At 37.6% G+C, this 126,978-nt stretch overlaps 7 protein-coding genes and 3 pseudogenes across 7 annotated transcripts; 5 read left to right on the top strand and 5 right to left on the bottom strand.

The window, feature by feature from the left end:
- Nucleotides 1-47,694: 47,694 nt before the first annotated feature.
- On the bottom strand, nucleotides 47,695-49,113 carry LOC116112113 (UPF0481 protein At3g47200-like). Its single transcript, XM_031398302.1, has one exon. The coding sequence runs from the start codon at nucleotides 49,111-49,113 to the stop codon at nucleotides 47,695-47,697; it is 1,419 nt and encodes a 472-aa protein (XP_031254162.1).
- A 21,255-nt stretch (nucleotides 49,114-70,368) lies between these two features.
- On the bottom strand, nucleotides 70,369-72,752 carry LOC116112112 (annotated as a pseudogene).
- A 370-nt stretch (nucleotides 72,753-73,122) lies between these two features.
- On the top strand, nucleotides 73,123-73,808 carry LOC116112015 (cullin-3A-like). Its single transcript, XM_031398182.1, has one exon. It carries the CDS (start codon nucleotides 73,178-73,180, stop codon nucleotides 73,682-73,684), a length of 507 nt encoding a protein of 168 aa, XP_031254042.1. The 5' UTR covers nucleotides 73,123-73,177; the 3' UTR covers nucleotides 73,685-73,808.
- Nucleotides 73,809-75,199: 1,391 nt separating this feature from the next.
- Nucleotides 75,200-81,242, bottom strand: LOC116112111 (annotated as a pseudogene).
- A 5,200-nt stretch (nucleotides 81,243-86,442) lies between these two features.
- LOC116112194 (cullin-3A-like) lies at nucleotides 86,443-90,694 on the top strand. The gene is given in 3 exon segments (XM_031398369.1): nucleotides 86,443-86,694; nucleotides 88,305-89,410; nucleotides 89,754-90,694. Coding segments are annotated over 3 exon segments (2,211 nt in total). The 5' UTR covers nucleotides 86,443-86,530.
- Nucleotides 90,695-91,853: 1,159 nt separating this feature from the next.
- LOC116112172 (thyroid adenoma-associated protein homolog) lies at nucleotides 91,854-99,669 on the top strand. The gene is made up of 4 exons (XM_031398346.1): nucleotides 91,854-95,300; nucleotides 95,469-95,740; nucleotides 96,172-96,765; nucleotides 97,063-99,669. Exons 1-4 carry the CDS (start codon nucleotides 91,923-91,925, stop codon nucleotides 99,497-99,499), a joined length of 6,681 nt encoding a protein of 2,226 aa, XP_031254206.1. The 5' UTR covers nucleotides 91,854-91,922; the 3' UTR covers nucleotides 99,500-99,669.
- Nucleotides 99,670-100,177: 508 nt separating this feature from the next.
- Nucleotides 100,178-103,258, bottom strand: LOC116112110 (NAP1-related protein 2-like). Its single transcript, XM_031398300.1, has 13 exons — nucleotides 103,163-103,258; nucleotides 102,922-103,000; nucleotides 102,731-102,817; nucleotides 102,556-102,683; nucleotides 101,953-102,075; nucleotides 101,816-101,866; nucleotides 101,622-101,693; nucleotides 101,398-101,511; nucleotides 101,233-101,294; nucleotides 100,988-101,045; nucleotides 100,767-100,823; nucleotides 100,575-100,622; nucleotides 100,178-100,213 (listed from the first exon to the last, which is right to left on the bottom strand). The coding sequence occupies exons 1-13, from the start codon at nucleotides 103,256-103,258 to the stop codon at nucleotides 100,178-100,180; spliced, it is 1,011 nt and encodes a 336-aa protein (XP_031254160.1).
- A 3,879-nt stretch (nucleotides 103,259-107,137) lies between these two features.
- LOC116112109 lies at nucleotides 107,138-108,810 on the bottom strand. The gene is made up of 5 exons (XM_031398299.1): nucleotides 108,764-108,810; nucleotides 108,531-108,656; nucleotides 107,923-108,333; nucleotides 107,403-107,490; nucleotides 107,138-107,283 (listed from the first exon to the last, which is right to left on the bottom strand). The coding sequence occupies exons 2-5, from the start codon at nucleotides 108,612-108,614 to the stop codon at nucleotides 107,138-107,140; spliced, it is 729 nt and encodes a 242-aa protein (XP_031254159.1). The 5' UTR covers nucleotides 108,615-108,656; nucleotides 108,764-108,810.
- Nucleotides 108,811-121,755: 12,945 nt separating this feature from the next.
- LOC116112108 (peroxidase 72-like) lies at nucleotides 121,756-122,600 on the top strand. Its single transcript, XM_031398298.1, has 4 exons — nucleotides 121,756-121,857; nucleotides 121,918-121,998; nucleotides 122,158-122,349; nucleotides 122,433-122,600. The coding sequence occupies exons 1-4, from the start codon at nucleotides 121,756-121,758 to the stop codon at nucleotides 122,598-122,600; spliced, it is 543 nt and encodes a 180-aa protein (XP_031254158.1).
- Nucleotides 122,601-123,910: 1,310 nt separating this feature from the next.
- LOC116112106 lies at nucleotides 123,911-126,185 on the top strand (annotated as a pseudogene).
- The last annotated feature ends 793 nt before the right edge of the window (nucleotides 126,186-126,978 follow it).

Genomic DNA, 126,978 nt, shown 5'->3' with positions numbered 1-126,978 from the left:
TATATACCGCATCTGACATTATAGAAATTTCTCCTTGAAACAAACTCTCTCTAGTTTCAATACTGTTACTTGCTAGAATATAGTTTAATTTTGTAGTATACTTTACAACTTTACCTTATTTTTAATCTAGTAATAACGTATATGAAATTATTCAAAATTTGCTATTAACTTTAAATTTAGATTGACTACCTTTTATGTGAAAAGGTAAATGATTCTTACCATATTTTTTTTTTTTTTTTTTTTTTGAATTCTAATCGATTGATTTGGCTTTAATCTTATCCAAGTTCCATTATAATTAGAATTTACTCAACATATATTTATAAATTTTAAGAGTTACGTTTGAAAGTATTTAGTATACCGAGTACTATTTAACCAAGGATTAGTCTGATACTGTAAGTTGTTACACCGACATAATCTTAATGAATTATTCAAGTGGAAAGAGAACCCTTTATCTGTTACAAAGTTTCCATACAATTTTCAATCTCTGAGTGTTTCCATTAAATTAATTTGCATGTGGAGACCACATCCTCACATCACTTTAATTTACTAATTTATTACACACTTCAAGTTACAAAAATGGTTTTCCGTTTAGCCTTTCAAGTGTATATAAACTCATTAATTAGTATTTAGTAAATAAAGGATTAGATCATGGGATCCAACTATATAAGGAGGCTTTAGTCTCGTAAATCGAACGCCAATTTTGTTTTTCTATAAATTAAGTTTACTTCTTTTTCGGAAGAATTAATTCATTTTTTATCACAGAGTGAGAGATGGGAAATTGTTGGTCAAGTGATGTTGAAGGAGGAAAACAGGCTGTGGTGGGTGGAGCCTAACTCCGGCCCAAAACAATTTTGGTACCAACGACACCATTGACCTCTTCTTAGAGCTCGTGGTCTCACTGCTCTGTTCACGCAAAATGAGGCATATCTATGCAAGGACGAATCTTGGAATGTTTATTATTATTATTTTTAATTAATTAATTTTATTTATTTGTTCTAGATGAAATTTTAATTGATGTGACAGTTGTACAAATCTTTGCATGTGTTCTGGAGGCTGGCTATTCTATTACCATCTTTCTCACCTCCTTTAATTGACATCGAAATGGGAGTCAATGCACCTGGAGTTTATAAAGTTTTTGAGGCTGTAATTTATAGGATAATCTTATGTAAATTTATATTTTTTGAATAGGAGGCAGTTCATGTATATCTATATCAATTAATTATTCATTTTCTTTCTTTCCTTCGCATGCTTAGTATCCGCACCCATTTATTTTAATTTAATTTATTTATTTATGTAACTTAATTACTTTTTATAATTATCTTTATCTGTTTTAAAGTTACTTGATCGTGATATAACATCAAAGATATATTCATACTATTATTATTTTTATTCTTGATAAATGCATGTCCATATTGCTAATGTCTTAATATATAGGCATATCCATATTGCTAGTGTTTTAATATATAATTTTGTCTCGTAAGGATAGTTTATGTAATTACTTTGGCTTTGCTTTTTTTATTTCATCAAGGAATTTTTAAGGTTATAACATATTTATAGATATTTCTTTATCGTAGAACAATCATATAACAGTTGTTTATCTTAAAAAAAAAAAAAAAAAAAAAAAAGATGGGACACTAGAGGATATATGACATACAGAAGTCATGTGACAAAGATTTCAACTTATAAAAAACAAGTTCATCTTTTTCAACATCTCCCACATTTAGCTACCATTTTAATCATCATTTCAGAATGTCCTACACTCAGTTTCTTAAGTTTCACCAGACTTTTGAACGTTGAGGATGATACTAAGTTTATCAATCCATCTCACCGCCGTACCTCTAGAGTTATTAGATTTTCAAAGGATGCTGAAGATGACACAAGATTAATTAAATTGTGACAATATTACACATATAACATTTCAAGACTTTGAAGAATTTAGTGTTGATGAAAGTTTTGTTTCCACGTGTACTTCAAAGCAAAGAGTCCCCAAAGCTGCTACTCTTTTACCTATGTAATCATTCGAGAAAGTTTCTTGTCATCTCTACACAAGAACATCTCTTGATATGGACTTGCTCTCAGTATGAGTATTTCAAGATTTTATCAATTGGAATGTTTGTTAATTAATTCTTAATCACCTCAAAACTTTAACTTGATAAACCTCATCATTTGGAGCCGGTCTTACGATATAGGTATGATATCCTTTCCACTTAATGTCAATTTCTCTGAATTAGACTTAACATGCTAAGGCTAGATTTGAATCTCCATCATTGGTCTTTGGTGAAGTGGTATATCTTCGTTCCACAGATTGGGCGCAATGTTCCCTAAGTATAAAGTCAATCCCTTTTCATATCATAGATCCAAAGTCATTGTCTTTTCCTTCACCTGGGTTTTGTTTCTCTTGAATGAATATTAAAGAATTGGTTTACTACATGTGTTAGGGAAATTATGATTTAATTAATATTCAATATAAATTCTCATTTGTTTTAACGTAATTATGATTCAATTAATTAAATTAATTTGATTGTAAATATATTTTTCATTAAGTCAATATTGCAACAAGGATTTGATCAATTATTTATAATCTAATTAAGTATTATTTTAACGCTTTTTCAAGGGTAGAAAGGTAAAAACATTCTTGAGCGTCTGTTTTGCAGCACTGGACAGCATTGGGCTACAGGGAAGGCAACCGAGGAACTTGCTATAGTCCTCTCCACGTGGAAATATTTCTTTGTATAGCTTTTACATGAATGGAGAATGGACTATGGATGCGTGAAGATATTGAATGGAATATTTGTTGATTTATGACTATTGATCTCAACAATGGATTTGTAAGAAAAGTTTTATGGAAATTAGCACTGCAATGTCATCATGTTGTCCGTACTTATAGTAGAGATCTGGACAAGCCTTTTGAACAAAAATTAATATCTGAGTTTAATTTTACTTTATACATTAGTATAAATTAATTTTAAACCTTTTTATATTAAATCTTTTTCTTATTGCTTTTACTTTCACATATGGGTCTTACTTCTAGTCTTATTTATCCATTCTCTTAAATTAATACTAAATTTTTAGTAATCAAACTTAAAAAGAATTTTTTTGGATTAGTCATCATTATATAATTTCTATAAAGATTAGAAAAAACTTCAATCCTTTTGGACATTTCAACCTCAAAATATATTTGACTTCTTAATATTGTGGTTTTATTTGAAATTTAAATTAATATATTCTTAAATGTGTTTATTTTTTATAATATTTCTAATTAAAAAGCAAAAAAATATTCCAATGACAAACACATAAAGAACCTTTTCTTATTTATCATTCATTTGATGTTATTAAAAAAAATTTCTTTTAATTAATAATTCACATTTTAATATTTAATATTATGAAATTTAAAATTTATCCAACTCCTGTTAACTTAATAATTTTTTAATGTAGAAAATTCATTTTGAGAGGCAAATTAAAGTAAATGATTTTTCTATGATTTGCTGTCGATTGGCTTGTAATGTAAACGATGACGTTTTCGGACTATTAGTCTTATGATGAATTTGAGAAGAGAGAGTCAATCTTGAATCCTTCCCAGTGGTTGAGAAGCTGTGTCTTATTGGAGGTAAAACAGAACCTGCTTCTAACGACACAGCAGCAACCAAGGGAACAAGAGTGCCCAGTCAAAACAGAGAAGATTGCAACTGATATTTCGGAACAAGAATACCCAGTCAAAACAGAGAAGATTACAACTGATATTTCTGGCCAACAACTTTATTACGTTTGTGATAGTGTTTTTGATTTTTGAGTAGCTTATGTATAGGAGAAAGTTATGGAGAGTTTGTGTATAAATATTATACGCTGTACACACTGAAAAACATCTGAAAAATTCTTATCCATCTATCTCTCATCCAGCTAACTTTTACATGGTCTCAGAGCCCAAAAGGACTCACGTTTAAACCAATCCTCTGCAAGATGTCTACCTCCCCAAATTCCTCCACTTCTAATGTTGCCGAAACCAACCTTCCCACCTTCAACCCATCTTCCTCCATCAACCCTACCAAACTCACACGTTTTAATTACCCTACGTGGAAAGCCACCATGTTACCTTACCTCAAAGGCCAGAGAGTCTACGGCTACATCGATGGCACCATTCAGCAACCTGCAAAAACCATCACTGCCTTTGATGGCTCTACCACCCCTAACCCCTCATATGATCTTTGGGAAACCCAGGATAATCTTATTCTTAGCTGCATTAACTCTTCTCTTTCTGATGAAGTTCTTGCCCAGGTTGCTCACTGCTGCTCCTCCGCTGCAGTTTGGAAGGCCCTCAGTTCTGCTTTTGCATCCCAGTCCCGTGCTAAAGCGGTACATGTTCGCACTCAACTCTCTACCCTTCGGAAAGGTAATCAATCTGCAACTGATTACTTCATGACTATCAAACGTCTCACGGACGAATTGGCCATTGCTGGTCAAGCTCTGACGTGTGCTGAAATTATTCCATATTTGCTTGCTGGGCTCGGTCCCGAATATGACTCTCTTGTTTCCATGGTTTCTCACCGAGATAATTCTCTCACATTGGAAGAACTTTATTCAATGCTCTTGACATGTGAAGCTCGCATTGAGCATAATAATCACATGATATCCTTGCCCATGGCTTCGGCCAATGTTGCCACCCGACAGCAACACTTTACAGGAGGACGGGGTCGTGGCACCTTCTCAGCTCCTCGAGGCAGGGGGCGTAATCCATCCTATGGCAATCGTGGAGGTGGCCGCGGCAACACCAATATGTGGTGTCAACTGTGTGAGAAACCAGGCCATACGGCTTCCCGCTGTTATAAGCGCTTTGATCCAAATTTCCAAACCCCACCACCTCGCCCAACTCCTCAAGCACACCTTGCCTCCAACCAATCTCAGCAGCACTCGACTGAACAAGAGTGGCATCCCGACACTGGTGCGACGCACCATCTGACCAACAACATGAGTAATCTGAATATCCGAAGTGATGATTTTGCTGGCACTGATCAAATTCAAATTGGTGATGGTACAGGTTTGAAAATAACTCATATTGGAACCGCCTCTTTATCTAACTCATCTTCATCTTTTATTCTTGACAAAATTCTTGTTGTACCCCAAATTACCAAAAATTTACTCTCTGTTCAAAAATTTGCTCAGGATAATAATGTTTATTTTGAGTTTCACAGTTCTTTTTTTCTGCTTAAGGATTACTCGGGGAACGTCCTACATAAAGGCTCTGTGTCTGATGGTCTTTATTGCTTCTCTCCCTCTCTTCAACGCTTTTTTCCCTCTGCCTTTGTTGGTGCTTGGATCTCGGTTACAGCATGGCATCGTCGTCTTGGTCATGCCTCTTATGGTACTACTCGACATGTGCTTGGCAATAATAATTTACCTGTTGGTTCCAATAATAGACAAAATATTTGTCCTGAGTGTGCAATGGCTAAAAGCCATAATTTACCTTTTTCTACTTCCCTTTCTTCTGTTTCAAGACCCCTTGAATTAATTTATTCCGATGTCTGGGGCCCCAGCTCGGTTGTTTCTAGTTATGGATCTCGTTATTATGTTTGTTTTTTGGATGCCTTTACTAAATTCCTTTGGATTTTTCCCTTGTCCTTTGCCAACATACTAGGTTATCTTCCCTACCAGTAACACAACCACTTCTCATGCATTTGAACTGTTGCATTTGGATGTTTGGGCCCTTACAAGGTTGCTACTAAGTAATGTGAAAGATTCAGCATGCATGAAGAGTGTGAGATGGAGAATGAAAGCATGAAAGCATGGATTAAAAAAACGGTTTACATGCAAAGCTTGGATATGAGATTATACTACTCCTTTGCTTTGGATTGATGAAGATTAGCTTCAAAGGATGAAACCTCCACACTTTAACACCACCTTGAGAGGATTAGAGAGTGGCCTTGGCTAGGGAGAGAGAGCTTTTAGTTTGTGTTTGAGTGAACAAGTGAATAATGAACAAAATGCAACCTTTTGCACTTATATATACTTGGGCTATTTTGCAATTATTTATTTTTCACTTCCAAGCCCATAAAATCTTATTTTATAAAGGGACCCCACGAATTTAATATGCTCCCCTTTGAATAATCAATATTATTCAAGGGCCCATGAAACTAAACTAGTTTACATTAACAACCCATAAATTTACCCTTTTTACCCTTTAACTATTAAAAGGTTATTTTTGTTCATCTCATTAATCTTAACACTTTAAGATATAATAATTAATATAATTAATTATTGCTTGACCATTTTAACCCTTAAAATGTCACAAATTGTTTTCTATGTAACTATTACTATAGAAATCCCGTTATACCCTCGGAAGGTGCTAGCCCTCTTCGATAATCATTCTCTCTCTCATCCTTCTCTAACTTCCCAAGGCTATTGGTGTGACCATGTAGGTCCACCGTGGATTAGCCGTGAGCCGGTTCTGGATGAATCCGGAAACCTGTCCGAGGCCCAAGACTATGGTACATCTAGCAATGTGCCATAGTCCCTAAACCACGATGAAGAAATACTTCATCGAACCCATTTCAGATCATACTTACCATGCAGGTAAAGTCCCTCCATTGAGATATCCTAATCGAGTATGGATTCATGGAACGTCAAAATCCTAAACTCGATCTTCTACCGAATTGTCGATCAATATGTCCGGAACTTGTCATCACAACTTACTTTTGTATGACTAATAATACCTCTGGCCAGAGATTCTTTTCCGACATTTATCGATGTTCGTCTAGAACTCGAACCGGATGAAGTCCGGTACTCCCGATCCTATATTTTCGAGTCAATGGATCCCCTCTGACCATCGTTCGTTTCTGCATATGAACAACGCATGACCAAATAGGCTTTATTGTACGAAACATGATTAGTCTCGTACTTATACACCGTATCCATCACCATCCATATCGGATCCGACTACAATGTCTCAGTTCAAAGGACTACATCGTGCACTGATATAACCAAACGATAAATCATTGACTACATGCTTTTCCAAGTGATTTGTCGTTATTCGTCACATTCGAAAAACAGTTCACCAACCTTTAATCCATACCAGCCCTAGTGACATGACTATCATCGTCATCCGTACTTATATCAACTCATGATATCTTTCGGAAGCATCCGGTATGCCTACTGTACATATAGTTGCCCAAATTATATTGCTTCCGTAGGGACCCTTTTCGATAATTCATGTACCTATTAAATGAATCATCTGGACAATTCATATACATTTATTTTAAATGCATGACTGAATAAAGGAAGCAATTTACATATATGAATTGAAGAACTCTTTCTTCTATTATTTATGATATATATAGATACAGACAAAATGCTCTGAAACCGACAACACGAATGGTTTCTAGGGCATACACTAATATACACTAACATAATGCACGTTTCTTTCTCATTGTGGTAGATGATTTCACTAGACCACATGTATATTTTTGCTACAATTCAAGTCTGATGTATTTCAGACTTTGAAGAATTTTTTGCAAATGGTTCAGAATCAGTATAATCACACTCCTCAGTATGTTAGAACTACAATGGCACATAATTTTTCAATAATCAGTGTTGTGAATTGTTGTCTAGCTTAGGATTATACACCAAGCACTTGTGTCTACACTTCACAGCAAATGGAGTGGTAGAACGCAAGCATAGGTACATTCTTGCCATGGCCAGGGCTTTAAAATTCCAATCTCAAATCCTTGATTACTTGTGGGGATAGCTTTCAAAGTTGCTGTATATATAATCGTCGGTTACCTACCAAAGTTTTACATGGATTATCTCCTTTTGAAAGTTTTATGGCCATAAGCCAAATTTGGATCATTTGAGAGTCTTGGTTGTTTAGCCTATGCTTCCAATCTGCCTATTCAAGACAAGTTTGCTCCCAAATCAGTACCCTGTGTTTTCCTTGGGTATTCATCCACAAAAAGGTTATATACTATATGATTTGACTTCTCAGAATATTTGCATTAACAGAGATGTTTTATTTTTGAATATATTTTTCCTTTCTCATTATAGCAACTCCTAATCTTCTGCTTTTCCAGTTGACATTTCTGCTGCTACTTTTATGGAAGAAGCCTACTGCATACTCTACTCCCCATATTCCTGAATAGATTCGACTCTATCTAGATCCTCCCCTACACCTCCTGCACCTCCTTCCTCTGTTCAGAATCTATCTCATACACCACCAGTATCTACCACTCTGATTCGGAGATCCAGTAGACCTACTCGGCCTCCCATTTGGACCACTGAATTTGTGTGTCCTACCCTGCCCAACTCTAATTAGATTAGCCTCTTAAATACCCTATTCATAACTATCTCACATATGCCAATCTGTCACCACCCTATCAAACCTGTTTGTCCAGTATTTCAACCCTTTCTGAGCCTACTTCTTTTACTCAAGCTTCCAAGGATCCTCATTGGGTTGCAGCCATGCAAAAGGAACTTCAGGCCTTGGAGAGAAATGGCACTTGGTCCCTTGTTCCTCTACCTTTCGGGAAGACTCCAATAGGTGCAAATGGGTTTATAAGCTCAAATATCATGCTGATGGGACTCTAGAGAGATAAAGGCTAGATTGGTAGCCAAAGGTTTCACCCAGTAGGCTGACATTGATTATGAGGAGACATTTTCTCCAGTGGTGAAGATGTGATTGTAAGGCTGGTTTGGGCTATTGCTTCTATGAAAATTGGCCATTATTTCACTTAGATGTTGCAACGCCTTTCTCCAAGGGGACCTTTAAGAGGACATTTATATGTAGGTGCCACAAGGCTTCTCTAATCATCATGAGAGTCCTTAGTGTGCAAACTCCATAAGTCATTGTATGGCTTGAAACAGCTTCCAGGGCCTGGAACACTAAGCTGACTAATGCTTTGTTGGCTGGTGGTTTCCTTCAATCTCCAGCAGATCACTCATTCTTCTATAAGCGAACATGATCTGATTGTGCTTCTATTGGTGTATGTTGATGATCTGATCATCACTGGCAGTGACAGTAGGTTTGATTGTAGAAACTAAAGCACTAATGCATTCCAACTTTCAACTTAAAGATCTTAGTTCTCTAAATATTTTTTAGGCTTTGAAGTTGCTCGATCTTCCAGGAATTTATCTTTGCCAACGTAAGTATGCCTTGGAGTTAGTTGCTGATTATGGCTTAGCTGTTGCCAACCACTTCTGTTCCTCTTGCCACAATTCAAATTCACTACTGTGGACTTTAATAAATCTTTTCCAACACAGCTTCACATCGGCAAGATCTTCCCTTAGCTGATCCTACAATTTATTAGAAATTGGTTGGCAAATTACTCTACTTATGTCTCACTTGTCCAGATATTACATTTGCTGTCTACTTGCTTAGCCAGTTTATGCATAAGCCTAAAGACTCTCATCTCCATGCAACCTTACATATTGTCAGATATGTTAAGGTTCTCCAGGCTTGGGGTTATTATTTCCTGCTCATGGTTCTTTTCATCTCCAAGCTTTTGTGATTCTGATTGCGCATCGTGTTTGATGTCCCGTAAATCAGTCCCTGGATTTTGCATCTTCTTGGGGCATTCTTTAATCTCTTGGAAATCAAAACGTCAAGCTACAGTCTCTAAGTCCTCTTCTGAAGCTGAGTACCGCGCCATGGCATCCACTGTTTGTGAGCTGATTTGGCTTAATCAACTTCTTCAGGACCTTGGTTTTTTCCCTCAGCTGCCTATTCCTCTTGGCTGTGACAACAAGTCTGCATTACACATTGCTTCAAACCCTATCTTCCATGACGAACTAACATATCGACATCGACTACCATATAGTTCATAACAAGCTCAAGGATGGTCTGGTTCAACTTGTTCATGTCCCTACCAAGATTAGCCAGCTGATTTGTTCACCAAAGCTGTTCCCTCCACTTTTCATCAACACTTACTATCCAAGTTGGGGTGCTTGACCTCTTTCACCCACCAACTTGAGGGGGATTATATTATTAGCATAATCAGTTAATTAGTTTAGTTACTAGTTAATCTGTTAATTAGTTAGTAATCTGTTAGTTAGTTGTTAATTAGTTGTTTGTTTAATTAACTATGGTTGACTAACTATGGTACTTGTATATATAAGCTTCTCTGCTTGTACAAATCCCTTAAGCTGATAAAAAATTCTCTTCTCTCAAATGCAATTGTTCAGATTTTCTTCCATATTTAAGAAGTTCTTTATTTTTTCTTCTGTTTACATAGTATGGACGGTCCAAACATAAGGGACGGCCGTCCCCAAAGTTTTTCTTTTTAATTTTCATATTTTATTTATGGACGGGCGTCCTTTAAATGGGGACACTCGTCCCTTGTATATGGACGCCCGTCTATATAACATGGACGGGCGTCCATGTGAGTGAACGACCGTCCAAATTTGATGGACGGCCGTTCACTAGAAAAAATTTGTTAAAAAAATGAGAGGCGTGTTACACGTAGGCCGGTACAATATTTCGGTGCAAAAATCCCGGTGTCCATAGTATTATTGAATCTAGATTACATCTATGGTAGATGTCATACCATTAACAAATTTATTTGTGTTAAATTTATTTGAAATTAAATATAAAATTGCTTACAAGGCTTGCTCATTGATGGTATCTGAGGATTTTATTGGATTATTAGCATAATCAGTTAATTAGGTTCAGTTAATTAGTTTAGTTAGCTAGTTAATCTGTTAATTTGTTAATTAGTTAGTAATATGTTAGTTAGTTGTTAATTAGTTGTTATGGTTAATTAACTGTGGTTGACTAACTATGGTTACTTATATATATAAGCTTCTCTGCTTGTAAACAAATCCCTTAAGCTGAATAAAAATTCTCTTCTCTCAAATGCGATTTGTTCATGGTATCAGAGCAGTGTTCTTCAACTGCAAAATTAGTAGCTTCAATTAAATATTCAAGTTAGAATCGACTCTAGAGTCAACTTTGTTTTTTTTTTTCTTCTTCATCTCTCTGAAATCAGAGTAAGTTCATCCAGCTGTTAGCTGAAATCTGTTGATTAATTCGGCTAAATTTCTGCACAAAGCTGAAACAAATTCATCTCAGAATGTCAAGTGTTACTGACTCGAGTTCACCTCTCTACATACATCCATCAGATACGCCTGGTTTAGTCCTTGTTTCATAGCAACTTACGGGAATGGAAAATTATGGGATTTGGAGCCGTGCGATGATTGTTTCTTTAAGAGCAAAAAACAAATTAGGGTTTATTGATGGATCTTGTGAGAAGGTAAATTTCAATCAATCTTTGCATGCACAGTGGGAACGTTGTAATTCCTTGGTGTTAGCTTGGATTTTCAACACTGTTTCAAAGGAAATATTCAATAGTATTGTATACTCTAGTAGTATACGACAGGTTTGGCAAGATCTTCAAGAACAATAAAACAAGGTCAATGGCATAAGAGTCTTTGGTATCCACAGAGAGATAGTTAACATGATGCAAGGAACTCACTCGGTTGTAATATATTACAACAAGCTGAAAACTTTATGGGATGAACTCAACTCATTGGTGAGTTTGCCACCACCTGACAGTGAATCAGCTAAAGCATATTTGGCACATCTTAACCAACAAAAAAACTTCTATAGTTCCTTATAGGACTTAATGACTCATATGCATTGGCGCGAAGTCAAATCATGTTAATGGTTCCCATACCTTTTGTCAAACAAGCTTATTCAATTGTAAGTCAAGATGAAAGCCAAAAGGTCTTGACTGGATTTAATCAGAACACTGAAGTTACTACGACTCTTTACTCACAAGGGAATCAAAGAAATCAGACTCAGAGCTCAAAATAGAAAGGAAAAAAACCCTATGTTGAATGTGATTACTGCCACATAGCTGGACACAAGAAGGATAACTGTTACAAATTGCATGGATATCCGACAGATTTTCAGTTTACCAAGAATAAGTCAGGATCAAAAGCTAAAGCCAATCAAGTTCACTCAAGTCAAGAATCAGCTTCACAAACTGAATCAACAACTAACAACAACAAAGGAGTTACAATATACTCAATTGATTCAGTTACTAGGCAAGGAGAACTTGGGAACACCATCAGCTAACCTGGTAGGTAATATTGTTTCCCTATTTTCAAATTGTGGTGTTATTGATGATTGGATTCTTGACTCGGGAGCCACTGATCATATGACTCATAGTGTCCGAAATTTTACACCATCTGTTGATAATAAATGATCTACACTTGGTTATGTTAGTCTCCCAAATGGAACAAAAACATCAATTCAACATATAGGTACTGTCAGCCTAGAAGAAAATTTGTCACTAGATAATGTTCTATACATACCAGATTTTAAGTACAATCGGCTATCAATTTCTAAGTTAGCCTCTGATGGTCAGTGTTCTGTCACTTTTTATCTGGATTTTTGTGTGATCCAGGATCTTTGGAATGGCAGACTGAAGGGGATTGGTAAGCAACACCAGGGGCTATATCACTTCATGCCAATTTTGAAAATCATCTCTTTTTTTCCTGGTTTTGTTTCAGCCTTAAATACACATTTGGGAATCAAAGTTTCTGATTGTAATAAAGAAACAGATTGCAAATCTCTCAATGTAGCTACTGATTCTTCAATAAACACATTGTCTCAAAATAAGGATGTTGTTCTTTGGCATAGGAGATTAGGACATGCTCCCTTATCAATCTTGCAGGATTTACATCATACTTTTAATAATCATTACAAGTTCCATTGTGAAACTTGTCCTTTAGCCAAACATACTAGGTTATCTTTCCCTACCAGTAACACAACCACTTCTCATGCATTTGAACTGTTGCATTTGGATGTTTGGGGCCCTTACAAGGTTGCTACTAAAGGTAATGTGAAAGATTCAGCATGCATGAAGAGTGGTGGAGATGGAGAATGAAAGCATGAAAGCATGGATTAAAAAAACGGTTTACATGCAAAGCTTGGATATGAGATTATACCTACTCCTTTGCTTTGGATTGATGAAGATTAGCTTCAAAAGGATGAAACCTCCACACTTTAACACCACCTTGAGAGGATTAGAGAGTGGCCTTGGCTAGGGAGAGAGAGCTTTTAGTTTGTGTTTGAGTGAACAAGTGAATAATGAACAAAAATGCAACCTTTTGCACTTATATATACTTGGGCTATTTTGCAATTATTTATTTTTCACTTCCAAGCCCAATAAAATCTTATTTTATAAAGGGACCCCACGAATTTAATATGCTACCCTTTGAATAATCAATATTATTCAAGGGCCCATGTAAACTAAACTAGTTTACATTAACAACCCATAAATTTACCCTTTTTACCCTTTAACTATTAAAAGGTTATTTTTGTTCATCTCATTAATCTTAACACTTTAAGATATAATAATTAAATATAATTAATTATTGCTTGACCATTTTAACCCTTAAAATGTCACAAATTGTTTTCTATGTAACTATTACTATAGAAATCCCGTTATTACCCTCGGAAGGTGCTAGCCCTCTTCGGATAATCATTTCTCTCTCTCATCATTCTCTAACTTCTCAAGGCTATTGGTGTGACCATGTAGGTCCACCGTGGATTAGCCGTGAGCCGGTTCTGGATGAATCCGGAAACCCGTCCGGAGGCCCAACGACTATGGTAAACATCTAGCAATGTGCCATAGTCCCTAAACCACGATGAAGAAATACTTCATCGAACCCATTTCAGATCATACGTACCATGCAGGTAAAGTCCCTCCATTGAGATATCCTAATCGAGTATGGATTCATGGAACGTCAAAATCCTAAACTCGATCTTCTACCGAATTGTCGATCAATATGTCCGGAACTTGTCATCACAAACTTACTTTTGTATGACTAATAATAGACTCTGGCCAGAGATTCAGTTTTCCGACATTTATCGATGTTCGTCTAGGAACTCGAATCCGGATGAAGTCAGCGGTACTCCCGATCCTATATTTTCGAGTCAATGGATCCCCTCTTGACCATCGTTCGTTTCCGCATATGAACAACGCATGACCAAATAGGCTTTATTGTACGAAACATGATTAGTCTCGTACTTATACACCGTATGAACCATACGCATCCATATCGGATCCGACTACAATGTCTCAGGTCAAAGGACTACATCGTGCACTGATATAACCAAACGATAAATCATTGACTACATGCTTTTCCAAGTGATTTGTCGTTATTCGGTCACGTTCGAAAAACAGTTCACCAACCGTTAATCCATACCAATGCCCTAGTGACATGACTATCATCGTCATCCGTACTTATATCAACTCATGATATCTTTCGGAAGCATCCGGTATGCCTACTGTACAATATAGTTGCCCAAATTTATATTGCTTCCGTAGGGAACCCTTTTCGATAATTCATTTACCTATTAAATGAATCATCTGGACAATTCATATACATACTTTATTTTAAATGCATGACTGAATAAAGGAAGCAATTTACATATATGAATTGAAGAACTCTTTCTTCTATTATTTATGATATATATAGATACAAGACAAAATGCTCTGAAACCGACAACACGAATGGTTTCTAGGGCATACACTAATATACACTAACATAATGCACGTTTCTTTCTCATTGTGGTAGATGATTTCACTAGGACCACATGTATATTTTTGCTACAATTCAAGTCTGATGTATTTCAGACTTTGAAGAATTTTTTGCAAATGGTTCAGAATCAGTATAATCACACTCCTCAGTATGTTAGAACTAACAATGGCACATAATTTTTCAATAATCAGTGTTGTGAATTGTTGTCTAGCTTAGGGATTATACACCAAAGCACTTGTGTCTACACTTCACAGCAAAATGGAGTGGTAGAACGCAAGCATAGGTACATTCTTGCCATGGCCAGGGCTTTAAAATTCCAATCTCAAATCCTTGATTACTTGTGGGGATATGCTTTCAAAGTTGCTGTATATATAATCAGTCGGTTACCTACCAAAGTTTTACATGGATTATCTCCTTTTGAGAAGTTTTATGGCCATAAGCCAAATTTGGATCATTTGAGAGTCTTTGGTTGTTTAGCCTATGCTTCCAATCTGCCTATTCAAGACAAGTTTGCTCCCAAATCAGTACCCTGTGTTTTCCTTGGGTATTCATCCACAAAAAAGGGTTATATACTATATGATTTGACTTCTCAGAATATTTGCATTAACAGAGATGTTTTATTTTATGAATATATTTTTCCTTTCTCATTATAGCAAACTCCTAAATCTGCTTTTCCAGTTGACATTTCTGCTGCTACTTTTATGGAAGAAGAGCCTACTGCATACTCTACTCCCCATATTCCTGAAATAGATTCGACTCTATCTAGATCCTCCCCTACACCTCCTGCACCTTCCTCTGTTCAGAATCTATCTCATACACCACCAGTATCTACCACTCTGATTCGGAGATCCAGTAGACCTACTCGGCCTCCCATTTGGACCACTGAATTTGTGTGTCCTACCCTGCCCAACTCTAATTAGATTAGCCTCTTAAAGTACCCTATTCATAACTATCTCACATATGCCAATCTGTCACCACCCTATCAAACCTGTTTGTCCAGTATTTCAACCCTTTCTGAGCCTACTTCTTTTACTCAAGCTTCCAAGGATCCTCATTGGGTTGCAGCCATGCAAAAGGAACTTCAGGCCTTGGAGAGAAATGGCACTTGGTCCCTTGTTCCTCTACCTTTCGGGAAGACTCCAATAGGTGCAAATGGGTTTATAAGCTCAAATATCATGCTGATGGGACTCTAGAGAGATAAAGGCTAGATTGGTAGCCAAAGGTTTCACCCAGTAGGCTGACATTGATTATGAGGAGACATTTTCTCCAGTGGTGAAGATGGTGATTGTAAGGCTGGTTTGGGCTATTGCTTCTATGAAAAATTGGCCATTATTTCACTTAGATGTTGACAACGCCTTTCTCCAAGGGGACCTTTAAGAGGACATTTATATGTAGGTGCCACAAGGCTTCTCTAATCATCATGAGAAGTCCTTAGTGTGCAAACTCCATAAGTCATTGTATGGCTTGAAACAAGCTTCCAGGGCCTGGAACACTAAGCTGACTAATGCTTTGTTGGCTGGTGGTTTCCTTCAATCTCCAGCAGATCACTCATTCTTCTATAAGCGAAATCATGATCTGATTGTGCTTCTATTGGTGTATGTTGATGATCTGATCATCACTGGCAGTGACAGTAGGTTGATTGTAGAAACTAAAGCACTAATGCATTCCAACTTTCAACTTAAAGATCTTAGTTCTCTAAAATATTTTTTAGGCTTTGAAGTTGCTCGATCTTCCAAGGGAATTTATCTTTGCCAACGTAAGTATGCCTTGGAGTTAGTTGCTGATTATGGCTTAGCTGTTGCCAAACCAGCTTCTGTTCCTCTTGATCCACAATTCAAATTCACTACTGTGGACTTTAATAAATCTTTTCCAACAGCATCAGCTTCACATCGGCAAGATCTTCCCTTAGCTGATCCTACAATTTATTAGAAATTGGTTGGCAAATTACTCTACTTATGTCTCACTTGTCCAGATATTACATTTGCTGTCTACTTGCTTAGCCAGTTTATGCATAAGCCTAAAGACTCTCATCTCCATGCAACCTTACATATTGTCAGATATGTTAAAGGTTCTCCAGGCTTGGGGTTATTATTTCCTGCTCATGGTTCTTTTCATCTCCAAGCATTTTGTGATTCTGATTGCGCATCGTGTTTGATGTCCCGTAAATCAGTCACTGGATTTTGCATCTTCTTGGGGCATTCTTTAATCTCTTGGAAATCAAAACGTCAAGCTACAGTCTCTAAGTCCTCTTCTGAAGCTGAGTACCGCGCCATGGCATCCACTGTTTGTGAGCTGATTTGGCTTAATCAACTTCTTCAGGACCTTGGTTTTTTCCCTCAGCTGCCTATTCCTCTTGGCTGTGACAACAAGTCTGCATTACACATTGCTTCAAACCCTATCTTCCATGAACGAACTAAACATATCGACATCGACTACCATATAGTTCATAACAAGCTCAAGGATGGTCTGGTTCAACTTGTTCATGTCCCTACCAAGGATTAGCCAGCTGATTTGTTCACCAAAGCTGTTCCCTCCACTTTTCATCAACACTTACTATCCAAGTTGGGGGTGCTTGACCTCTTTCACCCACCAACTTGAGGGGGGATATTAGATTATTAGCATAATCAGTTAATTAGTTTAGTTAGCTAGTTAATCTGTTAATTAGTTAGTAATCTGTTAGTTAGTTGTTAATTAGTTGTTATGGTTAATTAACTATGGTTGACTAACTATGGTACTTGTATATATAAGCTTCTCTGCTTGTAAACAAATCCCTTAAGCTGAATAAAAATTCTCTTCTCTCAAATGCAATTTGTTCAGATTTTCTTCCAAGTATTTAAGAAGTTCTTTATGTTTTCTTCTGTTTACATAGTATTGGAGGTAAAACAGAACCTGCTTCTAACGACACAGCAGCAGCCAAGGGAACAAGAGTGCCCAGTCAAAACAGAGAAGATTGCAACTGATATTTCGGAACAAGAATACCCAGTCAAAACAGAGAAGATTACAACTGATATTTCTGGCCAACAACTTTGTTACGTTTGTGATAGTGTTTTTGATTTTTGAATAGCTTATGTATAGGAGAAAGTTATGGAGAGTTTGTGTATAAATATTATACGCTGTAGACACTGAAAAATATCTGAAAAATTCTTATCCATCTATCTCTCATCCAGTTAACTTTTACATGGTATCAGAGCCCAAAAGGACTCACGTCTAAACCAATCCTCTTCAAGATGTCTGCCTCCCCAAATTCCTCCACTTCTAATGTTGCCGAAACCAACCTTCCCACCTTTAACCCATCTTCCTCCATCAACCCCACCAAACTCACACGTCTTAATTACCCTACTTGGAAAGCCACCATGTTACCTTACCTCAAAGGCCAGAGAGTCTACGGCTACATCGATGGCACCATTCAGCAACCTGTAAAAACAATCACTGCCTCTGATGGCTCTACCACCCTTAACCCCTCATATGATATTTGGGAAACCCAGGATAATCTTATTCTTAGCTGTATAAATTCTTCTCTTTCTGATGAAGTTCTTGCCCAGGTTGCTCACTGCTGCTCTTCTGCTGCAGTTTGGAAGGCCCTTAATTCTGCTTTTGCATCCTAGCCCCGTGCTAAAGCGGTACATGTTCGCACTCAACTCTCTACCCTTCGGAAAGCTAATCAATCTGCAACTGATTACTTCATGACTATCAAACGTCTCACGGACGAATTGGCCATTGCTGGTCAAGCTCTGACGTGTGCTGAAATTATTCCATATTTGCTTGCTGGGCTCGGTCCCGAATATGACTCTCTTGTTTCCATGGTTTCTCACCGAGATAATTCTCTCACATTGGAAGAACTTTATTCAATGCTCCTGACATGTGAAGCTCGCATCGAGCATAATAATCAAATGCTATCCTTGCCCATGGCTTCGGCCAATGTTGCCACCCGACAGCAACACTTTACAGGAGGACGGGGTCGTGCCACCTTCTCAGCTCCTCGAGGTAGGGGGCGTAATCCATCCTATGGCAATCGCGGAGGTGGCTGCGGCAACACCAATATGTGGTGTCAACTGTGTGAGAAACCAGGCCATACGACTTCCTGCTGTTATAAGTGCTTTGATCCAAATTTCCAAACCCCACCACCTCGCCCAACTCCTCAAGCACACCTCGCCTCCAACCAATTTCAATAGCACTCGACTGAACAAGAGTGGCATCCCGACACTGGTGCGACGCACCATCTGACTAACAACATGAGTAATATGAATATCCAAAGTGATGATTTTGCTGGCACTGATCAAATTCGAATTGGTGATGGTACAGGTTTGAAAATAACTCATATTGGAACCGCCTCTTTATCTAACTCATCTTCATCTTTTATTCTTGACAAAATTCTTGTTGTACACCAAATTACCAAAAATCTACTCTCTGTTCAAAAATTTGCTCAAGATAATAATGTTTATTTTGAGTTTCACAGTTCTTTTTTTCTGCTTAAGGATTACTCGGGGAACGTCCTACATAAAGGCTTTATGTCTGATGGTCTTTATTGCTTCTCTCCATCTCTTCAACGCTTTTTTCCATCTGCCTTTGTTGGTGCTCGGATCTCGGTTACAACATGGCATCGTTGTCTTGGTCATGCCTTTTATGGTACTATTCAACATGTGCTTGGCAATAATAATTTACCTGTTGGTTCCAATAATAGACAAAATATATGTCTGCAATGGCTAAAAGCCATAATTTACCTTTCTCTACTTCCCTTTCTTCTGTTTCAAGACCCCTTGAATTAATTTATTCCGATGTCTGGGGCCACAGCTCGGTTGTTTCTAGTTATGGATCTCGTTATTATGTTTGTTTTTTGGATGCCTTTACTAAATTCCTTTGGATTTTTCCTTTGAAACTAAAATTTGACGTTGAAACTATTTTCATTAAATTTCAAAAATATGTTGAAAGGCATTTTGATTTCCAAATTAAGGCCATTCAAACTATTTTCACCATCGTTTAGCTTGCCCTTACACGCATGAACAAATGGGTTCTGTTGAACGTCGGCATCGTCAAATTGTTGAAATGGGCTTAGCTTTGCTAGCTCACTCAAATTTGCCCAAACCTTATTGGGAAGACGCATTTTTAACTGCCACTTATATTATTAATCGTCTTCCTTCCAAAGCACTAAACAACAAATCCCCTTTTGAATTGGCTTATAATAAAAAACCCAACTATTTGTTTTTGCGTGTTTTTGGATGTGCTTGTTGGCCTAACTTGCGTGCTTATAACAAACATAAAATTGATTTTCGATCTAAAACTTGTATTTTTCTTGGTTATAGTCTATCACACCAGAGCTACAAATGTCTTGATTTGGCCACAGGAAAAATATATGTCTCACGCCATGTCATTTTTTATGAGTCTTTGTTTCCATACCAAAAAGAGTCCTCTACATCTAATCCTTCTGCACCAATTTTTTTTTCTTTACCACCCTCCTTGTGTCACCCGAGTCCTCCGACTAACCATGCAGGTCCAAACATATGTCCCAATGGCCAGCTGCCTCTTGATAATGTCAATCTCCAAAATCAAGTGCCTTCGGATATTCAGTCTACTTTGTTCTCCTTGGGTGTTGCTCACGTACCAGTAAGGGATCTCACTCACACTTCAGAAGATGCTGTTGGACCATCTCACCAACCAAATCCTTCTCATTCACGTGATATTCCAATGCCACGCCGCATGCTTACCCGATCACAAACACAATCTCTCAAGCCAAAAGCTCCTTATGTTGGTATAGCTCGATACCCACTCCCTCAATGTTTACTTACTAATCATGTCTCCTCTTTTGCAGAACCTACTTGTTTTTCTGAGGCCTCAAAACATCAATACTAGCGTGACACCATGGACACCGAGTTTAATGCTCTTGTCAAAAATGGTACTTGGGATCTTGTCCCCTCTACGCAATGTAATAATCTTGTTGGAAATAAGTGGGTGTTCCAAATTAAACGACATGCAAATGGCAGTGTTGAGCGTTTTCAAGCACGACTGGTTGCGCAAGGTTATCATCAGCAACCCGTTGTGGACTTCACGAAAACCTTTAGCCCTGTGGTTAAGCCAGGGACTATAAGGCTGTTATTATCTTTGGCTATTACACGGCAATGGAGTATTCGATAGATTGATATCCAGAATGCATTTCTCCATGGCCAGTTGCAAGAAGAAGTTTATATGCAACAACCTCAAGGGTATGTTCACCCTAATTTTCCTAATCATATATGCTGCTTAAAAAAGAGTTTATAAGGTCTTAAACAGGCTCCCCGAGCTTGGTTTTCCAGACTGATCGAAACACTGCAGCAAATGGGATTTGTTGGTTCAAAGGCAGATACCTCTCTATTCACACTTCATACCAATGATTTCTCTATTTTTATCCTCATATACGTTGATGATATAATCATCACTGGGCCCTCTTCAGATACGATTGCCAAATTTATTCAGCAACTTGGAGATATTTTTCCCGTCAAAGATTTAGGCACTCTATCTTATTTTCTTGGTGTAGAGGCTTTGTTTGATGGTCCTGATCTTTTCTTGACTCAACAAAAATATGTGGTTGACCTGCTACAACGGGTTAACATGCATGAAGCAAAGCCATGTTCCACTCCTATGAGTACCACTTGCAGTTTATCTAAGTTTGAACGTCATGATTTTTCTGACCCTCAACTTTATCGAAACACGGTTGGGGCCTTACATTACTTGGGTTTCACTCATCCAGATATTGCTTTCGCGGTCCGCCGTGTTAGCAAATTCATGCATCAACCCAAAGACACTCATTGGCAAGCCGTCAAGAGAATCCTTTGGTATCTAAAATCTACGGTGGGCTATGGACTTCATTTACAGAGTACTTCAGATCATTCTCTTCAAGGGTATAGTGATGCCGACTGGGCTGGCGACAAAGATGACCGACGTAGTATTGGGGCCTACTGCATTTTTCATGGATCCAATCTTATCAGTTAGAGCTGCAAACAACAACAAATTGTTGCTCGTAGTAGCATTGAATCAGAATATAAATCCCTCTCCAACACAGCGGCAGAGCTACATTGGCTTCAATCCATTCTTCATGATCTGCGACTTCCCTTAGTGACCAGTCCCATATTATGGTGCGATAATATTGGAGCTACTTATTTGTCCTCTAATCCAGTCTTCCATGCCAGAACCAAACATATTGAAATTGACTTTCACTATGTTCGAGATCAAGTCTTAGCTAAAAAACTTCAGGTCTCATTTCTATCCACAAAAAATCAGCTTGCAGATTTATTAACTAAACCACTGTCATCCATTCATTTTCATCTCCTGTGAACCAACCTTCATGTTCAAGATCTGCCCATTCGGTTGAGGGGGCGTATTAGAGGTAAAACAGAACCCGCTTCTAACGACACAGCAGCAGCCAAGGGAACAAGAGTGCCCAGTCAAAACAGAGAAGATTGCAACTAATATTTCGGAACAAGAATACCCAATCAAAACAGAGAAGATTACAACTGATATTTCTGGCCAACAACTTTGTTACGTTTGTGATAGTGTTTTTGATTTTTGAATAGCTTATGTATAGGAGAAAGTTATGGAGAGTTTGTGTATAAATATTATACGCTGTACACACTGAAAAATATCTGAAAAATTCTTATCCATCTATCTCTCATCCAGTTAACTTTCACACATAGCAACCATATTGTTTATCTGCCAGGCCACATAACCAAGTTCAGCACTGGCTTTCGTCTTGAGTTTCGAAAATACTTCCCCTTGTAAAGTGAAGAACTCTTTGTTGCAAAGGTGGTGGCTTGTATGTATTGGAAAGTCAAAGATTCAGCATGCATGAAGAGTGGTGGAGATGGAGAATGAAAGCATGAAAGCATGGATTAAAAAAACGGTTTACATGCAAAGCTTGGATATGAGATTATACCTACTCCTTTGCTTTGGATTGATGAAGATTAGCTTCAAAAGGATGAAACCTCCACACTTTAACACCACCTTGAGAGGATTAGAGAGTGGCCTTGGCTAGGGAGAGAGAGCTTTTAGTTTGTGTTTGAGTGAACAAGTGAATAATGAACAAAAATGCAACCTTTTGCACTTATATATACTTGGGCTATTTTGCAATTATTTATTTTTCACTTCCAAGCCCAATAAAATCTTATTTTATAAAGGGACCCCACGAATTTAATATGCTACCCTTTGAATAATCAATATTATTCAAGGGCCCATGTAAACTAAACTAGTTTACATTAACAACCCATAAATTTACCCTTTTTACCCTTTAACTATTAAAAGGTTATTTTTGTTCATCTCATTAATCTTAACACTTTAAGATATAATAATTAAATATAATTAATTATTGCTTGACCATTTTAACCCTTAAAATGTCACAAATTGTTTTCTATGTAACTATTACTATAGAAATCCCGTTATTACCCTCGGAAGGTGCTAGCCCTCTTCGGATAATCATTTCTCTCTCTCATCCTTCTCTAACTTCCCAAGGCTATTGGTGTGACCATGTAGGTCCACCGTGGATTAGCCATGAGCCGGTTCTGGATGAATCCGGAAACCTGTCCGGAGGCCCAACGACTATGGTAAACATCTAGCAATGTGCCATAGTCCCTAAACCACGATGAAGAAATACTTCATCGAACCCATTTCAGATCATACGTACCATGCAGGTAAAGTCCCTCCATTGAGATATCCTAATCGAGTATGGATTCATGGAACGTCAAAATCCTAAACTCGATCTTCTACCGAATTGTCGATCAATATGTCCGGAACTTGTCATCACAAACTTACTTTTGTATGACTAATAATAGACTCTGGCCAGAGATTCAGTTTTCCGACATTTATCGATGTTCGTCTAGGAACTCGAATCCGGATGGAGTCAGCGGTACTCCCGATCCTATATTTTCGAGTCAATGGATCCCCTCTTGACCATCGTTCGTTTCCGCATATGAACAACGCATGACCAAATAGGCTTTATTGTACGAAACATGATTAGTCTCGTACTTATACACCGTATGAACCATACGCATCCATATCGGATCCGACTACAATGTCTCAGGTCAAAGGACTACATCGTGCACTGATATAACCAAACGATAAATCATTGACTACATGCTTTTCCAAGTGATTTGTCGTTATTCGGTCACGTTCGAAAAACAGTTCACCAACCGTTAATCCATACCAATGCCCTAGTGACATGACTATCATCGTCATCCGTACTTATATCAACTCATGATATCTTTCGGAAGCATCCGGTATGCCTACTGTACAATATAGTTGCCCAAATTTATATTGCTTCCGTAGGGAACCCTTTTCGATAATTCATTTACCTATTAAATGAATCATCTGGACAATTCATATACATACTTTATTTTAAATGCATGACTGAATAAAGGAAGCAATTTACATATATGAATTGAAGAACTCTTTCTTCTATTATTTATGATATATATAGATACAAGACAAAATGCTCTGAAACCGACAACACGAATGGTTTCTAGGGCATACACTAATATACACTAACAGAAAGCTGTCTGCTGATCGAGAGAGGCATGTGAATAGGACAGTCGGTATCACGAAAAAACCAACGTTGAAGAACTGGAGGCTTAGATACACAATCAAAACCTCGAGACATTTTCGACCAAGAATTGAAGAAATGCCAAAAGGATGTGCCATCAGCCACGCAATGGTTTACAGTGAAACCAATAAATATGCCATCGACAAGCTCAGTTGTTTGCACTACGAGTAATAGCTTGGAGATACCCTCATATTTGCTAACCCCGTTAAGTGGGAAGAAAGAGTAAACAATCTGATCCGGAACATAGACAGGTTCACTGACTTCGGCCACAGGAACTCCATCTACAACAGCATGAACAAACTCAGCTCCTGCATTGTTGCAGTTTATGAAAAAGGAGGTTGTGGAATTTTTCATGTTCAATAGTGGCAAGGCGGCCAGTGAGTGGAGGAAAAAAGTCTAGAGTAAGTGAAAGGGTAGTCTTAAGGTGGTGGATGAAGGTCTTTCAGGGTTTGTTCTCTGGTAAAGTTGTAGTTTAGTAGAAGAGAATTCCCTTTTGAATATGATCCAATAGGAGGTGACGAAGATCTCACGCAGTTAAATCAATCTTAAGGTTTGATTCTTCATGACTTGCCGCACAAACTGTACTAGTTGAGATAATCCGAATGCCTCCACCTGCCATGTTTCCTCTCAATTAAAACAGTTTTCCTTCAAATCAAAGTGGAGCTTCATAGATGTATTGACTATTGATTGAATATGGTTATAAAACAACTAAAATAATTATATATCCTGTATGTATCATCGATGGTGAGAAATGCAGCAAAGAGATATTATTTTTATTTCCGTGATTGTTGGTGCCCGGACTAACCAAGTATAAGCTCCATCTTTGTTTCTTGGTAATTTGAGTGAATAAGTTATTGCCATTGCTATTGGAGATAAGGTTTGATTGCTTAGCGCTAATTTCTATCCTCAAAACATATCCTTTTCTTTTCGGCTGTACCTTTTTTGTGAAATACACGTACAGTATTATCGTTTTGTATTGAAATACACATGAGAGACAAAAATTGAGTTATGGAAAAAGCAAGATCACTCTATCAAGCATAAAAGGGAATGTGAGGTTTCCATAAAACATCGCTATGGGTACATTAATGACGTTGATGCACCACCTTGATTAGCTAAAATATTTTCCTAATTAAGTAGATTTTATGTATCGATTAACCTTTCTTTCATTGGTAATTTTTATAAAGAATACACTTAAAAGGGGAGAACCCCTGTTCAACACATCCCTTTACAAGCCAAAGGGAGAGTGTAGACGTAAAAATCTACCTGTACAGAAAGGGGGGTCTGATCCCGCGAGGTTGAGGCCACTAGCGATCTACTGTACTTGCACACGTAGAGAAACACGCGTGAAGCGAACGGGAAACACCAGGGTGGTGTTTGCCGTAGGCACTCTGACGCTCAAGTCAGCAAGGCTGAAAGGCTAATATAGTGAGGGCTAGGGAGTGAGAGATTACCGGAAGTCTAGTCGGGGACTGTGACTACGGCGATTAAGTGAACTCTCAAGTAAAGAGTCTCGGGTGTGAAGGGGTAATGTCGATGTCCCTTGTGAGAAGGCTGGCCTCTGCTTATATAGTGGTAGTCTGGTCTTCCAATCCTGGTGGGAGCAGGAGTCCTAGTGTGACCCTGATGCCAACCCTAGAAGAATCAGGGTCGTAATCAATTGTCTTTATTAGTGTCTAGATAGGAAGTTAATTCCATTTAGGAGAATGACCCCCAAGTGGGAAAGTCGTCAGGAAAGAGGAAGACGACCTTGAATAGGGGATTGATCAAGAATGGGAAAATGTTGAAGGGGCTATGGGCTCTGGACTCACCCATAGGCCTAGAAATTGGACAGGGCTTAAGAGGCTCGCGCCCATGTAGTCCGGGCCGGCTATACTTCGTATCAAATAGGGCTAATCCGAATTGGGCCTCTGCAAGATTGGGCCTGGTCATTCTTTATCAGTGATCCTGTTTCCCTATTTGGGCCGAGGACGATTTTTGGCCCTAACAGTTTGTCCCCCACTCTCTGAGTTGAGAGTAACTCAAGTCAGAGAGTAGGTTACGCAGAAGGCGAGCTCGGTCTTCCCTCATGGATGAACGACCACTGAAGTGATCGCTCTGACCATTGCAGGTGATCCTTGATTGAACCTCGCTCGGTATCTCCTCCCGACCCAAAGTATTCTATCCTTGTGAGGTGCCTGATCGGTTCAGCGAGCTGAAGAGTAGGAAGTCGGATGCGATCGGTCGGTACATCCGCACGACTAGCAGGGGACTGTTAAGAGGCACTCATTTGTCATATCGGGTCGGACAGGTTCAGGAAGTACTAAAAAGCTTCATTCGGTCGGGGTGATGGGACGACTAAGCGGGTGAGGCATCTCGGGTACATGTTGTCCATTCGTTCTTCACGGACGGATGATTGGGCGAGATTCTCAAATTTTGTTCCGAAGATGGTTCGACCCGGACCATTCTCAACTCGTGCCTCGGTCGACCAAGCATTCCGGGCTGGCTGAGCATGGGATGCTTGGGAGGGCCCCCGAACCGATGATTCGGTTGGGTGGATCGAGTGGCCAAGTGAATTTGTTGATGCATGGAGATTGGACGCGTGTTGGACTCATTCCAGGTGGTACAAATGGAGTCGGTCGGAAGGAACGGGCGATTGAAATGCAGCTTCCGTATGGAACAACGATTTCCCAGGTGATTCGGATCGCTGCCACGTGTATGGTGGTGATCTGTTCGTCGTTTCGAGAGCGGGAAAACGAAGAGACTCCTGACACCTGACCAATCACAGCCTGCCACGTGTTTACACTTTCTTTACAAAATTGGAGAGCAGACTGTTCATCTTCCATTCGCGTTGGTTTTGGGTTTTTATCTGAAAAATTTCTCTCCCTTTTTTCTTCGTTTTTGTCCCAGTTTCTTGAGCGAAGGTGGTCTTCTCTACAATCATCCAAGGTAATTTTTCCTTTTTAGGTCGTTTTGCTGTTCTGTAGGTAGATTTCTTTTTGTTGAAATTTCTGGGAAGCAGGATAAAGGTGTTTTGAGCTTTTGAGCGGGTTAAACTGGGTTTCCAAGTGTTTTGGTGTTAGGATTTTGGAGAGTAGGCGTAGGTTTGAATTTTCCGGTGGATATCGGGGAAGAATCCGGCAGTTTTGAATATTTTCTGGGTTTTTTTTTTTTTTTTTTTTTGGATTGGGTTTGGAAGACGAAGTCAACTTAGGCGTTGTTTGGGTCGGTCGGTACGTCTGACCGAGTGGTGAGGGGTCGTGTGGTGTGGACTAGGCGATCGGTCATTCAGGGCGAGTGGGAGCTTTTAGGTTCGTGGGAGACTGAACGAGGTTAGTAGGTGACTCGGTTTGAGCTTGGAGGTGGGTCGGTCGCCTGGGGCGAGCGAACTACTGTACTGAACCTGGTTCCAGGGTCGGTCGGTTGACGGGGTCGGCCAAGGGTAGGTTGACGTCTAGTTATTAGTCAGGTCGAGTAGCAGTGTCTCTTCATTCGGCCAATTAGGCGGGGCGACTGAGATTGAAGGGTGACTTTCGCGGGTATCGGTCGGTGTTGAAGGACGACTGGTAGCTAGGCTGACATTTGAGTGTTGGAGCTTTCCAAGGAACTAGTTGGTCGGTTTGGCTGGGCGAGTCATCCGCTATGTCCGACGATATGTCATCAGAGTCGAGTCAAGATGGGGTTGATGTTGGGGACGAGTATGAGCGTGCCCCGACTATGGTGATGATGCCTGAGGGGAGCGTTCCGGTCGGCATGCCGACCGCAGTTAGTGTTGCTGCTCCGGGGTCGAGTGGAGCTGGGCCGAGTGGCTCGGGTCGATATGGTAGGAGTGGGGAAGACTCCGGAGGGGCTGGCAGTCCCTCTTCATCCGGTAGTAGCTCTGAGGAAGAGCCGAGCCAGCAGGGCAGTGGGATTCTGACTAGGGATTATCCGCCTGTGTTGAAGGACAGTGACGTGTGGCGTATCCGTACGCTGTATCATATCCCTGGTTCTGTCAAAGTTCGGACCCTGCGGTCGTACGAGCGGGTTGATTGGGAAGCCGAAGGTTGGGTCTGTGTGTACGAGAAGTGGTTTCACGATGGGTTGAGGTTGCCTGTGCCTCGCCTCGTCTGGGAGGTGCTGAATCACTTCATTATTGCCCCTTCCCAACTTATGCCGAACGCCTGGAGACTGTTGATGGCCTTGGAGGATCTGTGTGTTCGGCATCAAATCGTGTTCAGGTTGCACGAGCTGCTGTACTCGTACTTCCTGAAGGAGAACGATAAGGAGAAGGGCCGATATCTGCTAAATTTGAGGCACGACTGGTCTCATCTAGTGACCGACCTGCGGTCTAGTGATAAAAACTAGAAAGACCGCTACTTTTTCTTGAAGGGTCAGGCCGTTTTTGGAGACAGGGGCATGGGCGAGATCCTGATCGGCTGGCGGGCTACTGGTGAGAACTTAGTCGTTTCTTTCGTACTTTTGATTACTAAATCTTGATTGTGTTTTTTGTTTGCAGAGCTCGATTTCAATTGTGCTAGACAGAGCGGGGACGGCTTAGACGTAGCTACCCAGAGGGTGTTGGCCATCCTGTTGGAGCAGAGGGATTGGCGAGTGGTGCTGGCAGAGTCGAATCTGAGGAGCAGTATTCTTTGGGCTGGAGTAGAGGCTATTCAGAGAGGTACTCCCATCCCCTCGCTGAAGCAGACTTGGGAGTGCTCCTGAGTCGATACTGCAACCATATCATTTTTGGTGAGTCCGGGCTGAACCCACTAACCGTTGGAGAGTTTGCACTTGCAGAGTCGCTGATGAAGAAGTTGACTGTCCTGAGCGCGAGCGAATCCATCGCCAGGCGTCGAGAGAAGAGGAAGAGGAAGTCGTTGGTAAGGGCGGATGCGAGGGTTGAGGATGTATTGGCGACATCGCCCAGTCGGCAGCCACTGAGTCAGCAGCCTTCGGCGGGAGTCGGGTCGTCCCAGGCTGCCGTTGTGGATGAGGAGGCCGGGACTATTAACATCACGATTTCGGCTACTGCATCGACTTACTCAGATGCGACATCTATGAGTAAGCTGGCCGACTCCTTCTTGTTCCCAGCGGACGAGGCGCTCCTGAACCAGATGGGTGCGGTTGCTACCGCTGATTGGGGTGTATCCCGCGCCGTTCAGGAATGGCAGTACTTGTTCATTTTTCTTGTTTGACTTTGTTCTAATTGCTCAGTTTTGTTGTGCAGGTACTCACTAGCAGTCTCCATCTAAGGAAGTCTGTTGTGGCGCAGGAGAAGCAGATACAGGATGTATCCAAGGCCAACGCTGGTTTGCGGCAGAAGGAGGCAGCATCCCGGAAGGCTGAACAGGAGAGTCAGCAGCGCCTCCGGGATAGTGAGGCTGAGGTTGAGAGGCTACGGCGCGAGTTAGCCGAGAGGACCGTGGAGGTCGAGTCCCTCAAGGAGTAGTGCATCTCCATTGCTGATGACGCCATCATTAAGGCCCGAGGCGACCTCATGCTGGAGTTTAAAGAAGGGCGGACTTCTCATTGGGATCCGGATGAAGACATTCTGCTCATGCAAGAGTTGTTGGAAGAGGAAACTGGTCATCCAAGGCGAGCTCGGTCTTCCCTCATGGACGAACGACCACTGAAGTGATCGCTCTGACCATTGCAGGTGATCCTTGATTGAACCTCGCTCGGTATCTCCTCCCGACCCAAAGTATTCCATCCTTGTGAGGTGCATGATCGGTTCGGCGAGCTGAAGAGCAGGGAGTCGGATGCGATCGGTCAGTACATCCGCACGACTAGCAGGGGACTGTTAAGAGGCACTCATTTGTCATGTCGGGTCGGACAGGTTCAGGAAGTACTAAAAAGCTTCATTCGGTCGGGGTGATGGGACTTAGCGGGTGAGGCAACTCGGGTACATGTGGTCTATTCGTTCTCCACGGACGAATGATTGGGTGAGATTCTCAAATTTTGTTCCGAAGATGGTTCGACCCGGACCATTCTCAACTCGTGCATCGGTCGACCAGGCCTTCCAGGCCGGCTGAGCATGGGATGCTTGGGAGGGCCCCCGAACCGATGAGTCGGTCAGGTGGATCGAGTGGCCAAGTGAATTTGTTGACGCGTGTAGATTGGACGCATGTTGGATTCATTCCAGGTGGTACAAATGGAATCGGTCGGAAGGAACGGGCGATCGAGATGCAGCTTCCATACGGAACAACGATTTCCCAGGTGATTCGGATCGCTGCCACGTGTATGGTGGTGATCTGTCCGTCGTTTCGAGAGCGGGAAAACGAAGAGACTCCTGACACCTGACCAATCACAGCCTGCCACGTGTTTACACTTTCTTTACAAAATTGGAGAGCAGACTGTTCATCTTCCATTCGCGTTGGTTTTGGGTTTTTATCTGAAAAATTTCTCTCCCCTTTTTCTTCGTTTTTGTCCCAGTTTCTTGAGCGAAGGTGGTCTTCTCTACAATCATCCAAGGTAATTTTTCCTTTTTAGGCCGTTTTGCTGTTCTGTAGGTAGATTTCTTTTTGTTGAAATTTCTGGGAAGCAGGATAAAGGTGTTTTGGGCTTTTGAGCGGGTTTAAACTGGGTTTCCAAGTGTTTTTGTGTTAGGATTTTGGAGAATAGGCGTAGGTTTGAATTTTCCGGTGGATATCAGGGAAGAATCCAGCAGTTTTGAATATTTTCTGGGTTTTTTTGGATTGGGTCTGGAAGACGAAGTCAACTTAGGCGTTGTTTGGGTTGGTCGGTACGTCTGACCGAGCGGTGAGGGGTCGTGTAGTGTGGACTAGGCGATCGGTCGTTCAGGGCGCGCGGGAGTTTTTAGGTTCGTGGGAGACTGAGCGAGGTTAGTAGGTGACTCGGTTTGAGCTTGGAGGTGGGTCGGTCGCCTGGGGCGAGCGAACTACTATACTGAACCTAGTTCCAGGGTCAGTCGGTCGGCGGGGTCGACCAAGGGTAGGTTGACGTCTAGTTATCTAGTAGCGTCTCTTCATTCGGCCAATTAGGCGGGGTGACTGAGATTGAAGGGTGACTTTCGCGGGTGTCGGTCGGTGTTGAAAGACGACTGGTAGCTGGGCTGACATTTGAGTGTTGGAGCTTTCCAAGGAACTAGTCGGTCGGTTTGGACGGGCGAGTCATCCGCTATGTCCGACGATATGTCATCAGAGTCGAGTCAAGATGGGGTTGATGTTGGGGACGAGTATGAGCGTTCCCCGACTATGGTGATGATGCCTGAGGGGAGCGTTCCGGTCGACGTGCCGACCACAGTTAGTGTTGCTGCTCCGGGGTCGAGTGGAGCTGGGCCGAGTGGCTCGGGTCGGTATGGTAGGAGTGGGGAAGACTCCAGAGGGGCTGACAGTCCCTCTTCATCCGGTAGTAGCTCTGAGGAAGAGCCGAGCCAACAGGGCAGTGGGATTCTGACTAGGGATTATCCGCCCGTGTTGAAGGACAGTGACGTGTGGCGTATCCGTACGCTGTATCATATCCCTGGTTCTGTCAAAGTCTGGACCCCGCGGTCGTACGAGCGGGTTGATTGGGAAGCCGAAGGTTGGGTCTGTGTGTACGAGAAATGGTTTCACGATGGGTTGAGGTTGCCTGTGCCTCGCCTCGTCTGGGAGGTGCTGAATCACTTCATTATTGCACCTTCCCAACTTATGCCGAACGCCTGGAGACTGTTGATGGCCTTGGAGGATCTGTGTGTTCGGCATCAAATTATGTTCGGGTTGCACGAGCTGCTGTACTCGTATTTCCTGAAGGAGAATGATAAGGAGAAGGGCCGATATCTGCTAAATTTGAGGCACGACCGGTCTCATTTAGTGACCGACCTGCGGTCTAGTGATAAAAACTGGAAAGACCGCTACTTTTTCTTGAAGGGTCAGGCCGTTTTCGGAGACAGGGGCACGGGCGAGATCCCGATCGGCTGGCGGGCTACTGGTGAGAACTTAGTCATTTCTTTCGTACTTTTGATTACTAAATCTTGATTGTGTTTTTTGTTTGCAGAGCTCGATTTCAATCGTACTGGGCAGAGCGGGGACGGCTTGGACGTAGCTACCTAGAGGGTGTTAGCCATCCCGTTGGAGCAGAGGGATTGGCGAGTGGTGCTGGCAGAGTCTAATCTGAAGAGCAGTATTCTTTGGGCCGGAGTAGAGGCTATTCAGAGAGGTACTCCCTTCCCCTCGCTGAAGCAGACTTGGGATGTGCTCCTGAGTCGATACTGCAACCATATCATTTTTGGTGAGTCCGGGCTGAACCCACTAACTGTTGGAGAGTTTGCACTTGCAGAGTCGCTGATGAAGAACTTGACTGTCCCGAGTGCGAGCGAATCCATCGCCAGGCGTCGAGAGAAGAGGAAGAGGGAGTCGTTGGTAAGGACGGATGCGAGGGTTGAGGATGTATTGGCGACGCCGTCCAGTCAGCAGCCACCGAGTCAGCAGCCTTCGGCGGGAGTCGGGTCATCCCAGGCTGTCGTTGTGGATGAGGAGGCCGGGACTATTACCATCACGATTCCGGCTACTGCGTCGACTTACTCGGATGCGACATCTATGAGTAAGCTGGCCGACTCCTTCTTGTTCCCAGCGGACGAGGCGCACCTAAACTAGATGGGTGCGGTTGTTGCCGCTGATTGGGGTGTATCCCGCGCCGTTCAGGTATGGCAGTACTTGTTCATTTTTCTTGTTTGACTTTATTCTCATTGCTCAGTTTTGTTGTGCAGGTACTCACTAGCAGTCTCCATCTAAGGAAGTTGATAAGCGTATTTTACACTATGATTTTGCATTGAATTTTGATAGGATTTAGGATACTTTTCATACAATTTGGGCCATAATTGCTACCTAATTCTATTAATTTGTCTTTATAGGCCTAAACGATGATTTTTAGCATAAATGACAGTTTTGAGCGTAAATTGTGTAACTTGAGCTTGAAAACTCGGAATAACCTGAATTTAGAAGCTTTGGAAAGCTAAGAAGAAGAGCTACAACGTTCATGTTTTGGGTTTTTCCTAATTCTGACTGGACAAAGGTAAAAACTTGGCTTGAAGTCGTGAAAAGGACGCTGGGAACTGAAGAAAAACGTCTTTGGACGTGCTTCAGTATTTCTGCCATAACTTGATCTGTAGACCTCGGATTGTGCTGATTCTTGAACGACCAGAAAGATAATTGAAAGGGCTACAATTCATATGTTTTACACTTTTCCAGATTCTAACTATATCATGCTCAAATTGGGTCTGTAAGTCTTCGCCGCGGCGAGGAAAAAGCTTCGCCGCGGCGAAACCTGCGTCAGATGCAAAAATAAAACGACGCGTTTTGGCTTGCTAGGGCTTCGTCCTTAAGTGAGAGAGGTATAAATTAGAGCGAAAAGGAAAGAAAAAGGGGCTTGGTTCGTGATTTGGGAGGCAGCTCATGGAAGGAGAAGATTATTGAAGATTTGGGCTTCAAATTAGAGAAGATTTCTCCATCTTTTGCTTGCTTTTCAATGATGAATCTTGATTCAGTTTGTTTTTGTTGTTTTATTTCGTTTTTGAGTATGAACTGAGTTGTTTAGCTAGGGTTTGATGTAATCTTGATACAATGATTCAAATTTATATGGATTGAATTACTTTGAGTTTTAATTTCATGATTGAGTGTTTATCTCTTTGCTTAATGTCTTTTGGATGCTTGATCACCATTCAAATGTGTGTTGTTCACAATGAGACTGAGAAGTGATTTGTGATTGTGCCTCTTGGGATAAATACCATAGATTAGCAAACGCTAGAGATAGGTTTAGCGATCTATGAAATCTAGATAGAATTCCACAAAGCTTAAAATCCTTTGAACTATTAATCTTCATTTTGTTGGGTGCGGAAGCTTAATAGGGATAAGTAGGGAAATGTAGCATGAGAATGTATGTTTTACAACTTAGGGAATTCGATTTTCAATCAAGGAATTAGAACTTGGGTAATAGATTCTATGATTTGGGTTAGCGTATTTAGGTGAATTCAACACCCTAGCATTTGTTTTAGAATTGTTTAATTAGTTAAGTTGTTGGGTTTTGCATTTATATTTAGTTTGTTAATCTTCCATCAATCCAATTTATTGTTGCTTCAATTAGGATTTAAATTAGAATATTTTTTAATTAGTAACACTATCCTCGTGGGAACGATACTCACTCATCACTTTATTACTTTTTGCGACTAGTATACTTGCTATTTTTGCATGTTGTAGTAAACACGCATCAGAAGTCTGTCGTGGCGCAGGAGAAGCGGATACAAGATGTATCCAAGGCCAACGCTGGTTTGCGGCAGAAGGAGACAGCATCCCGGAAGGCTGAATAGGAGATTCAGCAGCACCTCTGGGATAGTGAGGTCGAGGTCGAGAGGCTACGACCTCGAGTTAGCCGAGAGGACCGCGGAGGTCGAGTCCCTCAGGGAGCAGTGCATCTCCATTGCTGATGACGCCATCATTAAGGCCCGAGGCGAGCTCATGCTGGAGTTTAAAGAAGGGCAGACTTCTCATTAGGATCCGGATGAAGACATTCTACTCATGTAAGAGTTGTTGGAAGAGGAAACTGGTCATCCGGTGGGACAGGACGAGGAGCAGGTGCCTGAGCTTAGTCAACCGGGTGTTGGGGACGTGAGCGACCTGGCTGCGGGGCCGAGCACTAGTGGTGCTTGCGTGGCGACTGATTTGATGGAGGATGAGACTCGTGCCGAGGATGCTTAGTGCTCTCCACCCTTTTTTGTATTTTGGGGCCTGCGATGCTCTTTTGTCTGGCGTCTGTGCCGTTTTTTGTATTCTGAACTTGGGCGTTTGACGCCATATATATTACTTTTGATTGTTCTGGTTTCTCGTGTTGTCTCCTTGGATGAATGAACTGTTCTTTTGTTTCTCTTCCTTATTTTTGTGCGTGTTACCTCAGCGTGGCCTGATGGCTAAGGCATGTAGGCCTTATGTTGGGCTGCGTTGGTGCTTTGCTTAACAGTATAGGACTCATTCATTCGGTCGGGTTGGCCGAGTGTGTAGTCCCCTGGATGAGTGGCGGTGCATCTTGAGTTCAGTTTTTGGCTTGGATGGGGTCGGTCCCAAGGTGCCAAGTCTTGGATCGGGCATGGCCGATTTGAAGGTGTCCGTACGTATATCGGGCAGGGCCGACTTGAAGGTGTCCGTACGTATATCGGGCAGGGTCGACTTGAAGGTGTCCGTACGTATATCGGGCAGGGTCGACTTGAAGGTGTTCGTACGTTCATCGGGCATGGCCGATTTGATGGTGTTCGTACGTATATTGGGTAGGGCCGATTTGAAGGTGTCTGTACGTTCATCGGGCATGGCCGATTTGAAGGTGTTCGTATGTATATCGGACAAGGTCGATTTGAAGGTGTCCGTACGTTTCTAGGACATGGCCGATTTGAAGGTGTTCGTACGTATATCGGGCAGGGCCGATTTGAAGGTGTTTGTACGTATATCGGGCAGGGTCGATTTGAAGGTGTAAGTAACTTGTTGACCGGGGTCGATTCGAAGATGAGAACTATTGAATAATACTTCATTAAATATCTGGCCATGAGGCCGACTATTTAAGAGGAGGTGGATAGGCCCACTCATCCTTTTTATTAACAATGAAAAGAAATGAAAAAACAAAATTCCCAACAAGGACAGGGTTAACCTACGAGTAGTAACGTTTGAGGTGAACGGCGTTCCAACTGTTGTTGATGTCTTTGCCCTCAGGGGTCTGGAGTTTGTAGGCGCCCTTCCCTGCTTCTTTGATTATCTTGTAGGGGCCTTCCCAGGTGGGTATAAACTTGGTGTTTTATCAGAATTTGTATTCCTTTTCAGGTTTTATTTTACCGAGGGCAATACTACATTACTCAAAATTAGCAGATCCCTCACAATGATGTAAATCTAATCAAGTAAACTTGTCTGTCCCTAAATTGATGCGAACAGATCTCTTAAGGAAAATATAGATGCAAGATTTATAAAACCCTCAAAACATCGCCTCCATGTAATTAATAGCATAGAACAATAATCCTAATTTTAATCTAATCATAGTTACAAAACATAAGATGGGATATAACAACCATTTTATGTTTTCACGTAATTCTAATCATAGATCACCGTTTTTCTGTCAAAAGTTTTACTGCACGTAATATACATGCTTCATGACCATGTGTGATCCATGTAAAGTAGATTTGTCCATTTTTCAAACTTGGAAACATGAAGGAGATAAAAAAATAGCCGAATAGGCAATTAATTTGCCAGGTTGCATGTACGAAGATTGGGAATGAGTTTCTCCGGTCATTGATTGTTGAGCCCACAGCTATAGGAAAATCATATTCATGTATAGTACAATTTGAATTTAAACACTGTTAATGTGCAGGGTTATGTTTTCTTCTACACGGAATTGACTTTGGAGCCCTATGGAATTTTGCCTCCTACACATGATGGTGTCAAGTAAAGAGGCTGGAAAAGGACATATAAATCAAAGCAAATCAACAAGTAGAAACTTTAACCCTTTGTACCGACATTTTGTTAGGAGTAGTTAAATGGTAATCTTATTTTATTTTTTTTTATTTTTTTTATGATCAGGGTGTCCGGGCCAGTTTATGCATAGGTCAACTAATCTTTGAGACCCTAGAACTACCTACTGGCTGAGGGCTCCAATGATTACGTGTTAGTTTTACAAGCTGGAGAATACGAAGGAAAGAAAATGAAAGTTTTTTTCAAAGACAAGTTTTGTTGGAATTGTTTATCTCTATTTCATTAGCTTAAACAAAGTTTATATACAGACGTTTGACATCATCATTTACATCATTAATAATAACTCTTGCAGATAATTAATTACATACCTAATTTGCATAGATTTTTCTAAAACATTATAACAAAGCCACATAATCTCAACTAATACAAAATATGCTAGACATTACATCCTTAAAAAATCAGCTAAACTACTCGACGTAGTTAACCAAACTCTAACACAGCAACTTCTAGATCAACTCTGAACATCGACCTCTTTTAGGTCGTATACTGCATCAGATCGCATGCACTTTAGATCGCCTGCTTTCCAGCTTGCATCACTTCCAAGTCACATTACTTCCTAGTCGCATCTGAACACAATTATCTATAGCTCGCATCCATCTTAGCTTGCACATTTCAAGTAGCAAGCATTTAGATTGCCCAAGCATTCAGATCATATTAACATGCTGTAGACGTAAAAATCTACCTGTAAGGAAAGAGGGGTCTGATCCCGTGAGGTTGAGGCCACTAGCGATCTGCTGTACCTGCACACGTAGAGAAACACACGCGTGAAGCGAACGGGAAACACCAGGGTGGTGTTTGCCGTAGGCACTCCGACGCTCAAGTCAGCAAGGCTGAGAGGCTAATATAGTGAGGGCTAGGGAATGGGAGATTACCGGAAGTCTAGTCGGGGACTGTGACTACGGCGAATCAGCGAGACTCTCAAGTAAAGAGCCTTGGGTGTGAAGGTGTGATGTCCATGTCCCTTGTGAGAGGGCTGGCCTCTGCTTATATAGTGGTCGTCTGGTCTTCCAATCCTGGTGGGAGCAGGAGTCCTAGTGTGACTGTGATGCCAACCCTAGAAGAATCAGGGCCGTAATCAACTGTCCTTATCAGTGTCTAAGTAGGAAGTTAATTCCATTTAGGAGAATGACCCTCAAGTGGGAAAGTCGCCAGGAAAGAGGAAGACGACCTTGAATAGGGGATTGATCAAGAATGGGAAAATGTTGAAGGGGCTCTGGGCTCTGGGCTCACCCATAGGCCTAGATATTGGACAGAGCTTTAGAGGCTCGCGCCCATGTAGTTTGGGCCGGTTATACTTCGTATCAGATGGGGCTAATCCTAATTGGGCCTCTGCAAGATTGGGCCTGGTCATTCTTCACCAGAGATCTTGTTTCCCTATTTGGGCCGAGGACGATTTTTGGCCCTAACAGTTTGTCCCCCACTCTTTGAGTTGAGAGTAACTCAAGTCAGAGAGTAGGTTACGTAGAAGGCGAGCTCGGTCTTCCCTCATGGACGAACGACCATTGAAGTGATTGCTTTGATCATTGCAGGTGATTCTTGGTTGAACCCCGCTCGGTATCTCCTCCCGACCCAAAATTTTCTATCCTTGTGCGGTGCCTGATCGGTTCGGCGAGCAGAAGAGTAGAGAGCCAGATGCGATCGGTCGGTACATCCGCACGACTGGCAGGGGACTGTCAAACGGGCACTCATTCGTCATGTCGGGTCGAACAGGTTCAGGAAGTGCTAAGAGTTTCGATCGGTCGAGATGATGGGACGACTAAGCGGGTGAGGCTTCTCGGGTGCATGTCGTCCACTCGTTCTTTACGGACGAGTGATTGGGCGAGATTCAAATCTTGTTTCGAAGATGGTTCGACTCGGACCATTCTCAACTCGTGCATCGGTCGACCAGGCCTTCCGGGCCGGCTGAGCATGGGATGCTTGGGAAGGCCCCCGAACCGAAAAGTCGGTCGGGTGGATCGAGTGGCCAAGTGAATTTGCTGGCGCGTGTAGACTGGACGCGTGTCTGATTCATTCCAGGCGGTACAAATGGAGTCGGTCGGAAGGAACGGGCGATCGAGATGCAGATCCCGTACGGAACACACGATTTCCCAGGTGATTCGAATCGCTGCCACGTGTATGGTGGTGATCTGTCCGTCGTTTCGAGAGCGGGAAAACGAAGAGACTCCTGACACCTGACCAATCATAGCCTGCCACGTGTTCACGCTTTCTTTACAAAATTGGAGAATCGGCTGTTCGTCTTCCATTCGCGTTGGTTTTGGGTTTTTATCTGAAAAATTTCTTTTCCTTTTTTCTTCGTTTTTGTCCCAGTTTCTTGAGCGAAGGTGGTCTTCTCTACAATCATCCAAGGTAATTTTTCCTTTTGAGGTCGTTTTGCTGTTCTGTAGGTAGATTTCTTTTTGATGAAATTTCTGGGAAGCAGGATAAGGATGTTTTGAGTTTTTGAGTGGGTATGAGGTGATCACAACTATAGGATGGCACTGGAAATACGGTCTGAGCTTCATGGATGCATGGATGAGGGCAAGGGCAAGCTTTTCCAGTTGGCTGTATCGAGTTTCTGCGTCGAGGAGCGACTTGCTAATGTAGTAGACCGGTGACTGCTTTGTTTCTTCTTCTCGAACTAGCACCGCTGATATGGCCGTCTTTGAGACCGCTAGGTAAGTGTAGAGCTTTTCCCCGTCCATGGGTTTGGACAGCAGCAGGGGGGTAGTCAAATACCTCTTCAGCTGTTGTAGGGCTTCTTCGCATGAGGGGGTCCAATCGAACTTGTTGGATTTTTTGAGGGTGTGGAAGAAGAGGTGGCACTTGTCAGCGGACCTGGAGATGAAGCGGCTCAGGGCGGCCACTCGTCCTGCAAGACGCTGGACATCTCTAACGCAAGTCAGGGGTGGTATGCTGAGGACCGCTCTGATCTGGTCGGGGTTTGCTTCTATTCCTCCCTGAGTAACCATATAGCCTAAGAATTTACCTGATGAGACGCCGAATGAGCACTTTTCTGGGTTCAGTTTCATGTTGTACTTCCGGAGAATGGCGAATGCTTGGTTAAGGTGGTCGAGGTGTTGTTCGGTAATCAGGGATTTGACGAGCATGTCGTCGATGTAAACTTCCATGGTCTTCCCTAAGTGGTCAGAGAACATTTTGTTGACCAGACGTTGGTAGGTGGCTCCGGCGTTTTTCAGTCCAAACGGCATTACTTTGTAACAATAGGTTCCCCTCTCTGTGATGAAAGCTATCTTCTCCTGGTCGTCCGCATGCATCAGAATCTGATTNAGGGACTGTGACTACGGCGAATAAGTAAAACTCTCGAGTAAAGAGTCGGGTGTGAAGGTGTAATGTCGATGTCCTTTGTGAGAGGGCTGGCCTCTGCTTATATAGTGGTAGTCTGGTCTTCCAATCCTGGTGAGAGTAGGAGTCCTAGTGTGACTGTGATGCCAACCCTAGAAGAATCAGGGCCGTAATCAGCTGTCCTTATCAGTGTCTAAATAGGAAGTTAGCTCCATTTAGGAGAATGATCCTCAAGTGGGAAAGTCGCCAGGAAAGAGGAAGACGACCTTGAATAGGGGGTTGATCAAGAATGGGAAAATGTTGAAAGGGCTATGGCCTCTGGGCTCACCCATAGGCCTAGTTATTGGACAGAGCTTAAGAGGCTCGCGCACATGTAGTTCGGGCCGATTATATTTCGTGAGAGATAGGGCTAATCCTAATTGGGTCTGGTCATTCTTCACCAATGATCTTGTTTTCCCTATTTGGGCTGAGGACGATTTTTGGCCCTAACAATTATAAGTATTTAATTGTTTGTTTTCACCGATAATAAATATTTAGAAGCTATTATTTAACGTAAATATCTTAATGTATATTAATTTCTTAATCAAGTAATAAGTGAAACTTAAATATTAATAAAATTATTTTTAAAAACTAATCTTTTAATGAAAATTAATAAGACTTTTGATACTAAGGTAAAAAAACCAAAATTTTCTTATATACTTATATGATATATAAAATATCAAAAAACCCCCTATATGCAAAATAAAACCCCCTATTCTTTAATATTATATCAATTTAGTCTTAGTTCCCCGTTTCTTTGATTTGGAACCAGAACTGCATAGTATCGATTTCAGTTTTTTGGATACCCTATTACTACCGGTTTCGAGTAGGAATCGGAACCAACACTTGGATACCCGTCGGTTCCGGTTCTACCTTAAAATTTTGCCCACCCCTACTACTCACTATTACAGGGATAAGTTATACAATTTAATATAATCAGAGGAAAAATTGAGTGGAGTGGAGTTATAACTAATTTAATTTACATAGAGAAAAAGTGAGTGAGATCAAGTCAAAATATTTAACCCAAATACCGTCCTACTATAGTTGCTCTTCAGCAAAATATTTTGGCGCACTCTTGTCATTGTCTTTGTCTCTCGCGTTGAAACTTCTCTGTTTTGGTTGATTCTTGTATGCTTGATATATAATAATAAGAAGAATGCTATATGTATAAAAACTCCTATAAAGAATTTTTGTATAAAATGATATGACAGCTGCCATACCATTAGTTTGTAAAAAAAAGAAAAGATTGATGTGAAATTAATGGTGTGACAGTTGTCACATCACTTTGCACAAAAACTCTTTGTAAAAGTTTTGGTACATCTGCCATTTCCCTAATAATAATTACAAACATTATAAATGCTATAATGTTTTCCAATTAAAAGTGAAACATTCTTGAATTTAGAAAGATTATTTGATAATAATAAAGTCTTATCAATAAAATCACACCTGACATTTTATTCAAGTAAGTAAAAATACATAGGTAATTGCCTCACAAAAACAAATACAGACGAACATTATATTGTAGATAAATGTAATGGTGTACATTAGCTCTTACTTGGCTTAAACAATTCTAAAGTCTGAATAACAGTCAAGACAAGTGCTAAAACTGCACCAATAAAAGCAAGAACCGTCCAAGGGCTACTGAAATGAGTATGCAACCACTCTGCCAACCAAATCTTCAATCTGTTTTTGTAATGCTTTTCTATATCACCTTTAACAGCCGTATATGCATATGGGTGTGACATCAAATTATCAGCTATCTCATTAAAAAGATCAGCAACTTGTTGATCACTCCCCAGAAAATTCAGAAGTATTCATCGAGGCCTAAGTAACGTCGTCTGGATTGTCAGCCATGGAATATTCCCCACGTAGCAAGGTTTGTCACGCCGAATGATTGCAGAGGCCCACGGTGGGCGCCAAAAGTAGAGTAAAAATCTACCTGTACGGAAGAGGGGTCTGATCCCGTGAGGTTGAGGCCACTAGCGATCTGCTGTACCTCACAAGTAGAGAAACCACGCGTGGAGCGAACGGAAAACACAGGGTGGTGTTTGCCGTAGCACTCCGACGCTCAGTCAGCAAGGCTGAAAGGCTAATATAGTGAGGGCTAGGGAATAGAGGTTACCGGAAGTCTAGTCCAGCCGGGCCGGACAAACTAGAACCGAAACTTTTGCACATGCAGGCTTCTCTAAGCGGTCAGGGTATGGAAATAGTGACCATCCGCTGCTTGTACGAGGCTATGTGGTCGTCCGGGTCAATGGTACCGTCATATGGTTTCATGTTGGAGATAGTGAATTTCTGGGGCATGTCAGCCAGGGCGATCTCGTCCGCAAAAGGTGAATCAGCGTAACAATTCGGTCTGCTCTTCTTGGTTGGGATCGACATTCCTGGGATACGCCTCATTACTGCCTCAACGTCGGCCAGTCTCTTGGCCAGTAACTGTTCCACAGGGGAAGGGGATACTATCGGGTCATCCCATCTTACCGGGTCTGGTACGTCTCGTGGGGTCATCCCTCGGGGGGTAGACTGATAGATAAGTCCATCGAAAAATACTTGGTAGCAAGTGTCATCATTCATCAATTCTGGTTGGATGACTCCCATTGTCACTGTTCTGTTGTTCTTCCCTACATGAACGGTCAGGGGAGTTGTCTGATAGTCGTTCGGTCTTTTGGGATGGATGGCCTCAAGAGCTGGAGTTGGTTTGGTTTGGCCGTTCACCCCGCGAGGGTGAGCCAGACAGGAGGGGGTTTGTGTTTGGGTTGACTAGAGGGGAAGTGGTATGGTGGAGATGGGTTGATCCTTTGGGTTCTCTATTGTTGGATCATTTTGATCATGAGGCTGGGATGGGTCCACTAGACCGTGCCCTGTTGTATCTTTATCTCCGTTAGTCAAAACGGAGTAGTCAGGCGCCAATGCGTTAAGCGGACGCGGCCCTTTACCAGAATCTGAGGGTTGATGCTCTAGTGTGGAGACGAGTTGCATGGATGGGATAATGGTGCGGAACCGATTGGGGGGTGCTTGGTCAGGCAGAAACTCGAGTTCATAGAATCGACTTACTTTCTCTTTTAGCGACTGGTTCTCGACCCTGATGGATGTGTTTTCGGCTTCCAGTGCGGCCATCTTGTCTGAGTTTTGTTGCATAAGGGTGGTCAAAGCCTCCAGTCTTACNAACTCTTCAAGCAACTTTGGGTCGACCCCTTTTACATACTGGCGCGCCATTGTAAGTTTGTGCTTCTGCATTAACTTAAGCCCAGACTTCCCATGGTGATAAGTGCCAATTGAAACCACCATAGGAACATAGCAGCCACTATTTTCTTTAACATCACGAAGCATCCCTGGAACTTTCTCCATCTTCGAACAGATTGCCTCGTGCTGATTCTCGGTGCTCTCGCCATTCAAGATAGAACCAAGCCACTTCTTCACTTCGTCAGAAACAGGAATTAGTGCATTGTCATCAAGGAGTACTACAATCTCTAATTGACTCTCACCAGCACCTGCAAGGCTGCTGCTGGAACCGGCTTCTCTTTCTCCCATTATTACTCTCTGTATTTCAATAGTATGGTTTGGTTATGTTATGATCAGTTTATGCAAATGAATTTAGCAAGTCCTGAGCTGCTTAAAAATTTGATGAAACAAAACAATAGCAAGTAACAGTCTACTTATGATTTAAAGCAAGTATCTCAACTTTTCTCTGTTATCAAGCTTGGAATTGTTGCTGCTAGCTTTTTAAAGGAGTAACCAGTTAGAAAGTGAGAATAATTATGTGCCATATTATTCATAAGTACGACTTTGGAATGTATTATAATCTTTAGTTCGTCAAAGAGTTTCCTTTAATTTATTCTATTATAAGGTGATGGCCCCCATCACAAGAACATTACGTACTACATCTTTTTTATGAACAAATTAACTAAGCAAGTAATCTAAAGTTGGTAGTAGCATTTTCAATATTTAAAACAAAAAGTAGTATAATCATGCAAAAACAAAAGAAAATATTAAATATGTACCTTTAATTCTTGTTTAAACAAATTTAGCTACAAAGTTCTTATCTTCAAATCTAATAAAAAACTTGTAATAGACAAAACGATGTTGCCTTTAACATATTGCTAAGTGTATGTTACTGTTAGCTAAAAGTCTTCACCCTTAATCTGATGTTTATTCAGTCACAAGCCTCACCTTCAATATTATAAATTTTATATTTCATGGTATAAATCACAAATCTGACAGCCTGAACCATATTCCAACTGATGATCAACCCATAGAAACAGACAAAAAAACAAATAGACACTCAAAACGAGTACATGCTCAAGCATCATTGACCAACTCTAATTACCAATTGCCATTCATTTCAGTATGAATTATAATTTAAGTGATTCGATTGCTTTCTAAAAACTCCATTATGGAATTCTCAAGGGTTTTGCCTTACTGTACCCACAAACACTTTATTTGATCATCATATCTAACTGGGCTCCATTTTCAAAGGCATGTAACATGTGTTTGTTTCATTTTTTCCAATTCAATTCTACACAAAATACATATTTGTTTCAATATTATCAAAAATCCGATCATATTCTATTCAACTCAAAATATTTAGATTTTCTAACAACATAGATTTGTTAATTTAACTAAACACCTCCAACAATAAAAGTTTATAAATTGACAAAAACACCCCCACCCATCCATATATTTCCAACAGCTGGCTACCACAACAAAATGTGGTCAGAATATACCAAAATGGCGCACGATTGGCTAGATGTGACGGTCGTGCACCGATCTGACATTTTCTGGCTAGATCTATGGTGGATCTAGCCGAAAAAAGTCAGATTTATGGTTAAAGATCTTGCCGTTGATGGCCACATCTGGCAATATCTAGTTGTTAACGACAGCCAAGATATGGCCGTCGTTGACGACTAGATTTGGCTATTAATGACTATATCTTTAGTCGTAAATCTGACATTTTCTAACCAGATCTTGCCGGTCGTGTGCCATTTCAGCGACTTTCGGTTACCCTCCAGTAATGGTGGCCAGCTACCAGCATTTAATGGTGGGTGAGGGTATTTTTGTTAATTTTTATTGTTTTATTGTAAAGGGTGTTTAGCTAAGTTAACAAATATAGGGGATTAAAAAATAATCTAAATATTTTCAAAAAATATTTTCCAAACATTTACCAAACACATTTTCTAGTTTAAATCCTATTATTGTAATAATAACCCAACTCAACTTTTTCAAAAATACTACTTAAGATACTCTACCAAACACATCCTTATCAGAACTTCCTTTACTTAGTCATAAATGAGAGACGGTACAAAAATAAATCTTCTACAAGGCAATCTATCATCTAAAAAAACAGTAAATAGATAAGTGAAACATATACTAACGCTATTTCCTCTAACAATTCATTATTATTAGTATGGGTGTTTAAAAAGTGGTCAAATTTTCCAACTAATAATAAAGAGATGAAAATCACCATGAATTAGCTCTAGGACAGCAGCAACAACAACAGCATTCATTAAAATCGATCCCCCGAAGTCCACCCTTCTTTAATTCCTGAACATCACCGATAGGAGTCCCACTGGGTGAAGCAAGCAACATCTTCTTTAAGAATTAGTGATCATTGATGCTGCTTCTAATACCTGAAGAAGAAATACTTTAGTTGGCTGTGCAGTATTAATTAGAAATAAAATAATACTAATGCTGAAGCTTAAGAAAACAATTGCATGAAAGAGGCAAGAAATTAGAAAATACATAATCCCAGAAATATAAAACTGAAGAGAAAGAAATGAAAAACTCACTTCATAAATTTTACTCATATTCAAGTCTGAAGAGATGTGAGATGGTTCTAAGATAATGGAAAAACTATCGAACACAATTGTTTCAAGTTGCAGTGTAACTTCATCATTTTTGTAGGATATTTTTGTCAAACTTATGTTGTATGTGTGCACAACAATTGTGTGTGTGCACAAGTCTGTCAAACTTACGTTTCTGGCTTGTTTATCTCGAGCGTGTGCACAACAGTTCTGTGCTCGCACACTTGCATAAGATATTTTCAACTTGATACAAGTTGCATTTTTGCCTAAAGCAGCAAAGATATTTATTCTTATCTTTTGAGATGTCTTAAGGACCATATACAGGTGTCACAATATCCTTTCGTGGTCCAAGAGAAAAACCATGTTTTTTTCTGATTTGGTCGTGGTCTAAAATTAAAGTTGGAATCTTTTCCTTATTTGGACAAACATGAGTCAGCTCTTGTTTGCTGACTTGGCACAAATTGTTGAGCAAGAAAACTCCTTTGTATTATCTTTAATCTTGCGCATTTGTGACTAACCTTTTGATATTTTATTTGCTTGTGCTCTGAAATTTTTAGAAAGTGTCTTTCCTTAGAAGGTTCATGCTATGTTATTGTGCCAAATTTGCATCATCTCATATACTTGTTGAATGGTGGTTGGAACTTGGTTCTTGTTGATGCTAGAGCGTGGCTTTGGCGTGTAAAGCTTGGGTGGAGCTCAATTGTTCTTTGGGCGTGTTCCTAACATGAAGAGGTATTTGGAACAACAAGACATTAGAGATTCAGAGAGAGAGATGTTTAGTGTAACTAGAACAGGGAATTCTCTTTTGCTGTAGCTAAAATCAACTTTGAACTATATCTTTTAATGTTTGTTGTTTAGTGAATTTGCTTCGATCTATATGAGATCCCATGGATGTAGGCTAAGAGTGGTTTTAGCCGAACCATATATATGCTAGTGTGCTTTACATTTATTGTTTATAGATGTTGATTTATGCTTAACTTGATAACCATTAATCAGTTTGGTAAAAACTGCCACTACACTTTAAAAATGGGTATCTAAACATTAACTAGAGTTCATCAACTTTAACAATTTTCTCATCGGTTTAGGGACGGGGAGGCTTTCTCCATTCCCCATCCCACTCATTATAGAGTTAAAGTATTTTTGTAGGATATGACTTGAAATTAGTAGAAATTACTACAAAGATTAGTTAATAATACAAGTAAATCTTACATCTTTCTTTTCATTTATCTATTTCATACATTTATATCTTTAAGATTGAAAAAAAGATTTAAAAAAATCAAATCATAATATAAGAAATTAATAACTCTAATATTGGTATTGATACTATATACTATATTAAATATCATAGTGTACAACAAAAGTAGTTTAATGAATCAAGAATTAATATAAGATGAGATTAATAAATTAAACTGATCTGTTATATATAAAATGAAGAAAAATATTATGCGTTAGTTAATATTTGTATTTTGATTTATTGTTGGTGTGGTCTCTCACTATTAGGGGGACAAGTTATACAACTTAATATAATTAGATGAAAAACTGAGTAGAATGGAATTATAACTAATTTAATTTACATAGAGAAAAAGTGAGCGAGATCAAATCTATAAACTTTAACCCAAATACCCTCAAATTAATTAAAAATTTTCAGTGGGGTCACGAACCCCCACTGGTCCCTCAGTAGGTCTATCAATGCCTACTATGGTTGCTCTTTAATTAGTAAAACATTTTGCCACACTCTTGACACAGTCTTTGTCTCTGACGTTGAAACTTCTCCGTTTTGGTTGATTCTCATATACTTTATATATATATAGTAACAATTGCAAGCATTAGAAATCCTATAATGTTTTCCGATTAAAAGTGAAACATTCCTGAATTCAAAAAGATTACTTGATAATAATAAAGTCATATCAATAAAATCACACCTCATATTTTATTCAAGTAAGTAAAAATACATATGTAATTGCCACACAAAAATAAATACAGACGAACATTATATTGTACATAAATGTAATGGTGTACATTAGCTCTTACTTGGCTTAAACAATTCTAAAGTTTGAATAACAGTCAAGACAAGTGCTAAAACTGCACCAATAAAAGCAAGAACCGTCCAAGGGCTACTGAAATGAGTATGCAACCACTCTGCCAACCAAATCTTCAACCTGTTTTTGTAATGCTTTTCTATTCCATCTTTAACAGCCGCATATGCATGTGGGTGTGACACCAAATTATCAGCTATCTCATTAAAAAGATCAGCAACCTGTTGATCACTCCCTAGAAAATTCAGAAATATACCTTTTGATCGAAGCTCCTTAACATCTTCCTCATGATCAATAAGCGAATCCATCAGGCATATGTATGAAGAAACTCCAAAATCGTCAGGACCATTGGGGCTACACTCGTATGCTACCACGTTTAGCAGCATAGACTTTGTTGAATCATCAATGTATATTGGTGGAAGTTCCAGTTTTGCGAGATACCCGGGTTGAAAAGCAACGTCTGTGAATTTGTTAGTCTTGCTAGACCTGAAATGGATTCCCACCTCCTTGAGCTCCTTCACTGACCGGCAAGAAAACCAATTAGTAGGCTTTTGAGACCAAACGGATTTTACAAAGAGATCGGAGCGCACAAGGTCAAGAAGATGAGCAGGTTCATCATCTGATGTTCCTTCTTTTTCCTTTGCATGTTGCTCCTCTTCTTTTTTCCAAAAATATAAATTAAAAGGAAAATTTTTCTTGTCACTTTTAGGAGGAAGACTACGGATGTTTGTAACAAATTTATTTAACATTTCCTTCTTTTCGGTTTCATCTCCGAACTTGAAGCTCAATTTATTGACGACTTGAAAAGGAATTTGATTTTCCAGTAAGAACAAGTCTCTTTTAACAAGAGCTATCATGTTGTTTTTTATCTGCAAAGCCTTTGGTTCATCTTTTGCAATGCAGTAGATGAACCGGAGGATGAAGCAGGCATCAAGAAACATTATCTGAGAGAAGTCCTCGTTGTTGAACTTGCCGACGGAGCTCTGGTCAGTGTAGCATTGTTTTGCAGCTTCTGCCACGCGCCTGACATCCTGATACAACTTTTCCAGCAGCTTCAAGTCCCCATCTACATACTGGAGCGCCATTGTTTGTTTGTGCCGCTGCATTAGCTCAAGCCTGGTATTTCCATAGTGGTAAGGACCGATTGAAACCACCAGAGGATCATAGCAACCACTGTTATCTTTAACCTCACGAAGCATTGCTGGAACTCTCTCTATCTTTGTCCTGATCACCTCGTGATGATTCTTAGAAAGATTCACGAAAGATTCAAGCCACTTTTTTTCATTCTTAGAAAGAGGAACTGCTGTATTGGCATCATTTTCTTTTTGGACTACAATACTATGTAATGGAGTCTCACCACCACCTGCTAGGCTGCTGCTGGAACCGGCTTCTCTTTCTCCCATTATTACTCTCTGTATTTCAAGTATGGTTTGGTTATGTTATCAGTTTAGCAAGTCCTGAGCTTGCTTATAAATTTGATTGAACATCCAATCGTAAATAACAGTCTACTTGTGATTTGAAGCAAGTATCTCAACTTTTCTCTGTTATCAAGCTTGGAATTGCTGCAGCTACCAGTTTTAAAGAATAACCACATTAAACAGTGAGAATAATTATGTACCATATTATTTATAAGTATGACTGTGGAATGTTTTATAATCTTTAGTTAGAAAAAGAGTTTCCTCTAATTTATTCTATTATAAGGTGATGGCCCCCATCACAAGAACAATATGCACTACATCTTTTTATGAACGATGTTGCCTTTAACATATTGCTAATTGCCTGATTGTACGTACGGTTAGCTAAAAGTCTTCACCCTTATTATGATGTTTCTTCAGTCACTAGCCTCACCTTCAAGATTATAAATTTATATTTCATGGTATAAATTACAAGTCTAATAGCCTGAACCATATTCCGATTGAAGAAACAGACAAAAAAACAAATAGACACTCGAGATGCGTAAATGCTCAATCATCATTGACCAACTTCATACCAATTGTGATTCATTTCAATATGAAATATAATTTCAAGTGATTCGATTGCTTTCTAAAAACTCTATTATGGAACCCTCAAGGATTCTGGCCTTACTGTACCCACAGACACTTTACTTGGACATCATATCTAACTAGGTTCCCTTTTCAGAGGCATGTAACATGTGGGTTGCAGAATCAAGCCGGGGGCATTCCAATGGCAATAGCTACCTCAAGCAAGGCATAAAGCAAAGAACATAGAACAGTACAAAAATAAATCTTCTACAAGGAAATCTGTCATCTCAAAAAACAATGAATAGATAAGTGAAGCACACACCAATGATATTTCCTTTAACCATTCATTATTATTATGGGTGTTTAAAATGTGGTCAAATTTTGGAACTAATAATAATGAGATGAAAATCACCATGAATTAGCTCTAGGACAGCAGCAACAACAGCAGCATTCATTAAAATCGATCCCACGAAGTCCATCCTTCTCCAATTGATGAACATCATTCATCAACATCAGCGATAGTAGTCCCACCAGGTGAAGCAACATCATCTTTAAGAATTAGTGACCATTGACGCTGCTCCCAATACCTGCAAAATATTATCCCAATTTCATGAATAAATTTTATGGTAGTGTTCTCCCTCCATAAATCCTCGTTGATCAAATCTTAATCTAGCTCACCAAACACTAAAATTTTATTTGGTTCAAATATACTTTATATATAGTAACAATTGCAAGCATTAGAATTTTTCGCGTTTAAAAGTGAAAGATTCCTGAATTCAGAAGATTACCTACTAATAATTTCATATCATAAAATTCACATATGTTTACCTCGCAAAAACATATGAGAGGTTAACGATGAAAGTAAATAATGTATTGGTATATTAGCAATTACTAGACTTCAGCGAATCGTAAGTCTGAATAGCACTTAGGAGAAGGGCTACAATAACACCAATTTTGAGAACGGTCCAAGGGCTAGAGAAATAAGAATGCAGCCAATTTGCCAACCAAATCTTGAGCCTATTTTGGAAATGCCTTTCTATTTTATCTATAGCAGCAGCATAAGCAGTCGGATGTGACACCGAATTGTAAGCCATCTCTGTTAAAATCTGTGATATCTTGCTGGAAAAAGGTTTGCTGCTCAAAGTTTGTATTTTGGCGCCAAGTTTGATTATGTTAGGATGTTTTTCAAATGCTGTATTTGGTTGTTTTCTGAAATTGTTATGTGATGTTTAGGTGATGACAGCTGGTGATTAAGGCCACTTTTGACATTGCAAATCAGTATTAGTTAGAGTTGTTTGGTTTGCCTTGGTTTGCAAAAATTTCTCACTGCAAGAGTTGTTGAAACAGTGAGAACTTTGTGTATTTATCTCCTTTGTCTATGAACGAAAACAGAGTAGATACACGTTAAAATTTTTCTCTCTATATAATTCTCTCTGACATGCACGTTAGCCTTCTTTCTCTAAGTATAATCCAGTTCTAAAACCTACAATTGGTATCAGAGCCATCCTTGATCTCTTAGGACCAAAAACACCATACGTGAGCTTCCTCATGGCATCAAACCCAACTCCACTTTCTCCACCTATCTTCAACAGTGATCAATTCCATGCTTGGGGTGTGACCTATTTGAGAGGCCATGGTTTGTGGCAATATGTGGAGGAGGAGAGGCAAGTTCCTTAACTTGGATCAAACCTGACGCTAAACCAGATGAGAATTCATGAAAAAGAGTTAGCCAAAACTCTAAGAGCTTTTTCATGCATACACTCAGCTATCACTGACCAAGTTTTCTCCAGGATCATGGCGTGTGAAACTCCCAAAGAAGCTTGGGACATCCTCAAGGAGGAGTTTGGAGGAAGTAGTCAGACCCGCAACATGCAAGTCCTAAATTTGAGGAGAGAATTTGAGATGCTTAACATACAAGAGGCTGAGTTTGTCAAGGAGTATGTGGATAGGCTTATGAACGTGGTGAATAAAATTAAGTTGCTTGGTAAGGAGCTGACTAATAAGAGGATAGTGGAGAAGGTCCTGGTCAGTTTGCCTAAAAGATTTGAAGCAAAAATTTCATCCCTAGAAGACTTTAAAGATCTGTCCCAGATCAGTTTGGTTGAACTTGTCCATTCACTTCAAGCTTAGGAGCAAACAAGGCTGCTGAGGGAAGAAGATTCAAATGAGGCAACCATGGTTGCAAGTCAGAAAGGAAGAGTATACCAAAGGGAAGACAAGAAGTATGTTGGTGAGAAGATGGGAAAAAAGAAGAGTAACTTTCAGGGAGGAAAACGTGGTGGAATGAGGTCATTTCCTCCATGCCTACAATGCAAAAAGAAGAACCATTCAGAAAGTAGATGCTGGTTTAGACCTGACATACAATGTAGGTCATGCAAGCAATTCGGTCACACAGAAAAAGTGTGTAAAAACAAGGGAAATCAATAGGAGCAACAAGCTCAGGTGGTGGAGATTTAACAGCCAAGTCAAGAAGGTAAGCAGCTCTTCATGGCCTCATGTTCGAATCAGAAAATTTGTGGTGATGTCTGGTTGATTGACAGTGGCTATACAAACCACATGACTCCAAACTTGGCAAGCTTTGTGAGTCTTGATAATTCCTATCAATCTAGAGTCAAGATTGGAAATGTAGGATTTCTGGAGGTCAAGGGAAGAGGTGAGGTTGCTGTTCCAACTCCATCAGGTACAAAATACATTTCAAATGTTCTTTATGTGCCTGAAATTAATCAAAGTCTGCTGAGTGTGGGTCAAATGTCAGAAAAGAATTACTTCTTGCATTTTCAAAATATGCCATGCATTGTAGTTGATAGTTGTGACAATGAATTGATGAGAGTGGGAATGCTAGGAAAAAGTTTTCCAATTGAGTGGAGGAAATCAATTTCTCAAGCTTTGTCTGCCAAGCTTGATGAGATAGAAATATGACACAAAAGGGTTGGCCATTTTCATTATATTGGCCTCAAGGAGATGAAGAGGAAAGGCCTTGTCCAAAATATGCTTGAAATTGAGGAGAAAGGAGGAGTGTGCCAAATCTGTCAAATAGGAAAACTCAATAGACAACCATTCCCAGTAAATCAAGCCTAGAGAGTTGCTGAAAAACTTCAGCTCATGCACACGGATGTGTGTGGACCTATGTAAGTCTCTTACTTGAATGGTAGTAAGTGCTTCCTCCTGTTTACAGATGATTTTTCCAGGATGTGTTGGGTGTATTTTTTAAAGCAAAAGAGTGAGGTGGCAGTAATGTTTAAGAAATTTAAGCAAATAGTGGAGAATCAAACTGGTTTAAGTCTGAAGACAATTAGAAGTGATAATGGTGCAAAATACACCTTAAATCAGTTTGAAGAATTGGGTGTGGGAGTTGGAATAAAGAACCAACTGAGCAGTCTATGCACACCACAACAAAATGGTGTGAGTGAAAGAAAAAATAGGACTGTAATGGAGATGGCTAGGTGCATGCTGTATAAGAAAAGACTTCCCAAATTCTGGGTAGAAGCTGTAAATACAGCAGTGTATTTGCTGAACAGGCTGCCAACTAAAGCCCTTGGCAACAAGACTCCATTTAAGGCCTGGTATGGAGTAAAGCCAAGCATTGACAACCTCAAGGTGTTTGGGAGTATCTACTATGCGTATATTCCAGCCAGTAAAAGAGGCAAATTGGATGAGAAGGCTGAAATTGGAATTCTAGTTGGGTACAACAGCATGTCGAAAGCATATAGGATTTATAATCCTAAGACAAAAAAGTTTTTAGTAAACCAAGGTGTGAAGGTAGATGAAGCCTCTCTGTGGAATTGGGGAAGAAATGAAGTTGAGAAGAAAGGAATGTTGGAGCAAGGAGGAGATCTATCAGACAACTAAGAAGCTTCAGATTGTAGCTCAGATTCTGAAGTAGAAGCTCTTGTCAAGGGCACAAGAGCTTTGGCAGAGATTTATGAGAGATGTAACATGGCTTTGATGTAGCCAACATGCTACCCTGAAGTCGCAAGGTTAAAAGAATGGAAGGTAACAATGAAAGAGGAGTTAGGGATGATAAAGAAAAATGCCACTTGGGAATTAGTGGACAGCCCAGTTGGGAGGAAAGTCATCCAGGTGAAATGGGTTTATAAGAAGAAACTGAATTCATATGGCTTAGTCAATAGGTATAAAGCAAGGCTTGTGGTAAAGGGTTATGCGTAGCAATTTGGAGTGGATTTTTCTAACACTTTCGCACATGTAGCAAGGCATGACACAATAAGACTTCTCCTAGCACTTGCAGCCCAATTCAAGTGGAAAATTTTCCAACTTGATGTGAAGTCTGCTTTCTTAAATGAGTGGCTTGATTAAGAAATTTTTGTAGAACAACCTGAAGGGTATGAAGTTGAAGGGCAAGAAGATAAGATGTATCTCCTTAGGAAGGCCTTGTATGGCCTGGAGTCAACATCTAGGGCCTGGTACAACCGGATCAATGAATACCTGATTAGTTTGGGGTTTGCAAGGAGTCCAAATGAGCATACTTTATATGTTAGAGAGATTGGTGATGAGATGACATTTGTGTCTTTGTATGTTGATGATCTCCCAGTGACAAGAAGTAATCCTACTTGGCTAAATGAATTTAAGATTGAGTTGCACAATGAGTTTGAGATGACTGACCTAGGTGAAATGAGTTTCTTCTTAGGAATGGAAGTGTATCAATCTCTTAATGGTATCTTCATTTCCCAAAAGAAATATGCTAATGAACTCCTTAAGAAATTTGAAATGGAAAATTGCAAGTCAGTTAGCACACCTCTGGTGCAAAATCAGAAGCTGTGTAGAGATGATAGAGCTGCTAAAAGAGATGATAGAGCTGCTAAAGTGGATGAAACCAGATATAGAAGCATGGTTGGGTGCTTGTTGTACTTGGCAGCAACAAGACTTGACATTATGTATGCAGCTAGCTTACTCTCTAGATTTATGAATGGACCGAGTGAACTGCATTTGTAAGCAGCAAAAAGAGTTCTCAGGTATGTTAGAGGTTATGCAGACCTGGGAATTTGGTTCAGGAAAGCTGAAGAACTCAACTTATGTGGCTACTCTAACAATGACTGGGGTGGTTCTTTGGATGACATGAAGATTACCTTAGGTTATGTTTTTTTCTTAAACTTAGGTACCACAAGTTGGATTTCAAAAAAAATAAGAGGTTATAGCACAATCAACTGCAGAAGCAGAATATATTTCTACTACTACTGCAGTCAACCAATTGATTTGGTTGAGGAAAATTCTAAAGGATTTAAGGCTGGAACAGAGTGAGGCAAATGTGTTGTATTGTGACAACCAATCACCAATTGCTATGGCCAAAAAACCAGTCCTTCATGGCCACACTAAACATATCAAAATCAAATACCATGCAGCGAGGGAAGCTAAGCAAAATAGTGAAGTGAAGCTGATTCATTGCAAGGAAGAAGATCAAGTGGTTGATATAATGACTAAACCCTTGAGCAAATCCAAGTTTGAAGAATTAAGATTCAAACTTGGAGTTTCTAGCAAGAATATCAAGAAGGAGTGTTAAAATCTATGATATCTTGCTGGAAAAAGGTTTGCTGCTCAAAGTTTATATTTTGGCGCCAAGTTTGATTATGTTAGGCTATTTTTCAAATGTTGTATTTGGTTGTTTTTTGAAACTATTATGTGATGTTTTAGGTAATGACAGCTGATGATTAAGGCCACTTTTGACATTGTAAATCAGTACTAGTTAAAGTTGTTTGGTTTACCTTGTATTTGCAAAAATTTCTCACTGCAAGATTTGTTGAAACAGTGAGAACTTTGTGTATTTATCTCCCCTGTTCTATGAACGAAAACAGAGCAGATACATGTTGAAATTTCTCTCTCTTACATGCACGTTAGCCTTCTTTCTTTTAGTATAATTGTAAGTGTGAAGACTAAAACGATGCCATGTTACTTGACTAAGTAATATGCTGTCGTTTCAGGATAATAGAAGAATCAATCTGGACCATCAGTCATCTTAAGATCCAACGACTGCAATTAGTCCAATTATGGTCAATGGTATTTAAGCAAATGAGTCTTTAGTCTTCAGAGAGGTTTTTTCGATCAATATACTGTGTAAAAGAATTTGCTCTCTTAGGGTTTTCATCCAGTTCTAAAATCGTAATCGTTGTAACTAGTTTGAGTGATTGTGTTAGTCATTTTGGGAAAGGTTATTATCTCTCTAAGGGCTAGGGAATCTTAGTGTTATTTCTCTAGTTGGTTGTTACAAGATTGGTTGATTTTGGGGTTTCATTCTTGGATCATTTGATTTGTAGTCTGTAATCTATAAACTAGTTCTTAATAGTGCAGTGAGCTTTTCCTATTTCTGGAGCTCAAAGTGGACATAACCTTCCCATTCTTGGAAAGGTAAACCACGGTAAAATTGTGGTGTTGAGTCTTTTCTGTGATTGCTTGATCTGTTAGTTTTGTTAGGTTTGTGTGTGTGTTTTTACAACAGTGGTATCAGAGCCGGTTACATTAGAGCCTAGTGTGACTTCAAGATCCCTAATCTAGGAAAATTCGAATTCTAGGGTTTCGACAAATTTGGGGGTTTTCTGAATTGTCAGGTTCTGGGGTTCTTAAGAGTCTGTAGGTTATCAACAAATCGAAAATTGTCAAGAATTGAAACCAATTGCTAATTCTAGCATCATGAGTTCAACCTGCATGGAAATCTCCCAGTACGATGGGAAGATAGACTTCAATTCTTGGAAGAAGAAGATGAAGGCCCTACTGTCACATAATAAAGTAGGGATTGCACTCGAAAAGAACACAGAAAAATGGTTGGCGGACAAGTTAAAGAGAAAGGTAGAAATAGATGAGGACGCGTACAACTTGATCATGATGAATCTGCCAGACAACGTGTTGAGGAAAGTGGACGGATTGGAGGCTTCAATCACACTCTAGGTTAAACTCGAAACTCTATATGCTTTACAAACTGCACCCAATCTTGCTTTTTTAAAGGGTGCACTATTTTCATATAGAATGGACAGTAGTAAGTTAATAGAAGATAATCTAGATGAATTCTTGAAAATGACTATAATCCTAAAAGGCACTGACCAGGAATTAGGAGACACAAGCCTGGCCATGATCCTTTTAAACTCATTAATAGAAGACTACCAAGTAGTCAAGAATGCTTTATAGTACTCCGGTACTGTCCCTAGTGCAGATCTCATCATAGCAGGACTAAAAGGTAGGGAGTTAGAGTTGAAGGTTCAGAAAAGAAATGCAAATAATTTGTTTGTAAAGGGTAAAACAAAACTAGGAAGTTCCTTTAATGGCATGCAAAGAAACACATGGTTTAAGACTAAGAAGAAAGGAAAAGGTACTAATAAGAAAGGGGAGACTAGGAGATGTTTTCATTGTAATAAAACTGGTCACTTAAAAAAGAATTGATACGATTGGATTAGAAAACAAAAGTTAGTAAACATTGAGAGTAATGTAGCTTGTGCAGAGAATAATGCTGCTGACCCAGAAGTACTCACTATGTCTAGGACAGAACAAACTCAAGATTGGGTGTTAGACTCAGGATGCTCATTTCACATGAGCCCTAACAGAGATTGGTTCCAGGACTTTAGGGGTGGTGAATATGAAATTGTTTTCATGTGTAATAACAACACTTGCAAAGTGTTAGAAATAGGAAATATAAACCTAAGATTGGTTGATGGAAAGCTCATAATATTGTCTAATGTTAGATACATCCTTGAATTAAAAAGGAACCTAATATCCTTAGGTACTTTAGATGAATCAGGATGCAGTTATAAAGCTGAAAGGGGATGTATTAATGTGTTTAAGAATAACCACATTGTGTTGAGGAGACTGAAGAAAAATGGGTTGTATTTATTGTGTGGCTGTTATCACCGTAAGAAAAGAAATAATGCATTGGTCTCCTCTAACCTAAGTGTAATTGATAAATGGCACCTAAGGCTAGGGCACATGAGTCAAAAGGGTATGAACATCCTTAGCCAACAAGGTCTGCTTGGTAAAGATAGGATAACCTCTTTAAACTTTTGTGAAACATGTGTATTAGGAAAGCAACATAGAAGGAGCTTTACTAAAGGCACACACCTATCCAAAAATTGCTTAGACTACCTTCATGCAGATCTCTGGGGACCCGATAGAGTTAGGTCTCATGAAGGAAATACCTATTTTCTCTCTATAGTTGATGACTTCAGTAGGAAGGTATGGGTCTACCTATTGAAGTCCAAAGATAAGGCTCTGACTAAGTTTAAATTTTGGAAAACACTTGTGGAGAATCAGGTTGACAGAAGAGTGAAAGCCTTAAGAACATCTAATAGATTGGAGTTTTGCAATGTGGAATTTGATAACTACTGCAGAGATCAGGGTGTTTTGAGGCCCATAACAGTTAGGAAAACCCCTTAGCAAAATGGGGTTGCTGAAAGGATGAACAGAACCCTGTTAGAAAAAGTTAGGTGTCTCCTGTTTACTTTAGGCCTTCCAAAAACCTTTTGGGGAGAAGCTTTGACTACTGCTGCTTATCTAATAAATAGAAGCCCAAATAGTTTCATAGAATTCAAATGCCTAGAATCTAAGTGGTCAGGAGGGATTTGAATCTAAGCCACCTAAGGGTGTTTGGGTGTGCTGCATATGCACACACGAGTGATGGAAAACTAGAGCCTAGCTCTATAAAGTGTGTACTCCTAGGATACCAAAAGGGCACTAAAGGCTATAGGCTGTGGGACAGAACTACCCCATGGGTAAAGATCATAGTAAGCAGAGATGTAATATGTAATGAAGGGGTTTTCCCTCGTAAGTCTACTAACAATGATGCAAGTTCTCCAAGCAACAATGAAACTCAACTAGGTCATCTAGACACCACACCAATCGAGGTGGAGGCAACTACCATGCAACCAGAGGTTATCCAGTTAGAAAATGAACCTACACCAGAAGAAGAAACATTACCTGATGCACCAGACCAAGAAGAAGGTGAAACAAGGGAGGCCAATACCCATTGCTTGATGAACTGTAGGAATTCCAACTAGTAAGGGATAGGACCAAAAGAGAGATTAGGCCTCCAACAAGGTATTCATATGCAGAGCTGATCTATACAACCTTATTGGTAGGAACTGAAGTATTGAGAACAGAACCTGAGTCATATTTAGAAGCAATGACTTCAAAGGATAGGGACAAATGGTGGCAAGCAATGACAGAGGAAATGAATTCCCTAAAGGTAAATGGGACTTGGTCCCTTGTTCCTAAACCTTAAAAAAAAAAAGTTATTCAGTGTAAATGGTTGTATAAGATTAAGGAGGGTATAGCAACAAATGAACCCCTTAGATACAAAGCTAGACTGGTGGCTAAGTGTACACCCAAAGGGAATGCATAGACTTCAATGAAGTCTTCTATCCCATAGTCAAATACAAGACCGTTAGGATGATGTTTTCTATTGTAGCTCATCAAGACCTAGAGTTAGAGCAACTTGATGTAGAAATAGCTTTCCTACATGGTGATTTAGAAGAGCAAATCTTCATGGTTCAGCCAGTAGGCTTTGTAGATAATCAAAGGCCAGACCATGTTTGCATGTTGCATAAGTCCTTATATGGCCTTAAACAATCACCTAGACAATGGTATAAAAGATTTGATACCTTTATAATCAACTTAGGATTCACTAGGTGCAAATACGATAACTGTTTTTACTTTGCACTAAAAGATGACATGCCCATTTACCTGCTACTTTATGTCGATGATATGCTCTTGATTAGTAAATCAAAGTCCAAGATAACTGAATTAAAAGTCAGACTCAACTCTGAATTTGATATGAAAGACCTAGGAGTGGCTACGAAAATTCTTGGAATGTTCATAGCTAGGAACAGAAGCAAGAGTACTTTAAAAATCCATCAAAAATCATATTTGCATAAATTAGTCTCTAAATTTGGAATGTCTAACTGTAAGCATGTGTCAATGCCCTTTGCAAATCATTTTGTACTATCTAAGTCATAGTGTCCTAACAGTCTTGCTGAAACCATTCAAATAGAGGCTGTTCCTTACTCTAATGTGATAGGATTAGTAATGTATGGAATGATTAGCATTAGACCGGATTTAGCCTTTGCAATATCTCTGTTGAGTAGATATATGTCAAACCCAGGGAGTGATCACTGGATTGCTCTAAAATGGGTGCTCAGATACATTAACAGTACTGCATATATAAGCTTAGAATATTGTAAAAGAACATCTACACTTGATCTTATTGGGTTTGTGGATTCAGACTTTGCAGGTGACATGGATAGCAGGAAGTCAACTACAACCTATTGTTTTACATTTGGAGGAAATTGCATCAGTTGGAAATCACAACTCCAGGCCCTAGTTGCTCTCTCATCGACTGAAGCAGAATATGTGGCCTTAGCTAATGGTTTCAAGGAAGCCATGTGGATGCAAGGACTACTGACAGAAGCTAAGTTGACTAATAGCAGAGTGACTATCTTCTCAGCTAGTGAAAATGCTATACTGTTAAGCAAAAATCCTATCTATCATGAAAGAACAAAACATGTGGACGTAAGATTTCATTTCGTCAGAGACCTAATCACCAAAGGATTGATTGAGCTAAGAAAGGTTCCCATTGAAGAAAATCAGCAGACATGGGAACAAAAATTGTCACTCCAGCAAAGTTCAAACATTGCATGAACTTGCTATTTCTGAAATAAGCAGAAGACAACAGAGCTATGAGGGAATCAATTGAGGTAAACTACACTAAAGAGAGTCAAGCGGGGAATTTGGTTTCAAGTCTTCAAGGTGGAGATTGTAAGTGTGAAGATTGAAATGATGCCGTGTTACTTGACCAAGTAATATACCGTTGTTTCAGGATAATAGAAGAATCAATCTAGACCATCAGTCATCTTGGGATCCAACGGCTGCAATTAGTCTAATTTTGGTCAACGGTATTTAAGCAAATGAGTCTTCAGTCTTTAGAGAGGTTTTTTCGATCAATATACTATAAAGGAAATTGCTCTCTTAGGGTTTTCGTCTAGTTCTGAAATCATAATCATTGCAACTAGTTTGAGTGATTGTGTTAGTCATTCTGGGAGAGGGTTATTGTGTTAGTCATTCTGGGAGAGGGTTATTGTTTCTCTAAGGGCTAGGGAATTTTAGTGTTATTTCTCTAGGTTGGTTGTTCCAAGATTAGTTGATTTTGGGGTTTCTTTCTTGGATCATTTGATTTGGAGTCTATAATCTGTAAACTAGTTTTTAATAGTACAGTGAGTTTCTCCTGTTTCTGGAGCTCAACGTGGACGTAGCCTTCCCATTCTTGGAAAGGTGAACCATGGTAAAATTTTGGTGTTGAATCTTTTATGTGAATGATTGATATGTTAGTTTTGTTAGGTTTGTGTGTGTGTTTTTACAACAGTAATCCAGCACTAAAACCTACAATCTCAATGAAAGGATTAGCTACCTATTGATCACTTCCAAGAAAATTCAGCAGTACACCTCCTGATTGAAACTCCTTAACATTTTTAGCATCATCAATCAGTGAATCCATGAAGCATATGTATGAAGAAACTCCGAATTCATCAGACCCATCTATGTTGGATTCATAGTGCTACCATGTTTAGAAGAAAATACTTGGTATTTATGCAACAAACTGATCTAAAAAATTCCTTTTTGTTTTCATCTCTGAACTTGAAGTTCAATTCGTTGAGGACACGAAAAGGAATTTGATTTTCTAATAAGAACAAGTCTCGTTGAACAAGAGCTATCATGTTGCTTTTCATCTTCAAAGCATTTAGTTTGAATTCTACCAAGCAGTAAATGAACTAGAGAATGAAGCAGGCATCAAGAACTATCATCTGAGTGAACTCCTCGTCGTTGCACTTGGCTACTGAGCTCCGATTAGTGTAACACTCTCTTGCATCCTTGGCCAAGTGCCTGACCTTCTGAACAACTCTTCAAGCAACTTTGAGTTCCCATTCACATACTGGTAAGTCATTATATGTTTATGCTGCTGCATTAACTCAAGCTCAGGATTACCATGGTGATAAGGACCAACTGAAATCACTATAAGATCATAGCAACCACTGTTTTCCTTAAACCCGCGAAGCATCTCGGAACTTTCTCTATCTTTGGCTACCTTCTTTTTATTTATCACCTTCTGCTGATTCTTGCTGCTTCCACCTCTCATGACACATTCAATCCACTTTTTTTTCACTCTCAGAAACAAGAACTACACTCACAGTAGCAGGAGCTGGTGTATTAGCTTAGAATTGTTGTTGTTGCTACCTATTTAAAGGTGCAATCACTCATGTGTCTCAGGTTGTCATGTGACATCCTCATTGGAAAGTGAGAAAAAGAAGAAGACAACAGAGTATGCGAAGTTCCTTTCTATGTTCTTATTGTTACTTTTGAATATTTCAAGAAACTATGTTAATCATTCTTTTATTATCTTTAGTTTAAAAAAACAGTTTTATTTTTATTTATTCTTGTTAGAGTTAGTCAACTCTATTCAAAGTTTAGGTACCTATTTTTAAGGTGTAGTAGAAGAGATTTACCAAGTTGATTAAGCAAAGTCAAGTTAAAACAAATCAAAAATCATAAGCGGTAAATAAAGCACACAGTCATATACATGGTTGGGCTAAAAACTATTCTTAGCCTACATCCATGAGACCCTGTCCAGATCGAAACAAATCCACTAAACAACAAACATTACAAGATATTACTCAGAGTTGATTTTAGTTACAACAAAGAGAACTCTTTGTTTTAGTTACTCTAAACACCACCCTCTGAATCTCTAACGTCTTGTTGCTCCAAGGATCTTCTTCACTTCGGGAATACACCCGAAGAACACTTGAGCTCCACCCAAGCTTCACACGCCGAAGCCACGCTCCAACATCAACAATGGAACCAAGTTCCAGCCGCCATTCAATAAGGATATAAGATGATGAAGGTTTGGCACAATAACATAAGGTGAACCTTTGAGGAACAAAAATTCTCTGAAAATTTCATATCACAAGCAAAACAAATATAAAAAGGTTAGTTCACCAATACTCGAGAAAGAAGAATATAAAGATGTGTTTTCTTACTCAACAATTTGTGCCAAGTTAGTAAACAAGTGCTAACTCATGTTTGTCCAAATAAGGAAAATGATTCCTACTTTAATTTTGGACCAAAACCACATTGGGAAAAAACATGGTTACTCCCTTGGACCACAAATGGATACTTTGATACTTGTATGTGGTCATAAAGACAACTCAAAAGATAAATAAATATCTTTGCCGCTTTAAACAAAAAGCGTAGCATGTGTCAAGTTGAGAATATCTGATGCTAGTGTGCAAGCATAGAACTATTGTGCACACACTCGATATGAAACAAGCTAAAAACTAAAGTTTGACAATCTGTGCACATACATGACTGTTGTACACACGGATAACATAAGTTTGACAAAAATATTCTACATTCTCCCCCTTTGTCAAACTTATGAATGAAGAACCAAATTGATCATGTGATCAATATAAACTTGTCTCAATCAACCAAACAGTCCTGTAAACAATAGTAGAAGACAAGCACAAAAATAATCAAACAAAGACAACATTAAAAACAATGTTAGCCAACCAAATAACCAAAGCAAAAGAAACATTAAAACCGAAATAAAAAAAGGATTGGCAAGAACATCAATATCCAATCATGAATAATCCAAATAACTATAACACTCTTTTATCTTTGATTCCCTATCTCCTCTGAGGAGAGAGAAATAAAAAATGCATCAATCAAGAAAACATATTTTTCTAAATGTGGCTTAAAATCTAGACATTAATCATATAATATTTTCACAAACTCTAATTCCATTTCCAGAATCGGTTTCTACAACAACATAGACATCAACTCAATCAAAACAAATACAAACAACTGTTATTGATCAGAACTTTTAACATCACACAACAAAACAAGATCAGTCAATGAACATCTCAACATCACACAATTAAATATGAAAAGAAACAAAAACTACAAGAAGATCACACATATTTCAGACAAAACAAAGAAAATAAAATACCTAAAATGAGTTACGCTTTGAAAGAAAGATGACCAAAAAATAGAAGAGGATGTGATAGAATTTGAGGTGGGCTTGACTCCTCACCCAATAAGGCCTTGTGAATAGGAGGATTACCACCTCTTATAAACTAGTCTAGTCGATGTGGGACTCCAACACTCCCTCTCACAGTCAAGATCATATGTTGGGTCATGCCTGTTATTGGAGATAGTTGTCAACTCTAACTCTTCACCCGCTAGTCAAGCACTCAGCTTAACTGAACCTGGGCTCTGATACCATGATAGAATTTGAGGTGGGCTTGACACCTCGCCTAATAAAGCCTTGTTAAATGGGAGGATTACCCCCTCTTATAAACCAGTAGGCTTGAGCGTGCTTAGTCGGTGTAGGACTCCAACATGAAAGAGAGAGATGTGGGTTGTGGAGCATTTATAGAAGTAGAGTGAGCTTTGGTAGTGTTGCCTAGAAGGATCCTAATAGTTGGTTATGCACAAACAATTTAATGACTTTGGAGAGTTTAGTTGGACATGCACTCAGGGTGATCTCACCGCTTTCTTCTCAGTTGATAAGGTCTCCATGTGCACACTGGGCAATAATAGGCCCAAAGGCATTCACATGAAGCCATATACAATTGGACCCAAATGTGAAATATGAAGATATGGGCTTCAGCCCATAGTTGAAGGGTGGTACAGTAATTGGATCATTTACTGTAATTTGGCAGAGGCACTAATTACATGTAGATGGACCGGGTCATGATTGCATGTAGATGGGTCAAGTCATGATTTAATCAAACAAAAATGTGAGTAATACTATACTGACAAACACTTCTCATTAACTTTCTCTCACAAACACGACGTGTTAGCTTGCAATTGGTCAGTTCGCATGGACCCGCCTGACCAAATGCGAGTTGTTACGTTGCGTTTATGAGAGAGTGTTAGTGAGAAGTGTTTGTAGGACTATCTTTATTAAAAAATGTCACAAGTACAAAAGTTATCCCAAATTGTTATTTCAAGTGATGCATAATTCTATGTATTATTAAGATGTGAATGAAGTGATGATTTGGTAAATAATACAACAATGCCGAATAAAATGATAATTTCACTGAAGATGTGAATTTCTGAATATACTGTAAAATGTGTAGTGTCACTGTTATAACGCCAATATTAGCATTTATACTATATATTATTAAATATCATAGTATATAACAAAAGTTGTTTAATGAATCAAGTATTAATATAAGATGAGATTAATAACTTAAACTGATTTGTTATATATAAAATGAAGAAAGATATTATGCATTAATTAATATTAATATTAATATTTTGATTTATTATTATTATATATAATTGTCTCCACTCAGAAAATTGGCGGGGTCCCTCCCTAGTCACTATTAGGGGGATAAGTTATACAATTTAATATAATCAGAGGAAAAATTGAGTGGAGTGGAGTTATAGCTAATTTAATTTACATAGAGAAAAAGTGAGTGAGATCGAATCAAAAACTTTATCCCAAATACTAGAGGTCCAAATACTAGAGGTGCGTAAGGGACCGGTCCCTTGCGGGCCCAGGCCTGGGCCTGGGACCGGTCCTAGGCCCATAAGAAAAACCAAGACCCGGACCAGGCCCTAGGCCTGGTCGGGACTGGTCTCGTGGGCCCTGGACCGGTCCTATGGGCTTGGATAATTTCATTTCCCCCCTCAATTTTTTTTATATTTTGGGGGCAAAATAAAATTTTATAGGGGGTTTTTAGTATTTTTTTAGGGGTAAAATTTATAAATTTTATAAATTTTTTGGACCTGGAAGATTTTTTTTTTTATAAATTTTATAAAATTTTATTTTAACCCTCGTAATTTATATTTATTTTTAAATTAATAGGGGGTTTTATGTAATTTGGTAGGGGATTATATTGAAAAAATACAAAAAAATTTGGGCCCAGGCCCGGGCCTTGGAGGAGGGCCCAGTGGAGGGCCCGGGCTCTCCTCCTTAGGCCTGGTCCCGTTTTGGAACCAGGCCTCAAGAACCGGTCCTAGGACCGAGTTTTGGAGCTGGGCTTTTGGGCCCGGTCTCAAATGCCCAGCTCTACCAAATACCGTCAAATTAATAAACTTTTTTCGGTGGGGGTCATGAGTCCCCACTGGTCCCTTAACAGGTCTATCAATGCCTACTATAGTTGCTCTTCAGCAAAATATTTTGGGGCACTCTTGACATTGTCGTTGTCTCTCGCGTTGAAACTTCTCTATTTTGGTTGATTCTTGTATACTTTATATATAATAATAATTGCAAGCATTATAAATCCTAGAATGTTTCCCAGTTAAAGTGAAACATTCTGAATTCAAAAAGATTACTTGATAATAATAAATTCATATCAGTAAAATCACACTTCATATTTTATTCAAGTAAGTAGAAATATATATATAATTGTCTCACAAAAACAAATATAGACGAACATTGTAGATAAATGTAATGGTGTATTAGCTGTTACTTGGCTTCACCGATTCATAAGTTTGAATAACAGTTAAGACAAGTGCTAAAACTGCACCAATAAAAGCAAGAACCGTCCAAGGGCTAGTGAAATGAGTATGCAACCACTCTGCCAACCAAATCTTCAACCTATTTTGGTAATGCTTCTCTATATCATCTCTAACAACTGCATATGCATGCGGGTGTGACACCAAATTATCGGCTATCTCATTGAAAAGATCAGCAACTTGTTGATCACTCCCCAGAAAATTCAGAAGTATACCTTTTGATCGAAGCTCCTTAACATCTTCCGCATGATCAATAAGCGAATCCATCAGCCATATGTATGAAGAAACTCCAAAATCGTCAGGACCATTGGGGCTGGATTCGTAGGCTGCCATGTTTAGCAGCATAGACTTTGTTGAATCATCAATGTATATTGGTGGAAGTTCCAGTTTTGCGAGATACCCGGGTTGAAAAGCAACGTCTGTGAATTTGTTAGTCTTGCTAGGCCTGAAATGGATTCCCACCGCCTTGAGCTCCTTCGCTGACCGGTATGAAAACCATTCACTGCGATCGCGAGGAGGCAGTTGAGTCAAATCGATTTTGTCGAAGAGATTGGTGCGAATGAGGTCTAGAAGATGAGCAGGTTCACCGTCAAATGTTCCTGTTATTCCCTTTGCATCTTGCACCTCTCTTCTTGCCCCAAAGGTAAATTACGAAGAATATCTTTGTTGCTTTTCTTTTGTCTTTGAGGAGTCTTTGAGGAGCAAGACTACGAATTTGTGTAACAAACTTATTTAACATTGTCTTCTTTTCGGTTTCATTTCCGAACTTATTGAAGCTCAATTCATTGAGGAGTTGAAAAGGAATTTGATTTTCCAGTAAGAACAAGTCTCTTTGAACGAGAGCTATCATGTTGCTTTTAATCTTCAAAGCCACTGGTTCATTTTTTACAATACAGTAGATGAACTGGAGAATGTAGCAGGCATCAAGAACCATCATCTGAGTAAACTCCTCGTCGTTGAACTTGGCTACTGAGCTCCGATCAGTGTAGCACTCTCTTGCATCCTTGGCCAAGCGCCTGACCTTCCGATATAAGTCTTCAAGCAACTTTGAGTTCCCATTCACATACTGGCAAGCCATTATGTTTGTGCTGTTGCATTAACTCAAGCTCAGAATTACCATAGTGATAAGGACCAATTGAAATCACTAAAGGATCATAGCAGCCACTGTTTTCCTTAACCCCGCGAAGCATCCCGGGAACTTTCTCTAGCTTTGACCACCTTCCTCTTTGTCCATTCACCTCCTGCTGATTCTTGCAGCTACCACCTTTCACGACAGATTCAATCCACTTTTTTTCACCGTCAGAAACAAGAACTACACTCTCAGTTGCGAGAGTTGGCGTATTAGCATTATTTTTATGGATGACAATACCCTCTAATTGAGTCTCACCATCTGCTAGGCTGCTGCTGGAACCGGCTTCTCTTTCTACCATTATTACTCTCTGTATTTCAAGTATGGTTTGGTTATGTTATAAGTTTATGCAAACGAATTTAGCAAGTTCTGAGCTGCTTATAAATTTGATGAAACAAACCAATCGTAAGTAACAGTCTACTTGTGATTTGAAGCATCTCAACCTTTCTCTGTTATCAAGCTTGGAATTGTTGCTGCTACATTTTTTAAGGAGTAACCAGTTAGAAAGTGAGAATAATTATGTGCCATATTTTTCATAAGAACGACTTTGGAATGTTTTATAATCTTTAGTTCGAACAAGAGTTTCCTGTAATTTATTCCATAAGGTGATGGCCCCCATCACAAGAACAATATGTATTTATGTACTACATCTTTTTATGAACAAATTCATTTTATTTTCATGGCATAAATTACAAGTCTGACAGCCCGAACCATATTCCAGCTGATGATCAACCCATAGGAACAGATAAAAAATAAACAAGCACTCAAAACGAGTACACATGCTCAAACATCATTGACCAACTCCATACCAACTGCAATTCATTTCCATATGAAATATAATTTCAGTTGATTCGATTGCTTTTTAAAAACTCCATTATGGAACCCTCAATGATTCTGGCCTTACTGTTCCCACAGACACTTTACTTCATCATCATATCTAACTAGGTTCCCTTTTTAGAGGCATGTAACAAGTGGGTTGCAGTATCGAGCCAGGGGTATTCCAATGGCAGTAGCTACCTCAAGCAAGGGATAAAGCAAAGAACATAGTCATATCAGAACTATGTTTTTCTTTTTTGGTGACGAGGGGCTTAACTAATCTTTCGGGATCCTAAAATAAATGACCGAATAAATTTCCTTAGTAATCACACATATGAGTGCCTAATGGGATTCAAACTCAAGATTTTATGTTTGACCTTTTTGTTTTTTTTTTTATCATTAAGCCACCTAATGGTGATTGTCACATCAGAACTTTCTTTAATCATTAATTAAAGAATGGTATAGAAATAAATCTATCATCTCAAAAAACATATACCAATGCTATTTCCTTTAACCATTCATTGTTATTATGGGTGTTTAAAATGTGGTCAAATTTTCGAACTAATAATAATGATAAAAAAAAAAAAAAAAAAAAAACTAAATTGTAAAATAATTTCTAGTATGTCATATCATTTATTTACAAATGTCTTCTTGATTTCCTTCCTCAATAATCACTAAGATTTCATTCCTTTAAAATGTGAAATAAAAAAAAAAAAAAAAACAATAATTTCAATTTATTATAATAATTACATTTGAATATAAAAATATTTTATGTCAATAGAGTGAGTTCCAGGTGGGGAGTATAAATCCATCCCCTATCCATTTCAATATTGGAAATTAATTTGCTCCCCAAACCCACTCCATTCCCTAAATTAATTCCCCCATCCCCGCCCCAATAGAGGCGCTTCTCCACCGGTGCCCTATCCCGTGGGGCATTTTGCCGTCCCTAGAAATGCAGTAGTTCATATTCACAAAAGTTAATACACCTATTTCATTATCCTATAATTAAGGATATAATTTGAAATCAATTATCCCATGAGTTATTAGAATATAAATTTATTCTTTGAATTGGGACATATAACATCCTTGATTAACTATCGTAAGAAATTCAATTTCATGATACCAACTTCCTCATTAGTGAGACAGACACTCACAGACCCACGTTGGGCCCAATGTGGCCTTTTTATAGTTTTGTATGAGGCTTTAATTTTCAAAGCCTTTTATTAAAATTATACTTATTTTGACCCCATAAGCATTATAATGTTAAAGTATTTTGCATAATATGACTTTTAGTAAAAATTACTACAAAGATTAGTTAAGAAATCAAGGACTGCGATTTGCCATATCTCTAAATTTCCTACCGTTAGAAGTAGAGTCTGACTCTCTGCTTCTGATTTCGATGGCGAATGGTGGAGGAAATTGGAGCCTTCAAGGAGCTACATTCAATTGCTTTCAGTCGCGTCTACAAAGAAGCTAATGGTGTTGCCGTGCTGCAGACTTCTTGGCTAAAAGAGCGGTAGATCTTTCCCTTTTTTCCTGCTTTTTGAGTGTTCCTATGGACCAAATTTCAGATCATTTAGAAGCATTTTATGTACTGATTGTTGTGAGATGTATTCTGATTCATAGATAACTTGCATTGTAATTCTTGGCTTCACCGATTCATAAGTCTGAATAGCAGTCAAGACAGGTGCTAAAAATGCACCAATAAAAGCAAGAACCGTCCAAGGGCTAGTGAAATGAGTATGCAACTACTCTGCCAACCAAATCTTCAATCTGTTTTTGTAATGCTTTTCTATTCTATCTTTAACAACCGCATATGCATGCGGGTGTGACACCAAATTATCAGCTATCTCATTAAAAAGATCAGCAACTTGTTGATCACTCCCCAAAAAATTCAGAAGTATACCTTTTGATCGAAGCTCCTTGACATCTTCCTCATGATCAATAAGCGAATCCGTCAGGCATATGTACGAAGAAACTGCAAAATCGTCAGGACCATTGGGGTTGGACTCATATGCTACCACGTTTAGCGGCATAGACTTTGTTGAATCATCAATGTAATCAGTGGCGGATCCAGGAATTTCACTCGATGGGGGCAAAAAATAAAAAAAATAAAAATTGAACTAATTATAACTATACTTTTTTTTTTTTTTTTTCATTAGGATGAACTTCAACAAAAAGTTACAAAATACAAATACATATATTCAAAAAACACAACTTTTTTACAATTGTCCTCGACGAGTTTTCATATTCTGAAAACGTTGGATAATCATCTCATCTTCAATTGTATCAAATACATCTTTCTCAATATAGGTGACCAAACAATCATTCATCCATTGATCTCCCATTCGATTGCGTAACCGACTTTTCACAATATTCATTGCAGAAAAAGCCCTTTCAACGGTCGCAGTCGCAACTGGTAAAACCAATGCAAGTTTCACAAGCTTATACACCAATGGATACAAAATGTCTTTTTTAAAGCAAACTAAATTCTTAGCCAAATCACCAATTCCTTGTAACTTAGAGAATTCCTCACAAGAACGCATGTCAATAACATAAGTCTCAGCCTGGTTCTCAAGTATCATCAACTCAAATGCAGAAAAATCAGATGGATAAAACTGGGCAAAACGAATCAACTTATGTTTGTCAAAAGCAGAGAATGAATTACTTGGATCTAAACATGCCATACAAAGAAGCAGCTCAGTACTAACCTCAGTGAAACGAGTGTTAAGTTCTTGAAGTTGCATATCTATCACAGTATAAAACAATTCAACTCGATAGTGATGCAAATTTGTCATGTGCTCAACTCTCCGTCGTGGCCGCCCTCGAATTGCAAACATATCATCCATATTCAAAATGGCAATATCATGCTTTTGGCAAAATGAAGAAACTTCACTCAACAAAGATTCCCATCCTTCATCTCTCAACAATTGTAACCGTTGTTTGGAAACTTTGACTAGAGCCATAGCATTTACAATATCTTGATCTTTTCTCTGCAATGCTTGTGACAACTCATTAGTAATCGCCAATATACTTTTCATCATATGTAAGTTAAATGCAAAATCAAAGGAATAGATTAAATCTAATAGATTACATGCTTCACCCCTTTGTTCAGGATTTAAACCATCTTCTTCAATAACCTCAAGCACATCGCCCACAGAAGATAACAAAAGGATTAAGTTGATCAATGTGTAATAATACGAGCCCCAACGTGTATCACTAGGTCGTTTTAGACTTGTCTCTTGATTCAAACCTCGTCCCTTGCTAACTTCACCAATTTCTAGTGCTTGAACAAGTTTATTAATTTGGCTCTCCCGAAGCATGTCTCGACGCTTGCATGAACCTCCAACAACATTTATCAGATTAGTAACCAAGCTAAAAAATGAAGCAATAGAAATGTGATTTTTTGCAACAGCTACAAGTGTCAACTGAAGTTGGTGAGCAAAACAGTGAACATAATAAGCATATTCATTCTCCCTCAAAATCAAACTTTTCAGACCATTAAATTCTCCTTGCATATTACTTGACCCATCATAACCTTGTCCACGTAATCTTGACAAACTCAATCCATGTTGACAGAATAATGACTCAAGAGCCATCTTAAGTGATACTGCAGTTGTGTCACTAAAATGTACAATGCCAAGAAATCGCTCAAGTACATGACCCTTTTTATCTACATAACGTATGGCAATAGCCATTTGTTCTTTAATTGACACATCACGAGACTCATCAATCAAAACTGAAAATGTGTCATCTCCAAGTCACTAATGATAGCTTTTGTGGTTTCATTTGCTGCAACATTCACAATATCTTTCTGAATCACTGGTGCTATCAATTTAAGATTCCTAGGTGCATTCTTCAAAATAACACTCTTAAAATGTTCATTATGCTGAGCTAGAAAATGAAGAAGTCCGAGAAAGTTACCTTGGTTTTTCGAGTCTTTAGTTTCATCATGACCACAAAATGCCAACCCTTGACGCAAAAGAAATCTAATGCAAACAATGGATGCAGTCAAGCGAGTTCAATATTCAGTCCTAACTTGATCTAATTGCTTAGATAGAGCCACTTCAATATGTTGCTTTTGATTCATTAAATTCACACAACTCTATCGTGCTTGGTTATGAGCACTATTTGGCTGGCCAACATGAATTTGAAAGCGTTCTGGTTGCTTCCAATTACAAAATCTCTCACTAACGAAAGTGTGACTACTAGCTTGGCTTATAATGGAAGGTCTAAAAAGATAACAATACAAACAGAATGCAGCATCTTTGGTCACACTATACTCAAGCCAATAGCCATACACATCAAACCAAGCAGGATTAAATCAACGATATCCTTTTCCAAATTTTGTTAGTGGAAATGCATAATTTCGAGGCTGGCAACAACTCTTTCGCAAGTAAAATCTTCGAATTGCATCCCTATAATTAGGATGATAATGATTGATTTTAGGCTGTAGAGTTGGATCAGATGGAAGATCTTTCAAGCTGGCTTCTAGTTCTACATGACTTTCTTTTAATGGATCATTTTCTTTATCATTGGCTTTACTTTCTTGGACTGATGAGGATGATTGGTCTATTGCTGATTTTCTTTTGAGAAATTTATCCATATTGCATACCTAATTAGAAGTTTTAAACAAATAAAACGATAAGGAATTGTACAAGATTAATAACCTATAGTGATTTACATACATAGTAATGGAAAGACAATAAGAATGTGATATTTTGTGGGTTTGAATTCCTTTTAGACTCATTTAACATGAATCATGCATATTTATAAAAAAAAAAAGAAGTAAACTCTTTTTATAAAATTTGATTTAGTCAAGTAATTTAATGAGGATGAAAGAAAAGATACATAAACAATGATTTCTCAAGCTAATCTTTACAAACAATAAATAATTAGTTGTTTATGTTTATAAAGTTTAAAAAGTTTTTGATATTGTCAACAAAGAACTGTTATATAGTGTAACTTTGTGATTTGAAAGCAACCTTCGGGAAAGGACAGAAGCATGAGTTGAATGTTTCCACTTACCAGATGTGTGTGCTGATGCTGTTCAATAATGCTGATCAGTTGAGTTACAAAGAAATTGAGCAGGCCACAGAAATACCTGCCTCAGACTTGAAGAGGTGTCTACAGTCTCTGGCCTGTGTTAAGGGGAAAAACGTTCTACGGAAGGAACCCATGAGCAAGGACATAGCCGAGGATGATGCCTTCTTCTTCAATGACAAGTTCACAAGCAAGTTTGTAAAGGTTAAGATAGGCACTGTGGTTACACAAAGGGAGACTGAACCAGAAAATCAGGAAACAAGGCAAAGAGTGGAAGAAGATAGGAAACCCCAGATTGAGGCAGCAGTTGTTAGGATCATGAAGGCAAGACGGGTGTTGGATCACAATAACATTGTCACTGAGGTTACAAAGCAGCTGCAGTCCCGGTTTCTGCCAAATCCTGTTGTAATTAAAAAGCGAATAGAGTCCCTTATCGAGAGGGAGTTCCTAGAGAGGGATAAAGCGGATAGGAAATTATATCGGTACCTTGCTTGAAAAAAAAAACTGTGTTGTTTTTTCACCTTGTCAGGGCCTTTCACCTGGGTTTGTAATTTCTCCTCCATTTGTAAGTTTGACTGTTGTTCTTGAATTATTACAAGTTCAGGCTGATTTTACTCCAGACAATTCTTTGCTGCATGCTCTACCTCTTCTTTCTTACATTTGGGTTTTATCATTTTCCTTTATGTTAGGGTTGGATTTTAGCCGAGCCAATGTTTATTTTGCCTCTGCTATTCTCAAAATTTTCAACTTGTGGAACAATTTACCATTTCTGAAACATTTAATGTATATTAACCACAGTTCTAACTCAGAAATAACAAAGTGAAATAAAATACCCAGAATGTTTTGAAGGAAGCAGAGTTCTAGTTTAGAAGTTGGAGATAAGATATTGGAGGAAACTAAACAGAATGTTTTACGTGTGTAATGATCTGTTAAGTTCCCTCCAATTTTTACAAACAACTGATAAAACCACAGCATAAACAGAAATTTATGAGAGAAAGAACTTGGTGTTGTGATTTAGGAGTTGGGTATAAGATACCGGCGAAAATTAAATGTATACTACCTATAAATGTGAGAACCAATTCAAGGTTACGAAAGAATATGAGAACATAAAGTATTTGATGTAAGGGTTATTAAATACCGTGAGTTGAGCGCAGTTAGAAACTGAAATTGTTTCTACTTTGTTAATTATGTATCAGGGTCATGGTATTCATGAGACTATAATGAATTTCTCTTATTTGTGGATATAGATGGATTATGTCAAACCACATAAATATCATGTTTGTTTGTATAATGTGATTTTATTCTAATGCTATTAATCTCGAACGTATTTTTTTCTTTGTAAATCTCTTGAAAACTAAGAGTAATAAATGTTTTTTCCTTCTGGAATTGTTTCCCTGCGGCACAGTTGAAGTTGGGAAACGAATATTAGTACATAAATAATCATTCATCATTCATGCAATTACTTAAACAAATAAATAATGAAAACAAAACAAAAGATCACTTCAACATAGAGCTGGCGGTCGGTCATGCCGTATCTGTTGTGTCTAAAAATTCAAGATTCATCGTATCGTGAGCCATCGTATCGTAAGCCGTGTTGTGCCATGCCAAGGCCCGCAAAAAATCATGCCCTATCATACCGTGTCTATGCCGGCCCACCAAATTTGAAGGTCCACAGCACGGTCCTCTATATATCATGTTGTGCCATAGGTTTGCCCGTGTGCTTTGTAAAAATATTTAATTTTAATATTTATAAATTATGGTAATTTTGATTTATTATTAATAATTATTATAAAAATACATTATATGTTATATTTAGAGAAATTTTGTATTTATATTAATTTAAAAATATATAATCACCAGTGGCGAATTTAGGAATTTCACTCGATGGGGGCAAAAAATAGACAAAAAAAATTTAAACCAATCATAACTATACTTTTTTTTTATTAGGATGAATTTCAACAAAAAGTTACAAAATACAAATACATATATTCAAAAAACACAATTTTTTTTTTACAATTGTCCTTGACAAGTTTTCATATTTTGAAAACGTTGGATAATCATCTCATCGTCAATTGTATCAAATACATCTTTCTCAATATAGGTGACCAAACAATCATTCATCCATTGATCTCCCATTCGATTGCGTAACCGACTTTTCACAATATTCATTGCAAAAAAAGCCCTTTCAACGGTCGTAGTCGTAACTGGTAAAATCAATGCAACTTTCACAAGCTTATACACCAATGGATACAAAATGTCTTTTTTAAATCAAACTAAATTCTTAGCTAAATCACCAATTCCTTGTAACTTAGCAAATTCATCACAAGAATGCATGTCAATAACATAAGTCTCAGTCTAGTTCTCAAGTATCATCAACTCAAATGTAGAAAAATCAGATGGATAAAACTGGGCAAAACGAATCAACTTATGTTTGTCAAAAGCAGAGAATGAATTACTTGGATCTAAACATGTCATACAAAGAAGCAGCCTAGTACTAACCTCAGTGAAACGAGTGTTAAGTTCTTGAAGTTGCATATCTATCACAATATAAAACAATTCAACTCGATAGTGATACAAATTTGTCATGTGCTCAACTCTCCGTCGTGGCCGCCCTCGAATTGCAAACATATCATCCATATTCAAAATGGCAATATCATGCTTTTGGCAAAATGAAGAAACTTCACTCAACAAAGATTCCTATCCTTCATCTCTCAACAATTGTAACCGTTGTTTGGAAACTTTGACTAGAGTCATAGCATTTACAATGTCTTGATCTTTTCTCTGTAATGTTTGTGACAACTCATTAGTAATTGCCAATATACTTTTCATCATATGTAAGTTAAATGCAAAATCAAAGGAATAGATTAAATCTAATAGATTACATGCTTCAACCCTTTGTTCAGGATTTAAGCCATCTTCTTCAATAACCTCAAGTACATCGCCCACAGAGGATAACAAAAGGATTAAGTTGATCAATGTATAATAATACGAGCCCCAACGTGTATCACCAGCTCGTTTTAGACTTGTCTCTTGATTCAAACCTCGGCCCTTGCTAACTTCACCAATTTCTAGTGCTTGAACAAGTTTATTAATTTGGCTCTCCCGAAGCATGTCTCGCCGCTTGCATGAACCTCCAACAACATTTATCAGATTAGTAACCAAGCTAAAAAATAAAGCAATAGAAATGTGATTTTTTGCAACGGCTACTAGTGTCAACTAAAGTTGGTGAGCAAAACAGTGAACATAATAAGCATATTCATTCTCCCTCAAAATCAAACTTTTCAGACCATTAAATTCTCCTTGCATATTACTTGACCCATCATAACCTTGTCCACGTAATCTTGACAAACTCAATCCATGTTGACAGAATAATGACTCAAGAGCCATCTTAAGTGATACTGCAGTTGTGTCACTAAAATGTACAATGCCAAGAAATCGCTCAAGTACATGACCCTTTTTATCTACATAACGTATGGCAATAGCCATTTGTTCTTTAATTGACACATCACGAGACTCATCAATCAAAACTGAAAATGTGTCATCTCCAAGTCACTAATGATAGCTTTTGTGGTTTCATTTGCTGCAACATTCACAATATCTTTCTGAATCACTGGTGCTATCAATTTAAGATTCCTAGGTGCATTCTTCAAAATAACACTCTTAAAATGTTCATTATGCTGAGCTAGAAAATGAAGAAGTCCGAGAAAGTTACCTTGGTTTTTCGAGTCTTTAGTTTCATCATGACCACAAAATGCCAACCCTTGACGCAAAAGAAATCTAATGCAAACAATGGATGCAGTCAAGCGAGTTCAATATTCAGTCCTAACTTGATCTAATTGCTTAGATAGAGCCACTTCAATATGTTGCTTTTGATTCATTAAATTCACACAACTCTATCGTGCTTGGTTATGAGCACTATTTGGCTGGCCAACATGAATTTGAAAGCGTTCTGGTTGCTTCCAATTACAAAATCTCTCACTAACGAAAGTGTGACTACTAGCTTGGCTTATAATGGAAGGTCTAAAAAGATAACAATACAAACAGAATGCAGCATCTTTGGTCACACTATACTCAAGCCAATAGCCATACACATCAAACCAAGCAGGATTAAATCAACGATATCCTTTTCCAAATTTTGTTAGTGGAAATGCATAATTTCGAGGCTGGCAACAACTCTTTCGCAAGTAAAATCTTCGAATTGCATCCCTATAATTAGGATGATAATGATTGATTTTAGGTCGTAGAGCTGAATTAGATGGAAGATCTTTCTAGATGGCTTCTAGTTCTAATGACTTTCTTTTAATGGATCATTTTCTTTATCATTGGCTTTACTTTCTTGGACTGATGAGGATGATTGGTCTATTGCTGATTTTCTTTTGAGAAATTTATCCATATTGCATACCTAATTAGAAGTTTTAAACAAATAAAACGATAAGGAATTGTACAAGATTAATAACCTATAGTGATTTACATACATAGTAATGGAAAGACAATAAGAATGTGATATTTTGTGGGTTTGAATTCCTTTTAGACTCATTTAACATGAATCATGCATATTTATAAAAAAAAAAAGAAGTAAACTCTTTTTATAAAATTTGACTTAGTCAATTAATTTAATGAGAATGAAAGAAAAGATACATAAACAATGATTTCTCAAGCTAATCTTTACAAACAATAAATAATTAGTTGTTTATGTTTATAAAGTTTAAAAAGTTTTTGATATTGTCAACAAAGAACTGTTATATAGTGTAACTTTGGCCTTTATTGAAGAGAAGACTCCTCTTGAATCATCCCTACTGGGACATGTAAATGTGGCCATGGACCACCCCTCACCCTTTTTTAAAGAAATTTTTAAGCCCCTCGAAATTCTAACCCCACTTTATTTTTTCATTATCTTTTCTCATTTTTCTAATACATAATAGTATTGCTTTATTTTAAATAAAATAAAAACTAAACTTTTCATATGAAAATCTAAAAAGTAACCAAGTCTCCTGTTCTTAAAAAGCAACACTGAAATAAATACAGAAAAATTGAACCATACTGAGAACTAAATGAAGAAGAAGGGATGAATGGGTTCTGTGCTAAAACTGAAAATTCTGGAGGGTCCAGCTAAGCAGTGAGATAGAGCTATATATTGGTTACAAACTTACAATCATCTCATCTTCATTTCGTTTATACTTTGAATCAATAAATAAATAAGTGGGGTTCATGAGTAGTTTCCAATTAAAATTTATAACCTGTACTGATATCTCTGGAGAACAAAGTTACACTTTTGATAAACATGGCGAAAAGGAGATTCACAAATTCAAGTGGGGTTGATTCAATAAAGGCCATACAGAGAGTTTTGAGAACTCTTTCATTTTTGTTTCTTTGCCTTTCCCAATTGAGAGGATTAAAATTAAAATACACCTACCAAACCAAACTTATTTCTCAACAACAATTAAATTAAAGGAACAAACTGGAATGATACATGTAACATGATTCAAGTTCCAAATCCAACCATCAGCAGTAAATGAGGCCTAATTCTTGATGAATGAATAATTTATTTTTTTGTCTTGTTTTTCATTGTGCGTGGGTACGTCTGGGCATGGCTAAATGGTAAGGGCCCCTTCAATGTCAAAGACTCTGGTTGGCCATTAGGAGCAGGATTCAGGTTTAGTAAATCACAAATTCTAAATATATAATACTCAATTTTATTGGAAAACTACAATAACGAAAGCTCTAAAACTGTAGAACATTGAATGAATGGAGAAAATTAGGGATTTAGCCTTTAGGATTAGGGACATTACCTTTTGATAAATTGATGAAAAGCAGTGTTGGTTCAGTTGTTCAGACTTGGAAGGAGATTTTGGTGAGAGTCTGAGAGAGACTTGAGAGTTAAAGCACCTGCACCATGAGAGAAAAAGGGAAGAGAGAAAGAGGAAAGAGAGGTTTTAGCATGTGTTTTGTTCTGGTACTGTAAGAGTTCAAAAACCAAAAAATCTTTTCCTTCCCCAAAATGTCAAAGTTATATAGTGGGCAAAATGCCAAAGTCTTGTGGGGGCAAAATGTTAAAGCTTATAGGGGGCAAAATGCAAATAAATATAAATATTTATAGAATCTGAAGTTTTTTTAAAGTTTGAGTGGGGGTTGTGGTCCCCACTCATCATTAAGTAAATCCGCCACTGATAGTCACTATAAAATTTAATAAAATAATGAGACATTGAAATATTAATTGAATTTTAGCACTTTTTATTACTTATAAGTTATAATTATAAATTACAAATACAAACTTAGAAATTAGGATTAAGAATTATTATATATCTTCATTTTCATTAATTTTTAAAGAATAATACTACACCAACAATCCTCTTTTACAAAATTTCTCTCACAACCCTGACATGGTAGCTTGCAATTAGTCAATTCACAACAAGTTCTACATAGGTTTCACATGGGTCCCACTATTTAATTGCAAACTAACCAATTGCGAGTTGCCACATTAGAGTTATGAGAGAAAGTTTGTAAGAAATGGTTGTTGGTGTAGTATTACTCATTTCTAAATTCTTAAAATCTTCAAATATATCTTAACCGTAAATATAGACTAGTATTTTATTTTATTTTTTAAAATTTTTTCTAATTTTTTTGTGTCGTGCCTGCCCACGTGCCTTTTTTAAGGCCCACGACATGGCACGTGTAATCGTAAGCCTTGTCATGCCGTGTTTTGTCATGTCGTGCTTTTTTCGTATTGTGTCGTGCCGTGTCATGGGCCGGCATGGCCCAACACTGCCCTACTTCAGCATACAATAGAAAAGTTAAGCCTTTAAGTCAAAGTGTCTCGAAAATAATTAGGAGCCAGGAACAGTTTTGGATTATATTTTTCATTTGGGCTACAAACACAGAAGAGGAAATCTTTTATATGGTTGGGAGATTTGAGTAGTGTTGAAACATGAGACCAAAACATATACAAAAGTGCAGTATTCAATCCAAGCAGCAAACTCACAAGTAATAATCAATAACGCAAAATAAGAACAGAAAAAATAAAGAACACCAGATTTATAGTGGTTTGGTAATCTATTAGATTACCTACATCCATTCTTCAGGGCAAAAGGAAAATATTCACTATGAGATACGAGAAACCTTACAGAGATTAGGCTCACCCCTTTACACAAGGCACAAACCCGAGTAAAAACCCCTCTGTACAAACACCCGTACACCCAGATGCTTTCACCACTCATACATCATCAAATAGGCAGAATTAGTGACAGATTTATACAACAGAATAAGGTAAAACAAATAGTATAGCTAAGACCTACCACCACCGTTTGATTCCATCAATGTTATTCGGATTTCCAGCACAGTAGATTCCAATAGCTTTCTCTCTCTATTAACCAATAGAGAGAGGTCGAGAATGAGACTGCACAAAACCTAATTGGTATTAGATTTATTGAAGATACCAAAAAGACAGAACTACCCCTTAAGTCTTTAACAAATAACTTTGACCACCCAAGTTATAAGTTGACTTCCACGTGTGTACATATCAATTGCCACATTACAACAAATCTCCACCTTGGCATTTGATCTTCACCCTTCCTTACTGCCCTAGAAAATTCCTCTAGTTTTCTTCAATATGCAGAAGGCTCTTAAAGAGCCTTAACTTATCCAAAGTAACTGACTTAGTGAACATATCTACTGGGTTCTCTTTTCCATGAATTTTCTCCACCTTAATGACTTTATCTTCAATCAGATTTCTGATAAAATGCAACCTAACATCAATGTGTTTCGACCTCTCATTAAAAACTTGATTTTTGCACAGAAAAATTGCACTTTGCCTATCACTCTTGATTGGAACTTGTTGTTGAATCAGTCTCATCTCATCAAGCATTCCCTTGAGCCACATTGCCTCCTTGACTGCCTCTATAATTGCAATATACTCTACTTCCGTGTTTGACAAAGTTACAATAGCCTGCAAGTTAGCCTTCCAGCAAACCAGGTTATTCCAAATAGTAAAACTGAAACCAGTCATGGATTTCCTATTGTCTACATTTCCAGCATAATCAGCATCCACACATCCCATGATAGAATTTTCCTGAATTTACCCTCTGCTGTAAACAATACCAGTGGACAGTGTACCCCTCACATATCTGAGCACCCATTTTATAGCTTCCCAATGACTCTTCCCAGGGTTACTCATGAACCTACTTATTGAACTGACTGCAAAAGCCAAATCTGGTATGGTATAGACCATTAAATACATCAAACTCCTTATTGCATTTGCGTATGGGATACAAGCCATTTCCCTCTTTTCTTCTTCAGTTTCTGGACACTAGGTTATACTAAGCTTAAAATGCTGACCTAATGGTGTTTTGACAGGTTTAGAGTCTAGCATGTTAAACTTTTTAATGATTTTTTCAACATACTCTTTCTGTGACAACACAAGACTCCCAGTTTTTCTATCCCTTTCAATGTTCATACCCAAAATCTTTCTAGCTTGTCCTAAATCTTTCATCTTAAATTGTTTACTCATCTCCCTTTTGAATCTATCAATTTCAGAAAAATCCTTACAAGCTAGAAGCATATTTTCCACATATAAAGACAAGTGGATGTAGCATTCACAATACAAGCATTTGAAGTAGAAACACCCATCAAAGCTACTTCGAATGAAACCAGCATTCAACATAAAGTAATCAAACTTCCTATACCACTGCCTAGGTGACTGCTTTAACCCATAAAAAGATTTTTTTTTAAAACAGACTTGGTTTTTAGGCCCCTTTTTAAACAATTCAGGTTGTTCCATTAGAATTTTTTCTTCTAAATCACCATTTAAGAAAGTTGTTTTGATGTCTAACTGCTCTAGTTCTAAACCAAACTGAGCTACCAAAGATAACAGTATTCTAATGGTGGTATGTCTCACTACTGATGAGAAAATCTCATTATAGTCCACCCCTTCAACCTATGTAAAACTTATGCCACTAATCTTGCTTTAAACCTAGGTGCTTCTACCCCTGGTACGCCCTCTTTCCTTTTGAAAACCCATTTGCATTTAACCACCCTACTACCTTTAGGTTTGTCAATCAAAATCCAGGTCTGGTTTTTTATTAAGGAATCATACTCTTCTTGCATGGCCAGTTTCCAATGCCTAGATTCTCTACAACTCATGGCTTCCTTAACAGTTCTAGGTTTCTCATCAATCTCTTCAGCAACTTGAAAAGCAAAAGCTACCATATTAGCATGTGAGTACCTACTAGGTAATCTGATTTCCCTTCTTTCTCTATCTCTAGCTAGTTGATAATTTTGTAAATCATTTCCATCCCTATCATTATCACCATTATCATCTAGGCTAGGTTCATCCTCCTGGGTTTGAACATCTGCAATAGGATCTAAACTAGGATTGTTCAGGTATGAAAATTTTCCACCTAGATCCAGGTTAAACATCTCTGTCCTAACTGCATTGTCACTTTCATTCTCAGTCAACCCATTTTGACTCAGACCACCTACTTCATCCTCATTAAACCTAACATCTCTACTAATAATGCATCTTTTTCCTGCAATATCCCAACACCTGTAACCTTTTATGCCATCAGGATACCCTAAGAAAATATATCTAATGGCCCTTGGTTTTAACTTATCAGTTTTCTCATGAACAAAAATAGTGCAGCCAAAAACCCTAAGATTACTATAATTAGTAGGATGCCCAGACCATTTTTCCATGGGTGTTCTGAAACTAAGAGCTGAGGAAGGGATCCTGTTTATTAGGTAAACAGCTGTGTGAGCAGCCTTTGGCCAAAACCTGGTGGGTAACTTAGAACAGGATAACAGGCTTCTAACCTTTTCAAGAATGGTCCTATTCATCCTCTCTACTAAACCATTCTGTTAGGGTATGTGTCTTACTATTCTATGCCTCAAAATTCCACTCTCCCTACATAGACTATCAAACTCTTCATTGATAAATTCTAACCCATTATCAGTTCTAAGTTTCTTGATTTTCTTCCCAGATTGGTTCTCTATCATAATCTTCCAATCTTTGAACTTCCTAAAGGCCTCTCCCTTAGTTTTTAGAAAATAGATTCATACCCTCCTAGAGTAATCATCTATAATGCTAATGAAGTACCTACAACCTCCCAAAGATGGATGTTTAGTTGGCCCCCACACATCAGAATGGATGTAATCTAAGATGTCCTTAGAACAGTGGTTTCCCACACTAAACCTGATTCTGCTCATCTTTCCATAAATACAGTGATCACAAAAATCTAGTTTCTCTATTTTATCCCCTCCTAAAGCATTCTGCTTACTTAACTCTATCAGTCCTCTCTCACTAATGTGTCCCAACCTTTTGTGCCAAATAGAGGTCTTATTAGGTTTCTATGAGGTCACTGCTATTGTTCAAGCAATAGTGGACCCATTTAGAACATATAAACCATTTTTTTTCTCTCCTTTCATTACCACTAAAGACCCTTTAGTAACTTTAAGGACTCCACCTTAAGCCTTGTAACTAAACCCATTTGAATCTAAGCTGCCTAAAGAGATTAGGTTTCTTTTCAACTCAGGTATATACCTAACTTCTGAAAGGACTCTTGAACTGCCATCATGAAGACTTAACCTGACATCCCCAATGCCTAAGACATTATACACTGCATTATTCCCCGTTAGAACTTTCCCAGATTCTATCTTTTTAAAATTCATCAAAGAACTCCTATTTGGAGTCATGTGGAATGTGCATCCAGAATCTAAAATCCACTCAAACTCAGATTCTCTATCAGAAGCTACTAAGACATCAGAGCTTTCATATCCATCTGAAGCTATATCTACACTGCCACTAGCCTCTTTCTCTCCTAATCTTTTCTTTCTATCTGGACAATCTCTTTTAAAGTGCCCTTCCTTATGACAGTGAAAACATTTCCTCACAAACTTGGATTTGGACTTAGATCTACCCCTAAAATGACATTTCTTTGACATTTTTTTCTCAGATCTACCTCTGATATTCAACTCTTCTCCATCTAGCTTACCCTCCTTTTTAAACTCAGCATCCTTAGTAGTAATAGCTACTACTACTTCATCTAGTTTAAGGGTTTGTCTACCTTACTTAAGGGTATCAACAAAATTTGAGAAAATTTTGGGAAGAGAATTAATAAGAATCACAGCTTGATCTTCATCCTCAACTTTAACACTAAGACCTTTTAAATCCTGTACTAGTTTCATAAATTCATTCATATTATCACCTAATATTTTGTTTTCATCTATTTTAAAACTGAAAAAATTTCTGTTTTAAAACTAACCTATTAGGAGAAGACTTTGACAGGTATAGAGAGTCTAATTTTTCCCAAATCTCTGCTGGTGTTTTCATTTTCTTCACCTCTCTTAGGACTTTATCCCCTAACCCTAGAATTAGAGTACTGTAAACTTTATCTAACAGATCTTTCTTCTCCTTCTCGGACAAAGACTCTGGTAAAGTTATCCTCACCCTTTAAGGTAGCAGATAATCCATCCTTAACTAAGACAACTCTCATCTTCATCTTCCATAACCCATAATCATTATCCCCTGTAAATTTCTCAACTTCGAACTTAGACATTTCTAGGTTTCTAACCTTCCTAGTTACTCAAAGTGTAAAAGCCCCAATTTTCCAGAGACAAATTGAAACCCTAAGTTACAAAGGAAATTGCTACTATGAAACCAGTCAAACCCTAGACTACTGCAGATTCGAAAATTTGGATCTCACAACCTAGAAAAAGACCTAGGTGCTAGAACGAAAAACTAGCTCTGATACCACTTGTTGAAACATGAGACCAAAACGTATACAAAAGTGTAGTATTCAATCCAAGTGAAGCAAACTCATAAGTAATAATCAATAACGCAAAATAAGAACAGAAAAATAAAGAACACCAGATTTATAGTGGTTCGGTAATCTATTAGATTACCTACATTCATTTTTCAGGGCAAAAGGAAAATATTCACTATGAGATATGAGAACCTTACAGAGATTAGGCTCACCCCTTTACACAAGGCACAAACACGAGTAAAAACCCCTCTGTACAAACACCCGTACACTCAGATGCTCTCACCACTCATACATCATCAAATAGGCAGAATTAGTGACAGATTTATACAATAGAATAAGGTATAATAGATAGTACAGCTAAGACCTACCACCACCGTTTGATTCCATCAATGTTCTTCGGCTTTTCAGCACAGTAGATTCTAACAACTTTCTCTCTAACAGAGGTCGAGAATGAGACTACGCAAAACCTAATTCGTATTAGGTTTATTGAAGATACCAAAAAGACAGAATTACCCCTTAAGTCTTTAACAAATAACTTTGACCATCCAAGTTATAAGTTGACTTTCACGTGTGTACATATCAATTGCCACATCACAACAAGTAGTTAATTAATTTCTTCTCATTTGAGAAGTTACGGTTGGCTTCAAGTTGATGAAGAGGGTGAAATAGTGCTAAAGATTTGTCATGAAGGTGAGTTGTCAGGACATTTTTAAGTACACTTACAAGAGAATTAAACTATCATTATCAAATAGAAATTTTGGTGCTTTCATTAATCATAGGTGGTTGTATCTTGAAAATGATAATCTTGCTTCTTCAGGGAACTTAGAGAGCAGCTGAAAAGCCCTCACTGCATCTATAACCTCCTGCAAATCAACAAAATCAGCAGGAAAAATGCCACCTCCACTCGGAGAAGATAATGACACATTAACAATGCAGCCGCCATTTCTAGAACAACTCGAAAAGAAAAAGAATCAAACAAACTTATGAAAAGTCGAGTGTTTTCAGAAGAATTAACAAAGTGAAAGAAGAGTAAGTAGATGAGACTTGAGAGCGAGCGAGAGAGAGAGAGAGAGAGAGGGATCAAGATCATGCGTTACAAAATGAGAGTTGAGTTGAGGAGTTGTAACGCTTGGCTAACTTGCTGCTTGCTTCGTTGTTTTCTGCTGGTTTTATGTTTCACTCAGAGCTGATTCCTTCTTCTTCGCCTAGCAACATTATGTTATAGAATATAAGACTCAATTTGAAATGGGGAAGGGTTTAGATTGCTTGTTGTATTGGGTTTTAGCTTTTAGGAGGGTTTATGGATTCCCTATTCCTTTTATGGTTGGACAAAAGCAAAGATTTCATCTTTCAACCCTTGACTTGTACATTTGGTTGGCATTATTAAAAAGTAATTTTTAACTTTTTATAATTGCCTGGAAAGTATAAAAAGAGCTTCATTGGTTGCGCCGTTGCGGAGCTATCTCTTGTTTGTTCTCCGGGCAATTCGGGTCGAATTTTTCTCCTCAACTTCTTAGAATTGGGTCAAAAGTTTGAAGCGAAGACGACTCGAGTAATCGGGTTTGTTGAGAGTTAAGCTTTCAACAAGATGAGTGGTCCAACGAAGAGGACGTTTCAAACAGAGGCGTTCAAGCACCGGGTCGTGGTGGATTCGAAGTACGCAGAGAAGACGTGGAAGAGTTTGGAGCATGCGATTCACGAGATTTACGATCACAACGATAGTGGAGGACTAAAAATGGAAGAGCTTTATAGGTCCATTTCTCAGCCTTTTGTGTGATAAAAATTTGTGCTTTATGTGTCAACTTTTACTGGAAATTGATTATAATTTTTCAGAGATTGATTGTTTGTTAAGTGTTTTTGAGTTGATTTGTTGATTTTGCAAATGGGTTTTTGGTTTTTGGTTTTTGTGTGGTTTTGTTTTGTGGGTGGTGTTGTTTGGAGATTGTGAATAGCTTTGAATTTGAACTATTGGGTTGTGAAGAATGTGTAGTGTTACAGAGAAGTTCATTATAATTGGTTGAGATGTATTGTTTGTGGTGACGAGTTCTTTCTTTTGTGTGCTTATGTTTTGTGGGTATTGCTTGGAAATGACCTTAAGCAATTGTAAGAGTATGATTAGCTAGGCTGATTACTGAAATTTTGTCAGTTTCTTTCAGTTTTAGTAATCATGTGGCGATCAGTGAGGTGCAAGCTAGAGGATTAAGTCTATATAATACTGGGAAAACAGCTCTATTGATTATTATGTTTCGTCTGTTTACCTCGTGGAAATTGGGTTTTGGAGAACTATCTTCTGTTGTAAATCTGAGATAATGAATAAGAAACAGGAGGTCACTTGTTCAAGAATATTGCCGTGTGTATATTCATCTAGATGTATTTCTGTTTCTTTTTTCCTTCTATCTCTTGTTTCCTCCTTGATCTTTTACTTATTCCCAGTATATTAGTTACCCTAAAATCACAGGTTATGTTTCTCACTCTTTTTGGAATCGTCATGTGTTGGTTTATACAAGTCATGAACTGAATTTTTGATCGAATCATTTTAAAGGCTAATGATTGAAATTGTTTGGATTTTTCTGGGAAAAGTAACTTTGCCTCACCAATCAATAGTTTATATCCTTGCATCATTGTACATGGAGAATTAGACTTGAAATTGATTATGGTACCGTTTTATTACCTTTAAAATATTAGTGGATGTTTACGGATTAGTTATCATATTGTTGTTTTTGGGATCAATATGGAAGTTTTATTTCTTCCTCTTTGTTTGTTTATTTGTTTGTTTTCCCTCATTTGACTGGTTTATTCTTGATAACTAGTGAATTCTGTATTGCTGAATGTGTAAATCAATTTCTTCTTGTTGGAAAGTATTTTGTTTTTTTCTTTGCTAGTTTGTGTATTACCAAACTCCTTCGATGGTGATAGGCCCCCTATCAATAAGGTTTATCAATACAAGGGCAGAAGGGTGTGAGACGTGTGAATCATCAGTAAAGGTGGTCTCTAAAAGTTGTTAGGCCAGTAGGATTCAGTTAGAGGAAATATACGTGGCAGTAGAGTACATGGCAGGAATATGGGTCCTCAGAACTGATCAATCTTCAATCAAATATCGTTGGATTACATAGTTGTTCTTGATTTTGTGGATGTGTTGTGTGTGAATTTTTATTGAATTTGCTGGAGTCCCATCAAATGGTTTGGTTTATATTTTCTTCAATTTTTAGTACCTATAGTTTCAAGAACTTTTTAATGTTTATGTAAATTCTGTTTAGTGACATCTGATATTTAGTCGGCAATTACCCAAAAAAAAAAATATTTAGTCGGCATGATTCTTTTTAACTAATGCTTCTGATGTTCACATACCTCATTATATTCAGGAATGCTTACAATATGGTGCTGCACAAATTCGGTGAGAAACTCTACTCTGGACTTGTGACCACAATGACTTTTCATCTAACAGAAATACGCAAATCAATTGAAGTTGCTCAAGGGGGTCTATTCTTGGAAGAGCTGAATAGAAAATGGGCACATCATAACAAGGCATTGCAAATTATTAGAGGCATATTTATGTACATGGATAGGACTTTCATCCCATGCACCCGCAGGACTCCAGTACATGAGCTAGGGTTGAATCTGTGGAGGGATGTTGTTATTCACTCCAGCAAAATCCAGACTAGGCTTCAGGATACACTTCTTGAACTTGTGCGGAGAGAAAGGAGTGGTGAAGTTATTAACAGGGGCTTGATGAGAAATATTAGAAAGATGCTCATGGATTTAGGTTCTGTTGTTTACCAGGATGATTTTGAGAAGCATTTTCTTGAGGTTTCGGCTGATTTTTACCGTCTTGAATCTCAGGAGTTCATTGAGTCTTGTGATTGTGGGAAGTACCTAAAGAAAGCTGAAAGACGTCTAAATGAAGAAATGGAGAGAGTGTCTCATTACTTGGATGTAAAAAGTGAAAGCAAAATAACTAATGTGGTGGAAAGGGAAATGATTGAAAGTCACATGCAAAGACTAGTTCATATGGAGAACTCTGGCATTGTTAATATGTTTGTGGATGACAAATATGAGGACCTGGGAAGGATGTATTCTTTATTCCGCCGGGTTCCAAACGGTCTTATTTTAATAAGAGATGTCATGACTTCATACATTCATGATACTGGTAACCAGCTAGTTATTGATCCGGAAAGATTAAAGGATCCTGTAGATTTTGTGCAACGTCTTTTGGATTTAAAGGATAAATATGACAAGATTATCAGTACAGCATTTAACAATGACAAGACATTCCAAAATGCTTTAAATTTGTCTTTTGAGTACTTTATTAACCTGAATTCTCGGTCTCCTGAATTTATTTATTTGTTTGTGGATGACAAGCTCCGAAAGGGACTGAGAGGGGTTAGTGAGGAGGATGTAGAGACTGTACTTGATAATGTTGTGATGCTCTTCCGTTACCTCCAGGAGAAAGATGTATTTGAGAAGTACCGTATTGTGGATGACAAATATGAGGACTTGGGAAGGATATATTATTTATTCCGCCGGGTTCCAAACGGTCTTATATTAATAAGAGATGTCATGACTTCATATATTCGTGATACTGGTAAGCAGCTAGTTATTGATCCTGAAAGATTAAAGGATCCTGTAGATTTTGTGCAACATCTTTTGGATTTAAAGGTTGAATATGACAATATTATCAGTACATCATTTAACAATGACAAGACATTCCAAAATGCTTTAAATTCGTCTTTTGAGTACTTCATTAACCTGAATGCTCGGTCTCCTGAGTTTATTTCCTTGTTTGTGGATGACAAGCTCCGAAAAGGACTGAGAGTACTACAAGCAACACTTAGCCAAGAGGCTTCTTTCAGGGAAAACAGTCTCTGATGATGCAGAAAGAAGTCTGACTGTTAAACTCAAAACAGAGTGTGGATATCAATTCACCTCAAAGTTGGAGGGTATGTTCACTGATATGAAGACATCCCAGGATACAATGCAAGGATTCTATGCAAGATTGGGTCCTGAGTTAGGGGATTCTCCCACCCTAACTGTCCAGGTGCTCACTACAGGTTCCTGGCCTACTCAACCAAGTGCTATATGCAATCTTCCTGCAGAAATACTGGGAATATGTGAGAAATTTAGGAATTATTATCTTGGGACCCATATAGGGCGGAGATTGTCCTGGCAAACAAATATGGGTACAGCTGATTTGAAAGCAACCTTCGGGAAAGGACAGAAGCATGAGTTGAATGTTTCCACTTACCAGATGTGTGTGCTGATGCTGTTCAATAATGCTGATCAGTTGAGTTACAAAGAAATTGAGCAGGCCACAGAAATACCTGCCTCAGACTTGAAGAGGTGTCTTCAGTCTCTGGCCTGTGTTTAGGGGAAAAACGTTCTACGGAAGGCACCCATGAGCAAGGACATAGCCGAGGATGATGCCTTCTTCTTCAATGACAAGTTCACAAGCAAGTTTGTTAAGGTTAAGATAGGCACTGTGGTTTCACAAAGGGAGACTGAACCAGAAAATCAGGAAACAAGGCAAAGAGTGGAAGAAGATAGGAAACCCCAGATTGAGGCAGCAGTTGTTAGGATCATGAAGGCAAGACGGGTGTTGGATCACAATAACATTGTCACCGAGGTTACAAAGCAGCTGCAGTCCTGGTTTCTGCCAAATCCTGCTGTAATTAAAAAGCGAATAGAGTCCCTTATCGAGAGGGAGTTCCTAGAGAGGGATAAAGTGGATAGGAAATTATATCGGTACCTTGCTTGAAAAAAAAACTGTTTTGTTTTTTCACCTTGTCAGAGCCTTTCACCTGGGTTTGTAATTTCTCCTCCATTTGTAATATAAATTTCTGAAAACATTTAATGTATATTAACCACAGTTTAAACTCAGAAATAACAAAGTGAAATGAAGTACCCAGAATGTTTTGAAGGAAGCAGAGTCTAGTTTAGAAGTTGGAGATAAGATATTGGAGGAAACTAAACAGAATGTTTTACATGTGTAATGATCTTGTTAAGTTCCCTCCAATTCTTACATACAACTGATAAAACCACAGCATAAACAGAAATTTATGAGAGAATGAACTTAGTGTTATGATTTAGAAGTTGGAGATAAGATATTGGAGGAAATTAAACAGAATGTTGTATTTTACCTATCTGTTTAGTTCCCTCCAACTCTTACATACAACTTATAAAATCTCAGGTTTAGAACTCATGTGTTGAATTCTTTCAGGGCAAGGGGGTATTTATAAGGAAGGCAAACAAGAGAGAGGAACACTTTTCAGAGGCTTGGAGAGCATGAACTGAATGAATGCTGCCAAACAGATTCTCTAGTACACTTTCAGTCGAGATTTGGTTTCTGTTAAAGGGGACTATATGCCATGCTTTGTACAGGCTTGTGAATGCATTTTGTTTTGCAAATTAAAGGTGTTTTCTAAACCCAACAGAGGGTCATGATTGGATCGTTGGAAGCATGAAGGGCATATGATCCACTTTGTGTGCTGCGAATTCTGGAATTCAATTGTGGTTTTTTTTTTTTTTTTATCAGGATGTTTGGGTTAGTTTATGTGCACTTCGAATAGTCACCCCGACCCTGAACAAGGGGTTCCATTGACCCACAACATTTATGATACAAAATGAGCGAACCCACCGAGCCAACCTTTTTTCTATATTCACAATCATTTGTTCATTCAAAAAACAATCTCGCAATCTCTAATGAAACAATATAATATATGTATTGATTTTTAAACAATTTATAACACTAATTACCAATGAAAAAGAATATATATATGTGTTAATTATTGCAATTTGGGCCTTCATTCTTAAACCCAACATTAAACCCTGAAACCAAACCAAAGCCATCTTCGTTAACCTCTTGACTTGTGTCCAGCCCTAAATTCTCTCTCTCATTATACCTGTAAAAACTACCAAACAAAACCCTTAAACCCACAAAGCCGCCACCTCCTCCACCCTCTTCCTCCTCCCACCAAAATACACTCATGTCGGCGAAATGGCGCGCGTTGCAACACCGCCACCGTTACACTTACAACGCCGTCGTTTTCCCCACTTCATTCACAGACTCTTTAACCCAATTCTTAACATCATCATCCAACAACAACAACAACAACAACACTTCTTTTTCAAACTTTTACGATGACTTAAAAGAGTTAGCATCACTCAACTCTACATACTCACAAGTTAATCACGCGAAGAAACTCGCTTCATCTTTCACTGAGTTGCTCTTATCCAGTGTTGATGAGTCTTTGATCCCGAAAGCTACGCGGGTGTACTTAGAAGTTTTGTTTTTGGAGAATTCTTCTCCATTGCATAGAACTTTGGTTTCTGCTTTGGGGAAACTTAAAAAGTTTGAGTCTTTGATTGGTTCTTGTTTTCGTGAGCTTTGCAATGAGTATGGCGGCAAGAAGAGGTTTTGTGTGTCACGTGTGGCTTTGTCTGTAATGGGTATGCCAAAGTTGGGGTTTTTAGTTGATGTGATTGAAGATTGTGCCGTTTTGATTGCTGAGGATGTCGTTTTGGGGTTGAATAGTGTGATTTTGGAGGTTCAAGAGTGGGCTAGTCCTTCTCCTATAGTTATGGAGCAGTGCCAGGAAGGTTTGTCCTGTTTTTATTATTTGCTTCAGCGGTTTACAGCTAAATTTAGGGACCTGAGTGGTGCTGATAGTGGCTCTGGAGGTGAAGAATTGAAGGTTTTGGAGAAGGGTTTTGGGGTTTTGATAAGTATCTTGAAATTAGTGGCGTTTACGAGAGATTGTTTCGTGGCGGCTGGTGTGGCACTTTGTGCTGCTTTACAAGTGTGTTTGAGTCCTCAAGAGCTTGGTTCGTTCATCATTGAAGGTATTTTTTGTCAAACAAATTGTAATCTTAGTGATAATGATTGTAAGAGTGAGTTTGATGATGCGATTGGGAAGGTTCCTTATAATGGAGATGTTTGTAGTGAAATACTTAGTTTTTCGGTGTTGAGTAGACTTTGCTTGATTCGAGGGATACTCACAGCTGTTTCGAGAAATGTACTCAACATCCCCTTTTTTGGGTCATCGAATAATTTAAATGTTGGCAGGAATAGTGGTAGTTCTGTGATGACTATATTGTATAATGGGATTTTGCCTGAGTTGTGTGATTACTGTGAGAGCCCAACTGATAGTCATTTTAACTTTCATGCATTAACTGTGATGCAAATATGTTTGCAACAAATAAAGACCTCAATTTTAGCTAATTTAACCAATACATCGGATAATTATGATCCAATTCCAGAGGATATGGGGGCACGGATATTGAGAATCATATGGAATAACTTGGAGGATCCTCTGAGTCAAACAGTCAAGCAAGTTCATCTTGTTTTTGATTTATTCTTAGATATTGAATCCACTCTTCGTTGGGGTGAGGGTGGTGAGAGAATAAAATCTTTCTTACAAAAGATTGCTTTTGATCTTCTTCGCCTAGGACCACGGTGTAAGGGGAGATACATTCCCTTGGCTTCACTGACTAAGAGATTGGGGGCAAAAACTATGTTGGATATGAGTCCTAACCTGTTGTTTGAAACAGTCCAGGCCTATATTGATGATGATGTGTGCACTGCTGCCACATCTTTCCTGAAATGTTTCCTTGAATGCTTACGTGATGAGTGTTGGAGTTCTTATGGTATTGAAGGGGGCTACGCAGTTTATAGAAGGCACTGCTTGCCTCCTTTTTTGTATGGACTTGCTTCCGGAGCTTCAAAGCTACGCTCCAATTTGAATACTTATGCCCTTCCAGCTATTTTAGATGTGGATGTGGATGGTGTTTTTCCTATGCTTGCCTTCATCTCGGTTGAGTCCAGTGAGGAGGAGAATGGATTGTCATATCCAAAGCTTGATTGTACGGACATGGAACTCAAAGTTGAGCAGCAAGTAGCTGTTTTAGTCTCCTTGCTTAAGGTATCCCGTGCACTTGCTTTAATTGAAGGAGATATCGATTGGTGGAAAAATTCTGCTGTGCTAAGCACAGAGAGTGTGTTGGAAACTGAATGCAATGATCATTATGCTCTTGTCTGCATTAAGGGAATAAAGTTTAAGGTCGTGGTTGACTGGCTAGTGTTGGCGCTGACCCATATTGATGAGTCACTCCGTGTAGATGCTGCAGAGTCTCTTTTCCTAAATCCCAAGACAGCTAGTCTGCCTTCCCATTTAGAACTAACTCTGATGAAAGAAGCTGTGCCATTGAACATGAGGTGTTGCTCAACAGCATTTCAGATGAAGTGGACAAGCTTGTTTAGAAAGTTTTTCTCTCGAGTTCGAACTGCCTTGGAGAGGCAATTCAAGCAGGGTATCTGGCAACCTATTGTGTCCTGCAGAAACAATGATGAGTCATGCAATGGAACAGAGGAAACTGTAATTAGTAGAGCTGAGGATCTATTTAATTTCATGAGGTGGTTGAGCAGTTTTCTATTTTTCTCATGCTATCCTTCTGCACCTTATAAGCGAAAAATAATGGCCATGGAGCTTATTCTGACAATGGCAAACGTTTGGTCTATCACACCTTCTCAAGAAAAGCCTGGTTCTGTCTCTCCTGAAAGTTGCCTTTATCCTTACAATAAAGGAATCACTTCACCAGATTCAACACTAGTGTTAGTTGGATCAATTATTGATAGTTGGGACAGGCTGAGGGAGAGTTCTTTTCGCATATTACTGCATTTTCCTAACCCACTACCTGGCATTTCAAGTGAAGACATGGTCCAAAAGGTAATAGCATGGTCTAAAAAATTAGTTTGTAGTCCACGTGTGAGGGAGAGTGATGCTGGAGCGCTAACTTTACGGCTTATGTTTAGGAAGTATGTCTTGGATCTTGGGTGGATAGTCAGAGCTTCAGACATTGTTTGTTTTCCTTGGCAGCCTCAGCGGGGAAATAGAGATGAGCAGGTTTCTAAATCTAGGCCACCTGTTATAGAATATGTGAAATCACTAATTGATTGGTTGGAGGTTGCAGTAGAGGAGGGAGAGAAGGATCTTTCTGAAGCCTGTAAGAACAGTTTTGTTCATGGTATATTACTTGCTCTCCGATATACTTTCGAGGAATGGGATTGGAGTTCCGATGCCATGTTGTTGGGTTTTTCAGAGATGAGATGTGTATTAGAGAAGCTATTGGAGCTGGTCATGCGAATAACTTCACTGGCACTTTGGGTGGTTTCTGCAGATGCTTGGTATCTGCCTGAGGACATGGATGACATGATTAATGATGATACTTTCTTGTTGGATGTCTCCGAGGAGGTGGATGGGCCCACACATGCTTTAGAGCAGGAAGATAAGAAATCAAAACCTACAGAAGATGCAAGGTCATCAGAACAGATTGTTATGGTTGGTTGCTGGCTGGCGATGAAAGAGGTAATTTCTATATTCTTTCCTATTTATGGTCTGTCTACTGAATGCAGGTAATAATGTTGGTTTTCTAATCATTCTCTTAATTAATTATTTATATTTGCTGAAGTCCAAGCAATTAAAAATGAATTCTTTTGACGTCGATGTTAACGACAGCATGTTTATGGTTTTTAGGTGAGTCTTCTTCTAGGAACCATCATAAGAAAAATTCCTTTACCAAGTAATGATTGTTCGGATTCATTAGAGTCTGAGACTCGTTTTTCCAATGATGCTGATGTTTCAGTGATGACAATCTCTAATCCAATGCTTGACTTGAAACAACTTGAAAAAATTGGGAACCATTTCTTGGAAGTTCTTTTGAAGATGAAGCATAATGGAGCAATTGATAAGACAAGGGCTGGGTTTACAGCTCTTTGCAACCGCTTACTTTGTTCGAATGATCCAAGGTAAGTTTCCATTTGTCTTTGTCATACATATAAGAATATAGCAATTTTTTATCATCCTTAGAGTTAAGAGGGATGCCTAGTTTATGCCATCAGTCATATTCTTTTAATGCTCCTTGCTTCCTCAAAATGGCCGTAGGGCATTTGGGGAAAGAAATCTCAGCCCTTTTAATATTCTTGGTTTTCCCATTTAAAAATAGTAATGGGTTCCTTTAGCAAGAGGGGGCTGTTTTGAAGTGCTTTGGACTGTGCCAGTGCTTTTATATTTGTTACAATGTCCATATTAACATTTTCCAGTTCTTATTGGATCTATTTGGCTTTAATTGCAAAAGATATTTTGAATATAGAAGTTTCTCAGTATACATTTAGCTGGCTTTTTGAATTCTTATTATTCTTAACCATAAGTATTTCTGAGATGTTGTTTATCTTTGCAGACTTTGTAGGTTGACTGAGTCTTGGATGGAGCAACTTATGGAAAGAACTGTGGCCAAGGGACAAATAGTGGATGATTTGTTAAGAAGAAGTGCAGGTATTCCTGCTGCTTTCATTGCCCTATTTCTTGCAGAACCAGAAGGTGCACCAAAGAAGCTTCTCCCACGGGCACTTCGGTGGCTAATAGATGTAGCTAACAGGTCTTTGCTGAACCTAATTGAAACCAAAGGCGTAAAAAATGAATCTCAATGTTTATTGGAAAATTCAAACCAAGAGACGGAATCTGCATTGTCACCTGAGATGAATGCAACTTTCAAATCGTCTAAGATTCGAGATGAGGGTGTCATTCCAACGGTACATGCATTCAACATCCTTAGAGCTGCATTTAATGATACCAACCTGGCTACTGACACCTCTGGTTTTTCTGCCGAAGCTTTGATTGTTTCAATCCGCTCATTCTCTTCTCCATACTGGGAAATTCGGAACAGTGCTTGTCTCGCATACACTGCCTTGGTACGTCGCATGATTGGATTTCTTAATGTTCAAAAACGAGAATCTGCAAGGCGTGCACTAACTGGGCTCGAATTTTTTCATAGGTACGATTTCTTTGACTAGCAAATTAGATCACATTTTCCTGTCTCTTGTATTTGCTTTATTTTTGGCATGGTTTAAGTTTGCAATTGACTTTCAGAAATTCAAAGTTGGCCAAAATTTTAACTTTTGTATATTCATAATCTTGCATGAAAAGAGTCTCTAGGTGAACTGCTTTAAAATTTCAGATTGTATGCTTGTCTGAACTATGTGTCGTCTTATAGTTTAGCATTACTTTTTTTCTGCTAATTGTGTAGAGCTACTATAATATTTTAACGATTATTTAATCTGCTTTCTTGAAGGTACCCCTCATTGCATCCATTTATATTCAATGAACTGAAAATTATAACTGAGTTGCTAGGCGACACCTCATCTGGTCAATCAGAATCCAACTTGGCAAATGTTGTGCACCCAAGCTTGTGCCCCATGCTGATTCTTTTATCTAGGCTCAAACCTTCACCCCTCGCAAGTGAAAGTGGGGATGACCTGGATCCTTTCCTTTTCATGCCATTTATCAGAAGGTGCTCAACCCAAAGCAATCTAAAAGTTCGTGTTCTTGCATCCCGCGCTTTAACAGGACTGGTATCTAATGAGAAACTGCCTGTTGTCCTTCAGAATATAGCATCTGAATTACCTTATGTTGAAGACCATAACACAGCTGCTCCTGCTTCCTCTCCGTGCCCAACCTCTGGAACCCACCGAGCTAACTCCAATTTAATTCATGGAATTCTATTGCAGTTAGGTTCTCTTCTGGATGCAAACTGTAGAAACTTAGGTGATTCCTCGAAGAAGGATCAAATTCTTGGTGACTTAATCAAAGTTCTTGGGAGGTGTTCATGGATTGCAAGCCCCAAAAGGTGCCCTTGCCCCATCCTCAATGCCTCTTTCTTAACAGTGCTTGATCACATGCTCAGTATTGCAAGAACATTCCGTATAAGCAGTAGTTTTTATGCCGTACGCAACCTACTTTTGGAGTTATCTACTGAGTGCTTAGATGTTGAAGCTTCTTACGGGCTGTCATATTATGATCCAACAATTGCTGAACTTCGGGAACAAGCGGCTAAATCCTATTTCAGTTGTGTTTTTCAGGCATCTGAAGAAGCAGATGAAGAAGTTTTTCAGATGCCACAGAGATGTTCTCCACTTGATTCAAAGTTGTCGAAGATACCTGAAATGGAGAATTCTTTTGCTGGACTCCTGGAGAGGCTGGTCCGTTGCTTGTCAGATTCATCTTATGAAGTTCGACTTGCAACATTAAAGTGGCTTCTTAAGTTCTTGAAATCAACAAAATCAGATAGTGAAGTCTGTGACTTGTCAAGCAGTGAAGTACGGAACATTCAGAACTGGACAAAAAGTAACCTGCAGGACACATTGATAGACCGTTTAGAGTTGGACAAGAATCATAGATGTACAAATTACATACTGAGGAATCTTTTCACTTGGAACTTTCTGCAGTTTCAGAAAGCCAGCAATGAAGTACAAATAATTTATGTTGGAGGGATGGATTGTGATTCTGTTTTTCAGCTTTGGGATAGGCTGATATCCTTGTATGAGCTCACAAGACATACTAAAACTAAAGAGGCTCTCATCAAGTGTTTGGCAATATGCATACGGCAGTTTGCAGGTATATATACAAGCTCAGTTCTTGATTTAGAGAAGAAGAAAACCAGGGAGTTCAGTGAGTCAGATCATTTGGAAAGATCAGCCCGTTTATATGCTTGCATTAATGCTTTTGTTGACATAATTAAAGAGCATAGTACCTCATCAGAGCCGGTGAACATGCGCAAGGCAGCAGCTGAATCTATAGGAGCATCTGGTTTGCTGGAACAAGCCGAATTTGTGGGTCCTTATGTGGTCAACCACCAAATTCCCCCTGAAAGTTTAGGTACGCATTTCAAACCACAAGAATCCATTAATATGTATGCTCGTCAAGTACTAGAGATATGGTTTGCATGTATCAAACTACTGGAGGATGAAGATGATGGGATTAGACAAAGGCTTGCCATGGACGTCCAGAAGTGTTTTCATTCAAAAAGCTACAGAAATGGCTCTCATGCGGGAGGGGCTCCAACCCAAGTGGAAAAAGTTATTGAATCAAGTTTTCAGTACCTATCCTCCATCTTCGGTTGCTGGATCGAATATACTGAATCCCTTCTGCAATGGGTGCTTAATGCAGCAAGCCATGTGGTATCCGAAGGGGATCTAGTAAGGCGGGTTTTTGACAAGGAAATTGATAATCATCATGAAGAGAAGCTTTTAATCAGTCTATTATGTTGCTCTCAATTAGAGAAGATTCCTATTTCAAAATCTTGGACTGTTGACACATCGAACAAAGATCGAATCAGAAACTATTTACTTGGTTGGAGGAAGAGATTTTGGCATCAGTTAATGTCATTTGCAAAGGATCAGATTAGCAGGCAGGGAGGAATTTATTGGATTGGTGGTGTTGGTAACCATAAGGATTCATTTCTACCAGTTTATGCAAATCTGCTTGGTTTTTATGCACTCTCAAACTGCATTTTCAATGGGGAAATTGAAGATGGTATGTCTCTACTATCCGATGTCGTCGAACTTGGTAAAATTATCAGTCCATTTATTAGGAACCCTTTGATTCACTACCTGTATTTGTTAGTAGTTAAATTACATGAGAAAAAGATTGGTGCTTCTACTGAACAAACAGTGGAATTCACAAATGACATGATTTGGGAGGCTTTTGACCCCTATTTTCTTCTTAGATAAGATTGAAAGCAGCCACTTTGTATAATAGCATTGTAATTCATAAAACAATGATTGAAAGAGGAATTGTAAAATTTTGAAGCCATAATTGATTCTTTTTTTTTCTCCCACATAAGTAGTCCATAGTAATCTCTTGTATGCTTTACAAACAATGCCTTGAGAGCCTGTGTGAGATGGTGTGATAGTTTTTGTTTCATTCTCTTCTGTTTAGTTCTCTCTCATTTTCATCGAAGCCGAAGAGCACCATGGGCTTAAACCGTTAAGCATCTGCCTTCTGTGCAACAGTTGTTTGTAAAACCAACCAATTATAACATACGTGTATTCTATGTATGCTGATATGACATGCCCATTGACTGATTGTATATAAATATGCTGATACACAATCAGCTTAGTGAAATGGAAGTTCATGCATTTATATATATACCCAAGAGTATAAAGCATCATATATCCATAGCCAAAATTGGAAACTTGGAAAATCTCGAGCTCATAAAATTTAATTCAAGAACCTAAACAATGTATTGTGCATCTCAATCATTGACTTAAAACTCTCTAATATAATAGCTACTATTAGATAGCTACCATCTCTTGTACCCAGAAGAAGATGCAATATTGCAAGAACTTTGTTCCATCACCTTTGAAAACACCCACAGGAAGCAAAGACTATTTAGCTGTGCAACTAATTTAACTATCATCTTCCTCATCATCGTCACCGTTTCCCTGATAAAAAAGTGTCAAAGGTTATTTGCAATGCAACAGCAGAATATCACATACGTTCATTGTAAATTTGTAATGCTCCATTATTGATTATTTGGACTGGTATTTTATTCCAATTTTGAATCTTATCAAGTACTTGATAAGCAGAGTATGTAAACATAATGCACTCAAGAGTATTTGATGGTTTTAGAAACCAAACAACAAATTTTGATTTCTCTCACTTGGATTAAAAGCAAGCTCTACTCTTTAGTCTTCATAATTTTTAAGCATAAAAAATTTTGTATAATGGGGATCGACTCTATTCTTCATGCAACCAACCACTATTTACGTGCATAAATTCTCAAGTTCATGTGTGTTTTATTACCTCTTCATCACCTTCATCTCCATCAGACACCTCTTCTTCATCAGCCTCCTGCAACAAATATGATAATGAACCCCATATGAACAACAGTAAATTAGAAGGAAGCTTTGTTCTGGGATTTTGTATTAAGTCCATCGTGAACAAAAAAGTAACCAATAGAAGAATAAAAGGAAAATATATGAAGAGAAACATTACACTGTTGAAATACTTGAGAGGATTGGGCCATAAATCCTCCTTGATTATATCTGCCACCTGTAATTTTAAGTTGAAAATGACATTGAACTAATAGTAGTAGTAAAATAGCGCCCAGTTATCACCATTATGGCAGCGTTCAATGTATCATTCCTCTCAACATTCAAAAGCACGAACAAGAACTTAACAGTACATGAAGATTAAAAAGTATAAAAGCAATTCACCTCATCGTGAAGCTCAGCAATATCTCTCTGTTCGGTTTCAGCAAACCAACTAAAGATGCTGCGTTTACAAAATTATTAGCAAAGGAGTTAAGATTTTAAATGGAAGAGGAAAATTAAAGTTGAATGTGTTTTCTCTTTATGGTAGTTGTTAAAGATCAAAGCTACTGGCCACAGCTTTCAGCCACTGCAGAGTGTATAAAATTTTCTTTTCACATTAAACAAACAATAATCAGAAGAAGCATAACCTCTCTTCAGCGAATGGTCGTTTATTTCCCTTTTTCTCATGATTGGCTCCATTGGAAGCATCCTTCACAAATTTCAACACATATTTAATCATATGCTACCAAAAAGAGTGTAAATAAAATGAATTAAAGAAGTATGCCCAAAGGCACACTGGGTGTCACCATTACCACGCCTTCCTTCCATTTAATGGTAGTACCAGTAATCTTAGTGGTCCCCTCGTCAAGGAATTTGAATGTTTTTGTCAACTTCGTATTTTCAAAATAAGGGTTCTCTCTGAAATTCTGAAAGGAAGTAATAGGGGGAAGAACAGAATTTGTAAGAAATGAACAAAAGGCTAGCATCCCAAAGAATAAATGAATGTTCTAAATGTATTATGTAGAGCTTAACTTACAAATGTGATCGAGTACCCTGATTTCACATCTTCAAAGTCCTCAACATCAAGAGAATGCATATACTTGAAGATCTATGTCGTCATCAACAAAAGAAAATAAAAAGGATTTGTGCAATTACACAAGCTTTAATTTCCAATGCAATTAGGGAATGCATCAAATTCAGTCAGATAATTTTAAAATCGATGTACCGAACCTTATGGTCTTCCTCACTTAGCAGAGCAGAAAAAGCAGGATGACTCATGAACTGCAGAGTACCAAAAACTAGAAAATTCAGTAGTAGTAAAATGAACTAGAAACTAAAAGCTCGCGAGAACAAGATGGAGCACTGACCGCAATTATCCAGAAGTCAGGGATAGATTTGATGATCTCATTCCGCTTATCGTAGACAGGCCTGCGTAACTCATTATATTTCTGCTCAACTTCCAGCACTTTATCACTTGCTTCTTCATTCACCTATTGAATCATGTAAAAAACAATTACCTCATTCAATTTCATAAACCCCAACATAAAATCTCAAATCATAGATTGCTGAACCATAAAAACTACAAGAAACTAAGAAAAAAAATAAAGCCAAAGAAACAATCTTATAAGCCCCAATTAAGTAATGGGTTCCCTTTCTTCACACAAAAACCTATAAAAAAACCTCAGTTTTCAACATCACAATACCCTAATGTTTGCCACATTAACCCATTAACAGAAGCTATCCATACACGATCAACACAAATAATAACCAAAATAAAAAAGAAATTAATGAAATATACAAAAGCCATTATATACATTTAAACAAACAGTCTCTTTACATTTTCAACCATCAATTATAAAACAAATATACATACAGATATTTATAGATATACATATACATACATAAATATATAGTTACATGCATGCATGGATACATAAAAAAATAGAAGGAAGGGTGGAGAAAAGAGGGACCTTCTCGAGTTCATCTTGGACCTCTTGCAACTTCTCAATGGAGAAAACGAGTTCACTATCACTTATGTCGACTGCATTATTCTCATCATCCTCCACTTTCTCAGCGACCTTTGATTTCTTTCCCAAGCCTCATCAGTAGAAACAAACAGCAGCTGAGCATCCCCTACTTTCTTACATAGCAAATTTGCAAGATCAACAGCGCCCAATCCATTTCCTATTACTTCCAGATTCTCCACTCCTAGAAAAGTCACTTGTGTCACGCCTGCATGTTATATACACACACATATATATATGCTACTATATATTAATCAAAATAAATCAAACTTATTTATCATCATATAACTAAATGTATCAACTTCTTTTTACCGTTACAGCCAGCAGCAATGGACATGGCCTTAGAGCGAGATTTGGGGCTATCCATATTAATACCGAATACTATTCTAACCTGAAAACCCAACCAGTAAAGTAATAAATTAATAATTTTTATATATAAAGATATAGATATAGATATCTATAACACAAATTTTAATTATTCTATCATTAAATTCATGTAGAGTAAGTTTAATTGGTTTTCATCATAAGAAAAATTATTAGACTCAATACATACCCTCTTCGTGGAGCTGGTGGACATGGTGATCTGGGTTTTGTTGTAGAAGATCGATAAAGAGAAATCAATGTTCCAACGGGCAGCGCTGATGGTCATTGAAGTAAATGAGGAATCAATAATATTATTTATAGAGTTCTTTGGGTGCTTGACTTTTATTATTAGTTTAATAACCCATACTTGACTCAAATGAAAATTCGCGTTACCATCCGGATTCACTGTTACAATGTTTTTTTTTTTATTTTTTTTATTTTTTTTTATGGTACATCAGCTAATCCTTCGGGGCCCTTTCTTTATTATGAATGATTGCTTGATAATCTCTTGAAGAAAATCAACTTTCATAAATCATAAGGTCCTCTACGAAGTTTCCCACCTCTTTATCCCAAAAGGAATGTTGATTTTCCTCAGTGTTACAAAGTTAATTGGTGTGTTCCTCACGTTAGGATAATGAAATAATAAAATAGAAAAACCCCCTTAAGACGTTAACAAAATTAACAATTCATATAGCTGTAAAGGCTAAATACTTTTTTATTTTTAACCTTAAATAAATGCTTACAAAAAAGGAAGGGACAACTATTTTAACCCCCTAAGGTTTGCCAAAACTTCAAAAAAAAAACCTTATACGTGTGTTATGAATGTTTTACCCTTCCTTTAACAACTTTAACGGGATTTTGTTAACATCTAACAAACGACGAGTTTTGTATTATTACTAGTACTTGAGTGGGTTTTATAGCTTTGACCAAACGTTGGGGTTTTAAATAATAATCCCTAATTAATATATTAAATAAAACATCACCCTTGACATTTTGAAATTTTTTCAAAAACTAGCCTTAGGCATAATTAAATAACAAAAATCTCTTCATGATCATTGTAATAACAGAAATCCTTTTGCCGTTTAAGTTGTTTGTGTTAAAATAAATGACAGATGACAATTAGGTAAATATTCATTATAAATTCTAAAGAGACACAAACAATAAAGGTTGTGTTTGTTTCATTTTTCCCAATACAATCCTACCAAAAATACATATTTGTTTCAATATTCTCAAAATCCAATCATATTCTATTCAACTCAAAATATTTAGATTTTTTTAACCTTTTATGTTTGTTAATTTAACTAAATACCCCACCCACCCACATATTCCGAACAGCCAACAACCACTGTTGAAAGGTGACTGGAATCTGTTAGAATGACGCACGATTGGTTGGATGTGGCAATCGTGCACTGGTTTGGCCTTTTCTGGCAAGATCCATGATGAATCTACTTAACCAGTCGTGCACTATTCCGACCACCCTCCGATTGTGATGGCCGGTTGTCGACATTTAATGGGTGGGTGGGGGTATTTTTGTTAATTTTTAATGTTTTATTTTATGGTGTGTTTAGCTAAATTAACAAATATAGGAGATTAAAAATAATCTAAATATTTTTAGAAAATGTTTTCCAAAAATTTATCAAATACATTTTCAAATTCAAATTTTATTCTCGTGATAAGAACTCAACTCAACTTTTTCAAAAATATTATTCTAAATAATCTACCAAACACAGGCAAAAGAATTTATGTTATTTCTAAAATTTCAGAAGGAATTTTGTTATTTAATTAAACCTATGGTGCATTATACTATTTAAAAAAAAAACACACACACCCAAAATTAAAAGAGATGAAGAAGAGGGTATTGATGAATGAAAGTTGAAATATTGATGGTCATTATGTTTGTTTTATTAATTTGGGGTAAGACTTTTTGTCTTTTTATTTTACTCTTTATTACAATAAAGAGTCTTTTAACTTTTAAGGGCTAAAAAGAGTATTTCATTGGTCGAAATTGGTCAATGAATATTTTATTAAGGTCATCATGCCATGCCACTTAATAAAGGTGCAAACTTTAGAATGGGAATAGTAACGCGGAATAAATAGAAATCTAAGCCTATGTGGCCCAAATTTCATGATTAAGAAGTGGAAGAATCATGGAAATTAACATTAAAAGCCTACTGTAAAATCATTACACAATGTATATTGATTTTAGGGGTTAATTACATATTTTGTTAAGGTGATTATGCCACATAATAAACACGCAAACTTTAGAATTTCCAATAACCCGCGGAATAGTATTCTTATAATGTTTTCATAAATAGAAAATCTAAGCCTACAATGTCCCAAATCCAATCATGTCAATAACTTTTAATTTTTTATTTCATGATTAAGTCATGGAATTTTGGAAATTAACATTAGCAATGTTGAACTTACAACGACCTTGCCTTCCACATAAAATGTACTTTACTTTGAATGAGCCTAAGACTCATTATGTTACTATTCAAACTATGATTTGATTTATTTATTTTTGTTGGTGATCGATGTGTTCTGACCAAGCTTGCACGCACATTAACTAATCTCTAGAGTTCATTGAATACCCTACAATACCCTATAAACTCAAAAAACTAGGTAAGTTATAATATGATAGGTGATCTCAAAGTTTAATTGAACTTAGGACCTTAATAAAATAAGTAAATCTCCTTGATCGTCAGACCAATCGCTATCACATCAAATGTACTTACTCTGAATGGGCTTGGGACTCATATAAAACAAAAATCATGTTAGTACATTAAATTACAAATTTTTCTTTGTTTGAAGTGAGGAGTCCTAAGCATACACCCAAAATTATTATTATTGTTATTATTATTATTATTATTATGTAATAATTAAATTTTGTTCAAATATATTTTTGAATTAAATAAATTATTATTATTATTATTTTTTAAAATAAAGTTAACCAAATATATACGTGAAAGGGTTGAAAGATGAAATAGTATTTGCTTTTGTCCAACCATTAAAGGAATAGGGAATCCATAAGCCCTCCTACAAGCTATTATTCTAAACCTTTCCCCATTTCAAATTGCATTATTATAGCTTTAAGTACTACTAATAAGCATGATTGTTGGCTTTAAACTCACCATTTGAGTACTAGTACGGTAGTACCCACAATCCGAAGGCCTGTTTTATTTAAAATTGGGTGGATGTTTGCTTTAGTTATTTCCGTTTTGGTGGTTTTTTTTTTTTTTTTTTTTTTTCAATTATATTAATCATGCTTCTAGTTTCTCTTGAATTATATTCACGCCTATGAAATTCTCAACTAAAATCTGGAATTATCAATAGAGGAAAACTCGTCTGCGGCGACCGGCCATTACCAACACCAAAAGCCGACACCAATGTAGTTGCAAGTCGCCAATGCGATTTAGTTCATGCTCATAAATGTATTAGTTAACTTAGCTTGCACGAAATTTTTGTCTATATCTTGAAGACAAAAAAAACCTTACCGGCTAGGAAAGAACTATGGATTAATTTAATTTACTTTTGAGTTAAAATGGTTGATGATGATAATGGCGATATATAGTGATAGATTTGGAATGTATCCAAGACTTCAACATTCAATATGTTTTCACACTTGCCCATGTTGGAATCACAAGATTATGCCATATCATAAAATCATCACTAGATAGATTTTGACCTTTTGCTTTTAAACTTTTGGATAAGCCTGCTGTGGAAATAGCCAGACTGACTTACAACGGTGGGGTTGTGGCTCTTCTGGAAATAGAAACTCCCTTTTTTGTATCTGAATATAACATCCTACATCATCAACGTGCAAACTTTAGAATGGAAATAGTAACAGGAAATATATAGAAATCTAAGCCTATATGGCCCAAAATTCATGATTAAGTCGTGGAAATTAACATTGAAAGCCTATGTGTAAAGACATGTTGAGCTTACAACAACCCGAAATATAACATATTTTACACAATGTATATGTATATTTACTAATTTTATATTATATCATATCATAGAATAACCATTTCAAAGTAGTAGCACTCCCAGGAATTGCATTTCGTGGTTATTGAAATTTATCAACTTGTTGAAGTAAACGCCACTGATTTCAAGATACTTATCAAAACTACAAAACCTTCAATTCTTCACTTCCAGAGTCAATTCTTCACTTTTCTTTCTTAGGTGGCACGATCTTAACGGGCTTGTTCAGTCTCTCCTTCAGAGTCTCAGCCAACACTTTAGCGTCCATTGTTGATGTTCCTTCAACAATCACCAGCTCTTTCTCTTCGTCCACTGTCATACGCCGCACTCCTGTAATTAAGTAAGCAACGTTAAATTATATACATGGCCAACATAATACGGAGACATTGAAAACGACGCTGTAACGGTAACGGTACGGAACATGAGTAGCAATGATCACTCAAACTCACCTTCGGTTTTTAGCAGAGTCTTCTGAATCCTCTCTGTGCAACCGCCGCAGAGATGGGCCAGCTTCAAAACCGCCGTCGTCACCGGAGGCTGTAATTATTTGGTGTTAATGATATAAGAGTGATTATCCTCTTTGTTAATCAATTAATTCATAAGGAAGAATGTTTAGAAGTCATTTATCACAAGAAAGAAGGAAGAAAAAAGAAAAAAAAAGTAAACTTGAAATCAACAACAAAGGTTTAATATAATACAAATAATTAAACATAAACTAATAACCACTGGATCCGAATTAATTTTATATAAACTCCTGAAAATTCCAGTTTAATTGGAAGGCTCAAACTCAACTTTCTCTTCAAGCTGCGATAGAATCTGCAACTTAATTAAAATTACATCTTCGGATCTGCAACTTAAATCTCAATTTTTTCCCTAATATAATTGTTGGATCAAAATTTTTTATTGAATTATATTTCTGATTACTAAGCAAACTAATTATTAAGTATATACAAATGCTCACATCCATACCTCCTTTAATTGAAGCTCATGCTCATTTGCGTGTTTTAAATAACCAAGAATGTTTTCATCCTCTATGAAAGTGAAAACAGCAGCAATAATAGCGAAGACTAGTAGCAAAACAGGTGCTGTATAATTGTTGTTGATCTTGATGCCCAAAACTGGCAGAAATGTACCAATCAACAGAACCACTGAGAAGCCAATCTCCAAGGCCCCAAGCTGCTTCTCAGCATCTCCTCTGATTCTTTCCGGCATACAAGTTAAAATTGTCATCACAAAACCAGAGAATGATAAGAGAAATGCAGCAAGATGGATAATAAAGGGGCTTTGCCCAGCCACATCCAAAACCAATGATACTGTTTTCAACATCACCAAAAACACCGCAAGTGCACGCCGTTTATCTTCACGAAGTAGCTTATATCCCTACAACAATAATTTTGAGAGACTCAAAATTATCTAATAAATTCAAAACCATAGAAAAAAAAAAGACATTCTTAAACAAAAGAGAAAAACAGAGGAACAAATAAAGACAAAGCTAATAATCTCCACAATCCTTCCCATCAAGTATGGAGGATAAATACAGCCCTTAATTTCACAAAAAAAGTTTGCTTATAACTCACCCGGAAGACCAAAGAGCTGATGGATGAAAAGTAATCATCGGTGGAGAAGCAGCTACCACATCTATTTGCTTCAGTGTTGTTCATGCTTAATTCTGATCTCTGAGGCTCTGAAACACACTGTCAATTCTTAAAAAAAAAAAAAAAACTGTCAATTCTCTCTACTCTGTTACAATAAAAGTAGAACCCGGTGGGAGGGGAACGAAAATAATGAAGGAGAGTTCAAGAAAGCACACCGTCAATTGATCTCTCCCAACTCTTTTACAAGACAAGGTAGAAAGTAGAAAAGGGTGGGACTTGGGAGTGGGAGTGGGAGTGGGAGTGGGACGATTAAACAGATGAATGAATAGAGTAGTTGACAATGTCAATTTGCACACGCAACATTATATAATATAATATAAGACTAAAATCAGCATTATATAATATATTGTAGGGACTGTGACCTTTTCACCTGACCTGCTTTCTGCATGCGGGAATCGTAAATCACACGCTACCCACAATCAAAATATCTGATTGGTATTACAATATAATGTTTCTCCTCTTACGGTAAATGATAATTGCTGTAAAACCGAGTTTACCTAACCAAAAATCAATATTCTAACCGACCAAAAATGAAAGAAAAAAAAAAAAAAAAAAACACTATCTTTTTACTGTTGTTTACTTGTTTAAGATTGAATCAGTTACATCCCTATTGAGTTTCAGAATATAAAGGCTCGCTGTTGTATTATTATTATCACAAAATCACATAGTACAAACCTCAAGAACACACTCAAACTTTGGCTCAAACACTCACTCTCAAGAACCTCAACCTTTCCACTATTGTTATCGTAAATCTACAATCCTCTAGAGAAGCTTAATCCTGATTCTCTACTCATAAAAGAAACACAACTTTTAGATGGATTACAACGCAATTTACACAAGAGAACAGATTGGGATTAAGAACCACAACAAAGAGCATTTGATCGCGAATTTTCCCAGCATCCCACTGTGCAAATTTCTGCTTTTATATGTTGATCACAAGAAAAGATTTTAGCCATTGGATTTGATAGAGACCAAGGGCCAAGACTGAACTTAAATAGCTTGAAACGGCAACGCATTAGTAAAGCACAATAAGACATAGTTTTAACAGTTTCACACATTAACAGTAACTTATTCAAATATATACAAACTTGGTTGAACATAAACATGAAGGTGGGACCAGGGGGAGAGTCAAGAAAGTTGACCGGTCAAATTGAGATGAGTCAAAGAAAACACTGAATAATTAAAAAAGTAAAAGTGAAATATGTAAAAAACTGTGCCCAGAAACGTACGTTGTTAAGACAAGCATCTTCTGTTAAGAAAAGAATCTGACATTCCCACTTCCAGAGAGAATTTCGATGGCTGACTCAATTCTATTTCTGCCGCTGCTTCATGAATGGCCATTCACGACAGTTTATAAAATCCAGTATCACTTTTTAGGCAAGTATTCGTTAAATACTTCCAGAGAATCATGCTAATAATAATAAACGACATTGTCGTGATTATTGACAACAATTATCACTTTTATATAGTCTATTTAATGGAATTAAGTATATCAAATTATCTAATTATTAACCATCTTTATATGATTTAATGCTAAAAGAGAAAAAGAAATTTCGTAAGCTCTTAAGTATGAGTCCTCCAATACTAATAGAAGTGACTACTAGAATTTTTACCCGATTAATAATTTTAAGGTTTGAAGGATTAGTTGAGGTACGTGCAAACTGGTATGAACACTCTCAATGATTAAAAAAAAAAATCTAATCATTTTCGTATTTAGATGTTAATTATGGATTTATATGACATTGCCTAAAATTAAATTTATCTACCTTGTTAAGAAAATATAAAATGCTTATATCAGGGTTTTTTTCAATAATTTTGTAGGTTTTTTAATATATTTTTAGATAAATTTTGTTTGTATTAGAGGTTTTAATATTTTTTAAACTTTTTATTGTAGAGAATGTTTAGTTAAATTAACAAACTTAGAAGGTATTTTCATTAATTTTTAAATCATACCTCGTAATAATAATCCAACTCAATTTTTTCAAAAATCCTAATCAAAATAATAAAACAAACACAACTTACTGTACCACCAGCAATCAGGACTCATTATATACAAAGTGGTATATTGATCAACTGGACTGATGCAAGAGGAGAGCAGAACTCCCAAAGAATGTTTATTTTAATAACATTGTGTTCTATAATACCTTCTACCCTTACTAGTACCCATTTTTTCATCCGTAATGATCTCTGTCTTTAACACAACCTCTCCATCCCCTATTGCCATTCAATCAGAGCTCATCTCTGAAACCATTTAATGGAACACAGCCTCTCCATTCTCTATTTCCATTTGATCAGCTCTTCTCCAAAATCATGTACCAATAAAGGGAACAAATAATCAACCAAAAAAAAAAAAAAAACACAATTTGATCAGCTAAGAGAAGCCAAATTCAAAGGCACTTCAAATAAACCAAACCACTAACGAATGGAAACCTAAAAGAAATCATCCTACATAATTAACGTGCAAACTTTGGAATGAAGATAGTAACAGGGAATAAATAGAAATCTAAGCCTATATGGCCCAAATTTCATGATTAAGTCGTGGAAGAATCATGGAAAGGCTATGTGTAAAGACATGTTGAGCTTACAACAACCCCACATGTAACATATTTTATGTAATGTATATTTGATTTTAATTACATATTTTATTAAGGTTATCATGCCACATAATAAACGCACAAACTTTAGAATTTCCACTAACCTGAGGAATATTATTATTATAATATTTTCATAAGTAGAAAATCCAAGCCTACATGACCCCATGACCCCAATCATGTCAATAACTCTTAATTTTTAATTTCATGATTAAGTTGTGGAATTTTGGAAATTAACATCAGCAAAGTTGAACTTATGACGACCTTGCCTTCCATATAAAATTTACTTTACTTTGAATGGGCCTACGACTCATATAAAATGACACATGAGATTATGTTACTATCCAAGCTATGATTTTATTTTATTTTTTTAACCAAGGTGTCCAGGTTAAGTTTGCACACATCTCAACTAATCTCTAATGTCCATTGAATACTTTACAATACCCTGTAAACCCAAAGAACCAAATAAGTTACAATATAATAGGTAATTCCAAGGTTTAATTAAACCTAAAACCTCAATGAAATGGGCAAATCGCCTTGATCATCAGGCCAACCGCTTGGGTTACTATGATTTGATTTCATTATCATATAAAATGTACTTGGCTTGAATGGGCCTGGAACTCATATAAAATGAAAATCATATTAGTAAATTTTCTGTGTTTGAAGTGAGGAATCCTAAGCATACACCCAAATATTATTATTATTATGTAATAATTAAATTTTGTTAAAATATATTTTTGAATTAACTAAAACAATAAGGGTTTTTTTTATAAAGTTAACCAAATGTACACGTGAAAGGGTTGAAAGATGAAATAGTATTTGCTTTTGTCCAACCATTAAAGGAATACGGAATCCATAAGCCCTCCTACAAGCCATTATTCTAAACCTTTCCCCATTTCAAGTTGCATTATTATAGCTTTAAGTACTACTAATAAGCATGATTGTTGGCTTTAAACTCACCATTTGAGTACTAGTACGGTAGTACCCACAATCCGAAGGCCTGTTTTATTTAAAATTGGGTGGATGTTTGCTTTAGTTATTTCCGTTTTGGTGGTTTTTTTTTTTTTTTTTTCAATTATATTAATTCATGCTTCTAGTTTCTCTTGAATTATATTCACGCCTTTGAAATTCTCAACTAAAATCTGGAATTATCAATAGAGGAAAACCCGTCTGCGGCGACCGGCCATTACCAACACCAAAAGCCGACACCAGTGTAGCTGCAATTCGCCAATGCGAATTAGTTCATGCTCATAAATGTATTAGTTAACCTAGCTTGCAAGAAATTTTTGTCTATATCTTGAAGACAAAAAAAACCTTAGCGGCTAAGAAAGAACTGTGGATTACTTTAATTTACTTTTGAGTTAAAATGGTTGATGATGATAATGGCGATATATATAGTGATAGATTTGGAATGTATCCAAGACTTTAATATTCAATATGTTTTCACACTTGCCCATGTTTTTTCTTAAATCTTTTAGACTTACTTTGGACATCATAGTCTTCTTCTATGGAAAAACAAAAATTCAAGGACTGAAAAGCTGATGATGATATGCAATATCTACTGATTCTAAGTTTGTCCTTGTGTGCTTGAAAGATGCATTTTCTCTTCTACTTTAAGCCTGTAGCACGAAAACCACTTTTGTTCACCCTTGAACCTGTCAGTTTTTGGAATCACAAGATTATGCCATATCATAAATCATCACTAGCTAGATTTTTACCTTTTGCTTTTAAGCTTTTGGATAAGCCTGGTCCGGAAAAAGCCAGACTTATTTACAATCGTGGGGTTGTGGTTCTTCTATAGAAACCCCCTTTTTTGTATCTGAATATGAACAATGAATAATTGAATATAATATCCTACGTCATTAACGTGCAAACTTTAGAATAGAAATAGTAACAGGAAATAAATAGAAATCTAAGCCTATATGGCCCCAACTTCAGGATTAAGTCGTGGAAGAATCATGGAAATTTACATTAAAAGCCTATGTGTAAAGACATGTTGAGCTTACAACAACCCGACATATAACATATATTACGTAATGTATATTGATTTAGGGGTTAACTACATATTTTATTGAGTTATCATGCCACATCATAAACGCATAAACTTTAGAATTTCCAGTAACCCAAGGAATATTATTATTATAATATTTTCATAAATAGAAAATCTAAGCCTACATCAACATTACCCCAAATCCAATCATGCCAATAACTTTTAATTTTTAATTTCATGATTAAGTCGTGGAATTTTGGAAATTAACATAATCAATGTTGAACTTACGACGACCCTGCAGCCTTCCATATAAAAAATACTTTATTTTGAATGGGCATGGGACTCATATAAAATGACATGTAAGATTATGCTACTATTCAAACTATGATTTGATTTCACTATCATATCAAATGTACTTACTTTGAATGAGCCTTGGACTCATATAATTGAAAACGTTCCATCAACTCTCACGTGCTTAATCGGTGTGAGACTTTAACATTCTCTCTCACAGTTAAGTTCATATTTTAGGTCATGTTTGTTTCTCTCTTATAAATCAGTAAGCTTGAACGTGCCTAATCAGTCAATTGCTCAACTTAACTTGGCCTAACTTTGATACCATAATAGAATTTAAGGTAGGTCTAACTCCATATCCAATAAAACCTTGTTGAATGGGAGGATTATTCTCTCTTATAAACCAATAGGTTTGAACGTACCCAATAGATGTAGGACTCCAACAAAACAGTAGAAGCTTAAGTAATTAATTTAATCATCATTAAAATGACTTCTTTCATAAAACCTAGAGAGACTGTAATCAACGACCAAAACAGTAAATTTGGATATTAATTAGAGCCCTTAACATTGAACATAACATAAACCTACAGTCTTGATATGAATGTGGGTGTATGTATAGATTAACAGGGGCTCCTCTCACTTATGTTGTTGCATGTTAGTATTGTGTAGAATTAACTATACACAGCTAAATAGGTTAAGAGTAATAATTTAATAATATATCAAATTAATGCGGTTTAAAAACCACCCGAAAACAGTTTTGCATTGAGGAATCATTTTTTTGGCATGGAGCTGGCTAGTATAAGTTATCAACACCAATAAGCTTCAAAACCTGATTGGACTGATTCCTTGGGAAGTTTGTGTATTCTCCTTCTCCTTGCAATTTTTTATTCTTTTTTTCAATACAATTACCAGGTTTACTCAATATATATATATATATATATATATCAAGCGCCGCAAACCAAAGTATTCATTTGGGCCTCTAAAATTTGGTAGGAGCCCAATAAACAGTTGCCCAAACCAAAAATAAGCCTTACAGAAATTCACAGAAGAGGGAGATAGGATCCACACTCCAAGAGAGTGCAAAGAAATTCTTGATTCTATTTTGCGTTTCCAAATTGAATTAATTTAATCAATTTAATCAATTACGTATGACCACACTATATAATTGGCAGTTTCCAACTTTTGTGTCTCTGTCATAGCGTTTGGTTTGAGAAATTTTTTATTATTAAAAAGATAGAATTACCACTGAAATAGATTACCTTAAAGATTGATAGGGGAATGTTATATCAATATATTTGGTTAAATTGGTGAGCATAAATAATTAAGATGCATGTTTCGGAGGAATAAAATATTATTGAAGGGTTTTTTTTACTCAATTGCCCTTTCTTTTTAATATTATTATTATTATTTAGAGCATAACTTTTAACACCTTATATTTGAGAATTTAGGTAAAAGAATCTACAATAAAAATTTAAAATTTAACAAAATATACCTAGCCTCCCAAGACGACTACCGACCGCTTGTCACCACTATCGACCGCTGCTGGCAGTCATCAAACCGGCACATGACTAACTGGATATGGCTGGTCATGCATCAATATGGTTGGAATAGTCAATTGAAGGTCAAAAACGGTCAAATGATAATGGATCTGACTGTCTGGCTAGATCCATTTTGGCCATTAACGAGTCGTAGATCTAACCGTCTGGCCAAATCTATTCTGGCCATTAATAGCCAGATCTATCGTGGTTAATTTCAGCAAACGGAGGGATGAAACAGTCGGAAACCAAAGGGCTTTTGTGGAGTGGGTGATTGGGAAGGTGATGGTGGCGACAAGGCAAATCAACACCGTTGCAATCAGCCCAGATCGAGGTTGAATCAAGTGGTTGGGCAGACATGTGGAGTCGCCGAAAAAGGGCCAAAATGGTCACACCACTTGTTTGTGGTTTCGTGATTGCTTGTTGATTTGTTGGATTTTGTTGATTGTTTGTGTGTCGTTTGCGGAACTGTGTTGGTGGGCACCCATTTGTCTCTCAAAAAGGGTGCAATATAAGTAACAAAATGATTGAAGTTGGAATATAATCTTTGCCTTGCATTGTACCATTTTGGTACTTATATTTCAACTTCAACATGATTGAATTACCATTCCAGACAAGCTACGGCTTAATTATCTATAGCTAATTAGCTTTATAATTAACTGCAGAGACCAAAATCTGCAGAATGTGATGTCTGTTGTTATAACTTGTACTATTCCATACCTTCACAACCGTGTCTCACAAAATAAGTAACCGAACTTGGGGAGATATTTCATGGTTCCATAATATTCATAACCTAATTATACATTATTATTATACTTTCCGTTTGACTGAACAAATACAAAATGCTCTTTTTCTACTTTCCTTGTCTACATGTTTTTGCCCTCTTTTTTTAGGATTTTAACTTGGTATTTATAAGGGCTGCAATTGTGATCGTTAGTGGGGATAACGTCAGTGGAATGATTAGGATAATATTATTAAAAAAAGGCTGAGTGGGTGTTGAAATTCATAAGTCCAATTAATAATAATCTTTGATCACGGTTAATACCAAAACAAACTGATTATTAAAATAATGAGAAGAAAACAATAGTAAATCTCATGTAATTAGCTACGTTTTTAGAGTGCCTCATATACGTCACTGCTCACAATAAGGACTAAAACAAGGGAGAACGACTTATACATACCTAAGATTTATCGTAACGACAAGTTGGTATCCAAAAGGTTTTGAAATGACAAATAGATACTTTCCGTCATGTTCTGTTAGTGATTTCTGTTTATTACTGTTTATTAATAGTGAAAAGACTAAAATGCCCTTAAAAGTTTGAATTTTAGTTTTTTATAAATTTAAAAATTTCAAAAAACCCCCTAAGTTTACAAATTTCACTAAATACCCCAATATATAAAAGTTTTATAAAATAACAAAAACACCCCCCACCGGCAAGTGCCAGATTCCGGCCACCACCGCCGGAATCTGGCCGGAAAGTTGCGTTACGACACAGACCCGTCGGATCTGTGTCGTAACGCGTCGATCTGGCCTTTTCCGGCCAGATCCGTGGCTGATCTGGCCGGAAAAGGCCAGATCTACGGCTAGATCTGGCCGTCGACGCCGCAAAACTCCATCTGCGGCGTCGAAGGCCAGATCTGGCAGTAGATCTGGCCTTTTCCGGCCAGATCAGCCACGGATCTGGCCGGAAAAGGCCAGATCTGGCTTCTGCTTCGACGGCCAGATCTTGCCTTTTCCGGCAAGATCGGCACGTTACGACACAGATCCGACGGATCTGTGTCGTAATACAGTTTTCCGGCCAGATTCCGGCGATGGTGGCCGGAATCTGGCACTTGCCGGTGGGGGGTGTTTTTGTTATTTTATAAAACTTTTATATATTGGGGTATTTAGTGAAATTTGTAAACTTAGGGGGTTTTTTGAAATTTTTAAATTTATAAAAAAACAAAAATTGAAACTTTGAAGGGCATTTTAGTCTTTTCACTATTAATAAACAAAAATCACTAACAGAATATGACGGAAGATACCTATTTGTCGTTTTAAAACCTTTTGGGTACCAACTTGTCATTACAGTAAACTTTGGGTATGTACAAGTCGTTCGCCCCTAAAACAATTATGCAACAAAACAATATGATGCCCTTGAAATTACTTAATTATAATTATAGCATAATAGGAAGGACAAGAACAGTTGTCCAAAAGAGTCAAATAGATAAATACACAGGTTAAGGAATGAAGATAATACATAGCGTGGCTGTTTGTGGGTTGGTTGCGTGCGCAGCTGCGTTTCATATTTAATTTTATCATATTTAAATTAAAATTGAATATGGGTATTTAATTAAATTAAATATTTAAATTAAAAGAAATAAAAGAACGTGTTACCCAATCTTACGATTTGATAAGGACAAAGACAGGAATTAGAAAAAGGCATAAAGCAGATTCCCTTCTTCAATTTCTTTTTATTTAATAAAAATTTAAGGTCAGTTCGGGCAGGCAGTAATGAACAGCTGTTAGGGCATCTCCAACCCTGCGTTATTTTGGTGACAGCTGTTAGGGCATCTCCAATACACCAAAATGACGCAAATTTGAAGTCCAATCCAGCGCTATTTGCTGCGACAAATAGGTGTGAAGCTACAGTATGACGTCAAATTTGATGCAGCACGTAACTTCCTACCAAATGGGTGTAGTACTGTAGCATTATTAAATTTTTTTCTATTTTTTTAATTTTGTTAAGTTAATTTGGTTATTAAATTCTACATCAAAAATCATACAAAATTTGATTATTTATATTTAAGTTAATTTAATTATTATTTATATTAATATTTATAGTAATAAATTCATAATAATGATATAATTCAAAAAATGATGAAAAATAAAAAACATAACTTTATTCAATGCAAATATTAAACTAGACTAACTCAAAATAAAAATTAACACTAATTTAAAAGCACTAAAATTAAAAGAACAGATGGAAACGTCAACTCTCGAAGATAAAATTGTTGTAGATAAAAATATCCGATTTCAAAATTTTCTTGCTCGATATAGACAAATCAAGAGTAAAGAGACTCGAAAAAGAAATAGAATATTCTAAACAATATTCATTTTGGTGTAATATTTGGTGCAATAAGTTGGAAATGTAATAGTATTTTACAGTAAAAATCACACCAATTTGGTGCAATGGGTTGGAGATGGTCTTGAAGTTGGGACAAGTAACTATGTGTACGGATATCACTCGCTCATATATAACATCAAAATCCTCAGTCCATAATTTGTTTCGCAGGTTTAGTTGAGTTCTTTATAAAGTATGATATGCATTTTCTAATTTCAACTATTTTTGTTGCCAAAATAAACGAAAAATATAATTGTTTTATAATATCTTCTTTTTATTTGTGTTTGATTTATTAGCAATTTTTTTTAATATTTTTAAAATAACAAAATTCTTGTGTTATTAATAATAAGTTATTAAAATTATATTATTATAAATGAATGAAATATTTTCAACATCATTTAATGAGGAGAGATGCTTTTATAGTTTTATTACTTCACGTGCATGATAGAAATCTTTATCATTTGATCAACCTCTTTCTTCACAGCATAGTATAATTCAATAAATATTTGTAGGTCCACAGAAAATCAACAAAGTGAAAGGGTCATAATGTAAAATAGAGAAATGATAATAAATTTAATGTTTCGTGGTGTTGGATCTGATGCGAAGAGGAGAACGGGAACTATGGTTATGATGAGATTAAGTAATCAGAGGACAATTATAATGACTCTCTCACTGGCTAGCGGACTCGTAAAATAACAGTAAAATTTATTAAATATATATATTATAAAAATATATATGTAGATGAGTATAAAATAATAGACCCAATTTTTGCTCTTACACTTTTTATGAAATTCTATCTATGTCCCTTAGTCAATTATAATAATGCCCTCATTTTTATTAACTTCTCAATAAAATTCTATCTCTTTTCACTCTCTATTTTTTTAACTAATTATGAATAAAAAGACCATTTTACCCCTAATAAAATTTTAAGGTATTTTCTTCACACTTGTTCAAGATACCTTTCAATTAAGGGTATTAGGGAATACATAAAGCTACGTATCTCGATGTGAGCGTTACAATTCTCCTCCCCCCCCCCCCCCCCCCCCCCCCCCCCCCCCCCCCCCCCAAATACAAGAATTTCGTCTTTGAAATTCAAACGAACAACTTAGGGTGGACGTTCCATTCAGAAATGCTGAGTGGCTGAAGCAAACCTGATGGTCTTTGGTGTTTTACTTTCACCTATTGACAAACCAAGCACTTAGCCACATAATCTCCAATATCTTTCTTCATATCTGGTCAACAATAACTTTTCTTTAAATCTTGATACATCTTGGTTCCTCCAGGATGAGCAGTGTATGATATTCCTAATAATTAAGTCAGATTCTTCACTATTATTTTCACCTGCATCTTCATCTTCATCTTCTTTATTTATTTATTTTATTATTATTATTTTTTATTTACTACTTTCTTTGGAATGAATAAATTCCCTTGTTATTCTCTGCATGCAAAGATATTGATGAGTAGGAGAGTTGGTAGTAATGTTACCGAGATAAATCTCATTATCTTAATAGAGAATAATACTATACATACATTATTTTCATACAACATTATGTGATAAGATATGATTAGATGAAAGTTTAATTTTAACTTTAAATTAGTCAATTATATCTTGTCACATAATGTTGTAAGAAAAATATTGTATAAAAATGATATATGTGTAGTATTACTTCTTAATAAAACTTCAAAAGGGCAGGTAGAGAGAGAGAGAGAAAAGTTGGAAACTACCAATTATATCAAAGTATATAAACAATCTTGGCAGTATAAATCGGGGATGGAGAAGTGTGCTTTAATTACGGGGTTTCTTTATGGTCAAGAGACATAAAAGAATCCACATTTTGACATGATTATTAGATACATTTTAAAAGAATCCACATTTCCAATGGCCGCCACTCATTTTTTATTCATTCCTTCGTTTTCTTTTAGCAAACTAAATCTTTTGCTTTTATCTTTTTTCTCAAAGTCCTTCTTACAATCATAAACATTTTCCTCCTAACCTAAAGTGACAAAGAAGGACTCATTTTTAAATCTCTCTTTTCGATAATGTAAAATTGAAAAAACAAATGACCCTTTACATTAAACGCTCTTTCTTACATTACTTCCTTTTTAAGAAGCACACTACTTGTTCGAATCTGACTGTATTATCATCTTCAGCATCGCAGAAACAGTTTTTTGATCGGTTTTAAAATCTTTATATATACCCCTAATACTTAATGTCACGTGATAATCAGCACTACTTCTTTGAAACTAAACACGTGACATTCAAAGATCACACGAAAGAGAGTTTTAAAAATTAAGCGTGAAATTGTCGGTTCTGCAACCATAAAAACTACAAATTATAAAATACTTACCATTATTTTATGTACTATAAAATACATTACTATTATTTTATGTAATATAAAATACATTACCATTATTTTATGTGTTAGTTTATGTGTTATAAAATACATACCATTATTTTATGTACTATAAAATACATTACTATTATTTTATGTAATATAAAATACATTACCTTTGTTTTATGTGTCAGTTTATAAAATATAAAACACATATCATTGTTTTATGTATTATAAAATACATTACCATTATTTTATGTATTACAAAATGCATTACCATTTTTTATGTATTATAAAATACACAACATAAATTTGATTCTCACTTTCATGGCGTCTTCTAAAAACTCGAAGCATGAGAGCACAATTGAATAATTGGTGGTTATAATAGTTCTTTTTTTAAAGTCAAATTACTACTATTCAACGAATAATTGAATAATTGGTCGTAACATTCTCTGGACTCAATATTTAACGAATTCTCAAAGGACAGAGAAAACCAACACCGAACCCAAACATGTCAATTTCCCATCTAACAAATTTTCCTCCCGATTCAACATAAATATTTTATTTTCTAGAAATTGTTTCTGGTTTAAGGTTAATACTAATCACATAATCAAAAAATCAAGCTAAATTCTATTTATTCCACCATAATATTTGGTGGAATATTAATCCAAGTAATAATGAATAGATTGGGTCCTTACTTTACATGCTAGTTGAAATGATAGATCAAATGGTGTTTGAATTGAATTTGAGGCACTCTAATGGGCAGTTAATCACTCGAAACTTAATTACCTAACCACCAAAACTCGTAACTGCTGGAATCCCGCAAACCCTGAAATTGGGAAGCACTGAGGACCCACATGTTTACTTTAATCAGGCCCCGCTTTAGTATAAACTATATAAACCCCTTTCCGCTTCTAATTTCTCACCACTCTCCTTTTTCTTCCTCATTACTCTTTCTCTCTGTACTGTCCTGTGAAGAAGACGGAAAATGAAAATGCCAATCCCTCCTGTTTCTTCCTCTCCAGTCTCCTCTTCCTGTCCCCAGCTCTCATTTGCTCCTCCCCTATCCAAATAACAATCCAGAGCGCTTCATGAAAACGCAGTCGTTGCCTTACCGCAGGGGAAAATGTGATCAGGAGTTCATCAATTCACTAATAAGAACCTGATTTACAGAAGGAATTCTTATTAGTGGCATTGATGAATTCCCTCACTTTTTCTCTAAGAAACAAAGGGTCTTTTTAGTTCTTTGGTTTTGAATATATCAGATAACTTTTCAGCTTCTCAATTTCTTTTTTGTAGGTATATGAGTTACCTCTACCCCCAGTTTTATGATCACTCATGTCCCAAAGCTCAACAGATAGTGAAGTCCATTGTGGCTAAGGCTGTTGCAAAAGAAACCCGCCCGGTGCTTCCTTGGTGAGGCTCCATTTCCATGACTGTTTTGTAAAGGTCTGCTACTTCCCAGTGTCATGATCACTCGTGTCCCAAAGCTCAACAGATAGTGAAGTCCATTGTGGCTAAGGCTGTTACAAAAGAAACCCGCACGGTGCTTCTTTGGTGAGGCTCCATTTCCATGACTGTTTTGTAAAGGTCTGCTACTTCCCCAAAACTCTCATTTCATTTTCTTAAATTCATTCATAAAAATTTCACAACTTCATTTTCCATGTATGAATTGTACTTCACACTGTATGGTCAATTTTTATAGGGCTGTGATGCATCACTATTGTTAGATAGCAGTGGCACCATAATTAGTGAGAAAAGGTCCAATCCTAACTGGGATTCAGCCAGGGGATTTGAAGTCCTCGATGAGATCAAATCTGCACTTGAGAAGGAATGTCCTCAGACAGTATCCTGTGCTGATATCTTGGCTCTAGCTGCGAGAGATTCCACTGTCCTGGTAAGTCTTAATATTTTAGCCTTGTTACTTAACCAAACTGGCCTTGCAATATGGCCAAATCTCACCAATTTTTGCATGTCCAGACTGGTGGTCCTAGCTGGGAGGTTCCATTAGGAAGAAGAGACTCCAGAGGTGCAAGTTTGAGTGGCTCTAACAATAACATTCCTGCTCCAAACAACAAAGGGAACCTTTATTCAGCTCCACTTCGCGTACGCCAATGCTCCAAACATGTACACCATCCTGGTATTTGATTTGGACACTGGCAAAATTGTGGGCTATGATGTGTGGCTTGGAGCTTGCAACAGGCAGTTAATTAGACCCTAATTGTCCTTTTTGTAAAGTGAAGTTACTGCCAACATAAATGGATGGATCCAATATTAATATTAATCTCACAGATTTAGCAACACTCTTAGGCACATGGATGCATGGATCCACCCAATTGCATGGTTGTCCCAGAAAGTGTAATGTTGATAAGAACAAATGAACATATTTTCGTCAAAACAAGTTGATCATTAAAATAATGAGAAGAAAACAGTACTAAATCGTTGAATTTCATGTAATTAGCTACGTGTTTAGATTGCTTTAAGTATGTGGTGGCGGTCCTAATAAAACTTGTAAAGGAGAGAGAGAGAGAGAGAGAGAGAGAAGTTGGAAACTACGTACCAATTATATTCTGCTTCTAAAATTTTCTACATTGTTTTTGTTTTTTTCCATTATAGATTTTATATTTAAATCTGATTGTTTAATTTAATCTCTTCACATACCCATAAAAATCAAACTAACAAAATACTACATTCAACAATATCAACATTTTTACTAGTACTAAATGAAAAGAAAAGAAAAACTCAATTAATAGCTTCATTGCAAATACATCCACCATCCATTAAAATCATCGTCACATTGTCCTCTAATTAATGAGCTAAACAAGAATAAATTTTTAATGACCGATTTGAAAATTCTGTTCAAGTGTTTGCGCTACCTAATATTAAAGGTTAGAATATTAATCCAAGTAATAATGAATAGATTGGGCCCTTACTTTACATGCTAGTTGAAATGATAGATCAAATGGTGTTTATTATTATAGCTTGAATTGATTTTGAGGCACTCTAATGGGCAGTTGAGCTGACGACCCAATAAAGTTTATGTTATGATAATTATTATCAATTAGATTTTGACAGGTTTTCACCTAACCACCAAAACTCAACAGCTGGAATCCCGCAAACCCTGAAATTAGGAAGCACAGAGGACCCACATGTTTACTTTAATCACGCACGCCTTTAGAATACTCTATATATAATATACCCCCAGCCCTAATTTCTCACCACTCTCCACTTCTTTCTCTCTCTACTGTTTAGTGAAGAAGAGGGAAAATGAAAATGCCAATCCCTCCTGTTTCTTCCTCTTCAATCTCCTCTTCCTGTCCCCAGCTCTCATTTCCTCCTCCCCTGTTCAAATAACAATCCAGAGCGTTTCATGAAAACACAGTCGTTGCCTTACCGTAGAGGACAATGTGATGATGAGCTCATCAATTCACTAGTAAGGACTTGGCTTGACCTTGGCCATGTCTTGGCATCCATGGGCAGCAAAATCAGTCAACAAACCCCATGATGGGCAGTGTTTCCGCAAGCAACAAGCAACTGAGGGGCTGCTTGGTCATGCCTTGGCTCTTGGCCATGCCTTAGCTTTGGCCTTGGCCTTGCCCTTGGTGGCCATGCCTTGGCACCCATGGGCAGCAAAATCGGTCAACAAACCCCATGATGGGCAGTGTTTCCGCAATCAACAAGCAACTGAGGGTATATATGAGGTTGGTGATGGGCTCCACAAACTATCATCACATGCATGCATGCCCTATAAAATTATCTTAACCTTATATGTTGATTTAGATATAACTAAGGGAGGAAGTTATTGATTTCCTTTTAGTGGGTCAAATCATCCCACGAAATTTAATTCAATAATTGCAAAACCAGCTGTATTAGGTTGACTAGTCAGAATCTTCCAAAAGTATAAAAAAATAGTCAGAAATATGAAATATCTTGTTTTTCAGAGCCATGTCAGCTAACTTCTCTCAATTAGGAACAAATTAGGTATTCCAGCTTTTCACGCTTTGCGTCTGATTGTATTATATGGATAATATAAAATTGAAAAAACACCTCCCAAGCCATCTGCTTATAATCCCAACCCAACTCCATTAAATCCAAGCCCAAGGAGATGCCATGCCCATAGCCCATTTCCATAAATAAACAACCAACTATCCAAAACCCAGCTCCCTCACCAGACCCATCTTCTTGTAAGGGTCAAACGGGTGTTTATGTAATAAGAGGACTTAAACTCAATGTGAAGATTTATAGTAGATTATCATCCACCCTTATTACTTTAATGTTATTTTAGTCAGCTGTATTAGGTTGACTAGTCAGCACTTTGCTCATGGGGTTGCTTTCAGGTTCAAAATTCTTAACTTAATGAAGAAGTAAACTAGTTTTTCCTTAGTTAAAAAGGCCAAGTCTAATTACATATATATATGTTTGTTCTATGATACAATAATCTATTAGTTCTTGTAATTTTTTTATGCATTTTCAGGCAGTAGGTCATGGGATTTCTAGTACATTTCTAGATAAATTTCTCGAAGTTTCAAGGAGATACTTCGAACAGCCCATGGAAGAGAAGAAGAAGCAAGCGAAAGGAGTTGAAGATTTCGAAGGCTATGGAGCTGACCCTGTACCTGAAGAAGGTCAATTCTTGGATTAGTAAAAAAGGCTCTTCCTTGAAGTATACCCAGAAGATCGAAGGAATCCTAAATTATGGCCAGAAAAACCAGAATCTTTCAGGTGCTTTCATGCTCCCCATGTCTCAGGTGGCTAAATACACATATCAAGATGACATTAGAAAATTTCTGAATTTTTTTGGTCATCCAAATTCTTGATTGTTTTGCTATTTTTGTCATGTATGAACCATTACAAATTACAAATGCGCTGAGGTATATTAGAAGAATACTCTATAAAGATGAAAAAGGTGACAGAGCTCACTTCCAAAGCAATGGCAAAGTCATTAAACATAGAAGAAAATTGCTTCTTGACACAGTTTGGCGAAGGAGCACAGCACAAAGCAAGGTTTAACTACTACTCACGTTGCCAAAGACCTGATCTTGTTCTAGGCTTAAAACCACATTCAGATGTGTCTGGCTTCACTATTATACTGATGGATGAAGAAGGTCTTCAAGTCCTCAAAGATGAGCAGAGGTTTACAGTACCTAAAATCACTGAAGCTCTCCTAGTCCTCATGGGCGATCAAATGGAGGTATATATTTCTGTTAACTTGTTTGATAATCTAAAGTTGCCGTTTCATATGTTACCTTACACACAACAAAATGAGTTTGTATCAGTGAACTGCTGCTTTCAAAGTTGCACAGCGCTTCCAATTCGAGTACTATGAACTGGAAGCGCATAAAAAATGACTGGTCTGCAGAACATTTCTTAAAGAATCTGCTCCATCAAAATTCTCAAACAATGAATAGAAATTGGAGAGATACATTTATGAAGATTATATATATCTGGAGATGTTATATTGTCACATTTTGTAACTAGCTAGCCAATGACTTGCAGATAATGACTAATGGGATATTCAAGAGCCCAGTGCATAGGGTGGTGACCAGCTCAGAAAGGGAGAGGATTTCCATCGCTGTTTTCTCTTCACCTGAAGCAAACAAAGAGATTGGACCAGAAGATGGATTAATCAATGAAGAAACACCAAGATTATTCAAGAATGTGAAAGGCTACGCTGATAGATACCAGGGATACTACAAGAAAGGACAAAGAGCACTTCATGTTGCAAAAGTGTGATATTATACTGTACTGTTCAGTGTTTTGCACAAATTGATAGCGTAGTTATTATTATGGGAGAAATCTTCACCTGTACATGTTTATTCTCTCTCGTTTAGGCTGTACAGGAAGATGCTTAATTTAGATGTCACAATACTTATCTTAATGAAATCTCTCCTTTTCATCCTTTTTAGGGTGATCCTTCACTGTTGTGATTCTGTATTTCTCTAAAACTCAACATTCAAACTCTCTCTCAAAAGTTCAAACTTTGTTATACGTTTTCTAAGTGCATCTGGTACACTGCAATAAATTTATGATTCTGTATTAACTATGAGTCTATGAAGGCCAAATTAAAGGCATAGTCTTGTTCCTCGTTTTTGCAACTTATTATAACCAAAACGCCCCTTTTTCGCTAATCTCAATTAGCTCATTTGCCTAACCACAACTTCTAACAAATGATTAACAGTATTGAAATTGGAAATGCTAAAACAAAACTGGAAATTCAATAAAACAAGAATCTTATCATAGCACCCATCATACTGAATTATTCCCCAATCGTCCCAATAGATCTGCCACTCAGCAAAAATGAACTAGGTTTCTCAGAGGATAGCAACGTAAAATTAGCCTATCAGTATTAGTTTTTTAGTGATAGATGCTCCACTGTCCTCGAGCATGATGCATATAAAGGCTCCCTAGCCTCAAATAAAGACCACTCCACACCACAGAGTATCCTCTATCCTAGGAAGTTCGACGATTGCTTAGATGACTTCAACAGCAAATTCATAAAAATTGTGTAAACTGAATCCTAGAGGAA

The sequence above is a fragment of the Pistacia vera genome, unplaced genomic scaffold (genome assembly GCF_008641045.1).
Source record: "Pistacia vera cultivar Batoury unplaced genomic scaffold, PisVer_v2 Contig656, whole genome shotgun sequence".
Classification (NCBI taxonomy): domain Eukaryota; kingdom Viridiplantae; phylum Streptophyta; class Magnoliopsida; order Sapindales; family Anacardiaceae; genus Pistacia; species Pistacia vera.
Note: the sequence above shows the minus strand (reverse complement) of the source record. Positions and strands in the feature narration are given on the sequence as shown.

What these genes read in the sequence shown, in the direction of transcription:
- LOC116112172 (XM_031398346.1), top strand. Translation starts at nt 91,923, where the DNA reads ATGTCGGCGAAATGGCGCGCGTTGCAACACCGCCACCGTTACACTTAC. An exon ending in GCTGGCTGGCGATGAAAGAG is followed by an intron (nt 95,301 to 95,468) that starts GTAATTTCTATA and finishes TATGGTTTTTAG; the next exon opens with GTGAGTCTTCTTCTAGGAAC. An exon ending in CTTTGTTCGAATGATCCAAG is followed by an intron (nt 95,741 to 96,171) that starts GTAAGTTTCCAT and finishes TTATCTTTGCAG; the next exon opens with ACTTTGTAGGTTGACTGAGT.
- LOC116112015 (XM_031398182.1), top strand. Translation starts at nt 73,178, where the DNA reads ATGTGTGTGCTGATGCTGTTCAATAATGCTGATCAGTTGAGTTACAAA.
- LOC116112109 (XM_031398299.1), bottom strand. Translation starts at nt 108,614, where the DNA reads ATGAACAACACTGAAGCAAATAGATGTGGTAGCTGCTTCTCCACCGAT. An exon ending in ATGAGCTTCAATTAAAGGAG is followed by an intron (nt 107,491 to 107,922) that starts GTATGGATGTGA and finishes AAATAATTACAG; the next exon opens with CCTCCGGTGACGACGGCGGT. An exon ending in GACTCTGCTAAAAACCGAAG is followed by an intron (nt 107,284 to 107,402) that starts GTGAGTTTGAGT and finishes ACTTAATTACAG; the next exon opens with GAGTGCGGCGTATGACAGTG.
- LOC116112110 (XM_031398300.1), bottom strand. Translation starts at nt 103,258, where the DNA reads ATGACCATCAGCGCTGCCCGTTGGAACATTGATTTCTCTTTATCGATC. An exon ending in TTAAATGGAAGGAAGGCGTG is followed by an intron (nt 101,295 to 101,397) that starts GTAATGGTGACA and finishes AAATTTGTGAAG; the next exon opens with GATGCTTCCAATGGAGCCAA. An exon ending in CTCTCAAGTATTTCAACAGT is followed by an intron (nt 100,623 to 100,766) that starts GTAATGTTTCTC and finishes TATTTGTTGCAG; the next exon opens with GAGGCTGATGAAGAAGAGGT.
- LOC116112108 (XM_031398298.1), top strand. Translation starts at nt 121,756, where the DNA reads ATGAGTTACCTCTACCCCCAGTTTTATGATCACTCATGTCCCAAAGCT. An exon ending in TTACAAAAGAAACCCGCACG is followed by an intron (nt 121,999 to 122,157) that starts GTGCTTCTTTGG and finishes CAATTTTTATAG; the next exon opens with GGCTGTGATGCATCACTATT. An exon ending in CGAGAGATTCCACTGTCCTG is followed by an intron (nt 122,350 to 122,432) that starts GTAAGTCTTAAT and finishes TTGCATGTCCAG; the next exon opens with ACTGGTGGTCCTAGCTGGGA.
- LOC116112113 (XM_031398302.1), bottom strand. Translation starts at nt 49,113, where the DNA reads ATGGGAGAAAGAGAAGCCGGTTCCAGCAGCAGCCTAGCAGGTGGTGGT.